The sequence below is a fragment of the Phocoena phocoena genome, chromosome 10, assembly GCF_963924675.1.
Source record: "Phocoena phocoena chromosome 10, mPhoPho1.1, whole genome shotgun sequence".
In the NCBI taxonomy this organism is placed as follows: domain Eukaryota; kingdom Metazoa; phylum Chordata; class Mammalia; order Artiodactyla; family Phocoenidae; genus Phocoena; species Phocoena phocoena.
In genome coordinates, this window is record NC_089228.1 from 41405989 (window position 1) to 41548824 (window position 142836).

Consider the following 142836-nt stretch of genomic DNA (forward strand, 5'->3'; position numbering starts at 1 on the left):
AGACGCTACCCTCCAGGTGCCAACAGTCCAGCTCTGAAGCCCAGATAACCAAACACCCACCTTGATGAAGGCATCCAGAGTTGAAGATTCCTCCAGCATCGCCTCCTCTCCAGCTGGGTATTGAGCTGACATTTCCGATTCATCATGTTCCACCTAAAATGTTCTCCCCCTCCTGGTTGATGGTCCCAGCTTCCCCCCAAAACCAAGTTATCTTTGAGCCCTGCATTTCCTTCCCCTCCACTCCCACTCCCACCGCCAAGTCCTGTTGATGTTACCTTCCCAGTGTCTCTCACATGCCGGTGGCTTCATCCCCAAACCGCCTCACTTCCTCTGCACCTTCCTGCTGCTCATCTCTTTCCCCACCAGGCGTCCTCTGCATTGACATCAGGGTGCTTCAAAACCCTCAGTGGCTCCACGTTACATGGCAAATAAAGCCCAAACACTGTAGGCTTTATTTGCATGTAAATAAAGGCCCCTACAATCTGGTGCCAACTAACATTTCCATTCTTTCTAATTTTATTCCAACGTAAGCCCCCACCCCACAAGCAGCCTGGGATCCAGCCACAAAAGGCCACGGGTCCTCTCCCAGATACCCTTTTCCCAGTCTCCTCTGGGCCTTTGTCATGCTGGGCCTTCTACTCCCTAACCTACAAGCCCCAGCTGAAATGCCAGCTCCTTCAGGAAGGTGTCCACAACCTGTAAATCAGAAGAGCACTCTCTGGGTTGCCACAGCACTCCGCTTGTTCTCTCTAAAATAGTATTTGGCACTCTCCAGCATGTCGTAGTTACACCCATGGGTGTCCTATCTCCCTGCCCCATCACACTGCAGACTGCCAGAGGGCAGGAACCTGGTCTTGCACCCTGCCAAGCAGTGGACCCTGGTGTTCTATCACTGTGTACTGAGTGGGAGAAAAGAATGATAGCTGTCATTATTCTTACAATTTATGCTCTTTGTAAGAGCCATGCTCATGTGACATATTCTACCTTGTTTGCCCAGGCTGCTGCTTTATAAATATTAACCTTTCTTTACTAGTCTCCACTCTCAGAGCACGTTGCTCATCTCTCTCTGTGGCATTGGGTAAACTTGCCCTTGCTTTTTAGTTAGTGGTACACATGCCTGTCTCTTACACTGTCCCAGAGCTTCACATCCAAGGACATAGATAAAAACCACCCTCTGAGCTTCTCCATACCCCACAGACCTGGTCTCAATCTGTGAACCTGATTCAGCTCTGGAGAGGGGCCTTTGGAAAAAGCTCCCCATGTGATTCTGACATGCACCCCAGTTGGGAACATTTGGCTGCAACTCCTTGAAAATGGGAACTCCAGAGTCTTCCACAGTCCCTTGAGCAGGACTTTGCACTCAGCAGGCACTCAATACATGCTTGTTGAATAAAGTAGCTACTAATATAGCCCTCACCTGGAGCCTAGAGAGCTTGTAAAGCATGTTCCCCTTCACTTCCAGCTGCAATTGATCAATGATCTATTTGCCCCTGGGCAGCCAGCCTTGAAGGAGTGTGAGCTGACTGGGGAAGAGTGAGGGTCTAGTTTTAAGAATTAGGCCTGTAGCACCTGTTGGAGAGGGCTGGATAGTGCACCCTTGAAGGGATAAAACTCCCGTGGACTTATAGCCGGTTGGTGGGGCCATCACTCACCACAGAAGAACAGCAAAAGGAAAGACAGTTATGGGGTCAGAGCTAAGCCTATGAGCCTCTGGTCAGGCTAATCATTCTGCACTCCTTCAAATTGATATTATTACAATTTTATTCAACTTTTGTTCAGAGGGCGGGCTGAGCCCAGGGATCAGAAGAGCTGAGGACTCCACTGACACACCCACTTCGCCAAACCAAAGCAGGTTTTGAGCCCACTCTTCTTAGAAGGCAGGTTTGGGGAGCTTGTATCACTACAGAGCGTGCATGCCCTCACTCCCCCGTCTTCTCGCCCCATCCCATTCCTTTACATCCCAAGATACTTACCTAAGTATTCTTTTTAACACATATAGCTGTATCCCTGGGAGCACTTCATCAGTACAATCACATTTGTCTCTTTGCATTTCTAGTGATGTTTTGGCATCCCTAGTAGACTAGCTCCCAGGGTAATCTTTTTAATCCAGAGTCTTCTCCTAATCTAGCTCCTTGGGAATCCAAGGGAAGAGGCACAGAGAAGGAGAGGCATGAATGGGAAGATGGAGGGGCATCCATCCTACCAGAAAGGGAACCTGGGCAGGACTGCTGAAGGAAGCAACCCACAAGCTGCACCCCAGTGACCACACCCCACATTTGTTGACCACACTCTTCATGGACCACCACCTCCTGCTTTCCCCTCCCCCCACCCACTGAAACCACTGCTCAACCTCAACTGGACCATTGTGGGCCTATCCCTCCTACTCCAGTCAAAAAATGGTGCCCTGGACCGAGTGCTGCAGACCTCCTACCACTCCAGGAGCATAAAAAATCCACAGCAGCTCTGAGGGAAGATCCTCTTCACAGCATTTCCACCTCCACACTCTCAGACAAAATCAGCAAGAGAGAAACCTTGCTGATCTCTCAATAGGAACATGCCTGCAAGCCTGGGGCAGCCCCAGACCTCAGATGACCGAAGCCAGAGTGGAAGTTCCTTGAGGGCACAAACCCCATGTTGCATGTCTAGAACCTCCCTCAGTGCCCAGCGATGTTTGTGGTTGGTTGAGTAAGTGGATAGGAGACCATCTTTTTGACTCTTTTCTACTTCTGTTTCTTCTTCTCACACTTTGTAAGAGCCATGCTCATGTGACATATTCTACCTTGTTTGCCCAGTCTGCTGCTTTATAAATATTAACCTTTCTTTACTAGTCTCCACTCTCAGAGCACGTTGCTCATCTCTCTCTGTGGCATTGGGTAAACTTGCCCTTGCTTTTTAAGTCTTCCGGTCAACACGAGGCACCACCCCAATGGGCTTCCCATGAACTCTTCTCTTGGGCCCACCAGCCCGGACAGTGCCTGGTTTGTTGAACTCGCAGCTTTCATTTATGAAACCTGCCTGTGACGGGACAAATAAGAATTATTCTTAAAATCATCTAATAAAAACAGAAAGCATCACTGTATCATATATGCAAATAAAAGATTAGCATGTACTGACTTACCTCAGACTGGTTATGTTCCCCTCATTTCTACCCAAGATCATTATTTAGGATTCTCAAAAGTTCTCTGCTTATGAAGGATCTGGGTTAAGATCTTGGGTGAAAGGAGTGATACAGAAGGAGGACTGGAGATAAAGTGTCAAACAAGCCCTGTGTGGGTCAGGATGGTAGGAAATTGGCTCCATTCAGACCTTAGGTGAAATTGTCCAGGAGGCCAAGTCTGTCTTGAGAGCTCCTAGCCTCAGCTTTCTGTCCCTATCTCTCCCGTGGTCTGGCACCTATGTTTTCTGCCTTCAAGTCCAAGGTTTTTTCTGTCTCATGACCCATGGTGCCTGAACAAGTACCTTCCAAAGATCAACCCTCCAGCCAGAAGGAATGATACCACTTCCTGCTGGGAATTTCAGGCATCCTGAAAACTTGGTAGGATATATTTGGCAGGTTTGCAGGGGATTTTGGTAAGGGAAAGAAAGTTATCCTAAATCCTCACCAAGTTATTCCGAGTACAGAGCTCCCGTCTCCACCTTGGGGTCAGCCCAGATTTTAGGTGTAGGGTTGTTGCAATCCCCCCGCATCCCACACCCCTATCCCCTCCACAAAAGAGTGTGGCTAGAAGGACCAAAGGATGACAAGGGTGGCCTGGCTCCTTGACTTTATCATTTCAGAAAATCAGCCTTGGGAACTTCCCTGGTGGCACACTGGTTAAGATTCTACGCTCCCAGAGCAGGGGGACCGGCTTCGATCCCTGGCCAGGGAAGTGGATCCCACATGCATGCCGCAACTAAGAGTTTACATGCTGCAACTGAGGAGCCCTTGAGCCGCAACTAAGGAGCCCACCCGCCGCAACTAGGATCTGGCACAACCAGATAAATAAATTAATTAAAAAAAAACTTACTAAAAGAAAAAAGAAAACCAGCTTTGAGCATCACCCACAGTTAGAGAGAAGACATGGGCAACAGATGGCACGTGGAATTGGATGGTTGCAGGGATTAGAGACGAGGGTGGAGGTGAGGGAGGGATATGTATGTAGACCTCCAGCAGGTCCCTGGCCACTTTTGTAGAGGGCCTGTTCCGGGCCCTGTGCAAAGGCTATGGGAGGGCCACATTGAGGGGAGTGAGACCACAAAGCTCCACTCTCAAGTTGGCCAGCCTCTGGTCATTCCTGTGTGGGGAAAGATTTCCAGGTACTGTTCCTCTCCTCTCTTGTGACCATTCATTACTAATGAGTGCATTTTGTTCTATTGAGTGCAGCCTCAGAGTGCTTCACAACGTATAAATGGAAAATGTAACTTATAAATAGAAATTGGGCAGAGAGTAGGGAGAAGTTAGGAGTGATGATAGTTCATTCATTAGCACATAGTTTTTGAGCAGTGATTTTAAGCAGGTCCCTGTGTTAAGCAGCAAGGGGGATGAAAAGATAGACCATTAGGCCCAGCAATATATAATGCTTTTTATTTAGCCCGATATATTAAAACATTATTATTTCAACATGGAATCAATATAAAAATGTTAATGAGCTATTTTACATTCTTTTGGAACTCAGGTGTATTTTGCACTTACAGCACATGTACAATTCAACTCAAACTAGTCACATTTCAAGTTCTCAAAAGCCACACGTGGACAGCACTGCTTTCAGGATCCCAGACATACGATTTGTGGACACACGTGCTCCCAGGGATTGCAAGGGTTAATATAGAGCCGGCTGCCGCCATGGAACCAGTGGGCGTTGTGAGCATCAGCTCTGCGGAGCATGCCGGGAGTTGTAGTCCGCACTCTGTCCGTGGGGTCCGATGGGAGTTGTAGACAGAGGCCCTGTGGAGCATGCTGGAAGTTGTAGTCTGCGCCAGTCTGCGGAGGGGGTCTGCGTATCATGGCCGCCTACGCCGCGCTCTCGTACTCTTCCGCTTGGCAGCAGAAAGTTTCGGTTCTGTCCCGCCGTGGACCCACGAGCGCGTAAGTGCTGCGGGTGGCCGTCCGGACTCATGGGGCACCTCTAGTTGCTGTCGTCTCCGGAGCGGAGAACTTCCCTCCAGGCGCGGCTTGTCACCTGTTGCCCTTACCGCCTCCGCCCTTATGCCGGGTGTCCCACAGACTCCGCCGGAGCCCTTGCCCAATGCCCTTGCCCTTGCCCAGCGGGCCTAGGAAGCACCTAGGGCCGGTGAATCTGACCCTGGAACCCAGGCTGCCTCTGGTAATCAGTTAGAAAGACAGACAGCCCCCCTCCCCCCTCCGCCCAAACACCAGTTCCAAAACACCCGACGGCCAAGGATCCCACATGTGTGGTCTCACAACAAGTCTTGGAGTCTTTAAGCACAGGAGGGACAGGTCCCCGAGTTTCTGCTTGCATTGTCCAAGAAGCCGATAACCTGAAGAGGCGTATTTCCTGGCTCAGCTGGGCCGGGACAGCCCAGACCTTAACTTTGCAAAACCCCAAGACTTAACTTTGCCCGGGTCTCTCCCCTCTCGTAAGGGGACGGTTTGTTCATCCTGGGCCATCCGCAGGCCATGGCCCATTCTCTTTACCCACTGTCTCTTGTGATCTGGTGCAGGGTTTCGAGATAGCCCCCAGGTGATTGTTCCTGAAACACCTGTGGATTTTTGGAGTGTGGTGTGGCTGCACCGGACTTCGGCTAGGGTCCGTGATATGAAGAACCTAGGCCGGAGGGTGTAAGGGGAGGGCTGAATTTTACTTTTCCTCAGAAAAGCGTGTGTGGTTGACACCTTAACCACGTGGCTCCCAGATAGTGCACTTGTGTCATCTGATGCCTCTTGTCACTCTTCACAGTTCCATCCGCTGCCCCCCCCCCCCCCCCCCAGAGCAAAATAGAGCACTCTTTGAAACTACCGGTGTTGGCCACAGCCTCTCTGCCCCTCTGCCTGTCTTACCACAGCAGTTTCCTTTCCCAACAGAGAAATGGGTCAGGGGCTCTTTGAGGGCAGAGGATCAGGCGTTAATCTGCTCACTGCTCTCCTGCCACTTCCAGCCTTGTGCTCTGTAGCAAGCTTAACTCCCCTGCCATCTGCCTAATGCGGGCTGCTGGGTATTGTAGCTGCGGAAGAGCTGTCACGCTGAGGTTCTGCTTTCAGTGGCTCCCACCCCTCTGAAGTGGGCCCATGTTGAGTAGGTTCCACTTGACCCTCCCTCGCTTGAGAGCTACTGTTCAGAAATTATTGAATGCCCTGTACCAGTTATGAGCCATTATTATTAATCACCCTGGAAATCAGAGTTAATTGTCTCAGTGATGGGACGGGGCCTTCTTTGATTAAAAAAACGTGAAAAGGCTTTAGGAAAAAGATTTTCTGTTTCTGTTAAAAGTGTTCTTTGCGTAATGCTTCATTTAGTTTTTAATTTGGGAAAACAAACATACAGAATCATTGAAAGAATTGTATAGAGAACATATACCCACCTGTTAGATTCTACAGTTAATATTTTACTCCAGTTATTTTTGTGTTGCTTTAGAGTCGATCCTCTAGCTACTCTTTGGATGGTCTTTGCTCCTTGTGACTGGTTTTGGGACACCAGCATGGGTTCAGGAGCCATGCTTTTAACCTGGTCCTTCTGGGATGGAATGGCCCCCACAGATGTTTGTGACAAGAGGAACCACCCAAAACAGCACAAGATCAGAGCAGTTGGTAACTTTGTCCCATGTTGGTCACTGAGACTGTGGGCTGCTGCCTCTAGAACATACAATAGGCACTCAAGAATGGCAGTCCCCGTCTTCCCTTTAGGGGAGCGGCTTGGCTAATGGGTAACCTGCATTTTCTGGTGATTCCAAGGACAGCTTTGGTGACTCAAAACCAAAGTGTCTTTAAACCTGAGGCAGAGGAAGCATATTGTCTAGCTGTGGTGTCATGGTGAAAATCACTGATAGGAACTCAAAGTCTGGAGCCACATTCACTAGCCAGCCCAGGCAGCAGAGCAGGTAAGATTCGTTAACCAGAGGCCGCCTGTGAGCAGAGATGATTCGAGTTTGGCCTTGTGAACATCTGTTCACCTAGTGGATGGATGTCATTGTGTTGCTCAAAAGATAAACAATATTTCCTATTTGTGATCTCAATGCCAGATTTTTTTAAAGCTTTTGCTTGGTTTAATAGCCTCTGTTTGAACACCTAAATCAATCAGTAGGGTGGGTTTTGAACTGTTTCCATGGGTCTCTGTTTATCATGCTGTTTTTAAATGTGTTACTGTACTGTCCCCATAAGAGCTTCGGCCTCAGAGTGCATGGGCTCCCTGGCTTTTACAAGATGAGGATGACAGAACTGTGCTGATATGGGCAGGAGGTGTTTCTCCCTCTTCCTCACTTTGGAGCCAGTCAGCCTGGTGGTTTTAGTGGCCGCCAGTGGTCCTTGCTGTTCTCTGTGGCATTTGAAAGAAACCAGGTGCCTGTTTCTAGTTGGGTCAGATCCTCTTTGCAGGGATGAGGATGTGCGTGTCGGTGTGTTTCGGAGGACAGACTTAAGGAGAGTCTGTGGTCTGGGTATAGTCCTGTGGCAGTGTGGCTGGTTTCAGAGCCCAAGGGCAGGTCCGACTAACCATCTCAGGAGCCTGGGGTACTACACCCTTGGCCTGGGGCAGAAAACCGAGTTAGGGGAGCCCTTGGAATCCAGAAGAAAATCCTGAAGGGAAAAAGCATTCCAAGCAAGCCATTAGTCTGCAGAGGGCTAGGCCAAGAGGAGGATCCCTGTAAGAGGTCCAGGGTGGGCTGGCAACTGAACCAGAGGTGGTGGCTTAATGTGGAGCTGGAAGGAACTGTAGTCCCAGGTGCTTTTTCCAGGGCATCTACAGCCTGGGTCAGGAGCGGGGCCTAGAAGCCTCAGCCAAAGTTAACCACCGAGAATGTCTGTTCTTCTCCTTGCACACCTCCTCCGTGGAGGAAGGTAAAGGGTAACCTCTCTACACTGTATCTGAAAACACACACACACACAGACACACACATACATACACACTAGGAAGAGGTCAATACTTTGAACTAAATGTACCATGGGTCTCACCCAATCATGGCATAATCTTTATCGCATTATTTGTTACATGATAGGGAATGGAAATTTCACAAGATGAATCTGATTCTGCATTCTGAATAGGGTCCAGCTTGGCAGGACTCAGCTGTGATTGAGAGAAGAGAAGACACTTTCCTTGCCCATTGCTTCCTGGATGTTTTCTCTGGGCTTTCCAGTGAGAAGACCTCTGCCCTGCACCCCCAAATGTGGATATATGGCTCCTTCCTGAGCAACTGCCCACCTTCGTAAAAAAGATAGCTTTCTCCAAGCCCAGAAGCAACACCGCACAACCACAAGTCCCTCTTGACCCTGCTCTCCTGGGTCAGCAGACTGGAATCGGGGCCAGTTTTGTGTATGTTCCAGGGGGAGTGACCAAGAGACCTGGAATTGTTGGTGGGAGGGAGGGGGCCAAGAGAAGTTTCAAGAAGTGATGGCAAAGTTTCAAGTCTTCATTCCCTTTAAGAAAGAGAAGATTACAAGCAAGGAGTGGTTTGGGCGAGATGACCCAGGCCTGCAGTTGGTCAGCCCTTTAATTATAGGTCTTTAATTATAATTGGTTCGCCTAATGAGCCTTTGTTCACGTGTGCTGAAATCTTGGCCTCCGAGCTGGCCTCTGATAAACTCTTGAGCACTCTCCTGGGCACCATCTAGAAGCTCTGGTGAGGGCAGTCTGCCTGACCACTGACCGTTTCAGCACGGAGCCCCAGGACCTCCAGGCCTTCAAAGCTGCAGGTACCAGCCAAGTGCCCCCTTTCCATAGGTGGTAACGAGATAGTTGCTGTTGGGTGTGCTGAACCAGGCCAAGGCAATGGACTCTTCGGAAAGGCTTTCTGCTTTTGACTGGTCTGAACTGTCCTTGTTAACATTCTTTCCCAGTCAGGGTGTAATTGACAACTTGTATGCCCCAGCTTGTTCAGGAGTCGGGGAGGAGCCGACTGGATGGTGCCCTCTCTGGGTCATGTCTCAGCTATTGTGTTGGGAGCAAGTATGGCAAATTTGGCAGGCAGGGCAGGGTTGTCTTCTATGCCCCAGACCTCCTCCTCCCCTTCTGATCCTTCTTTCCTTATGTGGCTACTCAGATGCTGTTGTCAACTGAAAAAAAAATACACAACATGAGAGCCGTGGGTTAAGTTTTGTAAAGGGAGGGAAGGTCAGTATCATAGATGATTTTAGTGAAGGGGGTACGTGCAGTCAATCACACATTTTGGCAAGGCTTGCTGCTAGTCACAAGGAGCAGATGTCACTGTTAAAGATTTGAGTGCTTTTCTGTATATGAGAAGATGGAAGAATTTAGGCTCATAAAATCTTCTCCTGAAAATATTGAACTATCGGAAGGCTTGTTCTGCCAGTTTTTCCCAGAGCACAGAGTGCCTCATTCCTGATCTCCACCCTGAACTCCTTTCAGGATGTCTTGAAGGTCAGTGACTGCAGTGGCTTAATCCTTGTAGAGGCAGATGGCAAGTGCCAATTTCAGCTGGCACTGTGTTTCTCCTGCCAGAGCCAGTTTGGGGACAACATCATGAGTATTACTCATTTGTACCATAGTGTAAAGAAGTTTACATGAGTCAGCGTCTTTGTATCTTAATTTGGGACTGAACTGCCGTCTCTGTTGTTTAAGGCACATCTAGGCAGGTATGGGAGGAATTTGGAGGTCAGGGAAGATCCTTTACCTCTGAAATAATACATAGGCTGTGACGAGGAGCTCAGGTAACAGTACCAGGTAATAAATAAGAATTTTTAAAAACGCGTTTAGTCCCTTTTCCTCTTTACCAGAAGATTGGATGTTTTCAGACATTCTGGATAAGGTTAAACATAATTTTGAGTTGTTGGCAAGAGAATCCAGTGTTCCCCCAAATTTTATAAAATGAATTTCTCTGGTATTTGAAAGAGCTTGCTAGAGACAGTGATGGAGGTGTTCACAATGTCATGCAACAAGGACCCTGGGTTGATGGAGGTGATTTGCACTTTGGGGGCCTTGCAAGGCGCTGGAGTCCTGGAGCCCATGGCGGTGTGGATAGAAGCAATCTCTGAGTGTCTCCTGAGTTAGGAGAGCAGTTTGCCAATGGGTTGTAGAGGTCAGGATCGCACTGGTCCATGCCAGAAGTCTGTGATTCCCGTAATATAATAGGAAATATATATTTGGTCTCTTACCCTGGTTCCTGGCACAGAGCTTCCAAAACTCTTGGAATTTCCTGAGTAATAGGAGTGTCTTTTGTTATTCATAGCAAAACCCTTTCAACCATAAGCATAACCATATGCTAATAAGATGACTCTTCATGGGCCCCTGGATAGATAGCTTCTGCCTGAGGGCTGGTTGCCAGAGGACTTTCAGCCCCACCCTTAGACCCCTCTGGGGAGTGGAGAGGGGCTGAAGGTGGAGTAAATGGCCAGTGGCCAGTAATTTAATCAGTCATGCCTGTGTAATGGAACCTCCATAAAAACCTCAAATGTCAGGATTCTGAGAAATACTGTGCTGGTGAACACATTGAAGTGCTGGAGGGCGCAGAGCCCTGAGGGTATGGAAGCTCCCACCCCACCCCCCTTGTCTTGCATCTCTTCCATTTCACTGTTGCGGAATTGTGTCCTTTAAAATAAACAGGTTATAGTAAAATGTTTCCCCAAGTTTTGTGAGCCGTTCTAGCAAATTATAGAACCTGAGATGGGGATTTTGGGAACCCTAGTTTATAGCTGGTTGGTCAGAAGTACAGGTGGTGACAGGTACTGGGACCTGTGACTGGTGTCTGAAGCCAGGGCAGTCTTGTGGACTGAGCCTTTAACCTATGGGGTCTGCACTGGCTTCAGGTAGTTAGAGTTAGAATTGAATTGAGGGACTTCCCTGGTGGTCCAATGGTTAAGGCTCTGCGCTTTCACTGCCGAGGGCACGGGTTCAATCCCTGGTCGGGGAACTAAGATCCCGCAAGCCCTGCGGCATGGCCAAAAAGAAAAAGAATTGAATTGAATTGCAGGACACCCATTAGTGTCAACTGGATATCGGTGTGGGGGAAAAAGCCACACATTTGGTGTCAGAAGTGTTGTGAGTAAAAAATATCTCATCCCTAAACCAAAGGGCAAGCTTATCTAGAGACACAAGGAAGTTGACCAAGGAGTGGAGAGAGACTGTGCCCCATTCTGTGTCTTTTGAAGTTTAATAATAACCTAAGGCCCAGGAAAAGGGAGGCCAGAATGCGAAGAGTCATTCTTTCAAGTCCATGAAAATAGCATTCCTGTGGTGACCATTTGCTTCCTGAAAACCTGTGAGGTGGTGACCCACAGCCGTGGTGGGTCACTGTGTAGTCACTGTGACCTACAGGCCCAGCAGCGGTTTCTCAGGGCTCATTATCTTGGTGGTGAGGCAGAGGGTCTTTGGAAAATCAACTTGTATAATCAGTGGTTGGGCACAGCTCACCTGTGACCTGGGGACTTGGCCTCAGCGGAGGGAGGCAGTCCGAGGCTCAGGCGGAGAAGGCCTCCTGGGCTCGGGCTGACACTTGCGGCTTCACCAAAGTGCCAAGAAGTCTTGAAGGAGCATGTTTCTATCTGTTCAGGCTCGTCGTTCCAAGGTGCCAGTTTGGTTTGCAGACACTATTGCCCTTGTGCCAGGCTCCAAAGAGGGCTGGTTTCTAGGAAATCCAGCTGGTCGTATAGTTCATGCGTTGTCCCAGCCAGAGCCTGGATGACTGAGAATCTGTTGTCGTTAGTGCTTCCTTTCCAGGCTCCGCCCTCTCTGTCATTTGCGAGTCTCAGCCTAGTTTTAAGTAAGTATACACAGAGACCCAGTGGACTCATGGGGTATAGGTTATCTTCTTACAAGATTATTTCTTCCCGAAGGTACAAAGCTCTCTGGTGACCATAGTCAACTAAGGGGAGTGCAGGTAGAGAAACAGCCTCTACACCTGCTGTACCCTCCACCCTGGCGCCCTTTCCTCCTCAGGTCTCTTCAATGACCTCCTGTTCATCACCCAACTCAGTTGCCATTGCTGAGAGTGTCCACCATCCTCTCCCTTCCCCCAGCAGAATGAAAGTTCCCTTCCTCGGGTCCCATTGCATCTTGCTAAATTCATACCGGTGCTGCTCTTTTGTTTGCTGAGATAAGATGTACAGTATGTGAGTTCTGACAAATATATGTTCATCAGATATATACAGTCATGTAACCAACACCATAATCACGACACAGAGTAGAGTTGCCCACCAAAATTTCTGCATACTCTCTTGTAGTCAAACCCTCGCTTCCCGCTCAGCTCCTGGCACCCATGGATCTGATTTCCCCCCTGGTGTTTTGCCTTTGTAAGAACAGGATGCAGATGGAATCATAAAGTAGGTAGCTTTTCAGTCTGGCTTCTTTCACTAGGCAAATATCATTTGTCGTGTGTATCCCTGGTTCATTCCCTCTCTTTGCTGAATACCCGTAACTTTTTATTCATGTCTCTGCATGGACCTCTTCTGCCATATCCGCATATCTGGATGCTTTTCTGTCTGTCTTCTTGATGCACAGTCGAGCTCCTCCAGGGCTGGATGGTGCCTTGTTGCCCCAGTATCCCCAGGCTGCACTTGACAGTGTGGTGCCGGGACAGCTGTGCATTGACAGTGATGATCCTTGGTCCTCTCCTCCTCACTGGGGGAGGAGCCAAGTGTCTGCCCAGGCAGCAGAGCCCCTGCAGAAGTCTGGCCCATCCTGGGCTCCTGCTGTCCAGGGCCCTGGCTGGTCCCTGCTCAGGCTCTGTGTTCAGCAGCTGACCTAGAGAGCCGCCCAGGGGTGGGCGGGCTGGCTTCTGGTAAATCACACCCACCCTCGGTTTGGTGTCTGTGATGGCAGGTGCCAGCGCTTGCTAGGGGCTTGGGCGGAGTCTTTGTGGATGCCCTGACTCTCTGGCGCTCCACGTCACGAATTACTGGGAGCGTGGTACAGGTATGTACCTGTCTAGTTCCTCCTAGGCTGGAGAAGCCCTCTTTGGGCCTTGTTTTCACTGACTCACAGATGCACTGGCTTGTGAGTTAAAAACAGGCCTTGGCATATCTGCGCCATGACAGGCCCTCCCCAGGCCTCAGGCTGACCTGGAATGCTTGTGTAAATATTTGGAGGAACTTGAGGTTGGCGACCATTTCTCCCCCTGGATCTTCTTGCCTTGTCTCCTAGAGCAGTAAGGCGAAGAGCGTGGTGGGAGAGTGAGGACCAGTTCATGTTTGAAACACTCAAGGCGGTGGCACATTTGAGAGGCGCTGGAGTTCAGGGCAGTTCCTAGAAGCCAGTGGAAGTGGTTGACATTTGCTGTGGTGACAGTGGCTCCGTTGTAGAGCCAAAGGGGTTGAATTCAGACTGACCAGAGTTCACATCACGATTCCCCTCCCTACTGGCCCGGGGCCTTAGACAAGTTACACAGCTTCTCTGTATGCCAGTTTCTCCCTTGTACGCTATCTGTCTCCCAGGGTGCTGCTGAGAATTAAAATGAGTGAGTGTGTAAAGCACCTAACAGGCCCAGTGCGCAGCAGGCCCTCGTCTAGGGGTGGCTACTAAGGCCACCTCTAGTCTTGCCAACTGCTTTTGCCAGCAAATGTTACGCCTTTGCAGCGGACATCTAAGGAAAGGGTCAGAGGTTCTGAAAGGAGAATATGGTGGTGTCCAAGTGCGTGTCCAGACCTCCTTCCGATGCTGCTCGTATCTCCTCCTCTTTGTTGGTCTCCAGCCACCCCTGTGTCCTTAAATCACTTCAGCAGCTGCCCAAGTAGCGATGGTAACTTGGGACTCACCAGCCGTGAGAGAACTGTAACCGAGCTTAAAATAGAGACTGCCCTTGACTGGTCCTGAGGGCTGCGCAGGCCCCTGACGGCCCCTGGTGTCTGCCCTCCCAAGCTGAGCAGGACTCTGGTGGCTGGAGGCTGCAGACCTCCCTGAGAGGCAAGCCAGGCTCTCCTTGGTCCGGAAGCCCTTAGGGTATATGTCCTCAGCCTCAGGCCTCCACCGCTGCCTGGGGAGGGGAGAGGGCCCGACCTGGAGGAGACGGCAGATTTGGTGTGGTGGCACCTTAGGCTTAGCAGGTCAGTGAGCGGGGTTGGACTAGTTCTGGCCTTGGTGTAGGGGGATGGGGGGAGCCACTGGGAAGCGTTTTTAAAGGTGGAAAGTGCGGCAGGCCTGCCTAAGGGCAGACTAGGAGGGGAGCTCAGAAAGAATAGGTCATGCTATTTAGTTGATCTTGTTTCTTTTGAAGCTCCCAACCAGGTCCCTGTGTCTGAACATAAGTGTATCAGAGAATGCCCACAGAGCGAGGCCCACACAGAAAGGTCAAGCCCTTCCCATTGAGGGAAGATGCCCAGATGGGGCGACTTTGTGCCCAGAGCAGTGTGCCTCTACTACTGTCTTTAAATTGTGTCTGTGACCGCCTCCTCCACGGCCTCCTTCCTGTGCAGGTGCCACCTCGGAGTCTGACCACTGCTGAGCAGCCCCAGGCAGGAGGCCCACAGCCGGGAAAGGCGGCCCCTGACGGTCACGGTTACCATGGCGTCCACCAGCGTGGAGAGCCAGCTGCAGAGAATCATCCACGATTTGCAAGGTACGGCTTGGCTGCAGGGCACACCGGGCTTGGTGTTGAGAGAGCTGTGACTGTGCTTTTGCTGTTGCCAGCTGAAATTAGCCCTGTGATCTGTGTTTACACCGACAGTAATCAGAGCCCTCGGGACACATCATATTGAAATATTTGGGGCTCAGATGTCCGCCCTGTTAAGGCCGGGAGACCTTGCCTGGCCCTCCTCTCAGGCACTGTAAAGGCACTTTGTAAACAAAATCAAATACCTCTTTCTGGGTCTGGGTCTGATTTCTGTGTGTGTGTGTGTTTGTGTTTTCAAACCACCCGTTAAGTCTTTGAATTGTGAGTCTCTGGGAGACGGCGGAATTGGCTCATTTGCAGAGATATTCTGCCTCCTTCTAAGCAGGAAGACGAGACACCCATCTTGCTTGTTTTGCTCTTCCACCTGGTTCCGGGTGGGACTCACTCCAGTTCTGGGCCTGCTGCCTCCCAGACTTCCCTGAGTTCAACGTTGCCCAGTGAGAGTGACTTGTGGGCCTTGGCTCACTGGACAAAGGCAAGGCAGGTGGGGGTGCGCGTGCAGAGAGCAGGCTCGGGAGGAACCCACTGTGTGCTGTACTGGCTGTGGAGTCCAGGGCCCAGGTTCACCCTTTCAGGTGACGTCCCAAGGGGAGAATTTTGGCAAGTTTTCTGTCCCTCATGGATCACCAGGGCAGGTCTTGTAAGCCTCTCTGGAGCACCAGCACATTTGCTACAACGCAGTCTGAAGCTGACTCCTTTCTCCGTGTCATGGGGACCCCAGTGACACTCTCCTGACAGACTCAAGGCGCAGGTTCCTAACTGCTCAGACCCAGTGATAACCGACTGCAGTCTCTCATACCCAGGCTAGTGGAGGCCACAACAGTCTTCATTGTGAAGGCAAATAGCGATGAGATAAAAATCACTGTCTCAGGCGTATCTCCTGTTTATGTAGTGTTTTGGGCCTTCATGGCATTTCATGTGTGCCAGGCACGAGTCTCACAGATAATAATAGCTCATTGAGTCCTCATGTTTGGTCCTGTGAGGCAGGGACCATTATTATTCCCATTTTGCAGATGTGGAAACAGGCACAGAGAGGTTAAGTGACTTGCCTACGGTCACACATCCAGTCAGGCAGAGCCTGGGTTTGCACACACACCTGGTGCCAGGGTCTGTGCTCTTAACCACACCAGTCTACATCCAGCTAAAATGTGGGAGATGGCTTTTTTCTTTTTAAATCTATATATACACACACACACATGCACACACATACACACAGAAAGTAAAATGACAGTCCCTGCAAATCTGAGTTTGCCCCTGGTCTTCAGAGGTTTCTCCACAAAGTAAGCCATCTTCTCTCTGTTTTAGTCTCTGGTTCTCAAGGATGACTCTGGGACCCAGAGGTCCTTATTGGAGGGAAGAGAGGAGCCCATGGCAGAGCTCCTGATCCAGGGAGGAGGACAGGCATCAGAATTTGTTCAGTTGCCCTTTCCCACCCCATGTGCTATCCTCGTCTGTCATGCCCCACATCCCAAGGCCATCTCAATGTCCTGTACCCAGCCCTCAGAGCACTTTGGTGGGAATTTTTAAAAGGCACCACACTTTCTCAAGACCCTTCCTTTTCATCTGTTGGTAATTATCAGAGATTAGAGCTGGAAATTTCATATTCCACATCCAAGGCTCCTTCTTTCAAAATTTCAGGAGTTCCCAGGTCAGGTTATGAGCTTTACCCCAGCCTGAGGGTGGGGGAGGAAGGCTGTGTGTCTTTCCTGGTCCCTGGCTGCCTGCTGTCAGTGCCGCCACAGCAGACACTTCTAGTAGGACACACCAGACCACAGTCACTTGTTGTGAGACTCAGTCCCAAGAACATGTCTTTGCCATTTGCTGACCTTTGCTTGAGGGGTCAGTGTTGATTAACTTTTAGCAGCTCAGGCTCAGCTTCAGTCCTGGCAGGTCTGCTTTCTAACCGTGGTGTTTGAGAGCAGTGGCTAGGGGTTCCTTTTCTTTCAAGAATTGTCAGAGGAGGTAGCTTTGTGCAGCATGTCCCAGCCATCTCGGCTGGGGACATTTTTCTCAGTGTCTAAACCAAATGCAACTTCTGACAGTCCCTCTGTCCCACGGCAGGGCTGTGAGTGAGAGTCAAAGGGGTTTTTCCTCTTTTTCTACACTGGGAGGTAAATCGTCTTAGAAGTTAAGAGGTGAGCTCTGGGGTCAGAGAGCCCCTGAGAAAACCAGCGTTCTCATTTCAGCTCCGCTGTTTGCCACCCGTGATCTTTGGCTCTGACCTCTCCGTGAGTTCCTCGTCTGTAAAGTGGGGATGATAACGCCAGCCTTCATCAATTCTACCGTGCATTTACGTTTTTTTCACATTTTAACAGCTCTGGATTTGGGATCATCTTAAAATCAGTTGCATCTTAGATTTGTTGAAATAAAGCAATTCCTGCCTCACAATGCTCTATTGAATGAGAAAAACATGCAGAGGCCTGGTGCCTAGCCAGGACTCAGTCAACAGAAGCAGGTGGTGGTGTCATTCTTGGCATTGTCGTCATGACCTCTGCATATTCTGGGTCCTGTGGAAACCTGGACTTAACTGTACCGAGCAGTGGGGTTACAGTGAAGAACAAGAAACATGGCTGGAGTAGAGGATAAAGCTCTCAGGAAGTCAGTATTAGGGGACTGCTGTATGATTTATCCACACAGCAGACATTTTTGACGAAATACTACTCGCAAGTGATAAGGCCTACATGGTGGGCCTACAGGGATGACCAAGAAATGTGCCCAGTCAGTGAGCTGTTGTGAAGTACCTTTGGGTCTCAGGACATCCTAGCGCCTTCTGACTTGGAGTTCCCGCCCATGGATGTTTATGTGGTGCTCCACGTGTGCATGGTGCTTTGCCGTCATGGGCCACTCAGGCCTGCTGCTCCCTGGGGCCATCCCGCTGCTCTCTCTGAGGCCAGTCTCCATCTGGTGACATGCTCCTGTTTGTTGTCTTAAAGATGCTGTGACAGAACTAAGCAGAGAATTTAAGGAAGCAGGGGAACCCGTCACAGATGACAGCACCAGCTTGCATAAGTTTTCATATAAACTTGAGTATCTCCTTCAAGTAAGTGACTCCTGTCATGTGTTGATTTCTGCTCTATTGTCTCTTGTCTCCCTCTTGGCTTCTTCATCAACATTCAGGACTCAGCTCTGAAAGCTCAGTGCAGCCGTTGAGCCCTCCTGGTTAGACTGAAGGTCAGAGCCGTCCCCAGCCTCCAAGGTGATCCTCTGGGGAATCAGAATGTTGCCCCTCAGGATGGTTTTGGGAATCGAGAACATTCTTCAGAGATTTAGGTCATCTTAATGCAGGTCACAAGGTCTCTCTGTATAGCAGGGATCTTAACTTTGGGGGAGTCACGTACCCCTTTGGCAGTCCGGTGAAAGCTATGGAATCTTTCCCCAAACACATGCATACACACGCAATCACACATTTTCTAGGAGTGTGCGGACCCTCTGAAGATTATCCAGAGGCCCCTGTTTTAGAGCCTCGCTCCTCTAAGTGTAGTCCATAGACCAGCAGCATCGGCATCACCTGGGAACCGGTTAGAAGTGCATTCTTGGTTCCCACCTTGACGTGCTGAATCAGGATCTCTGAGGTCAGCTCAGGAAGTTTTCTTTTAACATGTTTACAGTGTAATGCTTATATCTGCTTGGTTCAAGAAGCACAGATCTAGAGAACTCTGCAGATGTGGAAAAATACAGGCAACTACAATAGGCAGGAAGGAAATGGACCAGTATGATAACAGAAGTTATCTTAGGGTGATGGTGTAGGCGTTATAATTTTTTCTTTTCTTTTTTTTTTGTTTTATCCAGTTGTCCTAACAATGTATGCAAATCTTTTATAATCAAAAAAAATGCTATAGAACATTACATTATAGGAAGATATCCTCTATCATTTTGAACACCATAAGTCTGCAATGTCACCTCCCACCAACGTGTATAGGATGAGAGCCCACTGGAGGAGGTGTCTCAGTGTATTGAAGGCTCACCTTTCATGTGCCTTTTTTTTTTCTTTAATTTTTATTAGAGTATAGTTACTTTACAATGTTGTGTTAGTTTCTTCTGTACAGCAAAGTGAATCAGCTGTATGTATACATATATCCCCTCTTTTTTGGTCACATGCCTTTTCAACTGGTTCTCTTGTTTTACATTATGAAAGTATTAATAGGGCGCTTTTTTTTTTTTCAGCCCATTTTGGTTTTGGATTTGAAATGGCTCATGGCTGACATTTATTTGGATTTATTCTATGTATATTAAAACAGTATTGAAACTTGAGTTGAGTAACGGATAAAATGTCACTAACACATTTCCCTATGTCAAGACATCGTTAACACTCTTCATGTTACCCTTAAAACTTTTCATTTGAGTTTCTTTACCATGTCTTAATAACACCTTTGGTGTCTTCCACCCAACTCTATGCACAGAGGTCCCTTTGGGCGCCTGTTATTCCTGAACCTCACTAGTTGTATGACCTTGAGCTAGTTACTTAACCTCTCCTAGCCTCAGTTTCCTCACCTGTAAATTGAGGGCGAAAACCCCCTCATTCACCAGTAAATAAAAATAATGCCATTCAAGGGCCTTGCCCAGTGCCAGGCAACTAAGAAGCTGTCATTATTCATCGTTTAAATGGTGGGATAAATAGCAGTGGGTTTGGACCTCCTCACTCTCCTTTCCCTGCCCAGTTTGATCAGAAAGAGAAGGCCACCCTCCTGGGCAACAAGAAGGACTACTGGGATTACTTCTGTGCCTGCCTGGCCAAGGTGAAAGGAGCCAATGACGGGATCCGATTCGTCAAGTCTATTTCGGAGGTAAGCAGAGCAGCCAGGGACCTCACCTCTTTCCCTTGCCTGCCTTAAACCTCTCTCGCAGAGACCTTTGCTGCAAACAGCCAAGTGAGGAAGTGAGGGTTTACGTGTAGGAAGGAAGTAAAGAAATCCAGTCCAGGTATATGCAGTGCCCACTGAGAGCTCCGGGAAGCCACCTAGGCGAGCGTTTACCAAGCCGAGGAGTGGCTCAGTCCTGACTTTATTAGACCCCAACCCAAATGTAACCTAACAGGGTGGGCTGCTCACATTGTGGTCTGCTCATGGTGCCCCCGAGAGGTGTACAGCCTAGGACACCTTTACCTTTTTTAAAAGAATCGGTTTCTTAGGTAAAATTCTTAGAGTTTGCTAGGCTACTTTCCCTATGATTTGCCCAGGAAACTTGGATTTAAAATGAAGAGAGTGATGTGGGATCTTGAGAGACAACTAAGCAGCTTCCCACATTAAGTTCTGAGCCCCTCAAGAGCAGAATGCCATGGCTTTGCTGTTTTACAAAACTCCAGATCAACAACACGCATACTCTGTCTCTCTGTCTCTGTCTCTGTCTCTCTGTCTCTCTGTCTCTCTGTCTCTCTCTCTCTCTCTCACACACACACACACACACACACACACACACACACACACACCAGCCTAGTCCATCTGGGAGTGAAGCACATTGCACATTAAGGAGCAAGTAATCCCCTAGATTTGAGGCAGGAGGCCTAAAGGGTTTGTATATTTCATCTTTCTTTCCAGTATCTCATGAATAAGTCTAAGGTCCATTTGAAATCGGCAGACATGCTCCTTGGCCAGCCTTCCGCAAAGGCCGCAGGGTCAGGTTCTCTGGGAAGAACTCCCTGGCCGTGCCAGCTGGAGCCAGGTGGGTTTCTCCTTATAGTGAATGATAGTGTTAGACACGTGGACACTGAGGGTTGGGCATTTTCCACCAGCTGTACCTTCTGACAGCTGAGAAAATGAGGAAAGATCCTGGCTCAGAGGAGTTGGTTTAATGTCCAGGTAGCACAGATACGTCCTGTGAGATCTTGCCTGGTGGGACACTCAGGTGCATGATTAAGTGTTGTATCGCTTCTCGGTATAGTGCAATGAGTTCTGATTAGATGCTAACAAAAATTAAGAAAGTGGATAATGAAAGTGGACCCGTGATCTCAAAAAGTTCAAAAACAAAAAAAACCCAACAAGGCTATGAAGTATATTCATTTGCTGTATAAGGGAACTATTACTGTTCCCTTCCCCAAAGGATGTTTAAAAAGACCTTTTTTAAAGAAAATAATAAATTTATTTATTTTATTTTTGGCTCTGTTGGGTCTTCTTTGCTGTGCGCGGGCTTTCTCTATTTGCGGCGAGCGGGGACTACTCTTCGTTGCAGTGCGTGAGCTTCTCATTGTGTTGGCTTCTCTTGTTGCAGAGCATGGGCTCTAGGCGTGTGGGCTTCAGTAGTTGTGGCACGTGGGCTCAGTAGTTGTGGCTGGCAGGCTCTAGAGCACAGGCTCAGTAGTTGTGGCGCACGGGCTTACTTGCTCCACGGCATGTGGGGTCTTCCTGGACCAGGGCTCGAACCCGTCTCCCCTGCATTGACAGGTGGAATCTTAACCACTGCACCACCAGGGAAGTCCCTAAAAAGACCTTTTAAAATAGCTCCTTTTACATATATAATCAATTCAGTTAATAAGCCTGATTTAAAATGTAGCCTCAACTCTTTGCCTTCAAAAAATTAAATGTTCTAAATGCTGTTACAATGGCCATTTTATTAATAAGGAGAAGCCCCGGGACATCCCTGGTGGTGCAGTGGTTAAGGATCCGCCTGCCACTGCAGCGGACATGGGTTCGAGCCCTGGTCTGAGAAGATCCCGCATGCCGTGGAGCAGCTGAGCCTGTGAGCCACAACTACTGAAGCCCTCATGCCTAGAGCCCATGCTCCGCAACAAGAGAAGCCACCACAATGAGAAGCCCACGCACCACAAAGAAGAGCAGCCCCCGCTCTCCTCAACTAGAGAAAGCCTGCGCACAGCAACCAAGACCCATCACAGCCAAAAATAAATAAAAACAAAAAGACAAGCCCTTCCCTTGGGAGCTTACAGACATGGGCTGTTATGTGGGGTTCTTTTTAGATTCTGCAGGGCCTATGTGTGGGTGTGCATTTGTATGACCAACACACTTCACTTCAGGATGCCTTGCTCAGCTGTTCTCGGCTGCCTGGGTCTCCTGGTTATCACCACTGAACACTTTGTTCTCACCTCATTTATCAGTGGAAAAGCATTTGGACATAGGGATGTCATCAAGATTCTCCCCTAGGCACCTGTCTTGATACACTCCCCACGGACGTGCCATGGTGGTTTTTATAAAGCCACGTCAGGCTGCTGCCCACCTTCATTTCCAGACCTCCTGGCTATACCCCAAACCCACAAAACTCACATGGAAAAAATGTCTTACAGCCTCTTACATAAATGTCTTACGAGGTTTCACACCTTCTTATTTTTTAAACCTACTTCATATTGTGGTATCATTTCCTCGAGTCAGCAATGAGAAGGCATATAGCTCTGAGCTAAAAGGTGCTGGGTACCGGGATGTTTATAGCATCATGAATGTGCTGGTGCTTGAGGTCATACCTCATGTTTCCTGTCTCATTCCAGCACCATGGCTGGCTTCTTAATAGGATGGAGGATTAGGACCATCTTTTGGTCAAACCACTACCGTCCCTTCCCCCAACCACCAAGTAAACATTTCTGACCTTTGAAGAGGTGAGGAGGGAATGGGTCTTAGCTTACCCTGCTCAGAGCCAGCACCTGACAGAACAGGTGCGTGTGGTAGGTTGAGAGATTTTGAGTTCCTGCCTACTTATCTTGAGCTTCTGGGGCTGAAACATTGGGGGCATGAATCCTAATTTGATCAGATCTACATGGCCCATGGTCCATCCTGGCAACTAGGGCCAGAGTCTGTGACCAGCATACCCCACCACCATCACAACAAGCTTCCAGAAACCTCTTTAGAAGCCATGTTTTGGCACTGTGGGGAGAGGTTTTGAAGACAGGCCTGCACCTGGACCCTCCGTCCACCTCAGACTTCCTGAAGCAGAACCACACCCATTTTTCATTACTTCAATGTAACTGTGCCACCTAGAAACACCCCTGCCCTCACCCCCCGGGCACCTTCTGACTAAATGCAGTGAGTTGGTATAGCTGAAAATAAATCCAACCAGGAAAGCGTTGACAGATATGTGGATTTTAGTGGTGGTTCCACGAGGACACAGAGGAGGCAGTTATACATCCGTCACAGGTCCCCAAACACTCCTCTGCCTTTTGCCCTCCTCTCTCTTCCCCCTTCCACATGGGCTCCAGCCAAGCCCCTTAGGCCCTTCCCCTGCATCTCTTCTCCCAAAACTTCAAAAATAAGTCCAGGCATTAGCTAAACTTGAGACCATCTCTTCCTCTTCAAGTATACTTCTGGTATGAGAAGCCCTTCATTTATCTCCAACCTGTTTTCTAAATACTCCAAATTAAGTCAGACTGTTTCATCTCTGACTCTAAACCCAGGGATTCTGATGGAGCAGAGGAGGAAGAATGACATTCCGGTAGAATCCACAGTAGATATTTGATCCTTTTGTGACTGTATCTTCCTTGACACATTTGCTGGAGTCTACAGATTATTCTCAGACGGAGGCCAGCAAGACGTCCACCCACTTTAGGCCTCCCTTTGTGGGGTGACATTCTCAAATGTTTTGTGTTCTTTGAGGGACATAAGTGAAGGTTATGTGTAGGGTAGGATTGGGTGACATTTTCTGCCCTGTTTTGTTTCTGCTTTTGTCAGCCATCCATGAGGCCTGTATTTGGAGTTAGGCTAACAGCTCTTCATTTCTATTTTATCTACATTTTCCAGCTCCGAACATCTCTGGGAAAGGGAAGAGCATTTATTCGCTACTCCTTGGTGCACCAGAGGTTGGCCGACACCTTACAGCAGTGCTTCATGAACACCAAAGTGACCAGGTAAATACATGACAGTGCTGGGCTTTACCCCACACCATTCAGAAATGACCCAAAGTCCCCTCATTAATAATAACAATACAACTTATAAGTCAGACAGAGAAAGACAAATATCATATGATGTCACTTATATGTGGAATCTAAAAAACAGTATGAATGAATGTATTTATGAAACAGAAACAGACTCACAGACATAGAAAACAAACTTATGGTTACCAAAGGGGGAAGTGGGGAGAGGAATAAATTGGGAGTATGGGATTAACAAATGCACACTACCATATGTAAAATAAACAGAGATTTACTGTATAGCACAGGGAACTATATTCAATATCTTATAATAAGCTATAATGGAAAAGAATAAAAAAAAGAAATATAGATATGTACATGTATATGTGTAACCAAATCACTTTGCTGATTAGTACACCTGAAACTAACACAATATTGTAAATCAACTAGACTTCAATTTAAAAAAAAATGGTGATGCTACTTACAGTACACAAGATGGAAACCATCAATGTCCAATGATGGGAGGCTGTTAAATTACAGCAAATTAGAACTTCCCTGGTGGCACAGTGGTTAAGAATCTGTCTGCCAATTCAGGGGACACGGGTTTGAGCCCTTGTCCTGGAAGATCCCACACGCCACGGAGCAACTAAGCCCGTGCGCCACAACTACTGAGCCTGCGTTCTAGAGCTCACGATCCACAACTACTGAAGCCTGCATGCGTAGAGCCCGTGCTCCACAACAAGAGAAGCCACTGCAATGAGAAGTCCGTGCACCACAACGAAGAGTAGCCTCCACTTGCCGCAACTCGAGAAAGCCGCGTGCAGCAACAAAGACACAGTACAACCAAAAAGAAAAAATAATAAATAAATGAATGAATTTATTTTTAAAAATTACAGCAAATTATTTTAAATGACATAGCAAGGCATCATTTAAAATTGCAATAAGGTATACCAAAACGTGAGCTGAATTACCATATTTTAGTATATGTTACCACCCTTTTGCTAATATACATATGATTTAAGTAGCGCCATGACTGTCCAGGTTAGACTGTATAGGGTTAAAGGAGGAACTAATTATGTAAGCCTTGATAGCTGCCCAAGAGTGAGGAAGAGGTGGTCTCCCCTCCCCACCTTTTCTTTGATTATAAAAATGTACCCTACTCTGTTCTTGGGGCTGCTGCGCTGCCTTGCTTGCCCACTTGTATCTCTCACAAGTTTCCTATGCTAATAAACTCACTCTTTGCCTGCCAAATAAATAAATAAAATTGCAATAAGGAAGTCTATATAGCAACAAGGAAAATAACAATATAATAATCAATGAAAAAGAATGCAAATCTTATCTATCCTAATGGCAACAATGAAATTACAAAAAAATATATAAAAGAATTAGAAAGTATATGAGGAGGCAGAGTCAAGAGGGTGGTGTGGGAAGACGCAGAGTTAGCGTCTCCCCACAACTAGGGTGCCTGCCAGCCGCTGGTGGGGGACTCTGATGCCCAATGAGATGGGAGGAAACCCCAGAGTGAACCAGTAGGGGGACTGAAGGGGGAGGAGAAGTGGAGGCCAGACAGGATCAGTGCCCCTGAGGCCGGGGAGATCAGGAGAGGCAGGCGGGAGGGACCACCCAGGAGGGGCAGAGGGCATTTGCCCTGCCAACTTGAGTCCAGGAAGACCGCTGGGTGTCCAAGAAGCCCGCTGGGCTCCCAGGTAGGTCCCCTGCCCTCTGAGACCAGGGGTGGGGAGCATGCCTGGGCCCCTTCTGTTCCTTGAGCCTAAGCTGCACCCCCAACAGCCCCCAGGGTGTTTTCCAGCCCTGTGGGTCCTGAGCATTGGCCCCGCCCACCACCCAAACCTCATCCTTGCTTAGGCCCCACCCTCCACAGGCAAGGCCTTTTCCCCCCCTGTTTTAAATTTTTATTTGTTTATTTTTTTTTTTCCCTTCTCTTTTTTACTATTGTGGTACTCATGTACCTTACGGTTGTTGATTCATCTATATTTTTATTTTTATATTTTTCCTAATATATCTGTTAGTTTCCTAGTCTAATTTTATTTTTTACTTTGCTATTGTTGTATGTTTCTTTTCCTGCTGCCCCAGGCAGCTTGCGGGATCTTGGTTCACGAGCCCAAGGTTGGACCAAAGCTCCTGCAGTGGGAGCTCCAAGTCTGAACCACTGGACTAACAGAACCTCAGAACCCAGGGAATATTCTTTGGAGTGAGGTCTCACGGAACTCCTCATCTCAGCACCAAGACCCAGCCCTACCCAATAGCCTACAAACCCTAGTGTTAGAAGCTTCAGGCCAAACAACCAGTAAGACAGCAGCACAATGCCACTCATTAAAAAAAAAAATGAGATGGCAAAAAAATATGTCACAAATGAAGGAGCAAGGCAAAAACCTACAAGACCAAATAAATGAAGAGGAAATAGGCAATCTACCTGAAAAAGAATTCAGAGTAACGAGAGTAAAGATGATCCAGAATCTCGGAAATAGAATGGAGGCATGGATTGAGAAAATACAAGAAGTGTTTAACAAAGATCTAGAAGAACTAAAGAACGAACAAACAGAGATGAACAACACAATAACTGAATTACACTAGAAGGAATCAATAACAGAATAATTGAGGCACAAGAATGAATAAGTGAGCTGAAAGACAAAATGGTGGAAATAATTGCCGAGGAGCAGAATAAAGAAAAAAGAATGAAAAGAATTGAAGACAATCTCAGAGACCTCTGGGACAACACTAAACGCACCAACATTCAAATAATAGGGGTCCAAGAAGAAGAAGAGAAAAAGGGTCTGAGAAAATATTTGAAGAGAATATAGTTGAAAACTTCCCTAACATGGGAAAGGAAATAGTCACCCAAGTCCAGGAAGCACAGAGTCCCATACAGGATAAACCCTAGGAAAAGCACACCAAGACACATATTAATCAAACTAACAAAAATGGGGCTTCCCTGGTGGCGCAGTGGTTGGGAGTCCGCCTGCCGATGCAGGGGACACGGGTTTGTGCCCCGGTCCGGGAGGATCCCACATGCCGCGGAGTGGCTGGGCCCGTGAGCCATGGCTGCTGGGCCTGCGCGTCCAGAGCCTGTGCTCCGCAACGGGAGAGGCCACAGCAGTGAGAGGCCCGTGTACCGCAAAAAAAAAAAAAAAAAAAAAAACTAACAAAAATGAAATTCAAATAAAAAATATTAAAAGCAGCAAGGGAAAAACAAAAAATAACATACAAAGGAATCCCCATAAGGTTATCAGCTGATTTTTCAGCAGAAACTCTGCAAGCCAGAAGGGAGTGGCAGGATATACTTAAAGTGATGAAAGAGAAAAACCTACAACCAACAGTACTCGACCCAGCAAGGATCACATTCAGATTCAATGCCAAAGTCAAAAGCTTTTCAGACAAGCAAAAGCTAAGAGAATTCAGCACCACCAAACCAGCTTTACAACAAATGCTAAAGAAACTCCTCTAAGCGGGGAAACACAAGAGAAGAAAAAGGCCCACAAAAACAAACCCAAGGGCTTCCCTGGTGGCGCAGTGGTTGAGAGTCTGCCTGCTGATGCAGGGGACACGGGTTCGTGCCCTGGTCTGGGAAGATCCCACATGCTGTGGAGCGGCTAGGCCCGTGAGCCATGGCTGCTGAGCCTGCGCGTCTGGAACCTGTACTCCACAATGGGAGAGGCCACAACAGTGAGAGGGCCGCGTAACGCAAAAAAATAAAAAATAAAAATAAAGAAAATGGTAATAGGCACATACATATCGATAATGACCTTGAATGTAGATGGATTAAATGCCCCAACCAAAAGACACAGACTGGCTGAATGGATTCAAAAACAAGACCCATATATATGCTGTTTACAAGAGACCCACTTCAGACCTAGGGAGACTTACAGACTGAAAGTGAAGGGATGGAAAAAGATATTCCATGTAGATGGAAATCAAAAGAAAGCTGGAGTAAGAATACTCATATCAGATAAAATAGACTTTAAAGTAAAGAATGTTACAAGAGACAATGAAGGACACAGCATAATGATCAAGGCATCAATCCAAGAAGATATGACAATTATAAATGTTTATGCACCCAACATAGGAGCACCTCAATACATAAGGCAAATGCTAAAAACCATGAAAGGAGAAATCAACAGTAGCACAATAATAGTAGGGGGCTTTAACACCCCACTTCCACCAATGGACAGATCATCCAGACAGAAAATAAATAAGGAAACATAAGCTTTCAATGACATAATAGACCAGATAGATCTAATTGATATTTATAGAACATTCCACCCAAAAGTGGCAGAATACACTTTCTTCTCAAGTGCACATGGAACATTCTCCAGGATAGATCACATCTCGGGTCAGAAATGGAGCCTCAGAAAATTTAAGAAAATTGAAATCATATCAAGCATCTTTTCTGACCACAATGCTATGAGATTGGAAGGGAATTACAGGGAAAAAAACTGTAAAAAACACAAATACATGGAGGCTGAACAGTGCAGTGCTAAATATCCAAGAGATCGCTGAAGAAGTCAAAGAAGAAATTAAAAAATACATAGAAACAAATGAGAAAGAAAACACAATGACCCAAAACCTATGGGATGCAGCAAAAGCCGTTCTAAGAGGGAAATTTATAGCAATACAGTGTCACCTCAAGAAACAAGAAAAATCTCAAATAAACAATCTAACCCTACACTTAAAACAGCCAGAGAAAGAAGAACAAAGGAAACCCAAAGTCAGTAGAAGGAAGGAAATCATAAAGATCAGAGCAGAAATAAGTGAAATAGAAACAAAGAAAACAATAGCAAAGATCACTAAAAGTAAAAGCTGGTTCTTTGAGAAGATAAACAAAATTGATAAACCCTTAGCCAGACTCATCAAGAAAAAAAGGGAGAGGACGCAAAGCAATAAAATTAAAAATGAAAAAGGAGAAATCACAACGGGCACTGCAGAAATACAAAAGATTATAAGAGACTACCAGAAACAACTATATGCCAATAAAATGGACAACCATGAAGAAATGGACAAATTCTTAGAAAGGTATAACCTTCCAAGACTGAACCAGGAAGAATTAGAAAATATAAACAGACCTATCACAAGTAATGAAATTGAAACCGTAATTAAAAATCTTCCAACAAACAAAGGTCCAGGACCAGATGGTTTCACAGGCAAATGCTATCAAACATTTAGAAAAGAGCTAACACTGATCCTTCTCAAACTCTTCCAAAAAATTGCAGAGGGAGAAACACTCCCAAATTCATTCTATGAAGCCACCATCACCCTGATACCAAAACCAGAAAAAGATATCACAAAAAAAAAAAATATAGACCAATATCACTGATGAACATAGATGCAAAAATCTTGAACAAAATACTAGGAAACAGAATCCAACAGCACATTAAAAGGATCATACACCACAATCAAGTGGGATTTATCCCAGGGATGCAAGGATTCTTCAGTATACACAAACCAGTCACTGTGATACACCACATTAACAAATCAAGGAATAAAAACCATATGATCATCTCAATAGATGCAGAAGAAGCTTTTGACAAAATTCAACACTCATTTACGATAAAAACCCTCCAGAAAATGGGCATAAAGGGAACCTACCTCAACATAATAAGGGCCATATATGACAAACCCACAGCAAGCATCATGCTCAATGGTGAAAAACTGAAAGCATTTCCTCTAAGATCAGGAACAAGACAAGGATGTCCATTCTCACCACTGTTATTCAACATAGTTTTGGAAGTCCTAGCCACAGCAATCAGAGAAGAAAAAGAAATAAAAGGAATCCTAATTGGAAAAGAAGTAGTAAAACTGTCACTGTTTGCCAATGACATGATACTAAACATAGAAAATCCTAAAGGTGCCACCAGAAAACTACTAGAACTAATCAATGAATTTCATAGGGTTGCAGGATACAAAATTAATGCACAGAAATCTCTGGCATTCCTATACACCAACAATGAAAAATCTGAAAGAGAAATTAAGGAAACATTCCCATTTTACCATTGCAACAAAAAGAATAAAATACCTAGGAAAAATCCTGCCTAAGGAGGCAAAAGACTTGTACTCAGAAAAATATAAAGCAGTGGTGAAAGAAGTCAAAGATGACAAACAGATGGAATATACCATGTTCTTGGATTGGAAGAATCAATATTGTGAAAATGACTATACTACCCAAAGCAATCTACAGATTCAATGCCATCCCTATCAAACTACCAGTGGCATTCTTCACAGAATTAGAACAAAAAATTTTACAATTCGTATGGAAACACAAAAGACCCCGAATAGCCAAAGCAATCTTGAGAAAGAAAAATGGAGCTGGAGGAATCAGGCTCCCTGACTTCAAGCTATACCACAAAGCTACAGTAATCAAGACAGTGTGGTACTGGCACAGAAACAGAAATATAGATCAATGGTACAGGATAGAAAGCCCAGAGATAAACCCACACACATATGGGCACCTAATTTATGACAAAGGAGGCAGGAACATACAATGGAGAAAAGGCAGCCTCTTCAATAAGTGGTGCTGAGAAAACTGGGCAGCTACATGTAAAAGAATGAAATTAGAACACTCCCTAACACCATACACAAGAATAAACTCCAAATGGATTAAAGACTTAAATGTAAGACCAGACACTACAAAACTCTTAGAGGAAAGCATAGGAAAAACACTTGTTGACATAAACCACAGCAAGATCGTTTTTGACCCACCTCCTAGAGTAATGGAAATAAAAACAAAAATAAACAAATGGGACCTAATGAAACTTCAAAGGTTTTGCACAGCAAAGGAAACCATAAACAAGACGAAGAGACAACCCTCAGAATGGGAGAAAATATTTGCAAATGAAACAATGGACAAAGGATTAATCTCCAAAATATACAAACAGCTCATGGAGCTCTGTATTAAAAAAACAAACAACCCAATCCAAAAATGGGCAGAAGACCTAAATAGACATTTCACCAAGGAAGACATACAGATGACCAACAGGCGCATGAAAAGATGCTCAACATCACTAATTATTAGAGAAATGCAAATCAAAACTACAATGAGATATCCCCTCATGCCGGTTAGAATGGCCATTATCAAAAAATCTAGAAACAATAAATGCTGGAAAGGGTGTGGTGAAAAGGGAACCCTCCTGCACTGTTGGTGGGAATGTAAATTGATATAACCACTACGGAAAACAGTATGGAGGTTCCTTAAAAAACTGAAAATAGAACTACCATATGACCCAGCAATGCCACTACTGGGCATATACCCTGAGAAAACCATAATTCCAAGAGACATGTACCACAGTGTTCATTGCAGCACTATTTACAATAGCCAGGACTTGGAACCAACCTAAATGTCCATCAACAGATGAATAGATAAAGAAGATGTGGCACATATATACAATGGATATTTCTCAGCCATAAAAAGAAACAAAATTGAGTTATTTGTAGTGAGGTGGATGGACCTAGAGTCTGTCATACAGAGTGAAGTAAGTCAGAAAGAGAAAAACAAATACCGTATGCTAATGCATATATATGGAATCTTAAAAAAAAAGTACTGATGAACCTAGTTGCAGGGCAGGAATAAAGAGGTAGACATAGAAAATGGACTTGAGGACATGGGGTGGGAGGTGAAGCTGGGGCGAAGTGAGAGTATCATCGACATATATACACTATCGAATGTAAAATAGTTGTCTGGTGGGAAGCAGCAGCCTAGCACAGGGAGATCGGCTCCGTGCTTTGCGATGTCCCTAGAGGGGTGGGATAGGGAGGATGGGAGGGAGGTTCAAGAGAAAGGGGATATGGGGACATGTGGAAGTTCGCTTTGTTGTGCAACAGAAACTAACAGTATTGTGAAGCAATTATACTCCAATAAAGATCTATTTAAAAAAAAGTATATGAGAACATGATTTGATAAAGGATAGGATTATGTATATTTTTCTTTTTAAATTATTGTTTTTGCAGTGAACAGTTCTTCAGCACTTTTCAGCATGTATTAAAGTGTATAACATCTCTGAAACAAGTTCAGAAGACCTCAAATAAATGTGATAAACTAAACAATAATAATGACAACCACAGCAGCAGTGCCTGTCTGTGTCACACCCTGGCACAAGCAGGGACCTCCCCCTGTCATCCTCCTCTCCCCTTCCCTACCACAGTCCTTGGCGCACATTGGGCGGTAGCACTGAGCTTTCACAGGTGAGGAAAGTGAGGCTCAGAGAGGCCAAATGCCTCTCTGGGCCCCACTGATGCTGAGGCAGAAAGCAGGAGCTTGGGTCTAGGTCTCTGAACTCCTAATGCCAGGTAGTTTCCTCTGGTGGATGGCAGGTCCTTGGTGCTGGCACTAATGGGCAGACCCCACTGGTCACCCTGGACCAGTGGGTTGCAGCCTTGGCCTCTCATCAGAATCACCTGTGGGGTTTTTAACACCAACAAGCCTGGGGCCTCACCTGAGACACTGAGCCAGCACCCGCCCCATGGGTCTGGGCTCCCTGGAGATTGTGACGAGTGACCAGATTTGGGAGCCTTTGTGCCCCTAGTGCTGAAGCCTCAGCAGGAGGTGAAGGAGGAGGGAGAGGTGGGCTTGAGCGTGTAAGGTGGGGAGAGGGTGTCAGATTAGGAGCCGCATATCAGCTGCCAATCAGCTGAACCTCTTTGGCTCGCCCGGCACCCCTTTTCCAGCTCTGCCTCCCCTCTACCTCTGGAGTGTTCTTCCAGTTAATTAAAAGAAATACTTCTGAATTAAAGGAAGACCATTGGGGGGGAATATTTTGTTTCATTTTGTCACCTTTAAGATTGATTTGCATAAATGTGTATTGCTCTTGCATGTGCCAGCCTTTGTGAATGCATGTGAGTTGAGAACCTTTGCACATTTGATTTGAAGGTATTTTGTTGTGATGTTTGGTGAAAACTGTCATAAACAGCTTGACTCCCAGTGTATCCCAGTTCAGCCGAGTAGCTCATTAAACTCATCAGTGTTGTCTTTTTGTTTTTGCTTTTTTTTGCGGTACGCGGGCCTCTCACTGCCGCGGCCTCTCCCGCCGCGGAGCACAGGCTCTGGATGCACAGGCCCAGCGGCCACGGCTCACGGGCCCAGCCTCCCCGCGGCATGCGGGATCCTCCCGGACTGGGGCACGAACCCGCATCCCCTGCATCAGCAGGCGGACTCCCAACCACTGCACCACCAGGGAAGCCCAGTGTTGTCTTTTTAATTCTTATTGCTTCACGTGAAGTGAAACAACTACCACTTCCAAATGGAGATGTTTTGTTCCTTGGCTTTTATGTTGGTGTCTGGACAGAAATTAGCAGTGAGTTCAGTGTCCTGTATTGAGTTCTCTGGAGGGGACAGAAGACAAGATTTTCTTTGAAAAAAGAAGTGTTCTGGGGCTTCCCTGATGGCGCAGTGGTTGAGAGTCCGCCTGCCGATGCAGGGGACATGGGTTCGTGCCCTGGACTGGGAAGATCCCACGTGCCGCGGAGCGCTGGGCCCGTGAGCCATGGCCGCTGAGCCTGCGCGTCCGGAGCCTGTGCTCCGCAACGGGAGAGGCCACAGCAGTGAGAGGCCCGCGTACCGCAAAAAAAAAAAAAAAAAAAAAAGTGTTCTTTCCCCTACAACTGCCTTTTCTTGGACAGTAATTCAGATTTAAGGTTTCTCGCATTCATTTGGAAATAGGTATGATATAAATAATAAACAAATAAGCATATAATTCATTTCAGTAATTTCCCTGAAGAAGAGCAAACTTATTTGAGAGTTATGTGCTCCTACAGTGAAAATCAAATTGGGGTGTATGTGTATGTGTCTGTCTTTAATTAATTTAGTAATCTGAGTTGGAATTTGATGAGGCAGAGCCTTACTGGGAGGACTGATTTCTTGCCTTTCTTTATGTACTCCTGTACTTGACCCCTTTTTATGTTTCCCTGCAGTGACTGGTACTACGCAAGGAGCCCCTTTCTGAAGCCAAAGCTGAGCTCTGACATCGTGGGCCAACTCTACGAGCTGACCGACATCCAGTTTGACCTGGCATCGAGGGGCTATGACCTGGATGCTGCCTGGCCGACGTTTGCCAGGTACCTTGAAGAATTAATTGCTTGATTGAGAAGAGCAGAAAGAGATGTTTGAAGTTTTGAAGCTTGCCACCAGTCTACTCAAAGCAGTTTTGCTCATGCAGTAAATTACCTGTAGCTTTGCAACTCTTATCCTTGCTAATTTTACAGACTTGGTTGAATCGTGACTAGCGATAGCATCTGGAGGCTCCAACCTTAAACTAACCTAACTGGCCAGGTGGCATGAGTCAGTGGAGACGCATATGTGAAACCCAAGGTTTTCAGATGTGTTAAGGGGCTTGGTGTGGGAGCAAGGGGGGAGCAAGTGGGCTTTTCCCCAATATGTTCTCATAGATACAGTTATCGTGGAGACCAGTAAGAGAGGGAGCGAAGGCTCGTCCACGTAAGGGTTGCTGGAAAGGTTGCTTTGCTGTGTTTTCTTTTCCTACACCAGTACGGCACTCACACACTAATTGCATCCTCACAACCATTCCAGGAGCAAGGTGCTGAGGAAACAGGCTCAGAGAGTGGAGGGACTTGCCTAGATTCACACAGCTGGCAGGCAGCAGGGCCAGGGCCAGGGTACTAGACTTGAGTTAAACTCAAGTCCAGCATTCTTTGGTTTGTTTTGCTTTCTGTTAACAAGGTGGTGTTTTGTTTTGGTTTTTTTTCCAAGTTTTGTATTTCTTATTAGGGACTTCTTTCTATGGAGGAAAAAATACTGACTATAATGGAACCCATTTGCCAACCACCAGGATTTAAGAGCTAACATTTTTGCCATATTTACTTTATGTCATTTTTAGAACTGTTCAATTTTAAAATCATTTCAGACTTACAGAAAAGTTGTAAAAATAGTACACAGTACTCATTCACTTTGATTCCTCAGTTATCAGTATTTTACCACAAACGTTTTAATCATTCTTTCTCTCTCTCTCTCTTTTTTTTTTTTTTCCGGCCATGCCACATGGCATGTGGGATCTTAGTTCCCCCACCAGGGATTGAACCTGCGCCTCCTGCAGTGGATGCGTGGAGGCTTAACCACTGGACCGCCAGGGAATTTCTTATCGTTCTTTATCTTTATGTAAACATGTTGGTTTATTTCCTGCATCATTTGAGAATAAGTTACAGACCTGATTCCCCTTTACTCCTAAGTACTTCATCGTGTATTTCCTAAAATCAGGGACATCCTTTCCTAAAGTCAGGGACATCTATATAACCTCAGTTCAATTGTTAAAATCACAGAACATTGATACAATACTGTTGTCTAATCTACAGACTGTGTTCAAATTTTAAGAATTACACCAGACATGTCTTTTATAATCTAGGATCCCATGTCAGTGAATTGTTGGGTCTCCCTAGTCCTTGTTCATTTGGAACAGTTTCTCCTCTTTGCACAGACATTTTTGAAAAGTACAGGCCAGTTATTTTGTAAAATGTTCCTTAATTTGAGTTTGTCTAGTGTTTTCTCATTATTGGATTCAGATTAAGCATTTTTGGCAGAAATACCCGAGGTGTTGTGTCCTCAGCACGTTGTACCCAGAGACACAGGATGTTGGTTTGTTTCATTACTTGCAAGGTTAACCATGATCATTTGGTTAAGGTGGTGTTAGCCAGGTTTCTCCTAAAGTTCCTGTTTCTCTGTAATTTATATGTATCTTATGGGAAGACATTTTGAAACTAGGTTTTTTGTTGTTTTTTTTTTTTGCGGGTACGCGGGCCTCTCACTGTTGCGGCCTCTCCCGTTGCGGAGCACAGGCTCCGGACGCACAGGCTCAGCGGCCACGGCTCACGGGCCCAGCCGCTCCGCGGCATGTGGGATCTTCCCGGACCGGGGCACGAACCCGTGTCCCCTGCATCGGCAGGCGGACTCTCAACCACTGCGCCACCAGGGAAGCCTGAGACTAGGTTTTTATCCTGTTTCTTTTAAATCTCCCTCCTGTTAGTTTTAGCATCTGGTAAATCTTTCCTGAATCAGTTACTATCATGGTTACCAGAGTGATTTTCTGACTCCATCATTCCTTCTACACTAGTAGTTGGCATTCTATTGTAAGGAAGATCTTTTCCTTCTTCCCCATCTACTTATTCATTTATAGCAGTATTGACTCATGGATTCTTATTTTATTCAATAGGTTATATTCTGTCCCTGTAATTATTTTAAACCTTAAGGTGCCTTATATTTGGCCAAAGTCCCTTCAAGCTGGTTCTTGTGGGATTTTTTTGTTATGTCTGATACCTTTTTTTTTAAAGAAATAAAATATTATAGATCCCAATAAAGCCCCACCCCACGGCCATCCTTTCTCCTTTTCTCCCTTCCTAGAAGTAATTACAACCCTGTAGTTAATGCATGTCATTCCCAAATATTTTTGTGTTTCACTACATTGCCTGTAAATATTACGTATGTATAGTTGTATTATATATATATTTTTTTAATTTGCTACATTGATTGAATCATGAGAAGGCTATACTTTTGCAGGTTGCTTTTTTCATTCCACATTGTTTTTGAGATTTTTATCTGTGTTTGTACAGGGAGTTCTATAGATGTGGAGTAGGGCTGGCAAACCACGGTCCACAGGGCCGTGTGTAACACACCTTCATTTACCTATTGTCTATGGCTGCTTTCATGCTACAGTGGCAGAGTTGAATTGTGACAGAGCCCGTAAGGCTTGCCAACCGAAAATACTCACTATCTGGCCCTTTACAAAAAAAGATTGCCAACCTGTGGCATAGAGTATTCCATTGTGTGAGTAACAGTTTATCTGTTTCTCTAGTGATGTGGAGTTAGAAAGGTTCTGCTTTTTCCACCATGACGGTGCTGCCAGGAGCATCCCCACACATCACCTTATGCACATATGTGACTGTCTTTCAGGTAGATACTGAGAAGTGCAGTTGTTGGGTTGTGGAGACTAACAAGGTTTAAAGTGCAATAATTGCAGATTAAGGAGAAGATTCTGGTCATTAAGTAAAAGTGTGTTTCGTTTGCAATGACTAGCGCCATCAAATAGAACTTTCTGCAGTGAGGGAAATGTCGTGTGTGAACCAGAAGAGGTCTTCCAGCCACATTACTCGTGTAACATAACGTAAAGCAGTGACCTCAAGGCCCGAAGCACAGCGTGACCTTTATTTACCAGATTGACTGTTGTTGGTTCCTCCCTGGTAGACAAGTTATGGCTGGCATCAAAGGTTCTAGGAAAACTTAAACTAAAAACTGGGAAATACTATGTTCACTTCGTTCCTTTTTGGCAGTGAGAGCAAAGCCATCATGCTTAGACTTCAACAGCGGGGTCCAGCTGCTACGACCAACCTGAATGTGTGCTTCGGTGGAAATTGTTGGATTTTGCCTTCTTACTGAACCTGGGAGGGCACTGCTGCTACCACCACCTGGTTGCCTAGTGACAACCAAGGCCTCCCCGAGTGTGTGTGTATGTGTGTGTGTTCCCTGCTCTGATGCAAGCATGTCTGTTTTGTGGCCCCGCAGGAGGACCCTGGGCACTGGCTCTTCTGCTTACCTATGGAGACCCCCCAGCCGAAGCTCCAGCATGAGCAGTTTGGTGAGCAGCTACCTGCAGGTAATGCCAAGAAGGCTGGGGACTCCCTCTCTGTCATGTCAACCAGGGCATGTTCTTGCCCCTCCCAGCTCAGGGGGATGTTCTCAGATGCCTGGTGTTCCAACCCGAGCGATATAACCCCTCAGTCCTACCCACTGTTTCCTCGAGTCCAGGTTTTTATAACCAAAAGGAATTTAGGCCTTTTAAAAACTAAATTCTTTTAAAAGCTTTTTAAAGTGTTTCAGAAGAAGTGGTTTGGCACTGTGATTAAAAGTGGCAAGGTCAAATCCTGACTGTCACTCGCCCCCTGTGTGACCCTGAGAAGGTGACTTACCCTGTCGAAACTTGAGCTCTCTCATCTGAACAGTCTCATACCAGCCTGTAAGGTGGTTGTAGGGAGTAAATTAGGGCACACGCGCACAGTGCTTAAGGACTTGGCACAGGCTAGTGCTCAGTAAACGTTAGTGCGTCAGGTCAGTTTCATTAATTTTGTTAGAAATGTGAATGTATCGTATAGTTTAATGGGAAAGAACACTGGAATTAATCAGCAAAGCAAAGTAAGACTAATCAGTATAAGTAGCATTTTTACCCTATTTTATGATTTAATTGCAACAGGAATTGTGGGTAGGGTGCAATGGGGAAGCAGTAGTTTACATATAACATCATTTCTCTAAGAGCCAGCATCCATTATGTTACCAAAGCTACAGGAGGCTGAATGGGAAACGCAAGTTCTGGGTCTCAGTGGAGCTCACACATGTGGCGTTGCATCATATTTTAGGATGTGCTCCTGACCTCCTCTGGCATATGCTTTGAGCAAAGGGGTTCCAGTCCTTTGAATAGCTCGATAGACTAACCTTAGGTCATGTAATTGCTGTATTTTTACTTCCGTTCTCATTAACTTCTAAAGTTTTGCCAAGCAGCAATGTAGCTTCATCCCCAAGCCACTTGTTTTTCGTGTTTCCTCCCCAGACTCAGGAGATGACCTCCCACCTTGACCTGAGCAACCCCTTAAACCATGAGGCACTGGAGGGCTTTGACGAGTTGCGGCTAGAGCTGGACCAGTTGGAGGTGCGGGAGAAGCAGCTGAAGGAGCAGATGCAGCAGCGGGAAAGAGAGAACCAGGAGCTGAGGGCGGCCATCAGCCTGCATGGAGAGCAGCTGCAGGCAGAGAGAGAGAGGGGCCGCGCCGCCGCCGAGGACAACCTTCGCCTCGCCGGTGTGGTGGCCGCACTCCAGGAGCAGTGGGAAGTCACCCAGGCCACGCAGAACACTGTGAAGGAGCTGCAGACGTGCCTGCAGGCCCTGGAGCTGGGGGCCTCGGAGAAGGAGGAGGATTACCTCTCAGCCCTGCGGCGGCTGGAGTCCCTACTGCAGCCCCTGGCTCGGGAGCTCGAGGCCACACGTGACTCCCTAGGCAGGAAGGACCAGTGCTCAGCTGATGTCCCAGACCAGCTGAGGGCAGCCGAGCAGAAGCCTGACATGGCACTGGACGCAAAGGGGCGACAAAAGCGCATCCCCAGTGACTCGCCCCTGGAGACTCAGGAGCTGGGGGAGAAGCTCCTGGAAAGGGAGAGCACCCAGCTGGAGCAGCTGGCCAAAGAGCTGCAGCTGAAGGAGGAGGCCCGGGCCAGCCTGGAGCGCCTGGTGGAGGAGATGGCCCCGCTCCGGGAAGAGCTGTCCAGGAAGGGGCAGGAGGCAGCCCAGCTCCAGCGTCAGCTGCACGAGTCGTTGGCCCACTTGAGCTCCCTGGAGGAAGAGCTCGCGGAGGGGAGGCGAGAGGAGCAGCGGCGGCAGGAGGAAAAGGGGCTACTGGAGCAGGAGGCCAGGTCCCTGACGCGGCAGCTGCAGCTCCTGGAGGCCCAGCTGGCCCAGGTGAACCAGCACGTGAGTGACCTGGAGGAGCAGAAGAAGCAGCTCATCCAGGACAAAGACCACCTCAGCCAGAGGGTGGGGACGCTGGAGCGACTTGCTGCCCAGTCAGGCCCAGATCTGCCCGTGGCGGCTGCAGAGCACGAGGCTCTGAGCCCCACCCTGCAGCAGGCCTGTGAGAAGCTGGAGGAGGAACAGAGGGGCCTGTGGGAGGGACAGGTGGACGATCCCAAGATGCAAGAGGCCGGCCAGGAGAAGAAGCTCCAGCAGGCCAACAGGGAGCTGGAGAAGGAGCTGCAGAACGTGGTGGAGCGCAACCAGCTGTTGGAGGATAAGCTGCAGGCCCTACAGGCTGACTACCAAGCGCTGCAGCAGCGGGAGGCGGCCATCCAGGGCTCCCTGGCCTCCCTGCAGTCAGAGCAGGCCAGCATCCGGCACATGGGAGACCAGATGGAGGCAAGCCTCATGGCTGTGAAGAAGGCCAAGGAGACCATGAGGGCCCATGTGGCTGAGAAGGAGGCTGCCCTGCAAAGCAAGGAGGCCGAATGCCAACAGCTGCGGGAGCAGGTGGAGCAGTGCCGGCAGCTAGCGGAGGCCCGGGCTGGGGAGGTCAGGGCGCTTGAGGACCGGTGCCGCCAGCAGACCCAGCTGATCGAGACCCTCACGGCAGACAAAAGCCAACAGGGGTTCAGCCCACCTCAAGACCACGCGTCCCAGGAGCTAGCAGCCCAGCTGGCCCTGTCTCAGGCGCAGCTGGAGAGCCATCAGGAGGAGGCCCAGAGACTGCAGGCTGGGGTGCTGGACCTCCAGGCCAAGCTGCAGGCAGCCCTGGGTGACCGGGAGAAGGTGCAGAGCCAGCTGAGCGTGGCCGAGGCCGCTCTGAGGGAGCACAAGGCCCTCGTGCAGCAACTGAAGGAGCAGAACAAAGCCCTCACCAGGGCCCACGTTCAGGAGCTGCTGCAGTGCTCGGAGCCTGAAGGGGCGCTGCAGGAGGAGAGGGCCGGAGAGGCCCAGCGGAGGGAGGAGCTCCAAGTAGTGTGGAAGGAGCTGTCCCAGGCAGCAGGCAGCTCCGAGGAGGCGCAGCTAGAACCTGCTGAGCTGCAGGAGCAGCCGCACCGGGCCAACGCGGATATGGCCGAGCTCGGCATCCAGGTCTGTGCGCCGACCGCAGAGAAAGAGCCGCTGGAGGGGGCGCTGGCCCGCACCATGCAGGAGCTCCAGGATGCCAAAGAGGCAGCCTCCAAGGAGCGGGAGGGCCTGGAACACCAAGTGGCAGGGCTGCGGCGAGAGAAGGAGAGCTTGCAGGGGAAGCTGAAGGCAGCTGAGGAGGCAGCTGGCTCACTGCCTGGCCTGCAGGCCCAGCTGGCCCAGGCTGAGCAGCAGGCCCAGAGCATCCGGGAGACTGCACGCCAGGAGCTCGACACCCTCAAGCTCCAGCTGAGCACCGAGATCATGGACTACCAGAGCAGACTTAAGGTAACCCTCACCTTGACCGTCTGAGCTGGACTTGTCTCCTGCAGCAGGGCCTGGTGGGTCCATGAGTGGTTGGGATGCACCTTGGGCCAGGTGGCGCATGAGGGCCCAAGAATGTCCTGGGGGCCCAGGCCAACATGGCCTCATCCTGGTGTCATAGCTCACAGCATCCTTCTCCCTGCAGGAACATGTTAGGGACACAGCATTGGAGAGGGATGCCTTAACCCAGACGTCTAAATTTAAGGCCATTGCAGACAAGTTTGGCCCACACAGAACTTTTTTTAACTTAGTAGCCAACATTTCAAGAGCAGGGTGTTTATAGATTCAGTTTTTGGACTTCTTTTGAAATCTTGGGAGTTCCTAAAGCCTGTGCTCTCATTCCTACGTGGCAGCAGTCAGCAGGAGCTGGGTGGGGACTGCCCACTTTAAGGAAGCGTGCATCCTCTGCTATTTTCCTTGTACTCGTTTATGTACTTGTTCAGCCCCTTTTGGCATGTGAGTTCCTGACTGCCTCGAGTCCTGTCCCTGGATTCTCTGTCCCTTCCGGTGCCTCCTGATAGCAGAGCAGTTGTAGGAAACCAACTCAATTCATTTTCACAGAGCCCTTGGGATAGACAAGCTTATGAGAACAGCGTTTACCATGTGTCTTGAACTGCAGAGAAAGGGTTAAGAGTGAGGACACAGGCAGACATCTACGGGGCTTTGGCTTCTGATGTATCTGCTTCTGGGTCTGTGCACTCAGACCACTCCTGACCTCTCTCTTAGGCAACTATTGCGTTCCCACAGATGTGCCTCCCACCTTGTGTCACCGCACCCCTTGCAGTTCCATGTGGCTCATACTCCACCTTTCCTTGGCAGAAATGAAATTCTAAGTTTGGGGGCCAAGCTTAAGTCTCTTGGCTTGATGGGATTGTATTACCAGGGAAGCCCAAAGTTTATTGAGCTTGGGAGAAAGAGAGGTAGCTTGTTTTTACCCATTTTGGGGGAGTGGGGCCGAGGGAGTCTCAGAACAAGGATCCCACTTTTCTGATCCCTTTCTCATCCTCTCCAGACCTCCAGTGAAGAATGCAGGAGCCTCAGGGGCCAGTTGGAGGAGCAAGGTCGGCAGCTACAGGCTGCCGAGGAGGCTGTGGGGAAGCTGAAGGTAAGCCTGGCCCCTGAGGCCCAGGGGAGGTGCTCCTGTGAGCCCTGAGCAGTGGCTGGCCCATCGTTCACCTGGTCATTCCACTCCCAGGGTGTGGGCCTGTCGAGGAAGGGGATGTGGCTTGGCTTTCATTGGACCATCAGAGAGGCCTCCCTGCAGGAGTTCCAGTGCCCTGGCTAAAGCTGCCGTCAGCTCACCTTTGTAGACAACCTGAGTCTGTGTCATGGCTCTTCCACTCCCTGAACACCTGGCTAGAGCTGTCAAGTGTGCTTTTCACCGCCCCTGTGTCTTATGGAAAGGAAATAAGTCATCCCCCTCTGCAGATGTTCTCCAAGTCAGTGTTTCTGACGTGAGCCAGAGCAGGGGTGGAACTGAAACCCGTTTTCATGGCAGTGACTTTTTTCAGTGACTCCTGTACCCTGCCACCCCACCTCTACCCTCACCCTGGAGATTCTGATACCTGCTGCCCCACCAGCCACCACAACAGGTTGCAGCTGATGCTTGAAGGACATAATTACAAATGGGAGTCTGTCATACTCCACACACATACTAGTTCATGGTTTCTTGAACTTAAAAACAGACAAAAGCCCCTCCTGTTAGAAGTGCGCCAGCCAGATGGGGTGGGGAACATGCCAGTCACTTGATGGCATCTTGCATGGGCTTCTGCAACCGAGCGTCTTCTCCCTGCTGTCCTGTGCCAGGCTTCCCAGGCCGATGCGGCGGAGAAGCTGAGCTGTACCAGCAAGCACCTTGCTGAGTGCCAGGCCGCCATGCTGAGAAAGGATGAGGAGGGGGCCGCCCTGCGCCAAGACTTGGACAGGTTAGTTACACGGTCCACCCACGCGGCCAGTGGGAGAGTCCTCAAGGGAAGGGGGTGTTTGGTACAGTCATTTAGAAAGTCAACCACTCATATCAGGTTAAAGAAGCCCTTTTGCAAGAAAAGCCACAGACTCATAAAGTGCTTATGTCAGAAGCATCCACGGAGAACCTTGGCAATCTGCCTGTCACAAGCCTATAGAAGGCTGCAGAGACCCTTTCTCTTAATTCCATTGTCTTATCTCTAGCAGGGCATATTTCAGTTCAGTAACTTCATGCTTTGGTAAAACTAAAATGAAGTAAAAGCTGGGAGATAATCATGGTACTACTAACAGCAAACATTTAAGTAATGCCTAAAATGTGGCAGGTACCGTTTTAAATACTTGGTATTTATTTGCCCATTTAATCCTCCCAACGGTCCTGTGAGGATGGTATTATTATTTATCCCATTTCATAGATGAGAAAAACAAGGCTCAGAGGAGTGAAGTCACTTGCCTAGGGTCACAGTGGTGATGACAGGATTGGAACTCAGAACATTTGGCTCCAGAGTCTTTGTCTCAACAACTACCCTAAAAAATACATAGACAGATAGTTTAGTGTTTTGTTTTGTTTTATTTTAGGGTACTGGTGTGAGAGTATTGTGTGTGCATGTTTTCCCCCCGTGTGTTTTGACTTGAGTTCTTCATTTCCTCTCTGAAATGAGAGGCTGCGGGGTTAGGTGTGAGGTTCTCGCAAGCTCATCTGAGAGTGAGTGAGCAAGCCAGGGAGCAGGATCGGCTTGTCTTCCTGGAGACTCTCTGGTGCTGTGTCTGTGGAGAGCACATGTGCTGTCACCCTTTCATCATAATGGGTTTTGTTTGTTTGTTTGTTTTTGCGGTACGCGGGCCTCTCACTGTTGTGGCCTCTCCCACCGCGGAGCGCAGGCTCATCGGCCATGGCTCACGGGCCCAGCCGCTCCGCGGCATGTGGAATCTTCCCGTACCGGGGCACGAACCCATGTCCCCTGCATCGGCAGGCGGACTCTCAACCACTGCGCCACCAGGGAAGCTCCCTCATAATTTTTTTTTAACCTTAAAGTATGGCCCTACCTGTGTCCAACCCCGAGACCTCTTCATCTTCAGGCTTGGGGGCCACCCGGAGTTGTGAGCATCATCAGCCCACTGTCTGGTGATGGGGCCAAACTGGAGTATTACAGGAGTAATACAGGTAATACAGTAGTACAGGTCCAGGAGTATTACAACAGGGGATGCTGGGACCTGATTCCATGTGTGCTCCCAGCAAAAACAGACACACCAAATTCTCCCGAGGCTTTAACTTTTCCACCCATCTCCTACCATCTGCTTCTAGGCCTGGGCCCAGGCTCAATGGGAGATCCAGACCACGCTGGATGTTTAGTAACCTCAATGTACATTTCTTGTCATCTGACTCTTCTCAGCTGACTCCTCACAGAGTTTGAATCCTATAGGACTCTGGCTTCCCTTAGCCAGGCGGTGTTCATGTGACAATTTAAGTAGAACCTCCGAAGTTGGTGGCATTTTTTTTAATGCTGTAACTCTGTGGTTGTGTGTGTGTGTGTGTACCCGAGATCGTTTTGGAGGACAGTGTGTAGTAAACAACAACCTCCTGACAACTTTATACCGGACATGGAAAGGCTGGATTAGATACAGATTAATTAGTCTTGCACAGCCCTCTGTTTTAATGGAGCTGTTATGAATGCCTTGCTTTATGAGGCATCCTTGGAAAACCACTGCCTTAGGGGACAGGTGAGCTGAAAGAGAAGTGGGCAAGGGCGGGAAGACAGTGGTTCAGCCGGCCCCCCTGCTGCAGCTTGAGGCTCCGAAGCACCCAGAACAGGATTCCTTAGGCCTCAGGGCTGTCAGGTTGAACGCCTCGCAGTGTAGATTGAGTGCCTGCTGTGTGCCCCATGCCAAGCCCCATGTGTAGAGTCCCAAAGACACATGGAAGATAGACGCTTCTCTGTGTGGTCATCTCCAGGAAGCTACGCCTCTGTTCTTTCTCTCCTGGCTCCTTTTTCCTCTTGTGTGTACTGCCATCACCAGCCCATGTACTTAACCCGTTGGGCTCCTCTCAAAACCTCAGTCTCTGCCCAAGAACCAAGTGGTACAGAGTTTGACGCACGTGGGGTGCTCCTAGTGACCTGAGCTCAGCCTCCTCTCCCAAAGGTCCCTTGTATTTGTCGTGAGGGGTAGTGGTGTGTGAAGAGTTCGGGTGTGTGAGGGAAGTTTCGAAGGCTTAAGAGAGTGTACAGCCTGTGAGTGGGGCCGTGCCAAGGGGCTCCCCCCATGAAGGGGAAAGCCTGGTAGGGCAGCAGGACCCCCCCATTAGAGGCCTGGGTTAGCCCAGAGGCACGGGGGAAGCTGGAAGTAGTGGGTAATAAGGAAAACTTACTACTCCTCCACCAGGACCCAGAAGGAACTTGAAAAAGCCACGACAAAGATCCAGGAGTATTACAACAGACTCTGCCAGGAGGCGACAGACAGGGAAAAGAATGACCAGAAGATGCTTGCTGACCTGGATGACCTGAATAGAACCAAGAAGTTCCTGGAGGAGCGGCTGATAGAGCTGCTCAGGTGAGTATCAAACAAGGGGCCGGGGGCTGCCCCCAAGCTTGGCTTTTCTTTAAAGAAATGCAACTGTTCTTGAAAGGACTCTTCGAGGGAAATGGGCCCCTGTCTGCTTGTGTTCTGTTGTAAGCGCCCACACACGTGGACAGGGTCTGCTCAGGCCCTTGGCAGCCTTGCACCTGGTCCGTGTTTTCCTACTGCTATGCTGTTTTCAAAATCTCCGTGTGCTCAGCCACAAGAGTGACAATCAAAGATGTTTAATATCCTCAGGGACTTCTCTATTCCCTTGTCCCTCTCTCGTGAGCCCTTTTCTCCTTCTCCTCCGTCCCACTCTCCCCAGCACCTGGGCCCCCAAACTCCAGTGCCTGCAGGTAGCAGACAGTGGTGTAAATGTGTGAACCGGGCCAGGACGGGGCTCTGAGAAACAGGAGGACATGACCTGCTCTGCTCTTGCTGACTGTTGCCCCGCAGGCATCAAGTCCAGGGTTGCCAAGTCACCTTACTTCTTAAGAGAAGGTGGAAATCTGAATTTTTATGTGAAATTGGCCTGACTTTTAAATGTTGACAACTCATTCAAAAAGTTTTTTAAAGTTTTTGTATGGAATTATTATTATTATTTTTTTGGCTGCGCCTGGCTGCTTATGGGATCTTAGTTCCCCAACCAGGGATCAAACCCACGCCCCCTGCAGTGGAAACGCGGAGTCTTAACTACTGGACCTCCAGGAAAGTCCCGGAAATTTTCAAAAATACAAAAATAGGATAGCAAAATGCACTGCTGTGTACCTGTCACCCAGCTTCAACATTATTCAGCTCGTGACCAGTCTTGTATCATCCAAGAGTCCTACCCATTTCCCCCACCTCCTCAGATTCTCTTGAAGCAAATCCCAGACATCCTGTCATTTCATCCACAAGTATTCTGGTACGTACCTCTCCAGCACAAGGACTCTTATTTTAAACAACCACAGCATCATTACCGCGTTTGAAAGTTAACTAATTCCCAATATCATCAAGTGTCTAGTCTAGTTTGAAATTTATCTAATTGCTTTATAGGTTTTTCTAATTAGGATCTATATTAGATCTATACATTGCATGGTGATATGTTTCTTAGATCTCTCTTACTTAGTCATGGTTCCCCCACCATCTCACTCTCTTTTTTTTTTCCTTTGCAGTTTACTTCTAAAGAAAGCAGGCCATTCATCTGGTAGAGTTTCCCATAGCCTGGACTTTGCTGATTGCATGCCCATGGTGTCATTTAACATGTTCTTCCATCCTCTGTGTTTCCTATAGCCCCGAAAATTAACAGCAGTTTTAAGGAAGGCTTTATACACATCTTCCCTGGTGCATCAGGCACATTCAGATGCTGCCAGAGCCTCCTGAAAAGCTGCGACTTTTTCAGTGTGCTTGCTTCCTGTAGTGGCTGTGCTGTCTCTCTAAGGAGTGGAGGAGGTCAACATCCCATCGGATTTTCAGGCTGGAAAAGCTTGGCTCTCCTCCATTAATTGTTACTTAAACCATAAAAACACGAAGGATCCCGAGCACATTTAAGATTTGGGTTCTTGGGCTCACAGCACACAGACGGTCATGTAATCATGGCAGCACGTGACAGCTTAAACTCCCATTGGCCACATGCACTGTCATTTAGACATCTGAGCAGCTGGTGGCCCTTGTCAGTGCCAGCAGGTCTGCAGTTGCCAGAGCCTTTTATGGACATCACAGACCCCCCTGTACCTTCACACAGTGTGGTGTCAGTTGAGGACTTAACACGTTGGGAGGCTCCTGCTGAGTCTGGGACTGGTGTGGGGTGACAGAGGAGACGTAGACTGGGGGTTTATTTCCAAGGTAAAAGTGAATTCTCCTTGTGTTTTGGGAAATTCGGAAGCAGTCTTTTGAAATGAACCAGAGATAATTCTATTGTTTTCATGGATTCTTTCTTCTATTTTTCTAATGCGGCTTTTTCCCAGGGACAAGGATGCTCTCTGGCAGAAGTCAGACGCCCTGGAATTCCAACAGAAGCTCAGTGCTGAGGAGAGGTGGCTGGGGGACACGGAGGCGGCGAACTACTGCTTTGACTGCAAGCGGGAGTTCAGCTGGATGGTGCGGCGGCACCACTGCAGGTCAGCAGGCGGCTTGCGGGCGGGGCCCAGCACTAGGGCAGACGCCTCTGAACGAGGACTCCGTGGCAGGCGTTGGCACTGCAGCCAACTGTCTAGGAAGACCACGTTGCCTCTTAGTTTCGAGGGAACCAGTTGTGGAGGGTATGTTAGGCAGGGTCTCAGCAGGACACTTGGGGATCCCCGAAAGGGAAGAGAGTTTAATACAGGGGGTGTAGGCAGAGTTAAGGGGACCCACAGGGATGTAGAGCACCCAGAGACCCAACCTCTGGCCCTCTCTTGGCCTGCAGGGGTCAGAGGGGAAATGAAACCCAGAGAGAGCAGGGGCTGAGGCTTCACCAGAGAAACACAGAGCAAAGACCCCACCCCCACCCCCCAGGGCCCAAAGAAGGGCAGGCAGGAATGAATCTTGAGTTGGGGTGGGGACAGATGGAGAATGGTCAGCACAGGGGGATGGGGTCTGTGGTCTCTTAGAGCCCAGCCCCCGAGGCCTAGAATGCACACCTGCATCGTTGCGTTAGGGAAGGGGGCTCGGCCTGCCTCCCAGGACCCTAGGAAGTAAACGTGTCTCCCATCAGGCTTAGCAAGATGGCGTTTTTGTAATCTTATGAGATAGGCCTTCAGGCCCCACTCTAGAGTGGGGGCAGAGCCAGGTCTGACGAGCCATGAACAGAGCCCGGTTCCGGTCCCAAGCAGGTCACTCGAGACCTCTAGTGCAGCGTCCTCAGGGCCCGTGCCTGTGTCGTCCCCAGGATATGTGGCCACATCTTCTGTTACTACTGCTGCAACAACTACACTGTGAGCAAGCACAGTGGCAAGAAGGAGCGCTGCTGCCAGGCCTGCTTCCAGAAGCTGAGCGAGGGCCCCGAGTCCCCCGACAGCACCAGCTCGGGCACCAGCCAGGGAGAGCCCAGCCCCGCCCGGTCACCAGCCCAGGCCGCACCCCAGGCCACCGGAGGCCAAGGTCAGGCTCCGCCACCGCCCTCGGTGTTCTCCAGGTGCCCCCCTCACCACTACCCCACTGTGGCTGCTTAGCTGGAACATGCGTAGTTCAGTGTTTTCCAAACTTAGGCACTAAAAAGGTAGTACCACCAATCTGAGACTTTCTTTTTGATGTAATTAGGAATGAAGGAGAATTGAAAAGGGAATAACTTTCTCCTGACATGATTCAGTGTTGTTTAACGTGGTGTCTGTGTACTTCTCAACTCACACCACCAGTGGACCCACAGCTTAGGAAAACGCTGTCTCCCAGGGCCCCAGCCCCATATCCAGCCCTCTCTTTCAGGGTAACCAAAGGCCAGGAGTTGAGTGTGGAAACGAGCACGTTCTTCCCTGTCTCCCTGTAGCTCACACTCTCTCCCGGCGGCCAAGAAGGGTATACTCTCCTTCCTGTCCTCTCACTCAGCTCCGTAAAAGGAGGCGGGGTTTGGTTCCTGCTGCCCCTGCTCAGCACAGCCTCGCGGGCCAGCCCAGGCCGCTCCCTCAGGGCTGGCCTGTGGGTGTCTGTTCTAAAGCACGGCCTGTACCAGGAGCCATGCGGCAGGGCCTGCTGGGAACTTGTAACTCCCATGAACTGTTCTTCTTGCTGAATCTTCCCCTCGCCTGGCTCACTAGTGGGTGTTCCAGTGACGACAGAGGGTGGCATGGTGCCAGCATGCTGAGGTTGCTTGTTTTGCTTTCTGACATTTCCTGTCTCCTCCTCTGTCTGTCTGTCTGTCTTACTTTCGGTCTTTTCTTCTTTCGTCTCAGGCCTGCCATCACATTTTCCATCACATGCAAGAGACTGCTTGTTGGCGGGGTTGGGGGTGACTGGCACAGCAGCATCGCACAGCATCCTTCCTGCCGGGTAGCCTGCAAAGTCGGGCACAAGTACCCTGGTCAGAAGCACAATGGCTGCTGTGCAGAGGGAGGTTCTTTTCCACCCCTCAGTGGATTGAGGTGAAAATGCAGGTCAGACAGAATCCTCCTCTCAAAGAGGCATGAGTGAGGTCTGTGTCTGCTGGAGCAAGGATTCAGCAGCACAGAAGTACGATTACCTTTTTGTTAGGTTCTTTCCTGATAAGGTTTTGATAGGTTTTTTTCCTTCTATATAAAGGGCCTCAGAGAACATGTAAGAGCTTAAAACCTCTCCACACCACTGCCTGAGGGACTTCAGAGAAATCTCTTGCATGGTGCATTCAGTTTCATCTGTAGTCCCCTCATCTGCTTTTCTGGAACATCCCAAGAGCCATTTCTCTCCATCTGGACAGAGGAGCTGTCGGTTGAGTGAGCACTTAGAGTGCGTCCTGGTGGCTCGTCCCATGTAGCTGCACTCCCTCCCCGTACTGTCCATGACTGTGCATTTCTCTTCTCTCCCAACCTGCCTCTGCACCCCAGGTGCTAACACAGACTGCCGGCCGCCAGACGATGCCGTGTTTGACATCATCACAGATGAGGAGTTGTGCCAGATACAGGAGTCCGGCTCCTCCTTGCCTGAAACACCCACCGAAACTGATTCTCTTGACCCAAACGTGGCTGAACAGTGAGTAGACATCACCTCCATTTCCTGAATGCTCATTAAGTGCACTTATCAAAGGATTAGGAAAGCTTGGAAGCAAGATTGGCTGTCTTTGCTTAAGGGAAGGTGCCTGCGAACAGTGCTCGGGGCAGGGTGCCCTTGAGGAGCACCAGGGCTCGAGGAGTAGTCAGTGTTGAGCCTTGTCAGAGGGTTCCTGGGCGTGTCTGTCAGCGGTCCCCCTGATTTCAGCATCTCCAGGAAGGCCTTTCTTGGCTTAGGCAACTGTATTAATCTGCTCAGGCCACCATAACAAAATACCATAGACCAGGTGACTTAAACAGCAGGGATCTATTTTCTCACAGTCCTGGGAGTCCAAGGCCAAGGCAGGTTTGGTTTCCTGAGGCCTCTCCTTGGCTTGCAGACAGCTGCTGTCTTCCTGTCTCTTCACATGGTCATGCCCGCTATGCTTGTGCCACCCATGTCTCTCTGTGTTCTAATCTTTTCTTCTTATAAGGACACCAGTCAGGTTGGATTAGGGCTCCCCTTATTGGCCTCATTTTAACTAACTTACTTCTTTTAGGTCTTATCTCCAAAAACAGTCACATTCTGAGATACTGGGCGTTAAGGCATCAACATTTGAATTTAAGGGGTGGACACAATTCAGCCCACGAGAGCAGCGTTTGCTGGGCTGCTGTAGCCATGCTCAGAGTAATGCGCTGCTCTTTAAAAACCGTGTTCATCTTTTGGAACCACTCATCAGGCTTGGTAATGGTGCCACAAGATTAATTTCTGTTGTCTCAAGTAGATGTTTCTCTCAGAAGTCCTCTTTTTTTTTTTTTTTTTGGCTGCGCCATGCAGCATACAGGATCTTGGTTCCCTAAGCAGGGATCGAACCCGTGCCCCCTGCAGTGGAAGTGGGGAGTCGTAACCACTGGACTGCCAGGGATGTCCACCCCAAAGTTCTAAAAGCAATAAAAATATAACCAAGTTTGTTACCCGGTGCTTTCCCCTCCCCCATCCCGTGCCTGCCCCATCACCAGTATCTTGTGCTGCTCTTAATCAGTGACCCAGACCCACCAAATGTTCCCGATGCCGCAGATGGACAGCGTCAGGCACAGGGGTGTCCTTTAGTACCAGCTCTCCATTGGCCCTCTCATTTTTCTGGGCCAGCTCTTTTCCAACAAGGCCTGTGAGGAGAGTTCTGCAATGGCTAGTTTCTAAACATATGAAGTAAGTGCACAAAGTGCCATTGTATTAAAGTGTCAAGAGTTTAAGCCAGGGGACCCTTGGGGAAAGTCAAGTTCCCCTACGCGGCAACCTTGCTCGGTGTCTCTCAGCCCCTGGGGTCTGGCTTAACTGCAGTTCCTACAGCAAAGCACTGCCTGTTTAGAAGCTCAAGGGAGAATTGACATGGCTCCTGTGTCCAGACGTTCGTTGACTCACTTTCCATCCAGTTAGGGAGCTTTGTGATGCTCTTGCCGACTTGTATTGAGACCTCTGTTCCTCTATTCCTGCCCAGAGTTCAGAGGAAGGGCTGTCAGATTTACCATCCAGGATTTCTGCTGCATGGGAGGAGATGCACTTAATCTTCGGAAGGTTCTCAGCACAGGAGATTTTAGGCTCAAGTGTATGTCTCCATACTCTTCTGTTCTCTTGCCTGAAGGTGACTGACCTTGCCTCATGGATAAAGCCAGCCCATCACCCAACCCAAGAAAGCCTCTGCTCACTGTGACCATGGGCCCTTTCTTTTCCTTCTGAAGCCTTTCTTGGCTGCGCGAGCCTGCAGCGTTCTCCCCAACCCCCATGGTTCAGTGGTCCCCAGGGCACGTTCTCTTGCATTTGCAGTAAGCCATACTCATGCCGTCGTCACCTGGCAGCTCTTCACTGACTGTGCCTCAACTGCTGGCCAGGTGGGTAGGTGGGTAGGGGGTTTGGGGAGCAGGATTGGAAGCTCAGGGCCTGGGAGGATGACCTTGGGCTGTCACCTGCATGAGAAAGTGCCGCCCTGCAGCTCCCTCTTCCCTTCACCTTTCGCCTTCCCCTTTCTCAGTAGCAGTAAAAGCAGAAGGTCTTCTGACTGCTGACAGATAAGTGTGTTTTGGGTCATGGGAAATCAGGAAGTGGTCCAAGGAAAGCAAACTGCCAGCACGCTGGCCTGCAGCCTGCGGAGGAGATCCAGGGCTAATGGGCGGGCCTGCAGTCCCCATGCGTCCTCTGCTTGGGTGGAGGGCCAGCCCTCCAAGTCAGTTCAGGGCCTGCCTTGTCTCACACCTTCCTTGTGAGTTAGCCAGAGACAGACCCCCGTGCCTCTGGTGGCTTTTTCTTATGTTCTTTTTCTTCCTAAGCTTAGGACCAATCAGAACCACCAGGAGTCTGAGGAACTCCGACGGGTTTGGTGGGGTGGGGGGTGAGGGGTTGGTGTAGAGCCTGGGTTTGTGTATGCATCCCTGCCAAGACACTGAGAGAAAGAAATCAGCAAGTCCAAAGGAAGAAGTGGTCCAGGAGGGGTTAAAGGCTGTGAAAGCCCTGATGTGGGGGGAAGGAGGCTGCCTGGAGGCAGTGTATGTGGAGCACTTTCCCTGTGTAGCAGCTTTTGCACGTGACCTCACTTAGTCCCTGCCCAACCCTTCAAAGAGTAGGGATTATGGTCCCCATTTTACAGGTCAAGGTACTGAAGCTCAGGAGGCAGGTAACTTGCTCAGGGTCAGGGGGCTGTAAGTGTCAGCATTAAGCTTTGTGCCCAGACCCCCTCCCTCCAGTCCACAGGCCCGAGATTCATTTTGAAGAGTACAGCCCTTTCCTGGTCCCGTTTCCCTACCTTCACATCAAGCACCTGCCCACCTTCCCTGCCTCTTTGTCCACTCCTACCCCCCCCCCACACACACACATTCTCAGGACAAACACAGTTGTCTGCCTTGGCCCTCCTGGCCGTGATGGGACAGGAACAGGTCCCAGAATCCAGCTCTCGGGGAGACCCGGCAGGATCCCGCAGATCCCTAAGCAGCCTCCCAGAGGCCCCTGCACGTGGCTCAGGAGCACAGCCCACCTCAGGTGGAGGGGAGATATTCTCCAGAACCCTGCAGCTGTGCACACCCCTCCCAACTGTGACCCAGGCCCACCCTCAGCCGTCTCCCTGACCAGGTGCCCGGCTCTTCTCAGGACCGAGGCAGGCAGAGGAGGAAAGAAACTGTCCTCCAGCAACAAGCCTGGCCTTGGGTCCCTTGGCCTCTGTTCTGCTTCCAGCAGCCATTCCCTCCTCCAGGCCCGGCCTCCCTTCTCAAGCAGACTGTGCCCATGAAGAACTTGAGGTCCAGAGTCAGACACTCCTGGTCTGCTGCCTCCAGGTTCCCTGGCTTTGAGCACCACAGGCCCCAAACTCAGTTCCCTCCCTCGTGCAGAAGAGACAGGGACGGCACCTCTAGGGTCGTTAGCAGGATCAGATGGAAATGATGTGGAAAGCCTTCCATGGAATTGCGTGGTTTTGGTGATGTTTCCCCTGAGCTGTGAGGTCAAGGGCCACGCTGTGATGTCTACTGCCACGGGCCCTGGTTCCTTACATCTTGTGGCTCAGTTGTGTTCGCCAACGAAAATCCCACCAGATGCCCAGATGATACTGAGCTCAAACTCACGCACGGAGACTGTCCCTGACCCACAGAGCATCTTTGCCAGTACTTGCTTTAGAACGGGTGCTCTGTGGTCAGAGTGCTTCGGAGATCCGTGGCAGGTTTATCACCAACCAGGAGATACGATACCTGGTATCTCAAACCGAGAACAGGATATGGTGATAACAGTTAAGGTTAGAAAGCCACCTTGTGCTTGGGTTAACCTAGCATCTCCGCCTTCAGACAAGTACAGAGTTGTCAGGTACCCCGGGCCATCTTAGCCAACGTTTGGGGGAAGAGAAAGAGGTTATTCACTGGGATTCCAGCCCTAGCTCTGCTGTGTGAGCTTTGGCAGGTAGTAATGTCTCTGAACTAGTTTCCTCATCTGGAAAACAGGGATGATAGTACCAGGCGTCCTACCAAACGGTATTGGGAGTTACCGTGGATCACAAAGGACTGGGCCTGTGGAAGGGGTGCTGTGCTGAGAGAACGAGGCTAGAGCCAGCGCCCCGGCCACTCCTGGGCCCTGTGCTCTTTGTTCCGCCTCCACCCCTTCAGTACGGGCAGCTTCTGTTTTTTCTCTCCTGCAGCACCATTTCCTCAGTCCAGAGTGCTCACTGAGAATCCCGGGCTTCTGGCTCCAGGTAGCCCCTGGAATCAGGTTCACCCTGTGTTCACCACATCTCAGACAGTGTGGCCGTCATGGTCTCTAACCGCCCCGCCCCCGGCCTGCAAGTGCAGGGAACCTGGTCGGGGAGGAGACCCTGAGGCCGCATGTGAGGCCAACTGGACTCACCCAGGGTCCACACCCAGCCTGACCCCCTCCCGCCAGTTTCCCCCACACCCCAGGCTGCTTACGTCAAGCACTGGTGCGTGGGAGCAGAGGGGAGAGCCAAGGGGAGAAGGGCGGGTCTGAGCTTGTGCTCCATGGGGCTGTCTCGTGGATGAGTGAAGTCGAGAGTGAAAGCCTTGTTTGGGCTGTGCCCATGTCTGTTGCCCATAATGGTGTGTACCCAGGAGGGTTTTGGGAAAAAGATCTCTACTCCCAAGTGTGAGCAGGTGAGGGCCCAGAGAGCAGGGCCAACGAGTGACTTGGGAGGCAGAGAAGGTGAAAGAAGATTCAGCTGCTGTGCTTTTCCTCAGGACAGGCAGGCAGGTTCTCCTAAGCTGTGGAAGGGCCAGTGAAAAACCTTTTTGCAAGGACCCTGGAGAGAGGGCATATAATAGGCCTGGGATGGGGCACGGCCTGATGGGTGCCTGGTCTCCTTTGACTCAGCCAGGCAGGCACCGTTCAGGGAGAACCCAGCGGTCCCAGCAGCCGCCCCTCTGTTGCCGTGACCAGCAGCCCCCAGCGTGGCTTGGAGTGCACTGTCCGTGCCTCACAGCGCTCCTGGAAGGAGGGCTGTTGTCAGCTTGGGGTGTGGATGGTGAAATGGGCTTGAGGAGGCTGCGGGGCTTGTCCCAGGATGGACAGATGTGGAGCTCTCTCCGGGGCAGTGACTGAGTCACCCCAGAGCCCTGCTTTTCCCATCCCACCACACCGCTTTCCTCCGTGGGGACACATGGAAAGGCCGCAGGGCCCCTGGCTCCCCGACTCTTCACTCCTTCCTTCCCAGTTAGGGCCTCTGCCTCTTGTTTTGGGACATTGTTGGGGAGGCCAGGGGCTCGTGGTCCCTCTACCAGAAGTGCTTGACATTAAGGTGACAGCACAGAGGAGGGTGACCAAAACTCCCCCTCTGAAGCCAACGTAAACAAGTTGAAAGTCAGCCTTGTCACCATGAAAAGGGCAGGTTTTGGTGTTCGAGGAGCACTGGGTAGTCCATGCGGCCTGAGCACAGTAAAGCCGCTCTCCCCGTGGGTGCATTTAGGCACGTGTATGAAACAGTCGGTGGCCCTGTAGGCCCTGCAAGGCCGGCCTGTGCGCAGCTGGACTGCGCCGTGTGCCTCTGGAAGGCACGAAGCCGACCCTGCCCCGCCCCGCCAGTGCACAGGGAAAGGCAGGCGGCTCACGTTTTGTGTGGCTGGTTCTTGAGAGGATAACAACTACCGCCATTTTGGGGGCCCTTCCTCCCACAAATGCAAACCGTGCTAAGTGTTTGTGTGCACCCTCTGCAGTCCTCGCACGCCTGCCCTGAGAGGTGGTACTGTTACGGTCCCCGTTTCACCAAAGCGGAAGGGCTTAAGAGATGACCAGCTGGCCTTACCCACTCGTGACTCGGGTCTGTCCAAGCTGCGAAACCTCGCTGTTTGGCCCTCTCTGGCCCACCTCCCTGAGCGCTCTTCTTAGCTGTTGTCAGCAGGTTCTCCATATTTCAGTGAGTGATTTTGTGACATGTGAGCCAAAAAGGCCACTTTTAAGCCTGCTGAGCAGGTTGCTGGGATCTAATAAACATGCTAAAACTCTGCCTCATTCTGTGACCACATCTCAGAGGTAACAAACGCACCTCTCGTTCTGGGCAGGAGGTTGAAGCCACAGTTGTTGTCATTGGTGTATTGATAGAGCAGTGCCCTGAAAGTTGGCAGTTTTAACTTATTTCCTGTGCTCTGAGCCCACAAGTGATCACTTTTGGTATTCAGGAATACCACAGTAAGGTGGAACGCGCCTAAGGATAAAAGTTTTATTTCTCAGTCACGAAAATCATGCTGTTTGAGAGGTGTGTGTGTGTGTGTATTACATACACATTTCTATATGATTTGTGTGTGTGTGAGGCATTGGCTAAATTCAGGTTTTAAATGAGCAGACCCACCGAAGATCCATTTCAGAGGCGCTGCTTAGACTCACGGTAGTCTTAAACTCAGCTTTGCACATTTTTCTAGCATTCTGTGGCCCGCTGGAATCCTCAGCCGACCCTCATTTGCTTTGGCCCATTCATATTCCCTGGTGCTAGTCCTTCCAGGATTAATCAAAGAGAACATAAAGCCCCTTTCTATATGAAACCAAACCCACAAGGCGTGGCAGAACCTGAGCTCGTTTCTGTTGGGTGCCTGGTGATGGAGGTCTGAGTCACAGTGTCAGCACTGGTTTTCATGGCTGCTTTAATCTCCCCTGCTTCCCAGTCAGCAGAAGAATCTTCTGAACTTGGGAGCCCGGAGTGTCACCTGCCATCAAGACCTTTGTTGGCCAGGCCCCCCTGTTCAACCCTTAGTCCCATTCCCATTCCCATTGAAGGAGAACCTGGGGTCTTGAGAATCACACGTCATTCCCTGGTGTCAGTGTTCTCGGGGTAGAGAAAGGAAAGCTCTGGCAGCTTTCAGCCTCCCCTTTGAGCTTTAGGCCTGGGTGTAAAAGAAGAGGGCACAGTCTGCGCATGCCTGAGAAGAAGCATCCCACCCCAGCTGCACCGTTTGATAACTTCTCCTTGAGAACGCTCATGCTATACACAAAGCCTTAGAGGACACAGCCATGTTCCTGTGACTTCTGAGCAGCCTGTCCAAGCCCAGCAAGGCCTACAGCTGGAAGATGCTGGTCGCCTCCATGTTGCGAGAGGCTGAAGCAGTCCTGGAAGTGTCCTCTGAACAATTCCGTTGGCTTGAGACACCCAGGTGAGGGAGGCAGCCAGCGTCTTTCACAAGTTTCCAGAAGTTCTTCCGAAACTTCAGGCCAACAAAGGCATAGAGCACAGGATTAAGGCAGGCACGCAGGTAGGCGATGGCCTCTGTCACTGTGATGGCATAGTTAAAGCTAGTCATGGCGTGGTACTCCCAGCTCATGCTGCGAATGAGCTTCACGAGGTTGAAGGGCGTCTGGGTCAGCAGGAACACCGCCACCACCAGGAAGATGATCTTCAGAGACTTGTGCTTCTGGAAGCCTCGGGCCTGAAGCAGTGTCTTGATTATGACTGAGTAGCAGACAATCATGGCAAGCAATGGCAGGAAGAACCCCAGTGTCATCTGGGTGGCCAGAACCATGGTGGAAATCTCCTCGTTGTGGTAGCCGCAGACAGGCTTGTCAAGGTAAAGGACGTCGCCATAGATGATCTGCGGCAAGGAGACCAGCAGGGAAACTACCCAGATGGACAAGCAGACGGCCTTACCCCAGGCCATCCGCTTGGCCTGCTGGTTATAGGCCTTGGTGGCCTGAACCACTGCAATGAAGCGGTCCATGGTGATGCAGGTGAGGATGAGCATGGACGTGTAGAAGTTCAAAGTGTAGATGCCCAGCAGGGTTTTGCACATGACTTTGCCAAAGACCCACTCGTGGATGCCTGCGTAGGCCCAGAAGGGCAGAGTACAGGCGAACACCAGGTCAGCCAAGGGCAGGTTCATTAGGAACACGTCCGTCAGGCTCTTCAGCTTCTGGTAGAAGATGTATATGACCAGCACCAGGGAGTTCCCCACCAGGCCACAGATGAACACCACCACATACACGCAGGGCAGGAACAACTTGCTGAACTGCAGGAAGTGTTCGTGCCCCTGGCTGCTGTCATTGGAAGCGTTGAAGAACCCGGGGTCTCCGTAGTCGTACTCGGCCATGGTGTCTGTTCTGATGGACCCCTGGGAGTCAAACCACAGGAATTATATATATTTGGGGCTGAGGGTGATCCCTCCTGTCTTCCCATTGCCCACAGTTAGGGGGCAGATAGTCACCTCCTAAACCCACCCACTGTTCTGCTCAGTAACAGCCCAGTATATTGGGGACAACCAGTTCTGAGGGGAAACTGCTCAGACAGGACGAGGAACCCTTCACTGGCCCTAAAGTTCTCAGGATCTCACCTGTCTGGGAGACAACACATAACTGACCCCACCCACATTCCATAAAATCCTGTGCTCAATGGCCTTGGAAGCAAAGGTCACCACGTGGTGAACTGGGGAGTGTGTCCTTTTGGAAGAGCTGCGCTGCTCTTCAGTGGGGAGGGCTGTATTCATCTGTCCATGCCTCGCAGAAGGTGCCCACCTAGCCTGTGCCCCATCTTCTGTTAAGTTGACCCCTGGACTACGACTTGTGAAAGCTAAGGCAATATCCCCCTTCCTGGGGGTCCACCATCAAGGAGACTCCTGGAGACCAAGAGGTGTTTGGTCCTTTCTGCCTAGGTGGGCCATCCATCCTGCCTCGTCTTACCGTGATGGGGAGCCAGGGCAGGGAAGAGCCCAGGCTGCCCAGTGCTTTGGCCAAGCGGCTTTCTGACCAGGGAACTGGGCAGTTTTCCTCACGCCCAACCCCAGCTTTCCCCTTCATCTGTCACAGTGTATGACATTCCACCCTCAGGGCCTCTTTGATCTTCAGGAATCTCTTTGCAAGGTAGATTCCCCCAGAAGGGAACATTGCTTTAGCTTTTATGACTAGCAGTGTAGGGCTGAGGGGTCTCCTTTAACACACGGAAGAGCTGATTGAAATGGGACGTCAGGTGGGTGGGCTACCACAGCAGGGCTCGTGGCCAGCCTTGCAGTGGGACTACTTATAGCAAAGACCAAATAGCTATCTTTCTTGCCTGGGGGTCCCAGCCCTTCAAGGTTATCACTTCCCTCTGACCCTTCTCTGGGCCCTGTGACTCTGCTGGGGAGCATGGACCAGACACGGGTGATATAATCTGTGGTGTGGGAGTAGGGGCAACTGCGGCAGCAACGGCCTTGGAGGGCCAGGTCAGTCCCTGCCACTGTCCTGGAGGTACTCAATATGCAGGGACTCTTCCAGTGAGCGGTGCCATATCCCACTGGCACCTCAAGGAAATGTTTAAGAAGAGCAGGCCTTTGGTTTAGCAAAGTCAGAATATCAACCGGCCAGACAAGGGGGTATAAAAGGAGAGATGATCTTTCCTTTCTGATCTACTCGGAGACTTTTCTTTTCCTGATGCTGGGTCCTGACAGGAAGGGATTTCAGCCCTGCTGCCACCTTGGTATTTCATGGGCTCAAAGCACCCTTTCTCTCCAAGGAAGAACCTTGTCTTTGGGCTAAGACTACTCAGTGAAAAGCCCCTCCTCCTGGACCACAAAATGTTGGATCTCTAAGAGTGAAAGGCCAATTCATGGGCATTGTGCCCCACCAGCTCTGGGCTGCTAGGTTAAGTGGGTCAGACGATGCTCTGTGGGTGTTACTGCTTCACATGGGGACAAAAATATATTCATCATCATTTAGAATGTGACATTAAAAGTAATGTCAGATCTCCATTATTGTTTGACTTCTCTTGGCCTTTAAAAAAAATTCTCCTGGGACTTCCCTGGTGGCACAGTAGTTAAGAATCCTCCTGCCAATACAGGGGACACGGGTTTGATCCCTGGTCTGGGAAGATCCCACATGCCGCAGAGCAACTAAGCCTGTGTGCCACAACTACTGAGCCTGTGCTCTAAAGCCTGCGAGCCACAACTACTGAGCCCACATGTCACAACTTCTGAAGCCCGCATGCCCTAGAGACCGTGCTCCGCAACAAGAGAAGCCACCGCAAGCAATGAGAAGCCCACACACCACAACAAAGAGTAGCACCCACTCGCCACAACTACAGAAAGCCCACGCAGCAACGAAGAGAGCCAAAAATAAATAAATTAATTAATTAATTAATTAATTAATAATTCTCCTACTAAGGCTGTTGCTGCATCCTTAGGCTGGCATTGCAGTTTCCTCAAAGGACCCATGCAAATTCATTTGTAATAATTGGTAAACTAAACAGTGTTTAACAGATTGGGACTGCACAGTTCTGTGCAGATAGAGTGTTAAAAATTACTTTCCCTTCTAGAAATATTAAAAGCATTTGTTTCTTTATTTTCTCTAACCAAAGTCCTATGTTGATTTGTGAAAATTAAAAAGAAAGTAATATATACTAAACTTTGGAAATAGTGTCTGATAATAAATAAATAAGCAAAGTATAATTTAGGCATAAAACAGAATATGACTGAAATGTTTAGGAAGTGCCTTTAATGATTGGAAAATGCAATACATTTAAAAAATTTTTTTATTGGAGTATGGTTGATTGACAACATTGTGTTAGTTTCAGGTGTACAGCAAAGTGAATCAGTTATATATATATAACTGATATGTATAAGATATATATATATAAGTGAGGTATATAGATAGATAGATAGATAGATAGATAGATAGATACTCTTTTTTTTAGATTCTTTTCCCATATAGCTCATTGCAGAGTACTGAGTAGAGTTCCCTGTGCTATACAGCAGGTTCTTATTAGTTATCTATTTTACATATAGTAGTGTGTATATGCCAATCCCAATCTCCCAATTTATCCCTGCCCGCCCCCCGCAAAATGCAATGTAATATTGGCTGTTACTATTACAACGAATAGATGACAAAGTGAATGTAAAATTGATCATGATTCTCAGCCTTCTTTGATCATAAACCCCTTTGAGAGTCTTATTAAAGCTGTAGCTCTTTTCTCTCAGTAATAATGTACAAACATGCCTGCAACTCCGGGGGTTCATGAACTCTTTAAATCCCTCTGCCCCATATTCTATAGACTTTGTTTACAAATCTGTGATAAGCTATATATTTTTTTTTTTTTTTTTTTTTTGCGGTACGCGGGCCTCTGACTGTTGTGGCCTCTCCTGTTGCGGAGCACAGGCTCTGGACATGCAGGCTCAGCGGCCATGGCTCACGGGCCCAGCCACTCCGTGGCATGTGGGATCTTCCCGGACCGGGGCATGAACCCGTGTCCCCTGCATCAGCAGGCAGACTCTCAACCACTGCGCCACCAGGGAATCCCAAGCTATATGATTTTGACTATATTTTTTAAAACATAGAAAAATGATCAGATTTTATCAGCAGTTCACCCCTGGCTGGTAGAATTAGGGGTGACTTATTTCCATTCCTCCTTTATATTTTTCTGTATTTTCTGAAGTAGCTACAGTTGTATATTGACATATATGGAGAAAAGAAAGTAAACCATAATCTAAGATAACAGCCTGTCTTATAAAATGGAAAAGAAAAACAGAAAAAGAGATTAGTCAGTGAACACACACAGTGACTACCTTATCTCCTGGGGAGGGTCTAATTATGCCATTACTACCAGCATCATCTTACAAGCATCATCTTACAGAACGAGGTTGTCATAATCCTCTCCTCGGACCCTCATGGCAGCAAATAGCAGAGATGGAGTTTGAGCCAAGGGCAGTTGAGCTTGAAAGCCTGGGCATTTGACACCGTACCGTGCTGCAGGCAGGACTCTGAGAATCCCAACAACCTGGAGTTAGCCCCTCTTTTAACTATAAAGAAGACCAATGACTCACCAGTAGAGATGCTCTTTCAGTTTGTTCCCGAGATGAGGTTGCTCACAGCAGCAAGGTCGGCCTCTGCCTCTCTGATGTGGTCCGTGTTTCCGTTGAGTAATTTTTAAGAGCCCTCGGTTGGTGATTATAGGAGACCCAGCCCTGCCCAATCTTGCAGATCAGAATCCACATGACCAGCCTGCACCCATGTAATTTGGGAGTCAAAGAGACGAAGCAGTGGCTCTGATGCTGCATACCCCCGGCAACCTGGCTGGGGTCTTACTCTTTTGCCAGGATCCAAGAGGGTTTTAATTTGTAAACTGAAGGGGAGCGATATGCAGTGTCTGGTAGTCCACTGAAGATGGTGGCATTTGTACCCTAAAATTATTTCATTCACTAGTCGTATGTCTCTTTGGGGCAGTTTGGGTCTGGACCAATGCAAAGTCGATGCTATGGCCTGGATTCCCTGTGTGCCTGCAGCTCCGGTATACGTGACAGCCCTGATTCTCATACCAGTCCTGCAAGTAGGTATTACACCATTTTATAGATGAGAATACAGAGGACTGTAGCCAAAGAACAGCCCCACGGACTCACAGCTAATAACTGCCACTTCCAGGATACGAACCCGGGTCTCCATCGTTGCCAGACCAGTGGACCAAGTGGCTTCTAGATGATGGGTCTGCCAGAGGGCCAGACACAGCCCTTCCTCCTAAACCCACACCACTCAGACAGTGCTCACCGCCCTGCTTGTCCAGGCTAGAATCAACAGTGAACAGGCTGAACCAAATACTGCAGGTCAAAGCACCCATCTTTCTGAAAGAAGTCTTCTGAGACAAGGCATTCCTTCACAGTGAGCCAGCCTGACATCTTGGAATCTTTAAGCTTTGAGAGATGAGTTTTTCCCAGGGACAAACGAACCATGTCACTTAGGACCAGTTCACAGGGTGATGTTAGAAGGGGCTGAACCTTGTCAGACACACTGGCTCAGCCATGGTCGTCCCTCTCAGCAATCGCTTTCCCTCCATGGGGCAGAGCAGGCCTCGGCCCGGTGCCCTCCGTGACCACATACATGCTCGGGAAGGAGGGGTGATGTGTACCTTAGAGAGAGCGTGACCATACTTGTCATAACCATTCTCCAGTGGAAAGTTCTCCGATGGAAAACTTGCAACTAAATTAGATGATAAGAGCCCCTCACAATTTGGGGGTCAGAATTTTATTTCAACCACTTTACAAAATGCCTTCTGTTGTCTTCCGATTTGTAGTGCTCATTGCTTCTCTTTGAAACAAAACTCTGAACTTCTTAAGGGCAAGTACCCAACCATATGTCTTGGGTTTTTCCCAGGATACGTAAACATTTCCGAAACAGAATCGGGGGAGAGTAAAAGTGCTGTGGCAGCCGTGCCCCCTGCAGATTCTCAGAAGTCAGACTGTGTTGGCCTGCTTCCTTTTTCTGAACACCTGACATTCTGGAGCCAGGGCCCTGCGTAGGACGGCAGTTCAGGACGCAGGGATGAGGCGGTTGCTGCTGGTTAGAGGAGTAACTGCCAGGCGGTGGTGGGTGGCGGCGGCTGTGGAGGATGAGTTGGAAAAACCCTCAGAAAAGCAGCCTAACCAGAGGACCGCAGGCGGCAGGCCAGTTGTCAGGACGGGCATGTGGGTCTGAGTGTTTTGGTCAGCCCATAGTTACCAAGTAATCAGAAACCAACACCAGAAGCGATCTTCTTCACTTGGTTTTTAGGCAAAAAGGAAAACAATGACTACAAGAAAAGCTACTAGGAATTTAACAGTAAAATAGAAAGATGCACCCAAGCCCCGCAGTGAATGTGGCCCACCGTGTGGCTCAGCCTCTCCTTCCAAACCCGAGCTGTTCAGTAGAGCCTTCTGAGATGACAGGCGTGTCCTGCATCCAACACAGCGGGCACTAACTCCTGTGGCTGTGAGGCACTCGAAGTGTGGCTAGTGCAACAACAGAGCCAAGCTTTTAGTTTTGTTTTAATTCTGATGAATTTGAATTTAAGCAGCCACATGAGGCCAGTGGGTCTGTACTGAACAGGGCAGTTGTAAACCAAAGACTTCTCCAGTTCACAGGAGACCCCGTGTAACAGGCAGAGCGGCACTCCAACCGTGCTGGCTTAGCAAGGCAGAGGGGTGGATGGAGCCCTCGGGGGAAGGCTGTCAGCAGGACACTCAGGCCATGAGGCTCTCTGGGCTCCATTCCTTCCTCAGCCAACCTGAACAGCCAGAGAGAATCTGCTCCTTGGGCAACTGGCAGAATTGAAGTTAAAGAAAAAAGAGGCTAAGGCATTTTGATTTGTGACAGGAGAATACTGTATATTACAGCTGCAGAGAGCAAGCTGGAGGGACCTCACCTGTGACCCCCTAGTCCAGGCAGGCGTGGACCCCTGGACTGCGTTGCTGGGGACTTCCTCAGCATCCTTGCCTGTGGTCACCACTTTATTCTTACTTGGTTCCAAAGTGGAGCAAGCCTTGGTCATGTCCTTGGGGACATTTGGGGCAGAAGACCACCTTGGCTGTGTGCATGACGGGTGCCCAGGCCAAATGTGGCAGGTGTGGCCAAGATGACTGCCCTGATAGGGTGGAGCAAGTTGACAGATGTACATGCCTTAGGACAGTTCAGCTCGACCAAACCACAGGCTCAGGGACAGAAATTCAGATGGACAGGAAGGGATGACGTGCCATCAGCCATGAGAGGCCACCATAGCTAGCAGTAGGCTCCCATGGCCAGAGCTAGGGGAAGAGGAAGGTCACTTGTGGGCAGTGAGCTTGTCTTGCATCTTTTCTGAGGGAAACACCTCAATGGCAACAAAAGGAGATAGGGTGCCCCCTAGTGGCCTTATCTTTGTTTCCCGTCATTCTCAAGCTTAAAAATCCTTTGACATCTTCCAACACAGTTGCTTGAACATTTTCTACTGCATCCCACAGTCAGAAATTTACATGACTACCCAGGTGTGTATGTGTATAGACAGAGTCAAACAAGAGCCTCATAAAACAATGCTTATCCTTACCACATGCAATATAATGCAAAAACGCGTTCATATTTTCTATTATATCCTATTTCTTTTTTTTTTTTTACCCTTTTATAGGAACATTTTTGCAAAAGCATCAGAGTACACCCAGAACTGTCTGTCAATGACAAAAGACTTAAAAATGACCACGGTTAAACATTTGATGAAATTTCATGATAATGCAATTGACAAGGAAATTTAGTTATTTCTGAGATACACATTTTAAAATAATAACTAGAGTTATGACTTATAACATTATACCAGAACATATAAGATTTTTAGGAATTTCATGTAATGTCTGAAACATTTATATTAACATATTTCCATACAAATAAACCAAAGAAAGTTTAGTATTAGTTTTTTTGTTTGTTTTTTTAATTTTTGAATTTTATTTTATTTTTTTATACAGCAGGTTCTTATTAGTCATCAGTTTTATACACATCAGTGTATACATGTCAGTCCCAATCGCCCAATCCATCAAACCACATCCCCACCCCCCCGCAGCTTTCCACCCTTGGTGTCCATATGTTTGTTCTCTACATCTGTGTCTCAACTTCTGCCCTGCAAACCGGTTCATCAGTACCATTTTTCTAGGTTCCACATACATGCGTTAATATATGATATTTGTTTTTCTCTTTCTGACTTACTTCACTCTGTACGACAGTCTCTAGATCCATCCACGTCTCAACAGATGACCCAATTTCGTTCCTTTTTATGGCTGCGTAATATTCCATTGTATATATGTACAACATCTTCTTTATCCATTCGTCTGCTGATGGGCATTTAGGTTACTTCCATGACCTGTCTATTGTAAATAGTGCTGCAATGAACATTGGGTGCCTGTGTCTTTTTGAATTATGGTTTTCTCTGGATATATGCCCAGTGGTGGGATCGCTGAGTCATATGATGATTCTATTTTTAGTTTTTTAAGGAACCTCCATACTGTTCTCCATAGTGGCTGTATCAGTTTACATTCCCACCAGCAGTGCAAGAGGGTTCCCTTTTCTCCACACCCTCTCCAGCATTTATTGTTTGTAGATTTTCTGATGATGCCCATTCTAACTGGTGTGAGGTGATGCCTCATTGTAGTTTTGATTTGCATTTCTCTAATAATTAGTGATGTTGAGCAGCTTTTCATGTGCTTCTTGGCCATCTGTGTGTCTACTTTGGAGAAATGTCTATTTAGGTCTTTTGCCCATTTTTGGATTGGGTTGTTTGTTTCTTTAATATTGAGCTGCGTGAGCTGTTTATATATTTTGGAGATTAATCCTTTGTCCATTGATTCGTTTGAAAATATTTTCTCCCATTCTGAGAGTTGTCTTTTCGTCTTGTTTATGGTTTCCTTTGCTGTGCAAAAGCTTTGAAGTTTCATTAGGTCCCATTTGTTTATTTTTGTTTTTATTTCCATTACTCTAGGAGGTGGATCAAAAAAGATCTTGCTCTGATTTATGTCAAAGAGTGTTCTTCCTATGTTTTCCTCTAAAAGTTTTATAGTGTCCAGTCTTAAATTTAGGTCTCAAATCCATTTTGAGTTTATTTTTGTGTATGGTGGTCAGGAGTGTTCTAATTTCATTCTTTTACATGTAGCTGTGCAGTTTTCCCAGCGCCACTTATTGAAGAGACTGTCTTTTCTCCATTGTATATCCTTGCCTCCTTTGTCATAGTTTAGTTGACCATAGGTGCATGGGTTTATCTCTGGGCTTTCTATCTTATTCCGTTGATCTGTGTTTCTGTTTTTGTGCCAGTACCATCTTGTCTTGATTACTATAGTTTTGTAGTATAGTCTGAAGTCAGGGAGTCTCATTCCTCCCTCTCCGTTTTTTTCCCTCCAGACTGCTTTGGCTATTCAGGGTCTTTTGTGTCTCCATACAAATTCGAAGATTTATTGTTCTAGTTCTGTAAAAAATGCCATTGGTAATTTGATAGGGATTGCATTGAATCTATAGATTGCTTTGGGTAGTGTAGTCATTTTCACAATATTGATTCTTCCAATCCAAGAACATGGTATATCTCTCCACCTGTTGGTATCATCTTTAATTTCTTTCATCAGTGTCTTATAGTTTTCTGCATACAGGTCTTTTGTCTCCCTAGGTAGGTTTATTCCTAGGTATTTTATTTTCTTGTTGCAGTGGTAAATGGGAGTGTTTCCTTAATTTCTCTTTCAGATTTTTCATCATTAGTGTATAAGGATGCAAGAGATTTCTGTGCATTAATTTTGTATCCTGCAACTTTACCAAATTCATTGATTAGCTCTAGTAGTTTTCTGGTGGCATTTTTAGGATTCTCTATGTATAGTATCATGTCATCTGCAAACAGTGACAGTTTTACTTCTTCTTTTCCAATTTGTATTCCTTTTGTTTCTTTTTCTCCTCTGATTGCTGTGGCTAGGACTTCCACAACTGTGTTGAGTAATAGTGGTGAGAGTGGACATCCCTGTCTTGTTCCTGATCTTAGAGGAAATGCTTTCAGTTTTTCACCGTTGAGAATGATGTTTGCTGTGGGTTTGTCGTATATGGCCTTTATTATGTTGAGGTAGGTTCCCTCTGTGCCCACTTTCTGGAGAGTTTTTATCATAAATGGGTGTTGAATTTTGTCAAAAGCTTTTTCTGCATCTATTGAGATGATCATATGGTTTTTATTCTTCAGTTTGTTAAAATGGTGTATCACATTGATTGATTCACGTATATTGAAGAATCCTTGCATCCCTGGGATAAATCCCACTTGATCATGGTGTATGATTCTTCTAACGTGTTGTTGGATTCTGTTTGCTAGTATTTTGTTGAGGATTTTTGCATCTATATTCATCAGTGATATTGGTCTGTAATTTTCTTTTTTTGTAGTATCTGTCTGGTTTTGGTATCAGGGTGGGGCAGCCTCATGGAATGAGTTTGGGAGTGTTCCTTCCTCTGCGATTTTTTGGAAGAGTTTGAGAAGAATGGGTGTTAGCTCTTCTCTAAATGTTTGATAGAATTCACCTGTGAAGCCATCTGGTCCTGGACTTTCGTTTGTTGGAAGAATTTTAATCACAGTTTCAATTTCATTACTTGTGATTGGTCTATTCATATTTTCTATTTCTTCCTGGTTCAGTCTTGGAAGGCTATACCTTTCTAAGAATTTGTCCATTTCTTCCAGGTTGTCCATTTGATTGACATAGAGTTGCTTGTAGTAGTCTCTTAGGGTGCTTTGTATTTCTGCAGTGTCTGTTGTATCTTCTTCTTTTTCATTTCTAATTTTATTGATTTGAGTCCTCTCCCTCTTTTTCTTGATGAGTCTGGCTAATGGTTTATCGATTTGGTTTATCTTCTCAAACAACCAGCTTTTACTTTTATTGATCTTTGCTATTGTGTTCTTTGCTTCTATTTCATTTATTTCTGCTCTGATCTTTATGATTTCTTTCCTTCTGGTAACTTTGGGTTTTGTTTGTTCTTCTTTCTCTAGTTCCTTTAGGTGTAAGGTTAGATTGTTTATTTGAGATTTTTCTTGTTTCTTGAGGTAGGCTTGTATAGCTATAAACTTCCCTCTTAGAACTGCTTTTGCTGCATCCCATAGGTTTTGGATCATCGTGTTTTCATTTTAATTTCTCTCTAGGTATTTTTTGATTTCCTCTTTGATTTCTTCAGTGATCTCTTGGTTGTTTAGTAACGTATTGTTTAGTCTCCATGTGTTTGTGCTTTTTACGTTTTCTTTCCTGTAATTCATTTCTAATCTCATAGCGTTGTGGTCAGAAAAGATGCTTGATATGATTTCAATTTTCTTAAATTTACTGAGGCTTGATTTGTGACCCAAGATGTGATCTATCCTGGAGAATGTTCCATATGCACTTGAGAAGCAAGTGTAATCTGCTGCTTTTGGATGGAATGTCCTATAAATATCAATTAAATCTATCTAGTGTATTGTGTCATTTAAAGCTTGTGTTTCCTTATTTATTTTCATTTTGGATGATCTGTCCATTGGTGTAAGTGAGGTGTTAAAGTCCCCCGCTATTACTGTGTTACTGTCGATTTCCTCTTTTATAGCTGTTAGCAGTTGCCTTATGTATTGAGGTGCTCCTGTGTTGCGTGCCTATATATTTATAATTGTTATATCTTCTTCTTGGATTGATCCCTTGATCATTATGTAGTGTTCTTCCTTGTCTCTTGTAACATTCTTTATTTGAAAGTCTATTTTATCTGATACAAGTATTGCTACTCCAGCTTTCTTGTGATCAACATTTGCATGGAATATCTTTTTCCATCCCCTCACTTTCAGTCTGTATGTGTCCCTAGGTCTGAAGTGGGTCTCTTTTAGACAGCATATACATGGGTCTTGTTTTTGTATCCATTCAGCAAGCCTGTGTCTTTTTGGTTGGAGCATTTAATCCATTCATGTTTAAGGTAGTTATCGATATGTATGTTCCTATTACCATTTTCTTAATTGTTTTGGGTTTGTTTTTGTAGGTCCTTTTCTTCTCTTGTGTTTTCCACTTAGAGAAGTTCCTTTAGCATTTGCTGTAGAGCTGGTTTGGTGGTGCTGAATTCTCTTAGCTTTTGCTTGTCTGTAAAGCTTTTCTCCATCGATTTGAATGAGATTTCTCCATCGATTTCTCCATCGAATCTGAATGAGATCCTTGCCGGGTAGAGTAATCTTGGTTGTAGGTTCTCCCCTTTCATCACTTTAAGTATGTCATGCCACTCCCTTCTGGCTTGTAGAGTTTCTGCTGAGAAACAGCTGTTAACCTTATGGGAGTTCCCTTGTATGTTATTTGTCTCTTTTCCCTTGCTGCTTTCAGTAATTTTTCTTTGTCTTTAATTTTTGCCAATTTGATTACTGTGTGTCTCGGCTTGTTTCTCCTTGGGTTTATCCTGTATGGGACTCGCTGCGTTTTCTGGACTTGGGTGGCTGTTTCCTTTCCCATGTTAGGGAAGTTTTCGACTATAATCTCTTCAAATATTTTGTCTTGTCCTTTCTCTCTCTCTTCTCCTTCTGGGACCCCTATAATGCAAACGTTGTTGCGTTTAATGTTGTCCCAGAGGTCTCTTTGGTTGTCTTCATTTCTTTTCATTCTCTTTTCTTTATTCTGTTCTGCAGCAGTGAATTCCACCATTTTGTCTTCCATGTCACTTATCCGTTCTTCTGCCTCAGTTATTTTGGTGTTGATTCCTTCTAGTGTAGTCTTCATTTCAGTTATTGTATTGTTGGTCTCTGTTTGTTTGCTCTTTAATTCTTCTGGGTCTTTGTTAAACACTTTTTGCATCTTCTCGATCTTTGCCTCCATTGTTTTTCCGAGGTCCTGGAACATCTTCACTATCATTATTCTGAATTCTTTTTCTGGAAGGTTGCCCATCTCCACTTCATTTAGTTGTTTTTCTGGGGTTTTATCTTGTTCCTTCATCTGGTACATAGCCCTCTGCCTTTTCATCCTGTCTGTCTTTCTGTGAATGTGGTTTTTGTTCCACAGGCTGCAGGACTGTCGTTCTTCTTGCTTATGCTGTCTGCCCTCTCTACCCTATTTCTTTTAATATTCGTCATAACATATTAATTGATTCACAACTGACTGAATGGGTCATGACCCACAGTTTGAAAAGCCATTGAAAGGAAACTCTTGTGTCCCTAATCATTGCCTTTGAGACTGCATCACCCACCCGTGCACACTCCCACCTCCATCTATCTCCCCTTCCCACCTCACAAAGCTCCCCCATGTAGGTCCTCAACCAGGACTAGCAAGGGTTGCAGGACCTACTCTGGTCAGAGGGTTGTCTGTGTTGTGATGGTCAGAGAGGTGGGGAGATGGAGGAGAGGGAACAAAAGATTAGGACATCTTGGGGGTTTTTTGGCTCCACCCCACGACTTGTGGGATCTTAGTTCCCCAACCAGGGATCGAACCCATGCCCCTTGCAGTGGGAATGCAGAGTCCCAACCACTGGACGACCAGGGAATTCCCGACATCTTTTATTCTTAATGAGGGAATATGAGAGAACCAACCACAGTTTTCAGAGTTCGTTTCATCATATGTTATTTATCTTTCTCATTTATGGTATTTGCACTTTGCACAAGGATGAGCGCAAATGAAACAAGGCAGGCCTGAGTGGCCTTGAGCCCGTCTCCTCTCCCCTGGCCCCTGCCTCCTTAGCCATCAAGTGGGGTTGGACTGGATGGTCCTTTGAGCTTCTTCTCACACCGACATTCTGTGATGGGGGTGGGGGAATCTGGAAGCTAGCGATTGGAAGATGAACAAGAAAGAGGTGTTGGACAGGAAGGAGGTCAGAGGTGGGCTGAGCTGGGGAGAAAAAGGAGTGACAAGGCTTGCCCTTGGTGGCAGCAGGCACTTGAGGACATGTTCTTGCTGTACCTTCCCTGGGAAGAGTGGGGAAGGCTGAGGGCACAAGCTGCCGACCAGAGCGAGCCCACCTCTTTCCCAGCCAGTAAAACGCCTTCTCCAAGTCCCTTGAAACTTACAGCCTTTTTAAGCCAGCAAAACTTGGAGTCCCTCCGGTTCCATCTCCTCCCATTTAGAAAGGAGAAATCTGAGGTCTCAGAGGAGGAAAGGGCTCACCCAGAGTCACAGTCATAAAGCCAAGACTGAGACCACCTTGGAGTGATATCCCTCTCCCCTGAGCCATACCACCTCCCCTGCCCTCTGGAGCCACAGTGAGCTACAGCCAGAGGGAGCCCACTGGTTAGGCCTCAGCGCTGAGGGCGAGGTGTTTGTGAGGACGCGCTCTCCCACCTGCCGTGGGCTGATGTAGACTGTGCACAGACAGCCCGCCTGACACCTGAGTGCTAGTGGGCGTCTGATTATCTAGGCAGCCCTGGAGGCCCCCGTACCAGCCACCACCTCCAGCCCCTCACAGCAGCGCCCTGAGCAGCTTGTCACAGCCAGCGGCTTCAGCGCTCCAGCAGTAGACAGGAGTGAGGCCGGGAAGTGGGGCCATATGGCGGAGCGAGCAGGCGTGACGTCCAGCTGTCTGAATGAAGCCAAGTCTCGAGCTCAGAGATTTCCAGAGAGGACGGAGGCCTCCCCCTGTGCAATGCTGTCCTCCAGACAGAGATGCTTTGTAAGTTGGCAGCGAACAGTCTGTTTTGTGTCTGAGAAAATCCTGTTCGAGGTGAAGGTGCTGCAGTTTGTCCCCAGGTGTGGCTCTGCTAACCCAGCGTTTGCCACTCCATGTGTGACTTGGGGTCTTCCTCCTTCAGGATCTGTTGCTGATTCTTTTCTTGATTTCATCAGCATTACCTCTGCCCTTTCATCCTGAATTTACACACTAACAATTTACGCCCCCACGTATATTTCTTAGCAAGTAGCACAGACATTCTTTGGTTCCTGCACACGGCAGTGACCTGTCCTTTGGGACAGGGAAAGCCCAGCCACAGCCCCTGCTTGCAAAGAGCATGTGGACCAGGGGGAGATAAGACCCAAAAGCAGATAGGCAAAGCCCAGCGTGAGCAGGGCTGTGACACGTGGGTGGCGGGGAGGAGTATGGGGTGCAGGAGAGTGGGGGTGGGAGCGAGCTGCAGGTGCCGCGTCTGTCACAGCCCCTGGGGTGACACCACCAGTCGCTGACCCCAAACTCTTGGTGCATCATGGTTGCTGCAGGCGCACTGCATGTTGCACAGATATTCCTGCCCCCAGGGTTGAGTGGCATCCGGGACAGGCTTAGGCGAGACTCACTGGATTTTGCCAACTCTGAACCACCCGTCTTCGCATCTGCATGAAGAACACCTGGGTGCTCCCGGGACCTTCCCAGCGTCCTGCTGGCTGAGTGAGGAGCCTCAGGCCTCAGACACAGGGCATAGACTTCGGGGGACGGTATCTGCTGCCCCTCCCCATGGGCGGGTTGTGCATCTCTGCCCATTGTTAGTGCCTCTCCCTGTGGAAGGATGAGCCTCATGCCCCTGCTGTGGCGTGTTTCGCCACGGGACCCACCCGGCAGTGAAATGTGAGGAGCAGTGTGGTGAGGACCATTTCTGAGCAGAGGCGATGGCCGCCACCTCCAGCCAGAAGCTCTGTGAGCGTTAGGGTCTGGCCACCCACCGTGCTCTCTTGTATTTCTCACGTTCCAGAGATGATGTGAGGTCCCAGGCTCACATGAGCTCTGGGATTCAGGGTCTGTTAACTCCCTAGGAAAGCTGCAGAGCCCCTCCCCAGGCATCATACCTGGCCGCAGCCTAGATAGCGCTCTCAGAGAAGCACACCAGTTTCCCAGCGTAAGTTGTAGGTCCACTGTAGGGGCAGCCGTGAACTTGGTGCTCGAGTGGGTGTGAGGGTAGGTGAGGAGGGCCATCTGAGCGCGTGGTCTGGATGCTTGCTGTCAGCCGCTGACCTCGCGTGCGCTGTATGTGCTGAGGCCTCCTTCCAGTCAGGCCGCAGCTGTCTGTCCCTGCCTCAGAGGGAGCGCATCTGTGGGGTAGGGCCCGTGCCCGCCTCACGTGTCCTGCGCAGTGCTGGGCCGCCGCCTCAGGACCCGCTCAGCAGCAGGCAGGGTGAGGGTAAGGCAGGTCTGAGTTCACACAGGGCCTCAGAGGTTGAGTGAATGTGGCCGGGGGCCAGGCTGGTGAGAGCCCAGGGGCATGTGTAGGGGGTGGGATGGGGGAGCAGAACTGGGTGAGGGCATTTTGGGGCCTATTGACCTCACCCCAGAAACATCTGGGGAGAGCCTACTAGGACAGTTGAAAAGGAATTATCACAGCATTTTGGGAAAAAGCCATGCTGCTCAGGAGATCTTCCTCATTAACCCCTTCCCATGGGGCAAATCAGCAAATCATTTCCCTTTCCTGGACCTAGGTTCTTCTCAGGCAGCATTGGACACTGGAGCTGGTTGGCTTTGAGATCCCTGAGCTCATATAAGCGATTGGCCGCAGTGGGCGTGGGACCCAGCAAGATGAGCACTGAGCTGGAGTCAGGGTGTCTGGCTCTGGCCCTGCCTCTCAAGACCTGCCTGGGCCTCTGTGTCCCCATCAGTGAAGTGTGGGCACTGCTCCGAGGATCAGCAACTCAGCAGTGGTTAAAAATGTTCCATGGGAATGCTAGAGTTAAAATGTAATAGATGTCTTGGGACTTCCCTGGTGGTCCAGTGGTAAAGAATCCGCCTTCCAATGCAGGGGACTCGAGTGTGATCCCTGGTCAGGGAACCAAGATCCCACATGCCGTGGGGCAACTAATCCCGCGTGCGGCAACTACTGAGCTCGCGTGCCTCAACTAGAGAGCCCGTGCGCCACAACTACAGAGCCCACGCGCCCTGGAGCCTGCGTGCCACAACTAGAGCGAGAAAACCCCCAGGCCACAACTAGAGAGAAGCCCCGAACGCTGCAAATAGCGAAGAGCCCGTGCACCGTAACGAAAGATCCCGCATGCCTCAACAAAGATCCCATGTGCCACAACTAAGACCTGATGCAGCCAAAAAAATAAGGAAAATAAATATTAAAAGAAAATTAATAGATGTCGTTATTGCAGGACATCTCAGAGCCTTGAATTTACTGTTTAAGAATGCCATGAGTTTCTAAGAAAGAGCGCAAGGTTCCCCTCCCCTGGCAGTGGTGTTCCACAGAGCACACTTTGGGAACCATGGCACCTCTGTACTGCCAGGCAGCTCCCACAGCTGGTTCTCCACACAGCAGGCAGTAGGTTGTAAGGGAAGAGGAGGTGTGGCGTGGATCTGCCCTCTGTGTATGAGTCTGTCCCACAGCCTCCTCCTCAGGCCGTGCCGCTTCCTGCCTCATCAGCTCTGGGGGCCTGTCCTTGTTCTCCAGAGACGGGCCAGAGCAGGCTCGTCTAGTCAGGGGCTGGCACTGAAAAGGCAGCATCAGTGGTGCTGGAAACTTACCCCGTGGCTGTAGCTCTGCTGGCGTGGGACAGGAAGGTGGTCCATTTGTGCTGTGGTCACCCATCCCACGCCCACTGGGAAGACATTGGGGAAGTCACTGCAGCCCTGTTGTCTTCCCTCCCCATCCTGCCTGCCTGGGCCTGGCCCCCATGGCTCTCCACCCCCAGAGTCTGCGGGGCCTCTGTCCTGGCCTCCGTGATTGAAGGGTTCCCCGTGCATTCTGAGGTTGGCTACCAGACTCCAAGACTACGGGCTTCAGGATGTGGGACCCTGTGTGCTGATGGGTAACTGGCTGTGTTCTCGTTTGTGACATTTCAGGGACACCACGTCAAACTCGCTAACCCCTGAAGACACTGAAGACATGCCTGTGGGGCAGGATGCTGAAATCTGCTTGCTGAAGTCGGGAGAACTGATGTAAGTGATGGGCTCCCAAGCTGGACTTCCCAGGGTGTCACTTTTGGGAGGAGGAACACCAGAGGAGGCCTGGCCTTCCGGTGTCCCAGCTGGAAAGCACCCCAGAGGCTCAGACTTGGCACCCATGGTGGTTTTCAAGTTTGTGCTTCTGTGTGTGTGTGTGTGTGTGTGTGTGTGTGTGTGTGCTGCTTTTTCTTCCTTCCTCCCTTCCTTCCTCCCTCCCTCCCTTCCTTCCTTCCTTCCTTCCTTCCTTCCTTCCTTCCTTCCTTCCTTCCTTTCTTTTGTAAAATTTATATACAGTAAAGGTCCCCATTTGTAGTATACAGTGCTTGGATTTTGACAAGTAATACAGTGTAATCACCAGGCATCTGCCAGCCCCCACATCGAGCTCTGCCAGTGGCTTTACAGTCTCAGGCCTCAGCACCCAACCAGCTCCACTCCCAAGTCTGCCAAAGGGGAAACCTAGGTCCAGAAAAGAAAATTGACCGGAGTGAAGATATAGAACAGTTCCATCACCCCGAAAAGCTCCCCTGTCCTTTTATACTCATCCTTCCCCCACCCCTATGTCCTGTGTTCTTCCTTTTTGAAAATAACTTTATTTTCTTATTGTAAGAAAATTTTCCTTGTAGAAAATCAGGAAACAGAGATAAGCAAACCACTTTGGATATAGCCTTCCAGTCTTGTTTATACTAATATACCTAATTTTTGAACATAAATATCCTACATCTTATTTCACAGTCTTTTTAAACTTAATATTGCACGAGTATTTCCCCATATCATTCTTTTTCTCCAGTGTTGTAACGAATGGCTGCGTGATTGCATTATGGTCATTGAGTAGATTCAGTCACTCATTCACAGATATTTATCCAGCACCTACTATGTGCTAGATACTCTTCTAGGTCCTTAGAGCACATCAGTGAACAAAGCAGACAGAGATTCCTGCCCTCATGTTCACTTTACATTCCAGCAGGGGTGACAGACAATAAACATCAGTAAATAAGTAAATTATATAGTATGTTACAAGGTGGTGCTTGCTTTGGAGAAGAAACAAAGAGTAGGATTGGGGGGAGGGGTTGCAATTTTATTTTTTCTTAATTTTTTTAATTAGTTATCTATTTTATACATATTAGTGTATATATGTCAATCCCAATCTCCCAGTTCATCCCACCACCACTACCATCACCACCACCCCATGCCTGCTTTTCCCCCTTGGTGTCCATACGTTTGTGGGGTTGCAATTTTAAATAGAAAACGCTCAGAAGGTAAGACTTGAAGGAGTTTTCATGCAGATATGTGAGGGACAGCATTCAGGCAGAAGGAACAGTCAGTGCAAAGGCCCTGGGGCAGGATGGTGTCTGGTGTGTTTAAGGAATAGGGATAGGGTCAATGTGACTGAAGCAGAAAGAGGGAAGGAGACTGGGTCAGAGAGGGAACAGGGCCCACGTCACATCAGGCCTTCTTGGCCATTGTAAGGACCTTGGCTTTTAATCTGAGGGGAATGGGAGCTTTAAAATTAGATTTGGAACAGAAGTGTGACTTAATATAATTTACATTATAAAAGGAGTCATTCTAGTTGCCATGTGAAGAATGACTATGAAGGGACAGAAGTAGGGAGACCAGTTGAATTTACATTTATGATGTGAGTCTTATGGACAGCAGACTTCTTTTATTTAAGATTATATTTTAGCAGAGATGGCAAACCCTTGATTTCTTTTTATGAGCATCTCCTTTGGCGAGACCGAGTATTGTCCTCTCACTGAACAGATGAGGTCTAGAAAGGTAAAAAAGATTAAAGGCACAATCCAAGTAACTCGGTGCAAGGGGAGAATTCTAGAATGTAAAATTATGAAATGACCCAGCATTAGTGGGGCACCCTGTCAGAGTAAGTAATGCAGCAAGATTTCCATGTTGTAAGAGACCTCTTTCCAAAATGGACCCTTCTGCCTACTTGCAGATTCTTGAAAATTGTAAATATTGGACAAGACCTTTTTTTTTTTACTATAATTAGCAATAAAGCTTAAATTAACACATGGGAAAGTGGTCCATGGAATTAAATTTTTACACAGGTGAATGACCTGTATCAGAGCTGTTCCTTAGAGCATTTTGGTTTTCTAATCATTGATTAGTCTTCTCATTTGCAAAGCTTGGGGAGTATTCCCATCCACCTCTACGACTTTGGAGCCAACAGAATTCTTAGCACCACCACTTATTTGCTGTGCAGTCTTGGGCAAGTTACCTACCCTCTCTGAGTTTTGGTTTCCACCCCTGTGTTAAAGGGGACAGTACTATTTTTGTCCATGAAAGGCAGTTTGGTGTAGTAAGAAGGCAATGGCTTTGGATCAGACCTGTACGGACCTGGGTAGAGCTGCTTAGTCTTTTTGAATCCTAGCTTCCTCGTGTGTAGACGGGAGCATCCTGCTTCCTCACACAGCCCTTGTGACAACACCCGAAGCTGGCGAGCAGGGTTAGCCCTTGCACAGTTGAGGAGAGGAGATGGGACCATCCAGGGCCACACACTCCTGAGCTGCAGCCCCGCGCTGGAGGCCCAGCCCTCGTGGCCCTCGCTCACCTGCTGCCTCCAGATTTGCTGGGCAGGAGGAGGCACCACTTAATCAGGGAGACTTTGCCCTTCAGCACAGGTTTATCTTCTAACGTAACTGTCACTCCCGCCAGAGGCAGGCGTGATTGTCCCTGTCTGCAGGTGAGGAGCCTGAGGGTGACGTGAGGGTGAGCCCTGCGGCAGATGAGAAGCGAGGCAGGTACCAGCACCGGGTTCTCTGGGTCCTGCAGAGAAACTCACTGTCCCTAAACCCTTTAAACTTTTGGAACTGGCTCTTAATCCAGCTAATGAGAGTTAGAATAGGGACACAGCCCCAAGACACCTGTCTCCCCAGGGCCGTCAGACTACCCTGCATTAAAGAGTGTGGGGTGTTTGCATTTATGAAAAGTCAGGGTGCCTGCTTGGAATTTTTTGGCGGGCCCCGGATTTCCGCTGAAAAGAGGGATGACTGACCGAAAGGGCAGGAGGTTTCAAACAATGCGTGTGCTTACTTCTGGTGCTAATTAGGTAAAAGCGGGAGGCGAGGAACTGGAAGGAGAGAGGGGAGAGAAAGAGTGGACAGCTGAGCCGCAGGGCAGCTGCAGGAGAGCTGCAGAAAGCTGAGGCCTCGGCCCGCGCTTCCCGTCCTTGAGCGGCACAGAGCGGCCCAGGCTGTCCTCTCAGTTCCAGCCGGCGCGGGCAAGGATTATCATCTGTATTTTTTACTTCTGTGTCCCCAGTGCCTAGAGCTATGCCAGGCACCTAGTAAGTGCTCAGGAAACATCTGATGGCATGAGCTGCACATCAAGAATTCTCCCATGTTTAAGCGTGTCAGTCATGGGGACCCAGGGCTTTTCCTCCCAAGAGCCTCCAGGGTTTCCAGTCACCTCGGAGTCACAGACAACCTGGCCAGTGGACTCAAACGCTTTCCCTGCTTTGATCAAGTCCCTCTCTGCATTCGTATTTTAGGATAAAATTACCCCTCACAGTGGAAGAGATCGCCAACTTCGGGGAGGGCAACAGGGAGCTGTTTGTGAGGTCCAGTACCTATAGCCTCATCCCCATCACTGTGGCCGAGGCAGGCCTCACCATCAGCTGGGTCTTCTCCTCCGACCCCAAGAGTATCTCCTTCAGTGTGGTGTACCGAGAGGCGGAGGACACGCCACTGGATCAATGTAAGGTGAGGCCATCTCCCTGCCAGCGGGATTCCCCGGGCAGAGCTTGTCTGGGACCTTCTGAGAGGGACACAGACACGTGTCTGGGCTGCATCATGCAGAGCGGGCAACACACCCGGGCTTGTCCAGCCTGGGGGAGGAGAGCTGTCTTCTAATGTCTGAAGGCCCACTCCTGGGTCAGCTTCAGACAGACCTTGGAATAGGTCAGTAGGTGAAACTGAAAGGAATACATATGTATGACTCAGTTTAAGGATCATTTCTTTAACAGAGCCATGCGGAGCAAGAACGGGTCCCCATGGGAGGTGGGGACCAAGATCTTTGCTTCTGGTTATGAGCTTAGGGTGTTCAGCATCTCACCCTCAGAAAGGTCAGTAGAGGCTCATAGCCATTGTGTCACTTGGGTGGTTGGGCTGGAAATCTTCGTGGCAGATACCAGTTCATAAACTCCTAAGACATTCTAAACACGAGACATTGACAGTGGCCGGGACCATAGTTCTCAACCTTGGCCACACATTAGAAACACCTGGGAAGCTTTTGTTAAAATAAATTTATTTATTTACTTATTTATTTTTGGCTGTATTGGGTCTTCATTGCTGTGCGCATGCGTTCTCTAGTTGCGGTGAGCGGGGTCTACTCTTCATTGTGGTGCACGGGCTTCTCATCGCAGTGGCTTCTCTTGTTGCGGAGCACGGGCTCTAGGCATGCGAGCTTCAGTAGTTGTGGCTCACAGGCTCAGTAGTTGTGGCACACAGGCTCAGTAGTTGTGGCTCACAGGCTCAGTAGTTGTGGCTCACAGGCTCTAGAGCACAGGCTCAGTAGTTGTGGCTCACAGGCTTAGTTGCTCCGCGGCATGTGGGATCTTCCCGGACCAGGGCTCGAACCCATGTCCCCTGCATTGGCAGGCGGATTCTTAACCACTGCACCACCAGGGAAGCCCTGGGAAGCTTTTTAAAACACACTTCTGAGTCCACACCCGAGACCACTAAACCAGAATCCCTAAGGGGCATCCCCCTATCTAGGGGGATCTCTAGATGGTCCCAGTGGGCAATCAAGGTTGAGAGACACTGGTTTAGCTCAAGGGGAAGAAGAGTAGAAAGGATGGAGTAGGATGCAGAGCACAGGACAATGAACAGGCCTCCGTGGGGGCTGATTCATTGTGGGCCGAGGAAGAGGGAGGGTCTGAATTCCACACCTGAATCTCTGCAGGGAGGGTGCCAGGGGATGATGGAGGGAGAGCTGGTTTGGGTGGAAACACGAGTTCCATTTGAATTACTGTGAGTGGAAGGAATAGTGAGGACAGTCACACAGGCTGGATTGGAGCTCCGGGTAGATCCTAGACTTTTAATACAAAATCTCCATTTTCTAAGAATGAAGCTAGAGAGGAGCAATTTGAAGTTGTGTGAAAGAAGCCTTTTGTGAAGTCTCTGCGATGACATCCACTAGTCCCTCACGCTTGTGGTCCTCTGGGTGTCCTAAGGGGCTCGCAGTGAGGGCTGGGGAAGGCCCAGAGCCCCAGGAGGGCCCGGCTCAGGCATGCTGGGCACACAGGTTGCCGCTTCAGCTTCGGTATCCACATGGGGGGACATGTGTCCATCTGTGTTTGCTCTCCTGCCATCCCTGTCCTGGTGGTATCTGCCTGTTATAGAGATTGCTTTGTCATTTCTGTCCTCTTCAAATTCACTCCTTCAGTTTAATTCTGGCCCCCCTGAGTTGGCCTTGGTTATTGGAGTCTCATGCTTGTGTTTATTTAAAAACTGCTCTACCCCTCTTTTCCTTTTGGAGGCTCACAGTCACACCACACTGTGTAGCCTTGGAGCCCTTCCTTGCCAAGTGGTTCTGAACGTCCACCCGGGAGGTCCTGGGCTTGTGGTCAGAGAGTGGGTTCAGGCTCACTGCTGCCACCTGGGCATATGTCTCGGTCCATGAGGCAGGTTTGCTGATGACGAAACTTGGGTGCAGAGCGGCCTCTGGGCAGTTGGTTGGGCAGCAGCTTAGGCAGCGTGCTTCTCAGCTCTGCACTAGCAACCAGCTGCACCACCTGGAACTCAGCACCAGCACCTTCGCTGCTCACCTCCTGTTCCCAACGCCCACCGAGCGCCTCGCACTGTGTCTGCGCACATTAGATGCTGGTGGATATTTGTGGGAGGGAGAGAGGGAGGTGACTGGATCCGGTCTCCACGCCTCTCTCCTTGCTCAGTCACTCACCAGCCTAATCCTCATGGCCCTGGGAGACCTGTGTGGTTCCTCCCAGGAATCAGGAGCTCAGGGACGCCCAGGAGCCATCCTCATCTCTGGCTCCCTTATTGCCTGAAGGATATGGTTGCCATTGTCTTTCCCACAGTGGACGCCAGGGGGCAGAAGGAACCCATCTGCAGGGTGGGTGAGAAGGGTGCTCAGGTGCTCCTCTGCCGTCACAGGCCCGACTGTCACCAGCCAGCTGTGGGGATGGCTGTTAGGTCTGCCTGAGGTCCCGTACAGACATCAACCTGGAGAACCTACGTCCAGGCTCACACCTTTAGCATCTATCCTGGGGACTCCCCGTATGATGCCCTGACCAGACTGGACCTTACTGGGAACAATGGGACATAGTGCAACTTGCAACACTCAGGTTTCATGATTGTGAAGGTTCAGGCATGAGGAGCTATGCTGTGTACTTGCACCCTGTTCACAACCATTTAGTGTACGCTGTACACTGGGCTCTGTAGGGCGGGCCCACTGGGGATAAAGAGAGAAGGAACAGCATGGGATCTGCCCTCGAGGAGCTCATGGTGTGATCAGAGAGAGACCTTATTAAAAAAACAACTGTGGGGGAAAAAAGAAAGAAAGAAACAACTGTGATTCCAGGTGGTGACTGTCATGGTGGGGTGGCACTTGGGAGTAGGGGGCAGGCACCTAACCTGGGGAGCAGTGATCGGGGCAGGAGACTCCTGGGCCAAACCAAGAAAAGCTGTGGGGAGGGGCTGGCAGGGGGACATGGGTTAGAGGAAAAGCATACAGGTGGAGGGAACAGCATGGAAGGCCATTCCCATCTCTAGGGGCATGTCAGACACTCCCACCCGGGACCACCCTCTCTCCAGAGGGACCTCCTCTATCAAGGCCATGCCTCGACACTGAGATTAGAGACTGACTTTGGGAAGCACTTGACGAAAGAAGCGGTGAATCAAGGACTTGAGGCTACCCATGTGCAGACTGCTGCCCTGAAGCCTGGGACAAATCAGGGAAGAAGACCTAGGCCCTGCCTTTCTCTTTGGCCAGAGAAGCTCAGAGGCCTGCCTGAGGCTACTGGGAGCAAGGACCCCAGACTTTATTTTTTAAACAGCTTTATTGAGGTATAATTTACACACCATATAATTCACCCATTTAAAATGTGTAATTCACTGTTATTTCGGTATTATTCACAGAGTTGTGTAACCATCACCACTGTCTGATTTTAGATCATTTTCATCATCCCCCAAAACAAAAAGAAACCCAGTGCCCATTAGCTGTCACTCCCCAACCTCCACCCAGCAACCACCAACCTACCTTCTGTCCTTACAGATTCCCGGTTCTGGACATTTCATGTGAATGGAATCATGCCATATGTGGCCTTTTGAGACTGACTTTTTCCATTTAACATAGAACCCTGGCTCTGCACCAGGCCGCCAGGTCACTAGAGTCCCTCGAGAAAGCAGTAAAACCAACTTGGACTGTTTTGCAGACATATCACTTAAATCAGGTCATGGGCGCCCAAGCACTGGAGGCTGATGCGAGACGCCCCCAGAGCTCACACAAAAGAGACCTGTCTCACTCAGGGTTACGTGAGACCCCAGTCATCTCCTGTCACCTCTGCTGTACGGGCTTTGACACCAGAGCCTTCGTTAATCTCCCCTAGACTTTTTTTTTTTTTTTTTTTTTTTTATTTTTGCTGTGTTGGGTCTTCTTTTATGTGCGTGGGCTTTCTCCTAATTGCGGCAAGTGGGGGCCACTCCTCATCGCGGTGCGCGGGCCTCTCACTATTGCGGCCTCTCTTGTTGCGGAGCACAGGCTCCAGATGCGCAGGCTCAGTAATTGTGGCTCACGGGGCTAGTTGCTCTGCAGCATGTGGGATCTTCCCAGACCAGGGCTCGAACCCGTGTCCCCTGCATTGGCAGGCAGATTCTCAACCACTGCGCCACCAGGGAAGCCCTCCCCTAGACGTTTTGATTGATTGATTTTAAAATCGGTCTTACAGATTTTGACCGTGGTAGAAAAAACAGCAGCTGGAATGAACCAAAAGTCCATAGAGTAGACTGTTTATAAAGAAATGAAGAGTATTATCTTACACATGTCCTCTTCAGAGGACCTGCCTTAACAAGCTCTTGGGTTTTGCTTTGTAATCAAAGTAGTGTGTGGGAAGGTTGAGGTGCAGGCCTTTCTCCCCAGCACTTCCTCCTACATGTGGTTGCTGAAGTATCTTAGGCCAGGCTCAGAATTTTTAGGTTATGCATCACGGGAACAGACCCAACCACCCAGCCTCCCAGGATTCTCAGTCCCCAGTGGAATTAGAATATTGTAGAACATTAATGGAACTTGATGAGATAAGAAGCAGCTGCCACAGAGCCCACGCATAGTAGGTCCTCATGCATCTTTGTCCCTTCCAGGCTTGTCTTGGGCCCGTCCTACTCCCTCACCACCACCAGCTTCCAGCCAGAGCACATGTACTGTGGTGTCAGGAACATACTGTGTGCTGTCTCTCTCTCCCATGCCTTTGGGATCTCCCTCTTGACTTCTCTTTGACCCGTATGTTATTTAGCTTCCAAATATTTTGGGATTTTCCAGGCAACTGCTTTTTTTTTTTCTTACTTAATTCCATTGTCAGAAAATGCACTTTGTATAGTTTGAATCCTTTTAAATATAAGTTTTGGGTTCTTTTTTTTTAATGGACTAGAATATGGCCTACCTGGTGAATGTTTCAAGTACACTTGAAATGCATGTGTGTTCTGCTCTTGTTGGATGGAGTGTTCTATACATATCAGTTAGATCAAGTCAGTTGACAGTGTTCTTCTATTTCCTTACTGAGTTCCTGTCTACTTATTTCATCAATTATTGAGGGACATTAAAATATCCAACTATAATTATGAATTTATTCTATTTCTCCTTGTAACTCTACCACTTTTTGCTTCATATGTGTTGAAGCTCTGTCATTAGGGGCATAAATGTTTAGGATTGTTTTGTCCCCTTGATGAAATTGACATCTTTATCATTATGAAACTGTCCCTGGCCACATTCTTTGATGTAAAAATCTACTTTGATATTAATATAGTCAATCCCTCTTTCTTTTGACTAGTGTTAACATGGTATATCTTCTTGCATCCTTTTAACTTCTTTGTATCTTTACACTTAAATTGTATTTCTTGCAGGCATGATGGGGTTGGGGCTTGCTTTTATCCAACCTGATAATACATGCCTTTCAATTGGGATGTTCAGCCTACTTACATTTAATGTGATTGTCAATGAGGTTAGGTTTGAGTCTCTCATCTTACTGTTTTTTATTTGTTCCATCTGCTTGTTGTTCTCTTTTCCTCTCAAAGCAGTAAACTAGGGCAATTGCAGGGCTCACCTTGTTCTCTCACAGATCACTGTCCATCATTGCCTGATGTACAGTGTCTTAAAAACTGTTTTGTATATTTTGTTGGGTTTGGTTGTTACTTGAGAGGGTAAATCTTAGCCATTCTCCCGTGCTTTTGAATATGTTGTCCCTGCTCCCTGGAGCTGCCAGACCTCCCTATAACTAGCTAAGTTGTCCAAGCTCAGGGTTGCCTCTTCCAGGAAGTCTTCCCTGATTCTGCCTCTCCTCCCTCCCACCCAGAGGCTGGGATAGGCACCCCTCCCTGGTAGACCCCTCATGACAGTCTCACCCAACATAATTGAATGATTTTTTATCTGTTGTCACCATTAAAACACAAGATCCTTAAGGGCAGCAGAGCCTTTTGTGGGAACTTACTTCACTTTGGGAACTTTGTGGGCACCATGTAGTGTTTCAGGAAACAGGTAGCTGTATTCAAGTTTGAGTTGAAAAAGTAACCACATCTTTATAACTATTTTGGATTCAGTCATTTTGCACAGGTTGAAAAATGTTTAATAGGAAAAAATTAAAACTAAATTTAACAAAAATTGAATTTCCAAAAAAGGAGCAACATTTAATTTTGTAGAGAATGAAGATTTTTACATTGTGGGGCAGCTCACCACCTTAGGAACCCGTTGCTAAGATGTTAACATGGTCGCGTGACCATTTATGTGTAGTCAAAAATGGGAGGCTTATGGATGCTTAATGAGACAAGACCCTCTAAGACCCCTTAGAGGGTCTTGTCTCTAAGTGCTTGTCCCTTCAAAAAAATGTTTTTAATTTTGGTTGGCTCTTGTGTTAATTCCTGTCATATCTTCAATTTTAAAGTATCTTAGCTGGCTAACAGGTTGAAGACTCTGCCCATGGGAAAGAGGTTGGCCATCGATAGACCCCAGCCCTGGCCCTGTCCAGCACACAGCATTTGCTCAGATTTGGCCTCTTGACAGTGAGGCCCTTAGAAAATAAATGTCTCCTGGGATTAATTTCTCCTTCTCAGAGGAGATAGAGAGGAAGCAGGAGACTTGGAAAGATGAAAGGGCTCTGAGGCATATGGACCGACTGGGGCCAAGTGAGAAGCCACGGGTGGAGCCAGGGGTGGTCAGCCTGGAGGAAAGTGGGCCCAGCAGCTTCACAAAGTGCTCGAGAGATGTGGAAAGAGGGCTCGGCCTGTCCTGTGAGACCCCCAGGGGTAGCAGCACCTGCGCAAAGGAAAGAGCCAGGCAGGATTTCACCTAGAATAAGCCTCACCTTCCTGAAGCCAGAAGGGAGCTGCTCCTCTGGATGGTGGAGCGTTCTGGCACTGGCCATGGTCAGAGGAGGCTGGAGGACCATTCTTTTGGGATGCTGACCAATTCATGATTCTGGATGAAACTCGTGTCTACAGCCTCCCCACTATCTCAAGTTATCGACCCACCCAGGGCATGTGGAAGGTACCCCACCGATCCTGGGGGCTGATCTCAGCCCCAACCCTGCTCAGCTGTGACCTTAGACGAGGCAGGCACTCAGCTTCCCTGGGCCTCAGTTTCCTTCCCCAAGATACAGAGTCTGCCCAGAGGATCCATGGTGCCCTCTCAGCTTCTGTTTCACTTTTCCTATCTGCTTTGTTTCCCAGGTGCTCATTCCCACAACCCGATGCAATTCCCACAAGGAGAACATCCAGGGCCAGCTCAAGGTCCGCACACCAGGCATCTACATGCTCATCTTCGACAACACCTTTTCCAGGTAGGGGCCGCCTCATTCATCAGCATCCAGAGGAATCCACCCGGCACCTGGTCCCAAGAACAGAGGTGGATGTTTAAAAGAAGTTATTTAATTATCAGTAGCTTATCATCAGTAGTTCTTTGATTTTAGACCTATGCTTTGGTGTTCGGTGTCTGTTATAGACTGTGTAACACACAGGCTAATACTTACAGACTCTCGCCACATGGCAGGTGTGTTCTCCGCCCTCCGCTCTTACTTACTCACTTCAGCCCCACATCAGCCTCATGCAATAGGGACTGTCTTTCTCCTTGTGTTACTACTAAGGGACTGAGGACCAGAAGGATAGAAGAGTGACAATCCCAAGTCACACAGCTGGTGGTGGAGCTGGATTTGAACCCAGGTGGCCAGGCTGCAGACTCTAGGCTCTTACCCGGGACGCTCTTCTGCCTCTCTGCTGTCCAGATTCCCACTGCCCAGACCAGAGAAGAGCCCAGTAAATATAGTGGAAGGATTAGGTGGATGGATGGATGGATGGATGAGAGAGAAGCGAAGGAATGAAGGCTAAAGTTTGAGACCAGAGCTGTGAGGTGAGGCCCCTGGGCCCTCCTGTCATGGGAGTGGAGCAGCAGGTACCATCTTTGGGAAGCACTGTTTCAAAGCACCAGATGCAGATCCAGGAGTGTAGGGCTTGGGGGGGCAGGAGGATGGGGATGTAGGGAGATAAGGCTAGAGGGGCGGCCAAGAAAGGAAGTAGGATAGAGGACCACCATTGGTTGAGCATCTGCTGTGAGCCAGGGGCCTACGTCATGGAGACGTGAGACAGGTTGCTGGGCACCTGTCCCTTTTATGTCTTCTGCTTCAGCGTAAGCCCTTAATTGGGGCTTGCCTCTTTTATAAGACCTGTCTTGTCAGCATCCAGCCACATCCTCTCTGAGCAGGACCTTGAGCTAGCGGCCACATCCCTCCACATGGGCGCCCTTCCAAGCCCACTTAATAGGCTGGGAATAACTTAATAGGACACTCTAGGGGAAAGCTAGAGTGCCACCCCCTCACCACCTCCAGGCCTTGAACTCCCAGGGCTTGTGGCCATGGGCATCCACCAAGGGAGAGGTTAGAAGAATGGGCTTTCCACCTTGCCCCACTCCTGCCCCTCCCCCCAACCCCCCCCCCCCCCACCATGAACATGAACACACTTTGAGTTAGCAGGACTCTCGGGCACAGGCCCAGCGTGTCCAGAGAGCTGCTTTCGGACTGGACGTGGGCCTCAGCCCCTCTGGGGCAGCAGTTAGGAGACTGGGTGGAGGCCAGCCAGGCACAGGCTCTGCTCTTCCCTCTGTGGGTTTTAGTTGAACCCCAGTTTCCTCTGAAGTGGCAGCCAGCATTTTTACTACCTCACAGAGCCCCACTGTGTGTTGACGGAGAGGCCGGTAGAGGCATGTTGAGGGCAGAGTGCAGCCCCAGGCTGGCCCCCAGTTATCATTAGAAGCGGCCGTGGTGCAGTGACACACTCTGGCCTTAATCCAATGAGGTCATCTCAGGGGCCGACTCGAGACTTCCAAAGCATGGACGGCAAAATGGATTTCGATGCCCAGTCAGAATGAAATCCAGGCTCACTTCCACCGTATATGTCCTTCTCCATGCCTGCTCCATTCACTTCCCCAGTGCAGTCCAGACCACCTAGACCCCGGAGACCCCCGGGACTGCTTCAGAGCAGCAAGGCAAGCGGGGGCGGGGCTTCACAGTGTGAGACCAAATGGGCCTTTCTGCACCCAAGCCCCAGGAAAGTCTGTGGCGGTGTCCCAAGACCCCTGATACTTTGCAGGGAGATGTCTCTGCTAGACAGACAGGAAATGGGGGTGAGGGGGCCTGGAAGAGTCCACGCATTCTGCAAGACGCCCCAGCTTCCGAGCAGAGGTCTCTGCACAAAGACTCGCCGTGCCAGGTCACTGCAGCTGCTGCCCCTCGGGCTTTTAGCCCTCAAGGTAACACCTCCTTTTCCATTTCTGTTTCCTCAGGTTTGTCTCCAAGAAAGTATTTTATCACTTAACGGTTGACCGGCCTGTGATCTACGATGGAAGTGATTTCCTGTAACCTCAAGCACGTGGATGTTAATAGTTTCCCATTACCCACAGGAAACACTACTCTTCCTCTCCTGTCACATAAAGCACTTACAAAACCCAAAAAACAGAAACCAGCTGCTCTGAAGCTATCAAGATCCACTGTGCAGCGGGCCCTTGGCTGCCCTTGGAGCTGGGTTCCTCGTACTCAGCACCACGCACGTCACTCTTAGCCCTGTGGCTTCTAAGGGCTCAAGCAACGTTTTCATTGTCCTCACACCCAGAGGGACACTATGCCAAAGTTTTAAACACTCAGGAGACCATTGGCCTCTCCTGGGGGCACAGTTGGTTCCAGGCCTCCTGTGGAGAGTTTCCCAGGCGAGAGAGGATCCCACCTTCTGCTCAGGGAGAGACATGGCCCCCCTGTGCCCGGCCTGGGGCCACGCATCATGGGTGACCATGAGCTGGGATGCCCTGGCCAGACCCTGTGAGGCCCTCGAGTCCTCCCAGGAAAAGGAGGTCGGGGCACCCAGGGGCCCACCCAAGATCCCAACCAGCCTCCTCCATCATGCCCCTGTCCCTTCCTGCCCCGTGAGTCCAGGGCTGCTCCAGAACTCAGCCATTTCAGAGGGTCCTCCAGCTGCACTTGCCTCCTGGCCCTTCTGTCTGGGCAATTCTGTCCTCAAGCAAAGCCCTTCACTCAGCCAGACCTCTCAACAGCTCAAAACATCACCCTAAGAATCAGAATTGAAGCTAATCCAGGGAACAGAACCCACCTACTGAGGGCCTGCAGTGCTGTCTGTCTGCGGACGGCCAGAGCCCAGATGCTGGGTAATGTCAACGCCATGACCAAAACGCAGGGTTGTGCTCACTCCTGTAGGGCTCACTCCTTAGCTGACAGCCTGTCTTTGTTTATATCAATAAGAGCTTCTGCCCCACCTGCAGATATGTTTACTAAAGATCATAAATCAGGGTAGGAACCACTTTTAAAAATTGGGGCTTCTTAACAGAAGTCTTTGGTACCTCAAGTGTAAACAGGCATAATTCATGAATCTGCTCTTTGCACACCTCTTGATCCCCCCTCCCCACCTACCAGATTCCCTACACCCCATTTGCCCACTTGCTGCTGCTCAGCCTGCACCTGACACCCGTGAGCTGCCTCCCTCTGGGGCAAATGACTCCTCTGTCCTTTTCCAGGACGAGAGAAGGAGATAGTCTTCCTGTTCTCTGTGGCCCTCTTCTCCCACCACAGAGGGCTCACCTTTGATGGCCTTTTTGTGCCCTGTTCACAGGGCAGTCAGGTCCCAGGTACTTTTCACAGTGAGTAGAACATCTGACAAAGCAGCCCACCTTGGCTGGGGACAAGGGAGAGGGCGCCGGGCAGGGTGACTGTGGGTCTGAGTGCTGGCTGGTGACTAAACCAAGCCACACCACCTTGAAGCTTTATCTCGTGGTTCCCAAGCCTGGTCTGACCAGTTCTGAGAGCTGGAGAATGGGTCAGGAACCCCAGGCCAAGTTCAGCTCAGACCCCACACCCACCATGCACCAGCAGAGAGGACTCGTGGGGCAGGGGCAGGAGGAAATGACTTTGGCGATGGATTTAGAGCTTTGATTTAAACAGGAGACTTAGGCACTCCCAGTCACTTTAAGTGGGGTTTGGGCCATGGTGAACAGAACCTTCCAGAGAGATTAGCACAGAGAAAAGCTGGACCTCTTGTGCTGTCTTTCCTGGGAGCAGCCGCCTGTGGCAGAAAGCCACGTCTCTAGCATCTCCTCGAGCAAGGTCCTGACAGTGCTCCGCACCAAAACGGAAATAGCCAGGCCCCCAGAGACTTCCTAGCCTCGTGCTCGTCCTCACAGGGTGCCACACAGCCTAAAGGTTGTTCCAGGGCAAATGATCCTGCCTTTAAAGCCACCCACCCTCTTGGACAATCAGGTGTAGCTAGTCCACCACATGAGAGAAACTAACAAAAGAACCCAGAGCAGTCTGGGATCTTGGTTTGGGTGCTTAGTTTTCCCAGGATACCGTGGAGACTGGCCAAGCTGATGGCCTTCTGCTGGCATCACCACTGTCACCTGCAGCTAGAACCAGCGTTTCGAGAGTAGCTGATGTGTTTCCTGCGAAAGGCCTGGAACATTCCATCTGAGGCTGATTCTGAACCTCCGTCACTCAGCCCAACTGTAGCTTAAAAAAATCACTTGGCTCTTGTGAAGCCAACCCAGAGCCACTCCCGCAGGAGAGCGTGGGCCTCTAGCGGCACCACAACAAAAGGTGACTGCAGCTGTGCAAAAAGGCCTTTGCTGTGTTCAGAGACCTGCCCCCCGACCCCCGGTCACACCCCGCTTCTGCAGCATATTTATTTTCTGTGTTGAATGGACTCTTGTCCTTTGTTCCTCTGCTGTGTGAGCTCAGGTTTGCTGTGCACTATGCGGCTAGAGAATGTGTATGGCTGCAGGTATGCTTGCAGCCATATTTAGGTATGGCTCCTATAAATAGCTTTCTTATTTTAAACAGGTTCCCAATTTTACTGAGGCTTTGGGGTTGCAGTATATTTTTTTTTAATGCAAACGACAATGAAAGCTATTGAAAGTGGTGGCTCCACCCAGTAGACTGAATTACACTAGAAGTCAAGAAGAAGGAAACATCCTTGGGGTCTCAGATCACTATTTAAAAACAAAAACAAAACCCCAGCAGCCCCTTGATGGCCCAGCTCTCTGAATAACCGTCACTCTTTAGTGTTGATACCAGCCACCTTGCTCACCACTGTCTCAGAAGCCACTGATCACCCTCGCCCATGAACACAGCCTCTGTCAGGCACACTCATAAACCTCAAGGAAGGGTGTTTGGGAGAAAGCGTGGCCTCTGCAGAGCGCTTCTGGCTGGAGCCCACCTACTCCAGGTCTACTGGACCAAGAGCAGGCAAGGAAATTCTCAAGCAGGAATCTGGAACTGAAACACCACATAGGGTTTAGAAAGTAGACATGAAAAGCCACACTATGTAGTTCAAAAATAGAGGGGATGGTTTTTCTGGCAGTTCTCGGTTGTCACTTACCTTCGGTGGTGAAGTCATTCCAGACTCACATGAAAAGAAATCCCCATTTGGGGATGAAATCTCAATCTGTTTTATGATACTGGTTAGATGTCCACTGACGTGGTTTTACAGGAGTTTCAATCTCAGAAGCCCACCTTGGTGACTCTACATGGGAGAATCCCATCCTTGACTCAGAGGTTTTGAGAATCAGCAGAGCCACCATCTGTGATCCTCAGAACCAAGGGTTGCCCAGAGACTGGAGTCAGCCATCCACATTTACAAAATGCTTACCTGAAACGTACTTTTCAGTGGAACCTTGGGTAAGTTTCTCTCTTTTCATTGTGCTTCTTCCAAGGAAACAGGAAAGACTGAGTTAATGCCTTTTCTCTCTTAAGCACTTTTTCAAAATAATAAAGTACATCTTTAAATTTGGGGAGGCATTTCTGATAAAAAGGCTTCCTTAGAACCTTAGGACAAGTGTTATCCAGAGATGATCCTGCCCCTGGTGGCTGCAGAGCAACAGTGAAGCCTCAGTTGGATGGCTTCCAAATCGGAATTGCACTTTAATTGACTAATCCTCAGTTCTTGCAGCCCTGTGGGATAGCGGGTCTGGAAACCCATCGCATTCTTATCTGCCAAAGAATTACCCAGAAGCACATCAAGTGTCAACACTCTACCTGCACAGCAGGGGTGATGAACTTTTGTATCCTAAAACATATTCCTTATAGCATCTGCTGCACCATTTGGGAATGTCTTTATTTTTAACCTCAGGATTTAAATAAACACTATGTCATTGACAGTAGTGTCATCTTTCATTCTGTTGAGACATAAGGCAAGCGATGAAGTTGCCCACAGCAGAGGCAGGGTCGAGCTGCCCTTCTGGGACACGTCTTGTACCATGACTTTTCAAAAGGGCCTGAGCCAGCAGCTGCCCTGAACAGTTGCCACATGGCCTGATATCTGGACCCACAGTCTGCTCTGAGGCCTGTGTCCAGACCTGCCTGAGCCATCGCAATGCACCAACCCACTGCCCTCTGCCAGGTGAGCTTTTGCTTTCAGCAAAATTCCGCAGCCCTCCCCTGGTCCTCAAAGAGCACACTGAGCAAAGAGCGACCTGATTTACCAGCATAATGGGGTGGGGGAGGAGGTCACGGTGACCTAAAACCACAGTTAGTGAATCTGGATATAAATCTGGGCAAGACTGCCAGCACGAGGCAGTACAGAGGATCAGCAAAGAGCCTGGACACAGGCCCCGGGGTGCATGTCCCAGTCACTCCACCGGGCAGATTGAGCTCGAGCTGGGCAGTCCATCTGCACTCACCTCTCCTGAGTGCCTTGTGCCCCACAGAGCTCCTCCCAGTCCCCCTTCCCTCCACCTCCCTCCAACCCTCCCCCTGCCCCCCAGATTCTCCTGTGGCCTCATCTTTCATCAGTTACTCAGGAATAAGTTACTTTCCGTAATCGGATTGTTCCCGCTAGGGCCAGGACCTGTGTTTCTTGCATCTTCATCTCCCTCTGCCTCACCTCACAGCATCCAGCCAGCACTGTGCCAGGCACGAGAGAGCTCGCCAGCCTCTGAATCGGCGAGGACACTCGGTGCCTTGGTCAGCTCTAAGCCATCAACAATCCCACTGGCCAACTTGGCCAGAGACAAACTCCCAAAACCCCCATGTCAGAGAAGGACAAAGGGCAAGCCTGCAGGGGAGGTTTGGGGAGAATGGAGGTGAGCTGGTCACTAGATCCGACCCCTCACAACCCCCTATACCTTCAAGTCAAGCCTCTTACTGTCCAGTAACAGAAGAGTGGTTCATCCAAGTGCCCAAAACAGCACAGCAGAAGGATTTCTTTATTAATAGGACAGTCCCTCCCGAGACTCAGGTGGCCACGTGGACTGGGCCTAGAAGGAGAACCGACGGGGACACATGGATGTGCAGGCTGCTCTATCTGGGCTGGGATCCTTCGTGGCAGAATCCCTGTGCACCTCACCCCACCTGCTGAACCGCTGAGTAGTCCAAGGTGACCAAACCAATCCTCCGCTCCAGGGTTTCCCAGCCCCCACTCGATTCCAGGCATTCTGGCCCATCTCGGCGTCCGTACGCGCCGTGGCGCTCGGTTCCACACCTCTTCCGCTCGGTCGCCGCGTGGTGCTGGAGAACGTAGAGATTTCCCCAGGTGACTCAGAAGGACACTGTCTGCAGGGTCAGCCCTTTCGGTTTGAAGATGCGTGGGAAAAATCTGGCAAGTGGGGCCCGCCACGCACGCACATCTGAAAAGCAAATAGGTGGTGAAACCTGTCGCCCGAGATGAGAAAACGGACTTTTTCGGCGGGAGAGATTGAAGCCGAAGCCATCAAAACCCAGGGGAGAGCCGAGCTATTATGAAAGCCGCTCAAAGTGGGTTAGGGTTGAAAGAAAGGTCAGCCTTTTACTTTTTCCACACCTGCTGGTTTCTAAAGAAAGATGGTAAAGCCGAGCAGAAGTCAGAAGTGTGATTGCTGACCTCTGGCCTTTGATGTGTGTCTCCTGGTCCCTCCCCCATCCCCCGAGCCCTGGGGGAGGATGGAGGCTGGTGTAGCTTCCTCACACCTCCTGGCAGGTTCGTGCTGAGGTTATCGCAGACTTGGCAGCCCCATATGCAGCCTGGAATGAGCAGTCTTCTTAGCTCAAAAATGAACAAAGGGAGCCAGGCCTCGCCAAAGCTGAGAAGCGTGAGTGCCCTTCCCCAAGGAAGGCCTCATTTCCAGAGCAGGTTTGGCTTTGGGCCTGTGGCTCCACAGAATCCTCAAAGGGGAGGTGATTTCAGGGAGGCCTCCCAGCTTTCCACTCCCAAGGTGGCCTCTGACTGAGCCTCAAGGAGAGAAGGACACCATTCCTGGGAGGTCACACATCCGTCTGCCAGGTCAGTGGGTCAGGCGTTGTCTTCTCCCTGGCGTGAGAAAGGAAAGCGGGTGGGGGGTGGGGGAGGGTGAAAGGATAGGAGAGTGACGAAGGGGTCCGAAAAGAGGACCAGCAGCAGGGAGGGCCTTTCCGGAGGAGGCCTCGAGGGGTGCCACACCGCAGGCCAGCTTAGCAGAAGCCGCCTTTCTCGTGGGAGGAAAGGAGCAGTGGGGAAATGGCAGGTTTACGGAACAGACACCAAAGGCAGTGAATGCAGACACGGAGAAGGTAATCCAGTTTGTCCCTCTGACTTCAAGGCCCCACGTGCTTTCACCAAACAGCCCTTGCGTGTGGCAGCAGGTCAGCCCTCCAAGTGGCCTTTGCACGATACACAGGGTCCATATGTAGAACCAAAGGTCTTTGTAAGGACAGCCCTTCTCCACCAGCAAGGACCCCACAGGACTGTTGGGTGTTCTCAGCAAGAGGATCACACGTTCACACCCCCAAGATGACCCTGTGGAAGAGGGATAGGGACCCATGAGGCACAGATCAGGCACACAGGCTCCTTAGGATCAAGGGTTCAGGTGTTAAGCTATCAGGAAAAGCCCAAGACTCACCCAGGGCTCAATTTTGCTCCAGAGTCAAACTGTTCATTTATTAAGTGTCAGTAAATACAAAGCAAGTAGCATAGAGTTTCTTAGAAGAAAGTCCTCTTATTTGGGTTACCTGGTGGCACATTAAAATGCAGAGTCATGGGCACTCCCCACATCAACTCTGGTTCATCAGGTCTGGTTCATTCACAAGTCGGCCAGGTGATTCTGGTGGAGGTGATCCATGGACCACACCAGAAAGTCATTGATGATCACTACTGTGTCACCATTTTGGTTAGAACTTGAGGAGAGGGATAAAATCAGCTAATGGATATGTCTTCTAATTTAACTCTGCCAGTGACCCTCAAATCTTGGAACCAGGACCTATCCCTCAATCCACTGATCCAAGCACTAGGATGCAGTGGTGGAAATTTCATTCTTGGAGAGGAAGATATTTCTAAATGAATCACCTGATATGAAACTATTCTACAGGTAAAATCTTTTTACAATCATAATTTTCTTCTTTATGGCTTGTATTTGTATTCAAGGGACATGTTGTTAACTGGCGTCATTTGTAAATGGAAAGACATTCCCTCCCCCAAATCCAAAGTAGTCCCATATGTGTCCACAATTTAAGAATTAGAGGAAGAAATATGAGTTTGGTACCAAAGGGTTTGGGTTCCTAAGCTGGTCCATACACAGAATTCAGAAGGTCTATGAACTTGGAAAATGACATCTTTCCCCTATTATCTAATTAAAACGTAGGTCTTCCTTCAATTATGGATATAGACTACATGCCACACTAGTATGTATTAGCAAGACCTGTGACTCGGTCACTGGTGGAGATGACAGATATTTTCAAGTTACACGAAAGTTGTTGCAGACGCTCAAAATATCATTTATGCTGACTTCCACTATGAAATGAAGGTTGTCATTAGGCCTGCTGGTAGATTTTATTTAACGTGTTCATAAAGAGGCATGTGTGTTGCTAGTTCACAAATTTGTTTTAATAGTTAGAGAATTATACGTCAGTGTAATTGGTTTCCTTTATAATCCTATTTATTTTATTCATTTTAAAACATTCTGAAAAGGAGGCTATAGGCTTTGTCAGATTGTCAGAGGGGTGCGTGAGGGGAAAAAAAAGGTTAAGGACCTTTGGGTTCTGGCAGGTCTTCATGGAAAAGAATACAAAGATCATCTCGTTGCAGCACTGATTTGTTAATAATAACATATAATTAATAGCAGCATATCTAATTTAATAGGCTCTTGCCATAAGTCAGCCACGTTTTCCAGATGAGGAAACCAAAGACCCAGGGAACTTGATAAGTTAGAACCATTTGGAGAAGAGGTTACTACTAGGCTGAGACGGCTGCGGTTCTCCAAACCGTTACCATTTCACTAGAACATAGATTCTCCAGTGATTAAAAAACAACCTTCCATGTACCAGGCTATGCTATGGCAGCTCTTAACCTTCAGGCCCTTACTGTGTATCATCTTCCATACATGAGGCTTTATCAGTTGTTTATTGTCACAATAACACTGCATAATGAACAGTCTCAAAACCGGTGGCTTAAACCACTAAGCATTCATTTCGCTCACACATCTGTAGGTTGACTAGAAGGTCTTCTGGACTCACTCTTGCTGGGCTCACTGATGTGTCTGCCCTCCATCAGCTGTGTGTCATCTAGGCAGTTCCGCTCATCTCAGCTGTGCTCTCTCACATCTGAGGGCTGGCTGGCTGCTCACTGACCTTGGCTGGGCTCACTCCCATGTCTGTGGTCAGTTGGTTGGTCCCCTGGGGCTGGCTGGGCTAGCATGGCCTTGGCCAGATGACTGTGCTCTGCCCCTCACAGTCTCCCATTCCCCCAGCAGGATGGCCCAGGCTTGCTCAGACGCCTGCTGGGCAGGTTTCCAAGCGAGCAAGGAGTACACAAGCCTTGGGAGACCTAGTCTCAGAAGTGCACAGCCTCACTTCAACCACATTCTGTTGACCAAAGCAAGTCACAGGCCAGCCCAGGTTCAAGGTATAGGGAAAGGGACTCCTTGATGGGAGGAACTGCAGGGTCACATTGTAAAGGCTTTGGGGACAAGGGGTGGAGAATTCGGACTATTTTTGCTATCATTCTACCGCAGAGTCAGTTCGATCTTCCCTTCTTGCACTTCCCCCTCCACCCCGATTCTCACTCTCCTTCAGGAAAATACAGGCCTTCTCCAGATCCACTCATCCCTGTGCACAAAGATACACACAAGACTCTTCATGGACACATTGTCTGTGACAGCAAAACACAGGAAAGAGCATATTCAAGGTGGGTGGGTTGAAGAATGACTGCCTGTGGAAATGGGGCTTTGGAGATGGTGGCTTTTACTTTTCTCTTATAACTTTTTGTACCATACAATTGTTTTTACTGCATGCCAGTTTAACTTTTAAAATTTGAAAACTAATTTATCAGAAGAACAAATTCACCTCAGTTTGTGGTTATCTCAGTTTCCCAGTAAACAACCAAATGCCCGGTTCCTCCGAGCTCAGGTCATAACAGAGTTGTTCATCTCTTCCTACATTCACCAGAGGGCCACTGCTCCTGTGAGCATGACCACATGAAGCCAGAACGGGAGGGCCTGGGAGCAAGCCACAATCTGATCAGGCCTCTTGCTCCCCCGACCTCAGGGCTGGCCCATCTGGAGCCACCGTACCATCCTGACTCGACCCACATGAGAAGAGAGCTATTCCTAGGCTCCATGGTGGGAGTTTGACCACTGGAGCAAAAGTACTTGAACTCCATTTGGGGAAAAAGTATAGCAGTATCTAGGAGGTCGGATTCTAGTATCAAGAAGGCATGAATGGATTCCTGGTACCACTACCTGCTAGCTATGGCTTGTGGTGATGGGGGGTACTCTGTGCCCCACTTTCTCCATCTGTTAAATGGGAGACATAACAGTAGCTACTTCATAAGGATGCTGTGGAAACCACATAAGAACAAAAAGGGCCTTATGGAGTGTTTCCCGTAAAGAGCCACTCAGAAATGTGATAGCTGTTGTTATCAAGAAAGCTCTCTGCATACACCTTGTCCAACCCCTTTTCCTCTCCTCTCTGGGTATCAGTCAGCTAGGTAGTTGAGGGATTGAGCGGTTGGGATCATTGAAGACAAGTTAATTTACAGAATAGCAGCTTCTGGTGGTTGTGAAACACAACCCAAAGTTATTAGACATTCCTCCCGTAAGAGGTGGGTCTGGGGCCACTCCCCCACTTGAACCTGGGCTGGCCTGCTCTGACTGGGGAGAACAGCCAAAGTAATGCTATGTGACTGACTTTTGGTGCCAGGTCAGAAAAAGACATACAACTTCCCCCTGGTCCTCTTGGACCCTTGCTCAGGAGAAGCCAGCTGCTACGTGCGACCCCTGTGCTGAGGGACCATGGCTTGGCACCCTACTTGGCAGGCCGCGCAGCTTCTGGCCCAGTGGCCTGACCCTCCCAGTGCAGCTTTCGGGTGACCACACCCCCAGCCAGCATCTGACAGTGGCCAGAGGCCTCAAGCTAGACACGCCCAGCCAATCCCCTTCCAAATTCCTGACCCTCACAATGGGGAGCACTGTAAACGGTTACTGTTTTATACCGCAGAGCTTTGTGGCAGCAGTAACGGAGACATAGCTGAACAGAGCACAGGCACGTTCTAACAGCACTCCTTTCACGTAATTGTGAGTGAGACAAAAAGAGAACACTGTATCGAAAAAATTGTTTCATTGGATGACCCCTTATACTTCATCACAGCAGATCTGACATGAGTGTTGTCTATACATCCCCTTTCCACATCCTCACTTCCCATGTGCTTCTCACACAGCCCTAATCTGCCCTGACGAGGCGTCAGAAGGCACTCACATCGAGGCCACAGGCAGCCGCTGTGGAGCCAAGTCCAGACACGCTCCCGGCCCTCATCCTCCAACTTTAAGCATCTCAACACAGTTGATCCCTCCTTGATCCCCCCTTGCTTGCCTCCCACGGTGACACTCCTCTCCCGTTTCTCTTACCTGAGTGGGCGCTGCTTGGTCCCCCACGCAGGCTCCTCCTCTATCCAGCCTCTAATAGTGGGTTCCTAGAGCCACATCCTGCCCTACCCTCAGCCCTCGTCCTCTCCACTCTGTCTTGATCTTAGCAGTTCCCATGGGCATGACTGTCATCTTCATGTGGGTGACCTCCAGATTTGCATCTTTTCTCTAACTCCAATCTTGCGGGGAGAGCTAGGATGACCCTAGATGGAACTCTTGATTTCTACCCCCAAGCTTCTTCTCCACTAATCCTCCCCTCCCCAGTGGTGGCACCACCGACCGCCCGGAAGTTCAAGCTCAAAACCTCATCCTTGATTCCTTCCTTTCTCTCAACCCTCACCCGCGCCTGTTGCTTCTACTCCAGAATGAGTCTCAAAGTCATCCACCTCCTCCACCACCTCTGCCGCCATCACCCTGAGCCCAGCCACCATCGTCTCTTTCCTGAACAACTGCAGCAGCCTTCTGATTGGTCTCTCTGCTTCTTCGCTTTCCTTCCCACTCCCAGAACCCCTGCCAACCTTTCTTCACCCAGGGGCTTTAGAGATCTTTAAAACATGAGTCAGATCAAGTCACACTCCCACTTAAATATCTTATCCCTGGCAGTGGAATAGAATCTAAATTCATCATCTGGGTCTGAGGAAACCCCTACCTTTCTCCCCAGTCTGACCTCCCTCACGCTCATAACCTCCAATCAACAGTGAAAGAAGCCAGAGTCTTCTTTCAGCTCCTGAACTGTGATAATCACTTCCCTGCCTCAGTGGCACCAATGAGGATTAGAGCTGATGGTCCCACACTGTCTCAGTGAGTCAGATCTCTTCTGGCCCTTAGAGGCTTTCTGGTTCCAAAAGTTGAACGAAAGTACTGGGGCTCACTCTGCCTTTGTTAGTCTCCCAGGGTATTCTGAGTTCCCTATATTGTTAGTCCCACTGAGAAGGTGTCGCCCACAGTGTGAGACCTTTTAGAGTCTGCTCATTCATTCCTAACTGTCTCTGTATCTCCCTTGGTCCCTTTGGTAAGGAGCGGCCCAGCCAGATAGGAAGTTTCCATCCAGTATTCATTCATTCATTCATTCATTTGTTTATATCTGGAGCTTTGAAAGGATAAGAGCATGATTTTTGAGGGAACTTATGTGATGTCTTGGACTTGCTTTAAAATACTCTAGCAAAGATAAAGGAAGGAGCTAAGGGAGAAAGGTAGGAGTGGAGGAAGAAAGAGGGGAAGGGAGGAGCAAAGGAAGGAAGGGGGGCAAATGAAACGAAGAGTGAAGAGAAAAGGAAAGAAAGAAGAAAAGAGACTGGGTGGTATAGGCGGGGTAAGAATGGGGAGAATGTTGATCACTGTTGAAGCTGGGTGATGGGTACGTGGAGGTTCATTATGCTCTTCTCTCTACATTTATGTAAGCTTTTTAATTTCCATAATTAAAGAGTTTAAAGAGAAAAGGACATGAGTGGAGATAACCTGAACCAACGCAATGGCAGGGACACTTTCCTACGTACTTAGCCTGGCATAGGCATGGGTGCTACAGGGCCTTTGCACGTACCACTCCCTCCTCCCAGTACGCCCTCCCTCCCCTTCTTCTTGTAGGTGATTCCTGCTCATCCTTCAGCTCTCAGCTCAATGTCAGTTTCTCATGGAAACCTTCCCTGTCTCCCATCCCCCGAGTAGGTCAGAGCCTCCTGTAACGCACTTTCTAACATCTTAAAACCATCTCTTTGTGACAGTCTGATTAGGGTCTGTCACCTGTGGACGGTGAGCTTCATGAGCGCTGGGCCCGTGTCTGCTTTTGCTCAGCATCACCTAAGCCCAGTGCCTGACACGTAGAAAATGTTCTGTAAGTTTTTGTTGAATGAGGTTGTTAAAGTATTGTTGTCAATTGCTGTATTTTCCCAAGGTACAGGGTTTCACGAGGATGGGTGCTTCATGAGACCAAGTATTTGAAATTGGAGGGCCCACTGATTGATTTGACACACGGTTCTTGTCTGTCATGTGTGAAGCCTATTGTAGGTGCTAGGCAAATAGCAGTGAACAGAACAGAAGAACAATCCCTACCCCGTGGAGTTTACAATTGTTGTGTATCAGGTGGTGCTAAGAGCTGTGGAGAACACCAAAAGCGGAGGGTGGGGGCGGCGGGGGAGGACTGAGGCGTGGCAGGGAAGGCCTGGAGGAGAAGGTGGTGCTTGACCACAGACCTCAGGAGGTGGGGTAGGAAACTTGACTGGTGGGGATCCAGCCACAGTCACCTAGAGAACTGCAGGGTGAACTGTCTGATACCTCGTCCAGCCTCTTCTTTAATGCTGGGTCTTTGCCGTATGCTCCGGGGGGTTCACCCGGGACGGTCCCGTTATTGTGTTGGCTCTTAAAGACTAACACCAGAAATTGTTGGCTTCTCAGCATTCTGTTTATCAACTGCTACATAACGAATTATCTCAAACTCAGTGGCTTAAAACAATAATAACCATTTTATTATATCTCATGATGGTGTGAGTCAGGAGTTTGAGTAGGCCTTGGCAGCGTGATTCTTCTGTTCCATGTGGTATTGACACACTTGGTGGCATTCAGCTGGCGGATGGTCTAGTCTGTTTGTGAGAAAGGAGCTAGGAAAGACAGGTGGGGACAGAGTGGGCTGAGGAGGACAGGTGGGTGTCCGGAAGTCTGGCCAGGTTTGGGTGCAGTCTCCACGGACCTGCACGTCTGCAGACCTGCAGCGGAATCTGTGGCTCCTTCACACAGAATTTGAGGCTCCACAGCTGCATGTGTTTGGGGAGGAGCCCGGGAGAGGGAGCAGGGAGGAACCTTCCTGAGTCTGTGAGGATGATGACATTGTCCTGTGCTGGTCCTCCCGCATGGCCCACTTTCGGAGGAGGGCTCAGCACGGCCTCAGCTGTCACATGTCATCATTTAGAGTTTGTGTGCAGTGCTATATGAAGCAGTGCTGGCCAAGGCTGTGCCCATCCATCTTGGCATCCCCTGGTACTCAACCTGGTACTTGGCAAATTGTTGGTCGACCCTCCAAAGCAATGGCTGATATGTCTGACCATGTCAGGCAAGGCGGGACAGCATCGTGGGCAGAAGCCAAGGCTGGAGTGCCAGACACGCCCAGGGTCGTGTCCTAGCCTTGCTGATTACTAATGGCGTGATGCTTAGCGAGTTCCTGATCTCTGAAGCTCAGCCTCTTCATCTGTAAAGCGGGGTGAGTTACCATGTCTACCTGGTACAGAGCAAGCAAGCAGGAGATGACGGCTGGAAGGTCATGAGGGGAGACTGTCTGTCCTGTACCCGTGGGGCCTGGCAGGCCACGGGTGTGCACAAAGGTCTGCTGAGGGTTGAATTAAGATCAGGCAGCCTCCTGAGATGAGTTCTGTGACGGATGCTCACAGAATTCTCTGTAGCTCTGGACACCCCATGTTCTTTACCCGGAGGGTCTCAAATGCGCTCTTGTAATTGGCAACCCCTGGTGAAAAGACTGTTGCAGGCTGCCTTCTCTAGAAGCAGATGCTGAGCTGGAATTTGGGGGGTGAGATGTCTATTAGGGATCAACAACTAAGAAGGGAAGTTGGGGGAAACAGGTTTGGGCAGAGGGAGGAGTCAAACTGAGAAGCAAACCCAACAGGCGTTGCCAGCCTGGCAGGAAGCTCTGGAGCGGATGCTGCCCATCAGAGCACCCCCGACAGGCTGACACCCTCTACACCCCCCTTCCAGGCGTTGGACGCAGGGGAATGGACCTTGGGTCACGTGGCTCTGGCCAGGGTTGCGCCATGCAGCGGAGGCAGACCTGAAGGAACTGGCAGCTGGACATTATGTGCTGACCAGGTTCCCTACAAGTTATTTCACGAAAGGACATCGGTTGGTGCCTCTCCATTAACCACAGAGATTTTTTACTTATCTTGTGTACAAGAGCGGAGAGGAATTCACAAAGGGTCTCGTTTTGGAGAAACACATTTGCATGTCTTTCATAGGATTTTATAAAACAAACATTGAAAGGGACATTAGCTATTTGGGTTGTCTGTAGTAATCATGCAGAATTGACTAGAGGAACACTCCATGTCCCAAGAGGATGCTGGGCTTAGACTGCAGTTGTAACAGGAGGGCCATATGGAACGGGGCAGAAGGAACTGTGTTGCAGGCGCACCATGTCTTGGTCGTGATGATAATTCTAAAGCCACAATATTTGTTAATCACACATAGTAAACAATCAGTAAACATTTGTCAAATGAAGAGAGATTTGTTTGGAGCATCTAAAATGTGTGAGGTGTGGGTGCTGGAGGCCCTGATTATTTCCCTTTTCTCAAAGTCACTTAGAGCCCCTTGACCAGACCTCACTTTGAGACAAGCTGACCAGAGTGGAGGAGGAGCAGCTCCAGTGTAGAGAGGTCAAATCCACTGATGGACAGAGATCCAGGGGTGGGATGGGGTGATGCTCCTTGCCATGCTTGACCTGGAGCCCACGGGAAGCTCCAGTCAATGAGGCCAACTCAGAACTGGAAAACCAAGCACACCTGCTGAAAGATTACAACCATAAAACACAGGTGCCAGCTTTTCATTTATTAAAGCAGAAAGACAGTTGGAGGTGTCTGAAGGTCTCAGGCTTCGTGGCAGCTTTGCTGTGTGTCTAAGCCCATCATACAAACACTCCGCATAACCGCCACACTACGATGGTGACGGCCTTCTGTGAGGCTGACAGGTCGAAGTGGAAGGAGCTCGCTGGAGCTGGTTGCTTCCTCGCACAGGACTATTTGTAGCAGGCGCTATGGACAGACAGAGGAAATCATAACCACACGCCTCTCCCAGGGGTTGGCGGCGGTGGTCTGAGCCACTCAGCGGACCGTGGGAAGGCAGTGGTGTCCAGTACCACTCTAGCCGGCCCTCCTTGACCACCAACTCCTCTCAAGCTGCTGTAGGTAACAGGACAGCACTACTGCCCAACAGACGTAATGTCCCGTTGCTCAACCTTGCTAATTTTGGGGGGGAAGTTTTCCGGCAGCTGACTTCTAATATGTGAAGTACAAATTTGAGAAATGACCGATTTTAACAAATTTCTTCATTCAACATAGTGTGTCTGCTATACCCAAGGCACTGTGTATGGGGTGTGTTTGGCACATAGACCAGATGAGGAACGCACACACGAAGTTGCTGTCCAAGGGCTCGCTCACCCGAAGAGGCTGCTTGTCCTGGAAACTATCTGCAAACCAGTTTATAAGCCATACGGTGACACCAGCCTCGTGATTCTCAGCCGAGGTTGGGGGGGGGGGGGTCTCACCTGAGACTTGGCTTTCCCATATTGCTAGAACGTAAGCATCTTGGCAGAAAGGACTATCATATTCCCATTATAACCTCAGTGAATAGAAAGGGGCTGGCTCACGGTGTGCACACAGATGTTTGCTGAATGAACAAATGAGGATTCTGTAGGCCTGAAAGTCAGGCCAAGGACCACATCTCTAGTCATGCAAGCAGACTGCTTCAGAATGGCAATCCCCACTTGAATGTGCATGTTGTGATGTGCTGATTTAAGATTAGTCTTTAAAAATTGTTTTTCAGTAGAAAAGGCAATTTCTTTTTTATAATAAACACATCCAACTTCATTCAGTTTCTTGATTTTTCTGATTTATAGAGTTCCAGTAAAATGTAATTATAGTATAATCCTCTTTTATCATTATTTCCGAAAAGTACGCACACAGCGTATTTTATGGAAATGTTGAGTGGATCACAACTTCCTTGTGGCTTTCTCCTTGTTGATTCTTCTGACGTTTTTATGTTAGGATAAACCTGCTACTAAAACCTAGTTTAATTTGAATATAAAATGGTCCTATTCATGCAGTCATTTAAAAACGAAGACAATTTGCCAACAAAGGATACTTAAAATCTGTAAAATATAATATAGCTGCAGCATGTCTTTAATCCTGCATTGAAGCTGCGTTAGGACTGGGACAGTCTAATAGTGACAGTCGGGTCCTAAAAGAAGTCTTTGGAACTAGGCGTGGTCATTGTGCGTTAGGGTGCAATGCAGGGTTCGTAGTTCTTGTGGTGTTCCCACATCTCCTCTCTTAAAAATCAGGGGGGAAAGGGCTTCCCTGGTGGCGCAGTGGTTGAGAGTCCGCCTGCCGATGCAGGGGACACGGGTTCGTGCCGCGGCCCGGGAAGATCCCACATGCCGTGGAGCGGCACTGCTGAACCTGCGCGTCGAGAGCCTGTGCTCCGCAACAGGAGAGGCCACAACAGTGAGAGGCCCGCATACCACAAAAAAAAAAAAAAAATTGGGCCGAAGACCTAAATAGACATTTCTCCAAAGACAGACAGATGGCCAAGAAGCACATGAAAAGCTGCTCAACATCACTAATTATTAGAGAAATGCAAATCAAAACTACAATGAGGTATCACCTCACGCCGGTTAGAAGGGGCGTCATCAGAAAATCTACAAACAATAAGTGCTGGAGAGGGTGTGGAGAAAAGGGAACCCTCTTGCACTGTTGGTGGGAATGTAAATTGATACAGCCACTATGGAGAACATTATGGAGGTTCCTTAAAAAACTAAAAATAGAATTACCATATGACTCAGCAATCCCACTACTGGGCATATATCCAGAGAGAACCGTAATTCAAAAAGACACATGCACCCCAATGTTCATTGCAGCGCTATTTACAATAGCCAGGTCATGGAAGCAACCTGAATGCCCATTGACAGACAAATGGATAAAGAAGATGTGGTACGTATATACAATGGAATATCACTCGGCCATAAAAAGGAACAAAATTGGGTCATTTGTAGAGACATGGATGGACCTAGAGACTGTCATACAGAGTGAAGTAAGTCAGAAAGAGAAAAACAAGTATCGTATATTAACGCATATATGTGGAATCTAGAAAAATGGTACAGATGAACCAGTTTGCAAGGCAGAAATAGAAACACAGGTGTAGAGAACAAATGTATGGACACCAAGGGGGCAAAGCACAGGGGGAGGTGGTGTGATGAATTGGGAGATTAGGATTGACATGTACACACTAATATGTATACAATAGATAACAAATAAGAACCTGCTGTATAAAACAAAAACAAACAAACAAACAAAAAACAGCATAGGATGGAAGAGCCAAACTCAGTTGAGTTCTTCCACTTAACTGCCCAGTGTTATTTAGGTTCGGCCCATGCCTATTGCTTGTTCTAGGTTCCTCAGAGGTTATCTGGGTCTCCTCCTGGAAACGGTGGCCATATAGACAGCTCCGTCCATAGACTGCCTTGGGGAGGCCATCCTTCCCTTTGACTGTAGGCCGTTCTTGTTGTGCCGGGACCCATGTTGATGTGCTGGTCCCAGGCCAATGCTTATTTGCCACCAACTGCCCGCACTCGGGGTGGGTTGGCGCAGCCTTTGTATTACCCTTTGCTCCCCCTGGTTGCTGCCCACTTTCTGCTCACTTTATTTCTCACTAACATGTAGTTTAGAAGTGGGTGGGGAGAAGATGGACACCATGGCAGAGCCTAGAGCTTTTGTGTCCCCTTTGGAAGGGATGGCCTTGGAACTGAAACCACAGCAGTTCACAGCCTGCTGGGAAAAGGAGATGCTTCCTCGGGAGCAAGTGGCAAAGCTGGTATGGTTTATGGTGCTGCTGTAATTGTCCTTCTTGGAGATTCCACTGGACTGACCTGGAAAAACTTGGAAGATAAGTTTGAACAGAGGAGAAATTAAAAATTGGTCAGCGAAGGTGATTTTATGGTATTTTGGAAATGTTATTTCCCTATCCTAGCCTCTTATTCTTCACACTCTAATACGGCTATCTGATCTCTAATTGTACACATTTAAAATATACAGACAGGGTGAAGAAAGTGAAAAGTAACGGATGTATTTAAACAGTCATTTAAAAAGCACTTTTCTAATAAATGAAAGTTTTAAATGTGATAAATTTGCCGAATAGTTAAAAGAAAGACACAGAGCAAAGGTGAATTCTGTTAACTTTTTTTTCAGCCTAATCTCTAAGTTGAAAGCTTTTTTTTTTAACACGTTAGCATTATACAGTATGAAGAAGAGAAGCACGGAAGCAGATATCCTTGCAGTGGCCTCAGAAACAAAAGGGCAAATAGGACCAACCCATTTTATAGGGAGCAGATAGAGTGGACCATCACACAAGCCACTCAACACAGTGAGCCCATAATGGAGCCGGTTCCCACCATCCGAGGTTCTTAGTCTCCGTGCACGGGCTGAGAGGACCACTTCCATGACACCACTGGACAAGCTGAATCCTTGCTCGGATCAATGTGGCAGCCAGGTGTGAAATCACAGAACCTCTGGCGGAAGTGGGTTGGAAACCAACAGAATCCGGCTGACGTGCCGGTATGGTCAGTTACCCAGGGCCTTACTGACCAGTGCTGCAGATAGCTTCAGAACAGGAACAAGGACCTTCACTGGCCCAAAACAGATCAAGGAGACCAGAAGGGCATTAGATCTGAGGGTGTTTGGAAAGATTCTAGAGCAGGAATCTCTAAGACCTGGCATGGGTATCAGCCCCCCAAACCAGGGTAGAAATTCTCCGAAGATGGGAGTTTTCATGAAGCCTTGTGCATTTGTGGACTATGGCAGTGGCCAGTGCTTCTGTGTCTTCTTTTGGAAGGGGTGGCATCAGAACTGAAGGCACAGCAATTCACCGTGCACTGAGAAATCAAAGCCTCCTCCAGAGGTCAGCTGCATTAACGCTCAGGCAAGTGGCAAAGCCAGGGAGGCTTGCAATGCTGCTCCTTAGTCCTCCTTTGAAAACTGCAGGTATGGCAGCCAGGAGCCAATCAGCAGCCCCCTGGGATGGCCAGTCAATTTTGAAGACTCTGGCTTGGCAAATCCTGACGAAAAGTATAATGGTATTCAAATTCATCCCTTTCTGAGTTTTTTATTTCCTTTTTTTCACTTCCTTTTCCTTCTCTGCTTTCCCTTTGGCCCTACCAGTAAGGGAAGCTGTAGCTGTATTTCTTGTTACTTCCAAAAGGACCATCCACCTCAGGGAGAAGATCCCTCAGAGGGAGAGAGCTCCTGAGGTTGTCTCCAGCAACACAGATGACAGCTTCAGGCTTCCTTCTCTCCTTGTAAATGAAACCCACTGAGCCTGGCTGATGCAACCCAAGTTCTTTAGGGTCTTCACAAGATCCCGGCGGAACCTCTCACCCACAAAAACGTAGAGAACAGGGTTGAGGCAACTGTGGAGAAAGGCGATGGTTTGAGTGACCTGGAAGCTGATGTCGACGTTGGTGGAGACAGCACAGCTGGAGATGAACGTGCTGTAGGCGTCGATGGTCTGCACCAGCAGAACGCAGTTATGAGGGAACTGAGAGAGGATGAAGACAGTGAGCACAGTGACGGTCACCTTCAGGGCCTTGTGCTTGGATGACTTCTTGGCTTGTATCAGGGTGTGAATGATGATGGTGTAGCAGCAAGCCATGACCACAAAAGGGAGGAAGAACCCCAGGATGACTTTCAGAGTCAAGACAGCCGACTTCAGTTTGGTACTCTCGTCACTGGGGTAAACCATGGTGCAGATAGCGATCCCATACTCCTTCTTGACTTGGCTGTACAGGAGTTCTGGGACGCAGAGCGCGGCCGCCATCACCCAGACAGTAAAGCAGGCCATTTTGCTGTACAGAAGCCTTTTCTGCCTCCACATCTGCGCTCTCATGGCCTGAGCAATGGCGATGTACCTGTCCACGCTGATGCACGTGATCAGCAGCACACAACTGTAGAAGTTCATCTTGTACGTGCTGTTGACCACTTTGCACATGAAGGTCTGGAATTTCCACTGGTCGGCGGCAGCAATGGCCCAGAAGGGAAGGGTGACGAGAAAGAGAAGGTCAGCGATTGCCAAATTCAAAAGGAACATGTCGGTCATGGTCTTCACCCTCGTGCAGTACCAGTAGACAAGGATGACCAGACTGTTGCCCAAGGCCCCCACGATGAACACGAGCCAGTAAAAGGGTGGAAGGAAGTAGCTTGCGAACTGCCTGACGTGGTTTTTCTTACAGAATAAGTCAGTGATGTTGAAGTTCCCGTAATCTTCCATGGAAGACGTGGTGTCATAGCTATAGTCATCTGACATGTTAGGGATCAGGCTCTGCAAGGAGACACAGGACGGCACCGGGTCAAGGGCATGCTTTTGGAGGTTCTATCTCATGATGGCAGAGGCATGGAGCCCTTGAACCTTCCATTCCCAAAGTCTGTGATAAGACAAAAGAAATGTATGTGTAGGAAGTAGGAATTCTGAGAGCATCTGCTTGGATTGTAAATGATTTATTTATTCAACAAATGTTTGTTGAGCACCTACGACATGGTAGGTACTGGCTACATGCTGGAGAGTCAGACATGGTTCCTGCTCTCATGGAACTTACCTACTCTGGGAGGAGACACTCAAGCAAAGGAACAGTCACAGGCTGCATGACAGATGCTCTGACGGCGTGGGAAAGAGGGTCTGGGACCACTGGTGGGCGGACTTTTATCAAACTAAGTGAATGGTTCTGACTGTCCCTTCTCTCTACCCTCCCAAAAAGGTCCTCAGAGGCTTTTAAACTTTTCTGGGTCCAGGTTCCCCTGAGTCTTCTGAAAGCTGTGGATCCTCTGTTGGAGAAGCACCAAAGAGTCACACGTGCACCCACTTACACACGTGCACACACATGAACACACACACACATATTCATACACTCTCACATACATGCACATACACAAGAACCAGGACAGACTACGTGATTTCAGGGTCCCTTGTTCAAAATGTGTTAAGAATTTCAAGATAGCAGAGCATTAAATCAAGCAAGTGACACTTCTGAGCATGAAGTGTGCGGCATGGGTGTGTGCAACACACCCATGAAACCAGCCCTCACAAGCACACACACACACATTTACAAACACACGTGCACACAAACATGCCTACACTAATATACATACTCACGTGTACATATATGCACACATTCAGACACGTGTGCACACACCCTCATGATGTGTACGCACATGTGCTCGCACACGCACACACACCCCTCATTACAGCTTCAATGGGTTCCTGGCTCAGAAGCCTTCCTAGAACCCCTGCTGGGGGAAGAGGAAATAAAGGCTGGAGATGGAGCCCTTGAGTCAAGCCTGGGATGGAGGGAATGGAGGAGAGGTTTGCCTGGTGGAGGGGAAACTCGGTCCCGCATCTGACATGTTCCAACGCCTCCACTTACAAATTCTCACATGCTCTCACTTCCCACCAGCACCCCCCTCCTAGGGCCCCCATTAGGGCCCCCATTAGGGCCCCCAATCCTGCCAGGGACCACTAGCTCTCGTTCCCTTGCCCCAAGGCACATGCCTTGCCAAATCTCATCTCTCCCTTCATTTCTGCTCCGGAAATGCAGCAGTTGTTCAGTTCATCTAGAAGCATTTGGACTAGAAGTAACCTCAGATCCCCACTAGGTTTTCATTTTGTTTTAAATATTTAATGCCAATAAATATTTAAGTAAAAATATTTCGTTTATGTATTAAACTATTCATGTTGAAATAATAAAACATCTTCTGCCAGTTGTCTTTTAGCTGGGAGTTCCCCTTCTACACACATTATCATCTCCATCTATTTCTAATAGTTTCAACCAGCATTTCCCAAACCATGTTTTGGGTGGAACACTAGTAGTTCAATAGTTGAGAATCTCTGCTTACTGTATCACCTTCTTTGAAATTCACAATAATCGTGAGCATATTAAAGGCTCTGAGAAGTCCTGCTGAGCTTCTTTTATTTTAACTGCATGATCGCATAGTAAAGGCTCTGAGAAGTCCTTCAGAATCTGTTGAACTTTGTTTAATAATGTTTCCTAATTTTACATGAGCATGGAACCTGTCGTGTGTGTGTGTGTGTGTGTGTGTGTGTGTGTGTGTGTGTGTGTTTACTGAGTGCTTATTAAGATATCAGGACACACTGAGTGGACTGATAAGGTGCAGTAGACTCCAGGAGGCTGTGGTCTCCTGAATTCTGAAGCTCGTGCCGAGGAGCTGAGGTGATGGGTCCGTTCCGTTTGGGCCCCGACTGGCAGGAAGTGCCAGGAGGACGCCCAAGGTAACCTGGACTGCATTTAGGAAAACCTGAATCTGGTCCTGATCCGCCTCTAGTGTGCGACCAAGAGAAAGTCCTATTGCAGAGAGACCCCTGGGGGCCAGATCCAGGAGCTGGCTCTTCAGGAGCCAGCAGCTGGGAATGCTTCTGGGAAGAGCTGAGGAAAACTCTCCATTCTGAAAGTGATTCGTCCCCCCAGGCCTGGTTCACCCATCCTCAGCGTACATTTAAAGATTCCCCTCCCAGCTTTGGCCGTTGTCTGCAAGCCCAGATCATTGGGAGGACAGATCTTACGGATGACTCATATTTCAGTGAAGATGCTAGGACACTTCTGCCAAAGCAGGACATGGGAGCCAGGCACCGTCAGTGGCCCCACTGGGAAGGGCATCCCCTAAGATGTGGGGTTTGAGTAGACTTTGAGAGGAAACAAAGAACTTTCGGGTGGAAGGAAGAACACGAAGAGCACAGAGACCCACAAAAGTATCACTGGAGATTTAAGAAGTTAGGAGGGTGACATTTTGGAGGAAAGTCAGTAAAACCATGCAGATGAGCGGGTGTCAACTGTGAATCCACACAGTGAGTAAGTGTCAAACTGCTTTGTAGAGGGTGTTTCTTTTTACATTTAATAGACTCTCACCTGAGCCTGCACCCAAGGCTGTGAGTTAGGGAGGCAAACAGCATTCCCATTCACAGATGTGGCACAGAGGGTCTCACAGAGGGGACCCCTAGCCGTCCCAGTGTCCTGGGAGACCCATCCTTCTCCATGGCCTGGTAAATGAGCCTGTGACCACCGCTCCCCAAGACTGTGTCCCAGAGTGGGGACACTGTGTCCTGCTTGAAGCACACGGAGCACGTTTTCTTGTTGGGTGAGGGTTGGAGGACCCAGTGCTTCAACATAGAATTGTATTAGTTAGGGACTCCCCAGACATATTTTAAGGTGACTGAATTCACACACAAAAAACCTGGGTTTGTGTGAATTTTATCAAGGCTACAAGGTAAGCCTATATCATCCTTACAAGTTCAAAGCATTGGCCATCTTTTTGAGGATGACAAAGGAAGAATTCACGTCCCAGGCTAGGGGGAGCCTGGACAAACTGTCCACCTGCATCGAGACCTGTACTCATAGCTTTGTCCATGCCTGACAGGTAAATACCCAAGGATCCTTTGAAAATCTCCCAGCAAATGTAAACGTCGATTATTTACCAATTTATTTGATTCCCTACTGTCAGAGCACCTAGTGCACGTCAGACCCAGTGCGGAGTACAGGACATGCATACATTTAATCCTTGACCTTCCAGGTAGGGACGGGCCCCTCTTCCGGATGAGGGGCACCTGGCTTCCGGGAGGAATTCTGAGGTTGCCAAGCCATGCCTCCCTCCCTCCCTGCTCTCTGAATCCTAGAGACACTGCTCTTCCTGGAGAAGCTACCCACAAAGGCTGTTTTCAAAGTCTGGGTCAGAACATCTTGAGAGAAGATCAGTGTAAGGATCTGAAATCCACACGCTCCTGCGTGCATCCAGGAGCACCTGCTGGAGCCTCCTGGCCTGAGCACTGTGCGGAATGACTTCCCACAAGCTGCCGTGAGTTTACCCCGGGGTCTGCATCGAGGTGGCATCTAAGGAGCTCCCCGTGGAGCCCACCCTCTGCACCGAGAGGGGACCTCCAAGGGCCTGTCCATATAGCTCTGTGTCCTACTCACCAAGACCTAGCCTAGATATTTATTTGGCATTTAAATATAAAAGAGAGGTGAAGAAAGGCTTTCGTATCTCCTGAAGAACAGGTGAGGTTTTTTTTTTCTTTTCGCTCACGCACCTTATAAGTTTTGTGACTTAATCAGGATTCCCTTTTTAATTGGGAAACTCAGTCAAACTGGTAGCCCAGTTATAGTAACCAAATAAGACCCTTCAACCATTGCTGTCCAGTAGGAGTATAAGGCAACTCTGGGTTACTTTTGCATTTTCTAGTAGCCAAGTGAAAGAAGTAAAGAAGAGACAGGTGGAATTCACCTTAATAATGTATTTTATTGGAATCTAGTATGTCTAAAATATTTTTTCGTTACATAAGCAATGTAAAAGTTACCAAAATATTTTACATCCTTTTGTTGCGGAGATTATATTTGAATGGAGTGCATTTTACACGCACAGGGCATCTTAGTTGGAGTGGCCCCATTTCATGTGCTCACGGGCCCCACGTGGCTCGTGGCTACCTCACCAGACAGCACAGCTTTAGGCTGAAAACCCAAGTTCTAACTCCTTCTCTTGGTCTTTTCTCCCTATTCTGTCAATTTCCTCTGACCCTGTTTTAAGGTATGTCCTTTCTTTTCTATTCTGTTGTACGCACCCAGTAAGGTGCCTCAAGCCTGTTATGGAACACGAGGCAGGCAGTGGAGACAGAGTGAGACATGGTGTCGTTATTGCTGGGAAGTGTCCAGGGCCTGCTCTCTGAAGGGGCTGACCATTCTCTTCCACATCAAATTAGAATGTCTAGAAATCTTCTTACCTAAGGTTTCTCTTGCATTTCTTAGCAAACTGTGTTGTTCTCAGACACTCTTAAAAACATGACGTCTTTACCAACTAGACCACTATTCGGAGCCTGTGGACCCCCATGAGCAGAGGTCTGAGCCAGATCTAGAATCTTCTTCCAGTGTGAGGAGTGGTGATTCGCTGGGATGGACAGGGCCCAGACCTGGCCAGGATGGTGTTTGTGTGAAAATGCCACCATCTCATTCCCCGCCTGCCTGAGAAAATGGCACGCTCATCCTAGGCTTGAGAAACAGCTATTTCTCGTTCCTTGCCAATAAATAGTGTGATTTGTTCACTCATTCGACAGATATTTACTGAGCACAGAGTACATGCCAGGCAAAGAAACCACTTCCAAAGGACACCATTCGCCTCGGTGATGGAAATAGAATTGGAGTAAAACGTTAGAAAGGTCAATGGCTCCTGCACCAGGCCTCGCCTGTCAAGCCCGAGGCTGGGATGGGGGTGGGGGCGGGAGGGGAGGTCCATCTGCGTGCAGAGCCCTGACGGCAGCTCCACAGCTCAGAGGTGCCCTAGACAGGGCGGCATCGTGGGATGGCTCTGTTACTCCCCGGGGGCTACTTAACTGGGGGATTTATATCATTTATTTTGGATGATTTTTAGCATTTTGATCAAGAAAAGAAGCGCATTGTAGTCATAGGTCTAAGTAGACGAGACAATGTGTCACAGCATGCCCAGTGGCCGGCCCGGAACTCAGCAATGGGCTGCCTTCTCCTCACGTAGGCTTTTGTTTCTGCTCTGGAAAATGTTTTTGGAAGCTCAACAGGTTTTAGAATGATGTTCAGATGTTAGAGACCATCTTAAGAGAGGAGGAGACAGACCCAAGGAATGGAAGGTTCTGCCCCAAACCCTCAGCCACTGGGGGAGGGTCAAGGCCAGAGCCATCCCCCAGCCCCTCAGTCCCAAGCTGGGGCACTTTTAATCCCTGCTGACCCAAAGCCCAGCTCTCCACGTGCTGATGTTGTCAAAGTGGCCACTCCAAACGTGAGCCACGGCATCTGGGTCCCAGCACCTGAGCTGGGCCTCACGGAGCCCAAGCAGAGTGGCCGTCAGGTGCCCTACCTCCCCACTCCCCAGCCCGGAAAGATTCTGGGCACCAGAGGATGCCCGGGAGCTGCCTGATGCTAGGGGCAAACCTCAGTGCACGGCCGGGCAAGGGGCCTGCGCTGCCCGCTGGTGCCCCCAGCGAGGATCTGCCCCACAGGCCCCGGCCCCCGAGCCCGGGCAGGTGTGTCCTCCTCCCCTCAGGAGAACCTTGGCCCAGAAGCAGCAGCCCAGGCAGTGAACGTCGTGCTGGTCCTGGAGCAGGAAGAAGGTCTCCAGAGCTTTCCGGGGCCTCCCTCACCGACTCGCGTTGTCTCTGGAAACCTTCCCCCAGCCCCAGGCCCCTCATTCCCACCTCTGGGGAGAGGCCAGGGTAGAGGGCAAAAGCTGTGCCCTTCATTGCTCCTTAGTGCCAGGAGGCAGCAAATGGGAGGGGCGGGACACAGGCAGGGAGGGACACGTTGGGAGCAGTGGGAGTTGGCAGGCACTGCCCCAAGGTGCTCTGTCCCCGCCTTCGAGGAAGTGAGACTTCCACACAGTGAGGCTTGGACCTCAGCGTGTTGACATTTGCCCGCAGTGGGGGACCCAGGGAAGCCGTGACTCTGAGAGCACCCTCCAGGGCTCCTCCTCCTTTTAGCCACGAGACCTGGAACCTTCCGTTCCTTCTCCCAGCTCGTTTCCTCATCTGTAAGCATGGCTCTGCCTTTACCGTGAGGCTGCAGGAAAGTGGCACCCTGGCTGGTTACTGGCACATGGCCAGTGCTCAGAAAGGTGGCCACAGGGACGTCGTGGCTATTTCCCAGGGTCGTAGCTACAGAGGTCCCATCTTGTCCCCATGTAGGTGGTGCTGGACACCTCTTGACCACAAAAGGTCATTACTGGGGTGCATTTTTCTTCCTCTCTGGAGCTGCCTTGCAGTCTGGATATCTTCCAAGATTCCAGAGGATAAAACCCGATGACTGACAGTGTCAGCCCCGTTTCCAGCATCAGGGATGAAGAGCAAATTCTAACTCAGGAGAAACTAAGGGTCTAATTCTGGTTAGAAAAATAGAGACTGACCTCGTTACTTCACCAGGTCCAAAATAATTGTCTTGTTGTTATGGGATATGCAATGATGTATGCAATACTAAATATCATTAGCATATGATAAATAACTTTTTGGACATCAGGGGTGGGTGGCAACCACCAATCTCCACAGATGGTGGGAACCTACAGTGTACTGTGAGGGACAGTTTGTCAGCTCCACTAAGGTTTGATTTCAATACCTACATGTAAAACCCAGGTTCTTACTTTGAGAAAAGCAAAATTAAAACCTTTATATATTTTTGTGAGCATTTATGAATATAACAAAAGCATAGGAATTTGATTTGATTCTGTAATTAATTACATTTGACTGTAAAATCACAAACAATTCTCTGATGATTTTACTCTCATTTTTGTTGGCCTCTTTTCCTCTTTCAGAGAAATATATATCATTATGTGTTTTTTGTAAAGGCTACATAATGTCATGTAAGAAACAAAACTAACATGCCCACCGTGGGCCTTTTAAAAACAAACTAAATGGATTCTCTCTTGTCCTCTTTTGTCTGAGTTTCAGAACAGACACATGGGACAAAGACATCCTAAAGATCATATAATCCTCACCTATTAGTAAAATCTAAAATAGCATTTTCCTCTGTCCTCCCACATACCCCAAAGCTCTTCTAGCGCTTCGCGTTTGCAGAGCCCCCTGTGCTGGGCATCGACCACCTGTCCTGGGCACTGCTCAGCAGAGCTCTTACCCTGGGAAACCACAGAGAAATCCTTCCGCCACAATAGATTCCTTCCCACTCCCTGAAAAGAGGCCCCAAAATAGAGTGCATTTTGAGGAACCCAAGGGGCGTAGCTGTACTCACTGTGACTTCTGTGGGGACCATGGTGGGTCAGATGCAAGCTTGCTTCTAGGAAGAGAGGGCAAAAATCAAAAAGAGGCCTGGCTCTTAACAGTAACAAGTACCTAAAGATGGAGATTAAGCATTAAATCTGTTTGTTCTCATGGAGAAAAAAAAAATCCCAAGCAAGAGTTAGAGTCCATGTTATACTGATGTCAAGTCAAATAGATTTCAAGTCAAGTCTAGATTTCAGTATCATCTTGGTTGTTAACCTAGAAATGAAAGAAACCTCTCCTTTGAGTGCCCTGTGTGGCTTTGACATCTTCCCAGCACGTCCTTTTTTTTGTTTGTTTTTTTGTTTTTTGCGGTACACAGGCCACTCACTGTTGTGGCCTCTCCCATTGCAGAGCACAGGCTCCAGACATGCAGGCTCAGCGGCCATGGCTCACGGGCCCAGCCGCTCGGCGGCTTGTGGGATCTTCCCGGACCGGGGCACGAACCTGCATCCCCTGCATCGGCAGGCGGACTCTCAACCACTGAGCCACCAGGGAAGCCCCCAGCACGTCCTTTTAATCTTAGCCCTTTTTCTCTTGACTCAACTTCTCTATCAGGTGCCACCTACCCCCATTTTATCCACCAAGGGACTCCAGAAGATGGCAGGACAGCAGTGACTTAAGAATGTGCTGGGGGCTTCCCTGGTGGCGCAGTGGTTGAGAGTCCGCCTGCCGATGCAGGGGATGAGGGTTCGCGCCCCGGTGTGGGAGGATCCCACATGCCGTGGAGCGGCTGGGCCCGTGAGCTATGGCTGCTGAGCCTGCGCGTCCGGAGCCTGTGCTCCGCAACGGGAGAGGCCACAACAGTGAGAGGCCCGCGTACCGCAAAAAAAAAAAAAAAAAAAAAAAAAGAATGTGCTGGGCTGACTGCTGGGGAGGGGCCTCTGGGTAACCGGGTGGCAAGGACACAGGACACAGGAGTGAGGTGGCATCTGTCAGTATCAGACCCTCTCCAGGAGAGGCCCCGTGCCCCAGCACCTACCTGTGTGCTCTGTTTACAAATTCAGGGCCTATTTACTTTGTACCCCAACTCCAGCAGGAAAAGGAAGTCCTTTTCTTTGGTTTGTTTACCAAAGAAAAGGTATTTGTCTAATGCAAAGGGCCTCCGAGCTGAGATAAATCTCAGCTATTGTTTTCCTGTGTTTTGAATCTCTGCAAAACCCACCCCTCTGTGACCAAGGGAACAACAGCTTGGCTCCCTTCAAGGAAGGGGTCTGTGCCCATATTTCCAAGAAACATGTTCAGCGCACCCCAAGCTTCTGGAAGGAAACATTCTCCTTCATAAATCCAACCCTAACCTGTTGGGCTTTTTTTTCATAACACGTTGTAACTGTCCCTGCTTTTCTAAAAGTGCAGTCATTTTAAAAACATAACATGAGGGACAACCACTCTGGAAACCCGTTAAACATACACCCTGTGATCTAACCATCCCACTCCTAAGTATTTACCTAAGAAAAATGCAAGCTTATATCCACACAAAGACTGATACACGAATGTTCATGGCAGCTTTATTTGTAATAGCCAACTACTGGAAACAGCTCAAATGTCCTTCAAGCATAGCTAATGGATAAGTCACTGTGGAATAGCCATACAATGGAATTGGAGCAGCTACTGATACACACAGTAACGTGGGTAAATAATTATGCTAAGTAAAGAAGCCAGACCCCCAAAAAGTACATACTGTGTGATTCTACTTACAAAAAATTCTAGAAAATGTGAACTAATCAGTAATGACAGAAAGTAGATCAGTAATTTCATGGTGAGAGGGAAGGGGAGGACAGGGCAAGGCAGGAGGGGGATAAGAGCACGCCAGGAAGCCTTTGGGGTGATAAGTATGTTCACTATATTGATTGTGTGATGGTTTCACAGTTATATACATATGTCAGAACTTAGGTTCTGCACTTCATATATTTGCAGTGTTTGTAGCTGGACCTCAATAAAGTGGTTAAAGTAGAAAAAGGAAGAACAGCAAGATCTGATGAAAACTTTGTTTTCGTCCCTCTTCAGAGTCATATCTGGCCATTAGCAGGCCAGGAGAAAGGCGGCCAGAACTTCCTCCCTGCAACCTTCCTGCCAGTGGCTTCTCCACAGTGCCTTGGAGTGCCTTGTGCTGTTGTGTGGGAATTGAGGGCTCAGTATGAACTCATGTATTTTAGGGTTAGATGAGATCAGACAGATGATGATGATAGATAGATGATAGATAGATAGATAGGTAGGTAGATAGATAGATAGATAAATTTGTGTGGACACGTGCTATGTATTTGAGCATATTTCCTGGCTGTGTCTCCTGAGAGGACCTAAAAGCCATGACACACAGTAGAATGACCTTCTAGTGCCCAGATCTGGGTTTCTAAATACCTTTCTCCCTGCCAAGAAACCAGGATTCCTTGGAGAAATGTCTGATTCCAGAGTTAGGGCAGGGAAACCGTAAGATGAACCTGGGACTGATTTTTGCCACAGAAGGCAAGTGTTCAGAGACCGTGAGGACTTGTCTAAGGACATAGGCGCCAACTTGATGGGGTTCCACTAGCCAAATCTGAGGCAATTTAAGCATCAAATTAAATAATGATAGCAGTCTTTATAGCACATTCAATTAAATGAAGATCCATGAATCCATACTGATGAAAATAAATGAGTAAATACATGAGAAAAGTAATATCCTCTTATGGTGCCAGCTAATAAGTACAGAATGAATAACGTAATACGAGAATCACCAATGGATGATGAAATTAGTGGCTGAATGTTTGATGAGGAATTTACTTCATCTCAAAGCATCTCCCCCCAAATTACATATTGCCCCATTGACTTTATTGTTCTCTCTGGTTTTTTTTTTTTCTGAATCATGCTCTAAAACAATAAAATCTTTGTAAAAAATTGCCCAGTTAAGTTTGAAAGATCTCAACTCAGCTAATTTAATTTTAATACAGCTTGGGTAATAGGGAGATGGTTTTTGAGACATTTGTTAGAAAACACTTCATATATTTCTAGTACCTGTGGCTTATGTCATTTCCTTTTAACTTGCATGAAGAGACTGAATATTAACTAGATAATATCTGAGAAAACAAATGCCCAAAGGAGGAAGCCACATGAAAGAATGGCTTTGGTTATAGCTATAGGTTGAAAATAAGGAATAAAATAGACAAAAACTTTTCTGACAAAGAGAAGAGAGGAATAGATGAAAAGGCTCTCAGCGGTGTCTTTAGGTGGTGGGTCCACGGAGGAATATATTTCGTTTTTAGTTTTACTCTCGGGCTAGAGTAAAGAGTTTGGGGGAAAAGCCTCCACTCGGCAGTGGGGAGTGTAAATCGTTGTGACCTTCTTGGAGGGTTAAGCCATATCTTTCAAAACATACAAAGCACAACAGCTCTGACTCAGCAGTTTATCTGCTGAAAACACGTCCTCCTCGTAGTCGCACAGAGAACATAAAGATGCATATACAGGCATATATGTTGCAGCATTTTTTTTTTTTTTTTGTAGAACCAACAAACTAGAAACAACCTACGTATCTAGCAATAGTTAATATTCTGATACATCCGTTCAGTAAACCACATGTAGTCAAGACGTAGAATAAAATAGACCCCACTCTGATACAAAGAGGTCAGCAAGATTATTATAGGTAAAAATGCAAGGTGTAGAAGCTTACGATGCATGATCTTTCTAGAAGTATATAAAAGGTTATACACTTCACAGCTGATCAGTACTGAAACGTTCTCTGGAAGGAGCTTGAACAAGGATGACCAGTGGAAAGTGAGACTTTCATTTTTTCCTTTAGGTTTTGTAAACTATTTAAATATTTTACTTTGTGCACGACATTCTATTGTAAGGGCTATCATAAAAATAACTTGTCAGCTTTAAAAAAACAAAAAAAGAAGCCCTAGTGCTATTCCATTCTGTACACCTGTTTGCAAAACTTGTCCAAAGGAGGAACTTGTAGCCTCCTCCAGCTGGCCTGGGAAGCAGCTCTGGAAGAGCAAATCTAGCAAGTAACTTGCTCAGGCTACTTTTTGCAGCTTTGGAATCCTACACTAGCTTTTTATAAAGGTTTTTCTTCCTTCCATTATAAAAGTGTTTCTGGCTCATAGAAGATTTGGAGAGAGCCCGAGAGTAAAACTAAAAACGAAATATATTCCTCCGTGGACCCACCACCTAAAGACACCGCTGAGAGCCTTTTCATCTATTCCTCTCTTCTCTTTGTTAGAATACTTTTTGTCTATTTTATTCCACAAACTGCAGAGTCTCAGAGCTTGATTTCATTTTCTTCTCGCCCCTGAGAAGGAGAGAAAAACGGGGAAAACCCCACATGTGACAAAACACACTGAAAGCAAGGAACCTCTCAACCGTCTGTTGGGAGAACACGAGCTTTGGACTCAGTGCCGCCCCAAATCTCTCCCCTTGCCGCTCGGTGTGGCCTCATCCAGGGCAGTGCAGCTGCCTAATCTGAAAGCCCGCTTGTGTCTCGAAGCCCAGTGGGGTGAGGTGGGGGTAGCACACTGGCCGCCATCTGCTCCTTGGTCCATCCTTTGCTGCCTGTGGGACCTCAGCAAGGAGCGACCTGCCCTCCCCCAGCCTTGGTTTCCTCCTCTGGAAAATGCACGTGATAGCCCAGCCTACTCCAAGGGCTTGTTTCGAGGGTCAAGTGCAATGCTGTGCATTAAGGCTCTTAGCGGAATGCAGAGAACTCTGCAACAGTGAGGGAGCAGTCTTCATCCCACAGCTTACTTGACACCAGATATACTTGCTTGGCTTAAACACTGTACAAGACATGATCCATGTCCTCAAGAAGCTCACATTCAAGTACAATGAATACATCATGGCTGCAAATACCAATAATGGGAAATGCTATGAGACGATTTGGGAATTGGGAGAAGGAAGCTGGGTCTCTGGCGCTGGGGAAAATCCAGGAGGGCTTCATTGAGGAGGCAACATTTTTGCTGGCCCTTGCAGGCTGGAGAGTGTGGGGACATGCAGTGAGGGGACAGAACATGACTCCAGGGCAGGGAAACACAAAACATATCCACAAAGGCATGAACGCCAGAAAGCAGAAGGTATGTGCAGGGTCCTTAGAGGTAGGGAGTTGTTAAGTCTCCGAGAGTGGAAAGTGGCTATTAAAAAGTTAGCCTGGAGTCCATTAATATCTAACCATTATTTTTCTATTCTCTGCTGTCCTTAAAAGTAACCAACATGAAAATCAGCATGGAGTTGCTCGTAGTAGCCCCAGCGAATTGGATATTGATACTAAAATGAGTCAGGAAGTCAGGTCCTGACTTTGATCTTTGTCCGACTTTGTGCAGGGAGGTTGGATCACCTCTCGCTTTTTTGTTTTTGTTTGGAAGCTCTGCCTTTTTCACCCTGCGTGAAAGCAGGGACTCTGAGCTGTCTATCAGGCTATCTGCTGCCCCAGCCTGGGTCAGGTGCCCACCCCTCAGGCAGTGTGCTGGGCTCGGGGCTGTGAATGGGTTGCATGTGAGGGGGCTTCCGGACAGACGGACAGATATTGGAAAAAAAAAAGAGGCTGTCAAACTCCGGGTGCTGAAACGGCAGGTGAACTTTGGTTGGTTGGGCGAGGGGAGGGAGAAGCAGGCCTCACCCACTGGTGGCTGCCCCACATCCCAGCCCCACACTCAGTGGCTGCTCCCCCGCAGTGCATCCAAGTAGTAAGAGCCAACTAAGAACTAAAGAGGGTGAGTGTGTTGACAGGACAAAACAGTAGTCACTGATGAGTCATTTAAAATAGGGTGGCTTTGCCTTTTTCTGATTATAAAGGAGTATATTCACAATGAACAGCAAGCAAAAAAAAAAAAAAAAAATCCCCCCAAAGCAAACATATATAATGAAGAAAATAAAAACCCCTCAAACACCTCTCTCCTAGGATAGCCACTGTTCATTTTCTGAGATGCAACCTTTCAGACATTTTCTCTGTAACACAATCTCACACACACGCACCCCCACACACACACGCACCCCCACACACACACTCTTAAAGGAAATCAGACTGCACAAACCGTTTTCTGTCTTGCTCTCTAGGGAACAGTCTTTCATGGACCACTTTATATGCCAGTTCAGTTTGAGGCCGTATCACCAGATTGGGTGGCTGCCAAGTGTTCCACTCTCCGGATTCTCTACAGTTCATTTAACCAGTCACCTTTCGGTGCAAAGTTCACTTGTTTCCAGTTTTTCACTGCTATAGAGAATGCAGTGAAATGCATGCTCTCCCTGGGACAGTCCCTCAGACCCAGGGACCTCATCGGGGCTTCCCTTTCCCAGCCCCTTGCCACCTTCTTGCCATCTGTGCCCCCCTTCTGCTTCTCCCTCCAAACCACAGAACAGACTGCCTTGAACCCAAGCTTCACACATGTGGGTGGGAGGCTGTCCTGGAAGCCTGGCCAGGGCGCCACCGGATTCACCTCTGCCTCCGTGGCAGCTTCTAGCCAAGTGCCTGGTTCTCAAGGCCACTGAGCAAACGAGTGGGTTTTAGAAGCCATCGTGGCAGCACACAACGGAGGACACGGGTGACACTGGGACGGGGAGGAGGAGGAAGGGCGATACTCACGGTGGAGGGCAGCGTGTGAGGCTCCTGGAGGAGGCCACCCCGCCAGCTCTGGGTCTGGGGAAGGGGCTGGCCTGCTGTCTGCCTGGGACGAGGGGCAAGCCTTCTGTGAGCTCTGAGCAGGCAGCTACCCAACGAAAACACCAGAAAGGAAGCCAGGCCACCCCTGCCTGTGCTGTCACTGGTGGGGTGGCCAGGAGGGTGGGGAGAGGGGAGTCACCAGCTGCAGCTTCCAGCGCTCGGCTGAGTCGGTGATCTGCAACCAGAAAAGAAAAGCAGAGAAATGCTGGGTTAAGGAAAACCATCTTCTCTGAAGACGCACATACAGATTGATCATCTGAGAACAGTTTCTTTTCCTAGACAGCATGGCTACTTTCAGGAAATGGGGAAATGGAGAGTCCCATCCAGAGAGGTCAGCCTTTTCTGGCAGGCTAAAGTGTGTACCTTTATAAGATCTCTTCGGGTGGCGTTGTCTGAACAGGCCTGTATGGGGTTATCACCAGCACTGTGCATCCCGATGCAACCCTTTTGGCCTTAGATATACCTAAACCCCTACAGCTGTGCTGTCTAATGCCGTAGCTGTTGGTCACATGTGCCTCTTTAATTTAAATTGCTTAAAATGTGACTGGTTCCTTAGTCACACTAGCCACATTTCAAGTGCTCGACAGCCATGTGTAGCCGTGGCTACTGTAGTGGACAGCACAGAGGCAGAGCAGGCCCATCACCTCTGAAAGTTCCATCGAATGGCGCTCCTTTATTAGAAGGTCATGTATGTGACACATATATGGGAATACAGGGAGTGTTGGAGAACCAGAAGCACCTTAAAACTGGGGTCAAATACAGTAAGGTTTTATTTTGATGTGACCACTATCCATCAGACGGATTAACATCAAGGATGCATTTCATCTTATTAATCATGGGTGTTTAGGTGAAATTTTGAGAACGCCTAAACAAATACATGTTATATTTTTAACAGAGTCACAGAGGAAGTCTCCACCAGCCATGGCTATGGTGGGGCCTTCGATCATGACACAGTTGCACCCGCTCTGGGTCCCAGGGCCAGGTGCTGTGCCTGGCATTTGAGGGGCGTTTAGGGAATAATTGTGGAAGAGAAGCTGCAGTCCACAACCTCTGACGTCCATAACAGAAAAAAGACCCAAGTTGACTCCTTGTTGTCATTATGGCAAAGACCTCTTTTTTAGATTTGTTCTGGGGAAAAATCACAGCTACACTGCAGTGGAGACTCATTTCATCTTTTCAGTATGTGGCCTTGGTGGTGCTCTCCTAGGCACATGGCCCGTCAACCACTGTTAATTCCTACAGAACAAAGCAATGCACAAGATGCAGCTTGATTTATTATCTTATCATCTAAATGGAAAGGCCAACGAATAGCCCATATGAAAGGTACAGAGCAGTGAGCAGTAAGAATGAAAGCAGTGGATGATTCACCAGCCTTGAGGGAGCTGTGAATTCCCTTACTTCGTCCACATTCATTGAACATCGTGTCTAAAACGGCACATGACTGAGAATCAGCCAGATGCTCTCGCCTCTCACTTCTCCCTGTGAATTGGCAAATAATGACAGAGAAGGAAGGGGCAATAGACGGATGAAAATGCTCCCTTAACTGATTTCTGGGTGTCTTGGCAGAGAGAGTAGTGAAGCTGCTTCTCCCTTATGTTTCACTGGGACCTGGGAAAGCTTCCAGGAGGCTGACACACTACAGGTGCAAGAGCCCTGGGTGAGGAAGATGCTTACTTTCTACCTCCTCTTGACTCAAGCTGCTTCTTCACCAGGTACGGGCATCCCAAGTAGACACTGCTTGCCCACCAGATGGCTGGTGAGTCTGGTGGGAAGAAGGGAATTGGGGGAGGTGGTCAGGGAAGAAGAGAAGGGGTAAATATGCTATTGTGGGAAGATGCCCTCTTCTGTGTGGCTCCTCCCCTGCCCCCATGGTCCAGGTGTTCTGGAACTTGGTCCAGAAGTTCTGGATGAGCTGCTTTAGAACTCCCAGGTCCCCTCCCCTGGGCTGCAAAGGAGGCATGAGGCTGGAAGATGCAAGGAGGTAGTAGAGAGAATTTCTGATTTCTCTAAGGAGCCTAGGACAAATGGGATTCTTTTTGCTGTGATTCAGTTTGGGTTCATTCCTTGGAGGGAATGCCCCATTCTTTTGTTTTGTTTCTTTTTGTTTATTTGCTTTTCTGTGTTTCTCTCTCTGCAAGTAGAATTCAGAGCTGGGTGATTATGGGAGGTTGCCAGTTCCCTTTTGCAGCGGGGATTTCTCCTTTTGCATTCTCACCTAGATGAGTTCTAGAGGGCAGGGTGGTGGGTGCAGGCCCTCTGGGTCCCAGGGCCCAGGACTGAGCCTGGAGTTCAGGGTCATTGAGGGACTAATTGTGGAATGGTAGCTGTAGCCCTGAGGTAGTCTGATGTCTACCTCAGAGGAAAGGCCCAAGTTGATTTTGTCGCAGGGGCCAGTGGGAGAGCCATGTCTGGGTTCTCCCGTGTTCGTCCTCACATTCCAAGTGTCTGACATGATCTCTGGCAGAGAATAAATGAGTTTTGCTTCAGTCCTCTACTTTCCAGGTTCTCTGTATCTAAGTCTCAATTTGTAATCTTGTTCTTCCTGAACCTTCGGTGCATATTAAGAAAGTCAGATCCAAAAGCACGGTGGGGTCTTTGGAAAGAGACGATGCTAGATTTCCACTCTTCATTGATTAAGGCCTTATCTTACCTTGGGAAATCCAGAGCGTCTTGAAGGGGTTAACAGTCGTTTGGCAGTGAGGGTCTGACCAGTGCAGGTACAAGGAGTTCCAGGGACAAACTTCCGAGGAGTTAAATTCATGAGGACCTTTCCCACTAAGTCCGTGAGGACAGGGACCTTGAGGTCTTGGCGTAGTTGCAGCTCAGCAGCACGTTCCAGGAGCTTACTAATCATCTTTTGACTACATTAATGAGAAAAACAAACCTCATCTAAGTCCTGGGAATCTAGGGCAATGCCGTCCTTTAGAGCTTTCTACAGGGTGGTGGAAATGTCCTGTGTCTGCACTGTTCATGGCCCAGCTGCCAGCCACGTGTAGCTAATGAGCACTTAAGCTGTGGTTGGTGTGACTGAGAAGCTGATTTTTCTAAATTTTATTTCATTGCAGTTGGTTTGAATTTGGATGTAAATAGTACCTACAGCACGATAGTGCACAGTATAGGTCTAGACTGACGCACATTTCAGCAGCTAATAATGTCCGCCTTAGCAAGAGCTTTAGGATGGCTGACTCTACAATACAGTGCCGGGCCACTCTCCTCTCCCCGAGGGCAGAGGGGCTCGAAGGGGAGCTTGCCCCTCCCCAGGAGGCTTAAAGTCAGTTCAGACTTTTCCAGGACACCTGTAGATTCTTTAAATTCTTCATGTGTTGTGGTTAGCAATTAAAACCATTAAAGGACACGAAGGAGGAAAAAGTAGTCGTTTTTGCTAATATCAGGTCCCATGAATAGCCACTGAAAGTTGGGAAGCAAGTCAGGAGACAGTTGTCAGAGGCAGAGAGCTGGGGGAAAGAGTGGTCCACAGCATGCACAGCAGTAGGAATGAAAGGAATGGGAGAGACGTGGCCATGTGACCAACAGGGGCTGGCAAATGATGGGATGTTGCAGGAGGGGGAACCAAGATCGTTCAGAGGCTCTGGAAAGACTTGGGTGCCTTTAATAGAGAGGGCAGGCGAGGGGAGGTGTTGGTTTTATAAGATAGTGGTACATTTAGCACTGGATGTGCTACAGTTAATGTACTGAAGTGAAAGTATCTGGAGGCCAGAGAGGAGGTCAGGAGTTCACTGTGTGGCCGCCAAGTTCTTGTAGAACATGCGCTATTTATAAAGGACATAAATGTCATCCATACCTCCTGAGGTTTTGTGCTCACAGCATGTGAATCGTGAGACCAGTTGCAGGATTTCTGATTTTATTTGCACCATGTATTTGTGATAAAAACTAGCCCTTCTGCCCTGGCATGCTTTATCTGACTGGAAGATCTCATGTGAGTCCTTCATTCAACATCTGTTTGCCAAGTTCCTGCTCTGTGCCAGCACTGAGTTAAAAGCTAGGAATGGAGCAGTAAACAAGCCAAAAAATATCAAGTTAAATGACAGAATTAAAGCAGAGAGTTGGCGGAGTGACTGAGGGCTGTTCACACCGGGTGGTTAGGAAGGACTCGCTGAAGAGGTGACACTTAGGACCCGGATTATAAGTTCCCCTAAGGTGAAGATTGGGGTAACCATTCCCAGCAGAGGGAACAGGTGGCAGGAGGAGCTTGGTGTATCCAAGGATGAGAAGACCAATATGCTGGGGGACAGGGAGATGGGAGGCGGCCAGAGAAATAGGAGGGGTCCAGTGGCATGGGGACTTGAGGCCCGGGTCCATAGTGTTGATCTGATGCCAGGTGTGATGGAAGCCACCGAAAGGATCTATGTAGGCAATGACACAATCCGATTTCCATTCCTAAGAGATCACTGGCTGCTGTGTGGGAAACTTCAGGGAAAAACAGCAGAACCTCATGGTTTCTCTGCAGGCTGTCTCTGCGTGAACTCCCGCTGGCCAGAATCAGCTCACTGGATTCTAGCTTCCCCTTAGCTGGGCCACTGTCCATCCTCCCACTTCCACCTCTAGGGAGGCATCAGGGCAAATTCAGGGCACTTATGTCCCTCCCTCCCTCCCTCCCTCCCGACAGCCCAGATGGAGGAGCCGTCAGGGAACTTACGCAGTGATGATGACAATTATGCAGCAAGATTCCCGACGGCCTTTTTAAAAAACAAATAGACATTCTTTTTTAGAGCAGTTTTAGGTTCACGGCAAAATTGAGTGGAAGGTACAGAGAATTCCCACATATCCCCCTGTTGCTTCACCATGTATATGCTGCACCAGAATGGTGTATCTATGACTGATGAACCTATGTCAACGTATCATTATCACCCAGAGTCTGTAGTTTACGTGAGGGTTCACTCTTGGTGTTGTACATTCTCTGGGTTTTGACAAATGTGTAAGGGCATGTATCCACCATTATAGTATCATACAGAATAGTTCTGCTGCCCTAAAAATCCTCTGTGTTCCACCTATTCATCCCTCCCTCCCCCTAACCTCTGGCAACCAGTGATCTTTTTACTGTCTCCATAATTTTGCCTTGCCAGAATGTCATATAGTTGGATTCATACAATGTGTACCCTTTACAGATTGGCTTCTTTCACTTTGTAATATTCATTTAAGTTTCCTTCACGTCTTTTCATGGCTTGATAACTTCTTTTTTTAGCGCTGAGTAATATTCCTTGTCATTCACCTACTGAAGGCCATCTTGGCTGCTTTCAAGTTTCGGCAAATATAAACATCCATGTGTAGGTTTTTGTGTGGACATAAGTTTTGAACTCCTTTGGGTAAATACCAAGGAGCTGGATTGCTGGTTTGTATGGGAAAAAGAGCATGTGTGGTTTTGTGAGAAGCTTCCAAACTGTCTTCCAAAGTGGCTGTACCATTTTTTTTTTTTTTTTTTGCGGTATGCGGGCCTCTCACTGTTGTGGCCTCTCCCGTTGCAGAGCACAGGCTCCGGACGCGCACGCTCAGCGGCCATGGCTCACGGGCCCAGCCCTTCGCGGCATGTGGGATCCTCCCAGACCGGGTCACGAACCCATGTCCCCTGCATCGGCAGGCGGACTCTCAACCACTGCGCCACCAGGGAAGCCCCTGGCTGTACCATTTTGCATTCCCACCAGCGATGCGTGAGAGCTTCTCCCACTCCACGTCCTTGCCAGCCTTTGTTGTTTTGTCAGTGTTCCAGATTTTGGCCATTCTCATAGGTATGTGGTGGTATCTTATGGTTTTTTAAATTTCCATTTCCCTGATGACATATGATAAAGCATCTGTTCATATGATTATTTGCCATCTCTGTATCTTTTGGGTGAGGTGTCTGATAAGGCCGTTGGCCCATTTTTTAATCAGGTTTTTTGTTTGTTTGTTTTTAAACTGGTGAGTTTTAGAGGTTCTTTGTATATTTTGGATAACAGTCCTTTACCAGGTGTGTCTTCTGCAAATAAGTTCTCCCAGTCTGTGGCTTGTCTTCTCATTCTCTTGACATTGTCTTTTGCAGAGCATTTTTTTTTTTTTTTAGATGTTGGGGGTAGGAGTTTATTAATTAACTTATTTATTTTTGCTGTGTTGGGTCTTCGTTTCTGTGCGAGGGCTTTCTCTAGTTGTGGCAAGCGGGGGCCACTCTTCATCGCAGTGCGTGGGCCTCTCACTATCGCGGCCTCTCTTGTTGCGGAGCACAGGCTCCAGACGCGCAGGCTCAGTAGTTGTGGCTCACGCGCCTAGTTGCTCTGCGGCATGTGGGATCCTCCCAGACCAGGGCTCGAACCCATGTCCCCTGCATCAGCAGGCAGATTCTCAACCACTGCGCCACCAGGGAAGCCCGTGCAGAGCAGTTTTTAATTTTAATGAAGTCTAGCTTTTCAGTTCTTTCTTTCATGGATTGTGCCTTTGGTGTTGTATCTAAAAAGTCATCACCTACGGGGCTTCCCTGGTGGCGCGGTGGTTGAGAGTCCGCCTGCCGATGCAGGGCACGCGGGTTCGTTCCCCGGTCTGGGAAGATCCCACATGCCGCGAAGCGGCTGGATCCGTGAGCCATGGCCACTGAGCCTGCGCGTCCGGAGCCTGTGCTCCGCAACGGGAGAGGCCACAACAGTGAGAGGCCCGCTTACCGCAAAATAAAAAAAAAAGTCATCACCTACCCAAGGTCATCTAGATTTTCTAGTGTTGTCTTCTGGGAGCTTTGCATTTTACATTTAGATCTAAGATCCATTTTGAGTTAATTTTTGTGAAGGGTGTAAGGTCTATGTCTAGATTCATTTTTTTGCATGTGGATGTCTTATTGTTCTGGCACCATTTGTTAAAAAGACTATATTTGCTCCATTGTATTTCCTTTGCTCCTTTGTCAAAGATCAGTTGACTATTCATGGGGGTCTATTTCTGAGCTTTCTATTCTGTTCCATTGATCTATTTGTCTCTTTTTTCACCAATACCACACTATCTTGATTACTAAAAGACCTTTTTAAATTTGGAGGCTTTTTGTGACCCTAAAAATCAGTCCATTAAACTTTTAATTCTTCTTTTCCTATAAGAAATGTAAAAAAAGAAATGTAACTAAAAAATAGAACCCTATTCCCCAGCCTTATCCTGCCCCCAGTTTTCTTTATGATGTTGACTCTCACCCTGTCCCTGACCCCACGCTGCATTGAGACTTGGTCATTTTTTCAAAAGCTTGAAGCTGGTGTTTTTAAAAAGTCAGAAAATTTCCATAGCATTAAACTAGCTGTGTCAAAGTTCCAAAATGGCCACATCAAAACAACCTCATCAAAGGTCAGGTCTCTCTCATGGAGGCCCAGAGAACAGCTTCTTCATGGGGGGCAGTTAACCTGAGGCCTCCAGTCTGATGCGTCCTCTGTAAAGTCACACACACGCTGAACACACAGGTGCTGACTGAATTTCTACCTGCTGGATGTGGAGAAACATGAATTAAGACCCCATCACAGGCTTCAGGTTGCTCACAGGTTTCCATCTGAGAAGTAACAGCCCGCTTTTCAATATAAGCCACATTTGGGGGAAAAAAAAATGCCCCCAAAACAACGTAGAGCAGCTTTCCCAGACTTGAGTCTTGTGGCCCAGAGATGTGGGTAAGTGTTCAGCAAAAGGTAAAATTCTTTGCAAGACAGGCAAAGCAGCACATCTAAGGTTCTGAGACATTCTGCAGGAAAGACATCTGCTTGCTATCTTTTAAACTTGGAATTTGTTTTTTAGTGGTGTCAAATATTTTATTCGACACATCTCAGGCTATAGGAGCTGGGACCCCCGTTCTTTTCCCTCCGTCTTGTGTTGATGAGACCTTTCCCCCTATATTCGAGATTACACAAGAAGGAGAGAGCTGCTGTCTTGGCTTCTACCTCCACCGTCTTGCATGCAGGGGGCTCTGCCGAGAGGCTGGGGGATAATTCCACTTCCACTCGATGACCCGCCCTTCCTTTCTGTTGTTGCTAAATCTCAAAGATTTAGCTCATTTCTCTTTCTGTTTTTTTTTTTTTTTTTTTTAATTTTTTAAAAGAATTATTTATTTATTTATATTTGGCTGCGTTGGGTCTTCATTGCTGCGCACGGGCTTTCTCTAGTTGCGGCGAGAGGGGGCTACTCTTCATGGCGGTGCACGGGCTTCTCATTGCAGCGGCTTCTTTTGTTGCGGAGCACAGGCTCTAGACGTGCAGGCTTCAGTGTTGTGGCTCGCGGGCTCTAGAGCTCAGGCTCAGTAGTTGTGGTGCACGGGCTTAGTTGCTCCGCGGCATGTGGGATTCCCAGACCAGGGCTCGAACCCGTGTCCCCTGCATCGGCAGGCAGATTCTTAACCACTGCGCCACCAGGGAAGTCCCTCTCTTTCTGTTTTAAGGCAACTATCAACTAATTTATTGAATTTTCCTCCATCCCTGGGAATGGTCAAGGAAGAGAGTGAAAGTTCTATCAGCAGAACAGGGTTGGGATGACCGGCCGTGACTCTGTGACCCGGGGCAAGAGACTTCCCTTATCTCTGAAACATGGTGACAGTTCCCCCCAACCCCGCCCTGACTGCTATGAGGGTTAAAAAGCTACTATAAGAAAGGAGCCAAGAAGGGCCTGGCACTTAGCACATGCTCAGTGAGCAGTACTTTCTGTTGAAGGGGGTCATCCTGATGTTATGGCCATGTCTGAGGTCTGTCCAATTCTACACTTACTTACAGGGTGGCCTTTGTCTCAAAGCCTCAGTTTCCTCTTTTGTAGAACAGGACATTAATACCTATTCCTTACGGTTGCTATCAGTGTTGCTATCTGAGAGATTGGCATTCGGGAGGTGCCAAAGCAAAAATACTGGTCCTTTTTTTGATAAAAAGACTTCATTTCTAAACACTACAGAGAAATCTGGTAAATAACAATGCAGGGACGTCATTCAAATTCAACGGAATTAACAGGTTTGCTTTGCTATCTCACCCTGGGTCCCCTTCCTAATGACTTCTCTTCTTAATGGTTCCGAAGCCTCTGAGGGCTTTCTTGGGGTTTTCTCTCCTGTTACTGGGGGAGAATGGCTCAGGCATCCTCTTGACTGAGATCCCCACTCTTCTCCAGAGAAAGAGGAAATAAATAAATGTCCTGAGCCTCCAGTTTGTGCCAAGAGCTTTACAAACATCACCTTATGTAATCCCTTAATAAGTATATAAGATAGAGTGTATCCTTTTTAAATATAAGGAAGGAGAGTCTTTGAGCAGCTAACTGAATTTCCCAAGAAGGGCTCTAAAGGAAATAAGCAAGGTGTATCAGTTAGCTGTTGCTGCATAAGGAGCCACTGTGTAATTTAGTGGCTTAAAACAATGATTGTTACTTAATTCATGATTCTGTAAGTTGCAATTTAAGCTGGGCTCAGCTGGCCAGTTCTTATCTCGGGCAACATCAGCGAACTTTAGCTGGACCTGCTCATGCAGCTGTGGTCAGCTAACAAGTTGATGAGGGCTGGCTGTCTAGGATGGCCATAGCTCTCATCTGTGTGGTCTCCCATCCTCCACCTGGGTCACCTGGGTCTGTGTATGTGCTGATGATAAGGTTCCGAAGGGTGGCGGGAGACAGAGAATGCACGTGAGCGGAAGTACACAAGGCCTCTCAAGGTCTGGGCTCAGAGCTGGCACACCATCACTTCTGTCACATCTGTTGGTTAAAGCAAGGCACAAGGTCAGCCTAGATTCGGGAGGTGGGGAGATATCCGCCTCTTGATGGGAAGAACCGCCAACTCCATCTCAAAGGATACGGAAGGAGGGAGACCATTAATTAGGAACTTCAATGAAATTAATTTCCCACACAAGGTGATGTGATAAAGGGTGGCTGGGTCATGGGAAAGGAGAGGATAGGGCTACTTCCAATGGGCGAACAGGGAAGGCTTCTCTGAGGAGGTGACATTTATACTGAAGTATGAAAAGGAAGAGCCATTCCAAGACACGGGAAGGAGCTTCCCCTAAGATGGAGTTATAAAATGTACAATCCCCAAGGCAAAACATCCATATCCTGCAGACAGACCTATTGGATAAACATACATTAAATAAAGAACCTAACAGCAGGCACACAGGAGAGCAACGTAGCATAAACATAGCATCAAAATGCTCATCCCTTCACCTCCCTCCACCCCCAAATGGCTACTGAAAGCCTGAGGGTTTCTTCAGTGGCCGTTATTTTCACGAAGTAGTTTTGGTTCCTTAGAGAAAATTGCCTCCTAAAATAGGGATGTGGGAGAGAGGAGAGAGGAGGAAGCAGAAAGGAGTATGCATGTAGAATGAAGACAGGAGAGAACAACAAGAAAGAGGGAGCTGGAAAGACAAGGGTAGAAAAATCTCTGGCACGTGGGAAGCCCTTACAAGTACTTGTAGAATCCATGAACGGATGACGTCACTGTCTGCGGCATAAGATAAAGCAAATTCCAAGTAATTAATATAAGACAGACTAGGAAAATGTCATGAGGTAAGTATATGTGTTTGTGGGCGGGTGGGCGCACGCATGCGTAATGGAGGAATAAGGGAGATAAAGGGAAGCAGAGGAAGACATCTCTGCTGATGCGGGCAGAGAAGCTAAATGTCTTCAGAAGGTTGTGTTACAATTTGAGCTTCAAGCGATGGGCAGTACTTCAACAGGTTACATGGAAGCCTGTGGGGAGGAGATTGTAGGAGAGAAGGCATGGTATTTAGGAGGCATGAATGGCTTGAGGAATGCTCAGAGGCTGGAAGGTTTGTTTTTCAGTCTGGGGAAGGAGTAAAGTAAGTGGGTGTAGGGAGGTCTTCCAGAGAAAGGGGGACTTGGTAAAATATCCGTTACAGGGAGCTTTGGGAGGAGACACAGAGGATTATTATGAGCAAGATGCTATAAGAAGAAAAGAAAGGCAATTCAAAACTCCTCAGTGATAGCCTTGAGTTATTAGCCATTTTCACAAAGGACGGAAACACAGCTTGCTCCAAGCCTGTTTTCTAAAAATGGCTGGAGCCTTCCCTATCGAATCTTTCTAAACAATATTTAAAAACAGAGGGTTCAAGGGATTACGTCACACAGATCCAGCTCTTTGCCCCACACCACACCCCATCTTTGGAGTTTATCCTTGTTTGTTCCATGACCTCCTCCACAGACACATCAGAACCAACCACAGAGAGGCTGGATCCCCTGCCGCCTTCCTCCTCGGCCCCTCTGTGCCCCGTAAGTGCCCTGTTCTCTCAAGCCCACAGGTTTCAGCTTTCACCCAGGAAGATACCCTGTGGAGATAAGTTCCCCTGCGGTTGAGAGTGAGTCGTGAGCCCAGGTCTGCCAACTCCTTGCTACCACCTTGTTGTTCCTCTGTCTCTGTCACTACCACCATCGATGAACCCCTCAGATAACCCCAGACGAGGGCCGCAGACTGACATCACTTCCTTAGGTGGGCAACAGATGAGCAGGAGCCCAGATCCCAAGCTCCCACCATAGGAAAGATTTCTTCGGGAAAGAGTTGGTCCTGGGGTTGCAAACGAAGCTCCTGCAGACTGTGAAAGCCAGACTGCAGCCGTTGCCTGGAAATTGCCCTTCTTGTTATTAAGCATCTGGCAGAGCTACCCCACTTTTCTGTCTTTCATCTTTGCCGTTGCACTCTTTGGGGGCTTCACTCCGTTTACTAAACGTGTGTGGGTGTTAAAGTCACACTGTGGAAAACAACATGCACATACACACACACACCGCAGGCTTTTCTTCCTCCATTTCTACACAAGCAGGTGCTTTTATAGCTTTTTGCAATCAAGAAAACTGTCTTGTACTACTTGCTGTTGCAATTTCTCTTGGAAAAGAAGTTCTGCTCCTACAAACTCAAAAGAAGACAACCCGAACTTTAAAATGTGCAAAAGTATGAAGAGGCAGCTCCCAGATGAGGGAAGGAAAACACCTGAAAAGATGCTCTCTAAGTGGTCATCAGGGAGATGCACGTTAAACACCAACAATATTTCCATCCTTCACGTGGGCAAATCTCTATGAGTTTAATAGTGAGCATTAGGGTGGGGAACTAGATACACACTCCTAAGAGTGTGTGAATTGGTTCAGCCATACTGGGAGGGGATGGTGGCAGGATCTGTTAATGTATAAAAGTCGCAACAATCCGTTTACAGAATATTCATGCATGCCCTGAAGGAGGTATTATAGCAAAGGTACTTGTGTTGGTGAAAATGGAAAACCACCTATATGCCCATCAATAAGACAAGGATTTCCTAAAGGATGGCATATCCATTCTATTGAATACTATGCAGAGGTTAAAAAGGAGATGGATCGGGCTTCCCTGGTGGCGCAGTGGTTGAGAGTCCGCCTGCCGGTGCAGGAGACACAGGTTCGTGCCCCAGTCCGGGAAGATCCCACATGCCGCAGAGCGGCTGGGCCCGTGAGCCATGGCCGCTGAGCCTGCGCGTCCAGAGCCTGTGCTCCGCAACGGGAGAGGCCACAGCAGTGAACGGCCCGCGTACCGCAAAAAAAAAAGGAGATGGATCTATAAGTACTAACATGGAAAAATCTCCAGAATATGTTTCTGAATGAACAAAACAAATTGTAGATTTATAATGGTTTTTCTGATAGAAACAAAACAAACATCACAATGACATTAGCTGTTTGTCTGGGAACATATACATGTTTATAACTGCAAAGAAAAGACTTTGGAAAGATTCATACCCAAATGGCCACACTGCTTACCTCCGGGAACAAGTCGGGGTTGGTAGGAAGTGGTGAAGGAGGAATTTAGCTTTGTCTGCAGTCACTGACTATTTTACTGTGAGTGTATTCAGGAATAAGATGCATAATTAACATTAAACATCTTAGGATTCTAACAAGTTTTTCTATCGAGTAGCATTAAAAAAATCTGTAATTCATCTTAAATGTTAAGTAGACTTTGTATTTGTGCACATACATGATTATTTCTCTTTAGAAAGTTATTCTAAAATCATCCCGTTTGTCAAAATCTCTCATTGTTCATCTGATAGTTAAAAACAAAGATAGGTTCTCTGTATTCAACCACACACACACACACACACACACACACACACACACACACACACACACACCATCGCTCATCCTGGGCATAGCAATTTCCACCCTATGCCACACCGTGCTAACTTTCAGGATATCTAAACCACATCCAAGCAGGCCTTTCTGATTAGCTGATAACTTTGTTTCCAGGCTTCCGTGCCATCTGATTGTCAACTCATAATTTCAGAGCTGCCAAAACCAAGAGACACCTGACTTGGTGGTGATGCCTGGGCCTGTGGGTGTAGCCTGACAGCCAGGCACCTGGTTTCCTGACCCCAAACCACACGGCTCCCCATGTGGCCTCATGAGCATCCTTGTAACATGCTGCCCTGTCCCTCCCACCAGCCTGATCTTGAGAGCACGCCCTGGGGAGATGGCAAGAGGCCTAGAAGGCTGCTGGTCTGGCAAAAGCCATCTCAGGAATATCTTCATTACAACCTTCTAATCTATACCCCATTGAACGAGGAAGTGTTGCATAATGGAAAGACACGGAGATTTGGAGGAAAATGTAAACCCAAACGTCCAGGGGACTCATCTTTCTTTGTTGGCATAACCACTCTGTCTCTGTCCATGGGCAAACCCAAAGGAGAAGCCAAATTATAAACCTGGAGGAAATGGTTTTAGAGAAGAGGTTAGAAAATGATGTAAATGTTATCTTGGATTCTTCCAGACTTTGGGGGTGACCTCACCTTTCTGAATCAAACTTACCTGAATTCCTCTTTATTTCAATGAGATGGACATTGTAGGGCACCAAAATCAAGGCTTACTTGGGATCTTCATTCCCTACCAATGCAGTGTCATGCCACAGCACAGGTTACAAGGTCCTTTAGGTACATTGGCTCTTTGGCCCTGACAACCCTTCTCTGTTCAGGTGGCTATTAGGACACAGGGCTTCTCCCCACATCTCCCAAACCTGGAAATAAGACTATCCTCTGCTCTCGTTCTACTCAAAGTGTAAAGTGTGGTGTGAGGGGAAAATTTCGACTGTTACTATAACTTTATATTATACAAATTATTTACTTACTTTGGATTTAAAGAGAGCTGGATTTATCACTCTCACAACTAAGTAGGGGTTTGAGCAAGTCAGTCAATCTCAGTTTCCTTAGCTATAAAGAGGTTATCCTTTAAAGAAAGATGTATTTGCAGATATTCTTAAGTGAATATATATTTACATATTCATCTTCTCTTTGTAATCTAAATGAACAAAACCTTTGTGTGTGTGTGTGTGTGTGTGTGTATTTATCTCACTAAACATTTCTGCTAAATGTTGAGAATCTGGAACCAGAACGTGGCTAAAAATCCACTCCAAAACTATTAAACAGCTCTGTTAAGAGACATCTGGTCTTCTAAGGTTTGCAGAGCTTCTTAAGGAACCCAGAATGATTTATGGTTTGTTACCACAACTCTACGAAGCTAGCGTTTTTAACCAAATTTCACTTACTCAATCCTGAAATTCAGTGGAAAGCTAGGGAAAATCCACTCAAAAAGAAAAGTACTCCCCTGGATCCTTATGATGACCAGAGCTATCAGGGCCAGAACGTGGAATCCATTCCATTGGGACCAGCATTTATCTTTGGCTGACATGAGTATTCTAAAGAAGTACTAGTGCTTTTTTTTTTTTTTTTTACAAATTTATTTATTTATTTTTTGGCTGCGTTGAGTCTTCGTTGCTGCGCACGGGCTTTTCTCTAGTTGTGGCAAGCAGGGGCTACTCTTCGTTGCAGTGTGCAGACTTCTCATTGCAGTGGCTTCTCTTTGTTGCAGAGCACAGGCTCTAGGCGCACGGGCTTCAGTAGTTGTGGCACGCAGGCTCAGTAGTTGTGGTGAACGGGCTTAGTTGCTCTGTGGCATGTGGGATCTTCTGGGACCAGAGATCGAACCCATGTCCCCTGCATTGGCAGGTGGCTTCTTAACCACTGCCCCACCAGGGAAGTCCCAGTAGTAGTGCTTTTATTTCTCTCTTTCGTTCTTACGTAATTTCCAAATTTTCTATATTAAACATGCATTACCTTTTTTTTACAGATTCATCGAGATATGTAATTGGCACACAATAAATTGTGCCTATTTAAGGCATAAACTGGATAAATTTTTTTTTTTTTTTTTTTTTTGCTGTACGCGGGCCTCTCACTGTTGTGGCCTCTCCCATTGCGGAGCACAGGCTCCGGACGCACAGGCTCAGCGACCATGGCTTACGGGCCCAGCCGCTCCGCGGCATGTGGGATCTTCCCGGACCGGGGCACGAACCCGTGTCCCCTGCATTGGCAGGCGGACTCTCAACCACTGTGCCACCAAAGAAGCCCTGGATAAATTTTGATATAGTGTACACCAGCAAGCCCGCCACCATGTGAAGGTGGTGAACATATCCATCACCCCCAAAAGTTTCCTTGTGCCCTTTGTGAACCTTCCCTCTCACCCCTCCCCATTCAGCCACCAATCTGCTGTCACTCACTGTTGTTTGGTTTGCATTTCTAGAATTTTCTATAAATTGAAACATATAGTGTGTATTCTTTTTGTCTGGCTGCTTTCACTCACCATCGTTATTTTGAGATTTATCCAAGCTGTTGTGTGTATCAATAGTTGTTTATTACTGTTGAATAGTATTCTGTTATATGGCCATAGCACAGTCTGTTATCCAGTCACCGGTTAGCGGGCATTTTGGTTGCTTCCACTGTTTGGCTTTTACAAATAATGCATCCATAAACATTCATGTCTTTATGCCTGCAGTTATTTCTTTGTCTCTTGTGTAAACAGCTCGAAGTGGAATGGCTGGGTCATGTGGTAACTGTGTTTAACTTTTTGACGAACTGCCAAATTGTTTTCAAGTGAACTGTACGATCTTTACATTTCTACCAGGAGCGTATGAGTTCATCTTTCTTTCTTTTTAAAAACGGCTTGAGAAGTAAATGAATATCTGTTGCTGTAAAGAGAAAATTCAGAAATATCTAGAGTAAGAAAAGTTAAATTTCCTTTTCTTTCCATTCCTTTCCTAGCTCCTCATACATATTTGTCATTAAAAGCTTGGTGTGTGTTCATCCAGAGCGTTTTCTTTGCATGGGCAGGCATGTGTGTGTACACATGTGTTTGCGTGTGAATGTGTATGCATGTGTGTAAGTGGGATTCTGCGGGCCTGTTGCTCTGGCTTCCTTCCTGCATAGTGAAGCCCGGAGACCTTCCTTTTCAGTGCCTGTAGCTCTACTTCAGTCTTTTGAATCACCGCTGAGCATCATACTTCAATCATCGGGGGAGGATGATTTTAACTCAGCGAGAATTTATTTACCTGTCTCGTGAAAGAGGCAAGCCTCTTGGAAATTTTAAATGAATGTGACGCTTGGTGAAGTTTCTTTTTCTTCTCACAACTGAGAAAGGGCTGCCCCTGAGGAAGGATTGCATTTCTTTCAGTCAGTCCTGGTCTCCTGGTAGCACCGCAGGCCTGACCGCCCTTCTGGAGAGTGAGGGAATGTTCAGTGAACATTTAATGGATAACCATAGATTTTAACCATAGATTTAAACAGCTCTGCCATCATGTTACGTGTATGCGTATCTCGTGTCTGTCAGAGCAGCATTGCTTTTTCTGGTCCCCAGTGGGGGAGGATTTGGCGGTGAGGAGGTACACATACATTTAGTTATTCTGAGAAGGGCAAAAGGGCTTCAAGCTCTTCAACTTTCAGCTTTGGAGATGAGTAAAATTAGATTCTTTTCTAATCATGTCGGAACATTTACCACATCTGCCCAATGTGGTGAGAGAACTTACTCTCTGTTTTAAAACAGAAAATAATGTAATCCATGCCTGGTGAACTCGACAATTTTTTGCTGCCTCCTCTAAATGTATTTTTTTCTATTATTTTAACAATCCAGTGTTGCTAGAAATACATTAAATGGTTCCTCTTTATCCCTCTCTCAGCAATTATCTGGAGGCTCAATCACTTACACATACATAAAATTGGGACTGTCATATAATATATATCATCAATATGTTTTCATGTTATTAAATATCAATTCAAAAGTTAAATCCAAATCTTAATTGTCAGTCACTTCACAATATTTCAGATATGGATATACCATAATTTATCTAACTATTCCCTTGTGGTTGATCGATTTTTGCTAATAGATGAAGATTTTGAGTAGCACTAAGTGAAGAAAAGTTATAAAAATCATTCATTGTGATCAATGGAAATTAGGTTCTGGCGGCAATACTAAAATTATGTGAGGTATCACGTCTTGAATTTGTTTTTGCTCATCTAATGATAATGCTTTCCTCACTGTGTTAGACTAAATATTTTATGCTACTCTTTTTGACTTTTACTCTTTTTGACTTTACTCCGTTTAAAGACTTCAGTCTTTAGAAAATGCTGTACAAAATGTTTTACTCATTATTTGATAGCAACTTATAATTACTTATTACTTCCTAGTCTCTGACGAGCGTGGTTGGTTCAAGGTCTATGTGTGTGTGTTCAGCCCTTTCATAGGGGACCTGAATGTCACAGTCTGTTTCACACGTGGTGTCCCACTGTACGTCATCTGCAAAGAATAAATTAGAGACATCATGACATTACCCCCTAAGTACCTCAAAATGCATCTCTAAAAAAATAAGAACACTTTCCTATGTAGCAAAAAAAATAACATTATCACACCTAAAATTAATAATCATTCTTTAACATTATCTAATAGCCTGTATATATTCAAATTCCCCAAATGTTCCCCCAAATGTCCTTTATAGCTTATTTGTCCAAGCCAGAAACCAATCCCAGACCATGCATTGCACCAGACCAGTGAGGGTTTATTATGTCCCCTCACTGTCTTTTAATCCAGCCTCTAGTTTCTTTTGTCTCTTTCTTCCTGGAACCTTCTTGCTGCAGCCACTGGGCCTATAGAGGTCCCCTGCACCGCCACTAGCCTGTGGTGTCATTTAGCTTGTTCCTCTTTTCCCCTACGTTTCCTGGAAGTTACATCTACAGGCTGATTAGACCCCAGGTAAATATCTTTGGCTAGACTGCAGCCCAGGTGATGCTGTGATTTAGAATGCGTGACACCAGGAGACATGTAATACTTGGTTGTCCCACCATTTCTAATGTTATGATCAGCCATTAGATTAGGGTGATGGCAGCCTGATCCATCCATTGTACAACTGTGTTTTTCTCCTGATGACCAGAACTGTATTGTTGTGATATTACTTTGGTTCCACGTGACTTTCCCAGGTCCCATCGACTCTTCACCTGATATTTTCTACACAAGTTGATAGTCCTTGCTTGGATCTACATTCTCATTAAGTGTTGCCAGATTATGATTTTCTAAGCTTCTCATCCTTCTACACCTCTCTGGCATTCTTCTGCAAAATAGAGCTTTATCTCATCACCTGGAGCTATTTGTTTACCCTGCAATATAGTTCCTACTGGAAAGACATTAAATGTATTTTCCCCTTAATTACATAGTTTCCAAATAAGGGGCTGGTGACTAACTGCCTCACATGAGTTTCTTTTGGCTTTCTCTTTTTAAAGTATCATTATGGACTCATGAATTTTCATATATTCAATGGGTATGTTTTTATTGAATTATTCTTGGCTTCCATGATAATACTATTCTCATCAGAAACCAACTCAGCCAAAACTGAGTTTAATTTAAAACAAAGTTTCAAAACAAGAGTGGTTCCAAATATAACGTTCACACGTTCTGGAAAGAGGAAGTGCTACTCTCTAAGAGAACCATGGAAGACAATCGAATAAATTACTGTTTCATTATTAGTCACATTTGTGTTCTCTCCTCATCTTCAAGATGTGGGAGAATTCCAGATGTGCACCTGAAGGATGGTCATGTTCACCAGTTGTCAGCGAGTTAGGTGTGTATTATTACGAATGCAGCACAGATAAACTCATATTCAAGGTCAAGATCTAGTTGACTGACCGCCACTTTAAGAGGCTTCCAAAGCCACAAAAATTTAAAAAAAAATTTGTCTTACCTGCAGCAAAAGCCTGATTGAGGCTCTCTTTCTTCCTCACATAACAGCTTGTAGAAACAAGAGGATCAGAATCCATCCCTCAGTAGGTCATGGTTTCCCCACCATAGTTTGCGGAAGAAACAAGGAGGAGACTAAGGTGGTTGTTGTTGTTGTTAAAATAACTGTTGAGGAGGGCGTATGTGCAGCGTCCCCTCCCCTCCTCCTCCTCCATGGCTCTGCAGGTGTGCGCTTTGGTTGACTTTGCCCTGTCTCACTCCTGGTCTTTTCCCTGGGGAGCAGATGCATCTGGGGAGAAGCCAGGGCATCCCAGCTCCTTGCCTGGTACATGACCCCATTTTGCCCACCCTCAGCAGAGGCTGAGGCACTCTTCCAGGCTACTCCACATGTCCATAATGTGTCAAATGGGGGCTGCAGAGGCTACCATTAATCTGCAACTTTCTCCAAAGGAAGAGCAAAATTTTATTTTATTTTTTAATCAATTTTTAAATTGAAGTATAGTTGATTTACAGTGTTGTGTTAATTTCTGATGTATAGCAAAGTGGTTCAGTTATACATATATATATATATATATATATATATATATATATATACACATCCTTTTAAATATTCTTTTTCATTATGGTTTATCATAGGACATTGACTATAGTGCTCTGTGCTATACAGTAGGCCCTTGTTGTTTATCTATTCCATATATAAAAGCTTCCATCTACTAGCGCCAACCTCCCACTCCAGCCCTCCCCAGCCCCCACACACTTGGCAACCACCAGTCTGTTCTCTATGTCCGTGATTCTGTTTCTGTTTTACAGATAGGTTTATTTGTGTCATGTTTTAGATTCCATGTATAAGTGATATCATATGGTGTTTGTCTTTCTGACTTACTCCACTTAGTATGATAATCTCTAGTTGCATTCATGTTGCTGCAAATGGCATTATTTCATTCTTTTTTGTGGCTGAGTAATATTCCATTGTATATATGTACCAAATCTTCTTTATCCATTCATTTGTCATTGGACATTTAGGTTGTTTCCATGTCTTGGCTATTGTAAATAGTGCTGCTATGAACATAGGGGTGCATATATCTTTTTTTAATTAATTAATTTATTTGTTTGTTTTTATTTTTTGGCTGTGTTGGGTCTTCGTTTCTGCGTGTGGGCTTTCTCTAGTTGTGGTGAGTGGGGGCTACTCTTTGTTGCGGTACGCGGGCTTTTCATTGTCATGGCTTCTCTTGTTGTGGAACATGGGCTCTAGGCACGTGGGCTTCAGTTGTTGTGGCACGTGGCTTAGCAGTTGTGGCTTTTGGGCTCTAGAGCACAGGCTCAGTAGTTGTGGTGCACGGGCTTAGTTGCTCCGCTGCATGTGGGATCTTCCCGGGCCAGGGCTCTAACCCATGTCCCCTGCATTGGCAGGAGAATTCTTAACCACTGCGCCACCAGGGAAGCCCTCATATATCTTTTTGAATTATAGTTTTGTCTGGATATATGCCCAGGAGTGAGATTGCTGGATCATATGGTAATTCTATTTTTAGTTT

The 142836-nt window shown here is 48.0% G+C and overlaps 3 protein-coding genes across 5 annotated transcripts; 1 reads left to right on the top strand and 2 right to left on the bottom strand.

Annotated features, from left to right (window-relative positions):
• The first annotated feature begins 14600 nt into the window (after nt 1–14600).
• On the top strand, nt 14601–87730 carry FYCO1 (FYVE and coiled-coil domain autophagy adaptor 1). Of its 3 annotated transcripts, XM_065884917.1 has the most exons (17): nt 14601–14655; nt 17643–17749; nt 19368–19493; nt 23382–23488; nt 33410–33553; nt 37005–37095; nt 38044–40419; nt 41468–41560; nt 42262–42380; nt 44800–44967; nt 46923–47075; nt 47825–48036; nt 49449–49593; nt 74467–74562; nt 78071–78281; nt 85473–85582; nt 87577–87730. In XM_065884917.1, the coding sequence occupies exons 1-17, from the start codon at nt 14601–14603 to the stop codon at nt 87650–87652; spliced, it is 4389 nt and encodes a 1462-aa protein (XP_065740989.1). In that variant the 3' UTR covers nt 87653–87730. The 3 variants fall into 3 exon arrangements, with proteins under 3 accessions (XP_065740989.1, XP_065740990.1, XP_065740991.1); XM_065884918.1 differs by lacking the exon at nt 33410–33553; XM_065884919.1 differs by lacking the exon at nt 17643–17749 and having other exon boundaries at nt 14626–14655.
• Nucleotides 56619–57644, bottom strand: CXCR6 (C-X-C motif chemokine receptor 6). The gene has a single exon (XM_065886216.1). The coding sequence runs from the start codon at nt 57642–57644 to the stop codon at nt 56619–56621; it is 1026 nt and encodes a 341-aa protein (XP_065742288.1).
• A 19309-nt stretch (nt 87731–107039) lies between the features above and the next one.
• On the bottom strand, nt 107040–122401 carry CCR9 (C-C motif chemokine receptor 9). Its single transcript, XM_065885372.1, has 3 exons — nt 122255–122401; nt 115676–115720; nt 107040–108237 (listed from the first exon to the last, which is right to left on the bottom strand). The coding sequence occupies exons 2-3, from the start codon at nt 115694–115696 to the stop codon at nt 107149–107151; spliced, it is 1110 nt and encodes a 369-aa protein (XP_065741444.1). The 5' UTR covers nt 115697–115720; nt 122255–122401; the 3' UTR covers nt 107040–107148.
• Between the last annotated feature and the right edge of the window lie 20435 nt (nt 122402–142836).

Coding starts and splice junctions, on each gene's coding strand:
- CCR9 (XM_065885372.1), bottom strand. CDS start 115,696: ATGGTCCCCACAGAAGTCACA. Junction 108,238..115,675: donor TGGTCCCCACAGAAGTCACA/GTGAGTACAGCT, acceptor GTCTCCTTGCAG/AGCCTGATCCCTAACATGTC.
- FYCO1 (XM_065884917.1), top strand. CDS start 14,601: ATGGCGTCCACCAGCGTGGAGAGCCAGCTGCAGAGAATCATCCACGAT. Junction 23,489..33,409: donor ATGAACACCAAAGTGACCAG/GTAAATACATGA, acceptor GTTTCCCTGCAG/TGACTGGTACTACGCAAGGA. Junction 40,420..41,467: donor ACTACCAGAGCAGACTTAAG/GTAACCCTCACC, acceptor CATCCTCTCCAG/ACCTCCAGTGAAGAATGCAG.
- CXCR6 (XM_065886216.1), bottom strand. CDS start 57,644: ATGGCCGAGTACGACTACGGAGACCCCGGGTTCTTCAACGCTTCCAAT.